This window comes from Delphinus delphis, chromosome 1, assembly GCF_949987515.2.
Source record: "Delphinus delphis chromosome 1, mDelDel1.2, whole genome shotgun sequence".
Taxonomy (NCBI): domain Eukaryota; kingdom Metazoa; phylum Chordata; class Mammalia; order Artiodactyla; family Delphinidae; genus Delphinus; species Delphinus delphis.
This window is the reverse complement of record NC_082683.1, coordinates 11,883,638-12,007,889: the sequence shown is the minus strand read 5'-3', so window position 1 is coordinate 12,007,889 and position 124,252 is coordinate 11,883,638. Positions and strand designations below refer to the sequence as shown.

The window sequence follows — 124,252 nt, the reverse complement described above, 5'->3', positions numbered from 1 at the left end:
TCCAAGGAGCGCCTCAAGGGGTTAAACCCTCACGCCTCACCCAGCTGAAAACTTGCCACCATTCCTTGCAGTGGTAATTCAAATACGCAATGCTTATTCCCGCCTCAGGACGTTCTCTTTGCTGTCTCTTCATCTAGATTTGCACACACAAGTCTTCTTGACATCAATCGCTAGATCTCAGCTAGCACTTCCTTAGGTCCTTTGTGACCATCAAGAACACTCCCACACCGTTGCCCTATATCTTTCCCTTATGTTATTGTTCTTTGTGCTTATTTCTATCTGCGATCTCTTGTTTACTCTCCCGCTGAAATGTAAGCTCCAGTGCCTAGAAGAAAGTCTGGCAATAAGCAGTCAGTGAAGTGAATCTCTCCAGCCTTCTCCTTCTCGACTTAGCCACCTCCCAGAGTATCCTTGCCCCAGCCAGACCAATCTCAGTGCTATCCCAATGAGTGTTTGTGCCTTACGTGGGTCCAGGGCTTCTTCTGGGTGCCCAGTGACTACTTCTATCACCATACAATGCGTTTTTTAATTTATTTTTAATTTTTTGGCCACATTGCGCATCTCGCGGGATCCTAGTTCCCCGACCAGGGACCTAAACAGGGCCCTCAGCAATGAGAGCTTGGAGTCCCAACCACTGGACTGCCAGGGAATTCCCATATTTTGTTTTTTTAAATTATCAGTTTGTCGAATGCTATATCAGAACGGTTAGGAAAAACAGAAAATAGTCTAGGTAGTTCAAATAGAAGTGGATTTTACGTAGGCAACTGATAGCAAAAGGGTTGAGAGGGCTGGAGGAGCAAATGGAGGAAGGAGCCCAGAAGCCCACTCCTGTCTTGATGCTGTTGGACCATCCTTGGGTCAGGTTTCCACATACTCCAGCGGATCACTGCCCTGGATCAAAGAACAGCCTACCCCGTTGTCCACAGAACCCACCAGTTTGAAGAGGAAGTCACTCACCTGACACCAAGATGATATTTCAGAATTTCTTCAGGACTAAAATACTGAGTTATGTTTGTATCTGCCCCACAGATGCACTCAGTAAATGGTTGTTGAATTGAATTCCAACCTTGGATAATATCATCCATTGCCACTTGCTGCAAATGTATTTTTCTCTTCCCTTTCCCCTTCCCAATCCAACAAACCCCTCCAGCTTCACCTCAAGATTCACCTGCAAGAATGCACCCCTGGCTTCCCTGGTGGCACAGTGGTTGAGAATCCACTTGCCAATGCAGGGAACATGGGTTCGATCCCTGGTCCCGGAAGATCCCACATTCCACGGAGCAACTAAGCCCGTGTGCCACAACTACTGAGCCTGTGCTCTAGAGCCAGTGAGCCACAACTATTGAGCCTGTGAGCCACAACTACTGAGCCCGCATGACACAGTACTGAAGCCCACGCGCCTAGCGCCCGTGCTCTGCAACAAGAGAAGCCACCACAGTGAGAAGCCTGCTCACCACAACGAAAACCAAACGCAGCCAAAAATAAATAAATAAAATAAATAAATTTTTTAAAAAAAGGAATGCACCCCTCTCCAGCTCTCACTGGTCTCTGAGATCGTATAGCATTTTCTTCATTGTCACTCATTTTGGCCTTTTTTCTACAACACCTTCATGTTCTTCGCGTCTTATCTCCCTAATTAGATTCTATGCTTCTAGAGGCAGTAACTCTCCCATGTAGACCTTTACAGTTGGAAGAGATCTTAGTGTTTATCTGGTCCAACCTCTCACCTAATGTCTGAATCCCCGACATCTCTGGCAGCTTCTGATTCGGTTTCTTGAAGACCTCCAGTTCCCGGGCTTTTCTTACCTAAAGAAGTTTGGCTCAGCGTAAGAATATAAGAAGATGTTAAATACAAAGTTGCAGCTGAATTCATGCTACTTCTGCCTTACGACTGAGTCAGTCCTTGAATGGGTGTGGGATGCAAAAGAGGGAGAACACTGAGGAATGAACAACTTTTTAGCTAAAAATGTTGGAGAATGTTTCTAGCAAGCGTTCGTCCAGGCTGTAATTCACATGTTGTGATTCAGCTCTTGCCCAATGGTATTAGGGTAAGTGAATTACAAAACTTACTCTCAAAAATCTCTTTTCTTCTTATTAGGAAAGACTATGGAGAGTAATCTTTTGGGATGACGGTCATCCAGAAGGTTAGACGGACATCTTACCCATAGGGCTAACATTTGGTAGGAGCTTTAAAGTTTACAAAGCCCTTTCCAATACTTCGGCTCATTAGAACTGTGTGATGGAGGCAGCATTATCCTAACTTTATAAAGGAGGAAACTGGGACTCAAATTAAGCCCCTAGGCTGGCAGAGCCAGTGTGCAAACTCAGGTCTGCGTGGTTCAAACAGTCTGGTGTTGGAGGGAGCTAGCGGCGGAGGCGAGGTGAAGTGCTCGCAGCAGAAAGGGGTTCGGAAAAAAAAGTGTATAAAAAGGGGTTCGGGGGCGGGGGGCGGGGAACGCGGGGCGATAGCCGGATAAGAAGCGGTCTGGTCGCGGGTGGGGGAGGGGGAGGAGAGGACGCCCGGGCGCCACGAGACTATGACGGGGCTACAGGCTCAGCTCGGCCTGCACCGCACTTTCACCTCCCGGCTCCGCTTGCGGTTCGGCACCTGGAACTGGACCTGGCGGAGCTACTGCTGCGCCGCCTCCGCCGCGGTCCTAGCGCCGCTCGGCTTCGCACTCCGCCAGCCCCCGGCTGTCGGCGGGAACAGCCTTGACCACAGGCATCCGCGCGGGGAGCCCGCCCCGCTCGCCGCCCACCCGTGGCTGCAATGGCGCGAGGACGCCAGCTCCTTGAAGAAGCTGCCTGTGCACGTAGACCTAGGGATCTCCGAAGAGCCGGAGCCCGGCTTCTCCGACATCGCAAGCCTCGTGGTGTGATGTATGGCAGTGGGCACCTCTTACATCAGCGTCTACGACCACAAAGGAATTTTCAAAAGAAATAACTCCAGATTGACGGATGAAATCTTAAAACAACAGCAGGAACTTCTGGACATAGATGGTTCCAAATACTCACCAGAATTTGCAAATCGTAATGACGAAGATTGCCATTCGGCAGTTAAGGTGCTGTCCCCAGAAGATGCAAAAGCAGATATGGTGAGAGCTGCTCAAGACTTTTGCCAGTCAGTAGCCCAGCAGCAAAAGAAATCCACAGATTTGGATGTAGATATATCAGACCGTTTATTTAGTTCGAATGGTGCCCGTGGTCCTGATTTAGTACTGAAGTTTAGTCCTGAGGACAGCGCACTAGGCTTTCTGCCCTGGCACATCAGCCTGACAGAGATTGTCTCTTTGCCTTCCCACCTAAACATCAGTTATGAGGACTTTTTCTCTGCCCTTCGTCAATATGCAGCCTGTGAACAGCATCTGGGAAAGTAGTGATCCTTGGTTGTGATAGGGACAGAATAAAGGGACAAATTTAGGTAATTAAATAGTCAATCCCACTAGGGGATTGTAAGTAAAGAAAAAAGTATGGGAGACCCCCCTAAGTTAATGATCACTCAAGAAAGCAGGTTTGCTTATCCACGAAACCAAGCAGGCTTGCTTAGCAACAAAACCATGCAACAGAAGCACGAGACATGCCCCAAAACAATAAAATAATGGTGGCATGAGACCCACATCCTGCCCAGTGAGCTCAGTAAGTTAGTGACCCCTAGGACATGCTCTCTGCACACATTAAAAACAATAATTTATGGAAAGGTGACATTTCAAAGTGAAAGACCCTCATTATACTAAGACCTAAAATAATTTTTCCATAGTGCCATGACAGCCCTAGCTTGACCATGTAGGGACAAGAAAACTCCCTTGCCCAACTTGGAGGAGGAGCTAATGATGGAAGCATGACATCTACCCAAGAATGAGGCAGAAGGTGGTCTTTTCCTCCTCCCCACTTTTCCTTTGATTATAAAAGTGTAGCCCACTAAGTTCTCCCGGGCAGCATCCTCTCGCTTGCCCACTTGTAAGCCTCATAGCATCCTATTCTAATAAATCACTTCTTATCTATCACTTTGCCTCTCACTGAATTCTTTCTGTGCTGAAACATAAAGGACCAGAGCTCTTCGGAGCCCCCCAAAAGGACACCTAACAGTTTCAGCTGTGTAATTTGATTTCAGGCGTTTGGAGAAAAGGACTCAAGTGACTCATGTTGACAAAGCACCTCTGAAATCCTGTACACACCTAGTTCATAATCCTCATAATTTATCAACAGACACAAAAAAAGTGTCTCACTTGAGACTAAGAGCACGTGTGAGTGAGTATGTGTGGGTGTGTGCATGCATGCATGTATGGAAATAAACTTATAAATGGGGGAAATATTGGAGAAGAAAATATGTGGACTTGCACTTCTGAGCAAAGAGCAGCAATGTTTTAGGAGCTGAAATTTCAGATTTAAAGGCTTCAACCCCAACTACTTCCCTGTTTTTGTGGGGAGAGAAGGAGGTGATTAAAGCTGTTTTGTTGTCGTTTTGGGGGGAAGGGGAATAACTTTTGTTCAGTCTTTCCTAGTGATCCAACTTTAATTTTTAAGAATAATATATCAGGGATTTCCATGGTGGCGCAGTGGTTAAGAATCCGCCTGCCAATGCAGGCGACACGGGTTCGAGCCCTGGTCCAGGAAGATCCCACATGCCGCGGAGCAACTAAGCACGTGAGCCACAACTACTGAAGCCCGTGTGCCTAGAGCCCGTGCTCCGCAGCAAGAGAAGCCACCACAATGAGAAGCCTGCGCACCGCAACGAAGAGTAGCCCCCACTCGCCACAACTAGAGAAAGCCCGCACGCAACGAAGACCCAACGCAGCCAAAAGTAAATAAATAAAATTTTAAAAAAGAATAATATATCGACTTATTAAATGGAAGCATTCTGAGTTTGAGGGATCGCCAGAGGAATGGAGTTCTGTGTTGCTCACATGTTAAAAGTTTGCTCACCTTTGGAGCAGAGGGAATACCTCTTTTCAGACATCCGTCCATTTTCATCTCTTCATCGCTGTCAAACAATATGACTTGAAAGTGTTGCTCTGTTGTCTGTGTTCTGAAGATCATTTGAAAAAGAACTCTTACAACATCGAAATGCAGAATTTTAAAAAATTTAAAAATTGCATGAAGCAGTCAAAAAAAGGTGAAAAGCTTGTAATCTTAAAAGTAAAGGTGGAAAGTTTCCTGAATAAGGAAAGAAAGTTTTGATTTCCTTTTCTGTTTGGTGGGCCTTGTGCTCTGTAGTACCCAAAGGTGGTTTACAAAATATTTCCATTAACTATGCTCATTTAAAATAAGTATTTGAGGGAGGTTACCAAGGCAGTTCTTTTCCTCAAAAGTCACCTGTTCCTCTTTGGAATAGGACATTTAGGGCCATGTGAATACCCACGATTTTTTCTCAGTAAATCCTGATGGTGACTTTGCATAAAAAGATCTTTAAGTAAGATTGAGGTCTGTGTAGGTAATAAAATATTACCAAAGTCTACAAAAGTAATTTAATTTTGCATGTTCACTGATTCTGGTTTTTTTTTTTGCGGTACGTGGGCCTCTCACTGTTGTGGCCTCTCACGTTGCGGAGCACAGGCTCCGGACGCGCAGGCTCAGCGGCCCATGGCTCACGGGCCCAGCCGCTCCGCGGCATGTGGGATCTTCCCGGACCGGGGCACGAACCCGTGTCCGCTGCATCGGCAGGCGGACTCTCAACCACTGCGCCACCAGAGAAGCCCGATTCTGTTGTTTTTTAAATGAATAAATGATTTTTTGATAGGTGTTTAATATTTCTTCCCTCATTACGGCTTGCAGGATCTTAGTTCCCTGACCAGGGATCGAACCCAGGCCCACTGCAGTGAAAGTGCCAAGTCCTAACCACTGGATCACCAGGGAACTCCCCCCGAAAGTGTACATTTAGAATGGAGTAGTTTAGGGAATTCTCTGACGGTTAGGAACTAAGATCGCGAAAGCTGGGCGACGCAGCCAAAAAAAAAAAAAAAAAATAGAATGGATTAGTTTAAATATTAGGTATGAAAAATAACCTAGACCCCACTCACAGCAACTAGAGAAAGCCCGCGCACAGCAACAAAGACCCAATGCAGCCAAAAAAAAAAAAAAAAAACACTAATCAAAAGATATCTTAAAACAGACGTTCTCAACTCTGGCTACACATGAGAATCACCTGAGGGGCTTTTAAGAAATCCCCAGAGGCTTCCCTGGTGGCGCAGTGGTTGAGAGTCCACCTGCCGATGCAGGGGACACGGGTTCGTGCCCCGGTCCGGGAAGATCCCACGTGCCGCGGAGCGGCTGGGCCCATGAGCCATGGCCGCTGAGCCTGCGCGTCTGGAGCCTGTGCTCCACAACGTGAGAGGCCACAACAGTGAGAGGCCCGCATACCACAAAAAAAAAAAAAAAAAGAAAGAAAGAAAGAAAGAAAAAAGAAATCCTTGGGCCACATCCCCTCTGGGAGTGGGCCCCGGGCACAGCCTCGTCCCTAACATTTGCAGGACCTGGAACTAGAGTACACTGGAGACTCATATACCTGAGTCTAAATACTTAAAATTCAAGCAAACAAACTGTTAAGTCAAATATTTTTCTATTCTCCCATCTTGACAAATACAACTTTATAACAACTTGGAAGTCCAGGTTCAAATGTACAGTTCTTTGACTCTTTGGAGTTCCAAACTAGAGGTGGCAGTTGGAGGAGAGTCGGCTCTTGGCCTGCAGCCTTTCCCCCTTTCTCCTCTTCCCACCTCTACTGCTCTTCCGCACCTAGAGCCTCATGCGCACAGGTGTGGGCACCCCAGCCTCCGCGTCTAGGAGCTAGTCACGCTTCCTACAAAGAGAGCCCTGGACTTCCCTGGTGGGCGCAGTGTTTAAGAACCAGCCTGCCAACGCGCCACAACTACTGAAGCCTGCGTGCCTAGAGCCCGTGCTCCACAACAAGAGAAGCCACCGCAATGAGAAGCCCGCGCACAGCAACGAAGAGTAGCCCCCGCTCGCCGCAACTAGAGAAGCCTGTGCGCAGCAACGAAGACCCAACGCAGCCAAAAAATAAATTTAAAAAATTTAAAAAAGGAAAGAAAAGGAAGAACCCTCTGGAGAAATCATCCGTGACATTCTTTTTTTTTTTAAAATAATCATTTATATTTCTTTGGCACTTTATTTATTTATTTATTTATTTAGCGGTACGCGGGCCTCTCACTGTTGTGGCCTCTCCCGTTGCGGAGCACAGGCTCCAGACGCGCAGGCTCAGCGGCCATGGCTCATGGGCCTAGCCGCTCCGCGGCATGTGGGATCTTCCCGGACTGGGGCACGAACCCGTGTCCCCTGCATCGGCAGGCGGACTCGGCGGACTCTCAACCACTGCGCCACCAGGGAAGCCCCGTGACATTCTTTAAAAAAAGAAAAAAAAGAGCCCTTGGCCGCTCCTCTGGCTTAGGGCCCCACACACCAGCAAGACAGTAAATATTCAGAAGAATGGACTCAGGAAGAGTCCCGGGAAGGCCTGGGAAGTTGACTCAGAGTATAGGGGCCGGAAATTTCAGAGTCCCCCTGGAACAAGGTGGAGAGGTTGGGCCACGGGCTTTGGGTGGGCTCATCCCTTGGGCTCTGGGGACTTGCCACTAAGCAGGGTCTTCTAAAGCAGAGCCCAGGGCAGGGGTTCCTCCTACATTGGTCTTAGGGCAGAACTATCTGAGCACCTGTCCTCTTGTTTTTTTTCTTTTTTTTTGCGGTACGCGGGCCTCTCACCGCCGCGGCCTCTCCCGTTGCAGAGCACAGGCTCCGGACGCGCAGGCTCAGCGGCCATGGCTCACGGGCTCAGCCTCTCCGCGGCACGTGGGATCCTCCCGGACCGGGGCACGAACCCGCGTCCCCGGCATCGGCAGGCGGACTCCCAACCACTACACCACCAGGGAAGCCCCCCGTCTTCTTTTTATTGTTAACTTTTGATGGATGTTCATACATACAGATAGGAAAGTACACAGGTTGTAGGTATACAGCTTGATGAATTTTTACAAATACATTGATCAGGGATGTATGCATTTATCATAAAAATTATGTTGTATTTTATATTTAAAAAACTTTCCTTAGTGGATTTATTTAGAGAGATACACATTCCATAGACAGAATTCAGTCCATCTCAAAAGGCGAGAACAGCCTTGGGAAAAACACACTCCACAGACAGAGTTTGGGCCATCTCAGAAGGTGAGAGGTCAAAAATTATTTTTTAAAAGGGAGTAACAATAAAAAGAGAAGAATATTGAACACAAAATTTATTTATTTAATTATTGGCCACGCTGCAGCTTGTGGGAATTAGTTTCCTGATCAGGGATCAGACCCAGGGCCCCAGCAACGGAAACGCACAGTCCTAACCACTGGACTGCCAGAGAATTCCCTGAATACAAAATTTAGAATAGTGGTTTCCTCTGGTGGGGACTCAGGGGATGGGACAGAGAAGGACACATTATCAGTAATGTTCTAATTCCTAAATTGAGCAGCAAGTTCACAGTTTATTATGCTTCTTGATATATGTTTTCTTTTGTACATCCTAAAATCAACTCAAAGTCCTGCAGTCTGGGGGCATTCTGCTTGAAGACAAATGAACGCTGCATAATTCAAAGGCTCCTGGGAGTGTTCCTGTAATTGATCATCTTGACTCATCTGAAAACAAAACAAGTCTCTATGAAGAAAGGAAAAAGGAAAGCATATGAAACATTGTAAGACAATTCAAGGTAAGGTTATTTTTTATCTTTTTTTTTTACTGATAACAAATATGCATGACATAATACATAAAATTTAAGCACTATATAAACCCAGAGCAAGAGAAGTGAAATCTGCCTAAAATACTCTCTTCTGCAGAGTCAAGACCATCAACAACATGGTGTGTTCCTCAACCTTTTCTATAAGTAGTAACACTATTGATTTTTGCAAAAATGGGATCATTTTAGAGAAACGCTTCTGAACCTTGCTTTTTCACTTAGCAATAGTCTCTTGAACAGCCTTTTCCCTCATAATGTCCTTCAGAGAGAAGGGCAGATGGATTTCCCCACAAATCCCCACCACACTCATCTCCCTAAATCCAGCTCAAATATCACCTCCCTGAATTCATAGGGGGCCAGGGGCCAGGGACACCATTGATCTACTAATCTGCCCCGGGAAATATCATGCCCTAGGGAATTTAGTCTCTCTTATCACTAAATCCAACTGTGTGTGTTGGGGGGGTAGCCTCATTTATGTGAACATAAATGAGTTCTTATAAATGAGGATATCATATATCCATTCATTTAACCAAAATTTATGGAGTGCCTACCATGTGCCAGTCAGGGGTGAAGTGGACAGAGATCTCTGTCTTGTGGCACTCTTATTCTAAAGGGGGCATTCAGCAAATCAGGAAACAAATGAGACCTTTTTTTTTTTTTTTGGCCATCCCGGGGACTTGCGGGATCTTAGTTCCCCGACCAGGGATCGAACCTGAGTCCCCTGCATTGGGAGCACAGAGTCTTAACCGCTGGACCACCAGGAAAGTCCCCATGTTTTTGTTTGTTTGTTTGTTTGTTTTGCCAATAAGACTATATCTGATGGAGGTAAGTGTGGAGATGAAAACCAGGTGTGTGATGTGACAGAGAACGGCCATTCAGGGGGAGGCACCAAACATTCTCTACTGTGGCTGATATTCCCAGGCAGGAGTGAAAGAAGATACCCATCAGACAACTATGAACTTCTGTCCCATTACCTGGCCGCGCAGCCTGTGGCCTCTTGTGCGTGAGTATTTTTATAATTCCCATAATCTTGTGACTAGCATAATTGCATTGTGATATATGTGTGTTTTAAAAGAGTTTGCTGGAAGGGTGAGCTGTGACAGGGCAAGAGAGAGGCATGGACATATATACACTAACAAATGTAAGGTAGATAGCTAGTGGGAAGCAGCCGCATGGCACAGGGATATCAGCTAGGTGCTGTGTGATCGCCTGGAGGGGTGGGATAGGGAGGGTCGGAGGGAGGGAGACACAAGAGGGAAGAGATATGGGAACATATGTATATGTATAACTGATTCACTTTGTTATAAAGCAGAAACTAACACACCATTGTAAAGCAATTATACCCCAATAAAGATGTTAAAAAATAAAAATAAAAAAAATAAAAGAGTTTGCTTAGGACTTCCCTGGTGGCACAGTGGTTAAGAATCCACCTGCCAATGCAGGAGACACGGTTTGATCCCTGGTCCAGGAGGATCCCACATGCCGTGGAGCAATTAAGCCCATGCGCCACAACTACTGAAGCCCGAGCACTCTAGGGCCTGCATGCCGCACCTACTGAGCCTGTGCGCTAGAGCCCGTGAGCCACAACTACTGAGCCCGTGTGCCACAACTACTGAAGCCCGCGCACCTAGAGCCCATGCTCCGCAACAAGAGAAGCCAGCACAATGAGAAGCCCACGCACCACAACGAAGAGTAGCCCCTGCTCACCACAACTAGAGAATGCCTGCATGCAGCAATGAAGACCCAAGGCAGCCAAAAATAAAATAGAACTTTTTTTTAAAGTTTGTTTAATGTAAACATTTAGAACGTACTATAATTTTTGTAAACCTATTTCAGCATCCCTTCATTGGGTAATGAACTGGGAGCCACCCAGAATGGAAGCATTTAGGGCCCTCTTGGTCTCTACAGAACCCTAAATTGCAGGTACTTATCTCTTTTGAACTTGTAATTATACATTGTCAGGTCTTTGAAGGCAAGAAGTATTCCTAACATTCTATCCACGGCTGAGTTAATATTTGTCTGGGAGATCATTATCAAAGAGAGGTTGGGAATTTGCTGGTGGTCCAGTGGTTAGGATTCCATGCTTGCACTACAGGGGGCCCGGGTCAGTGATAAATGGAATATTTAAAGAAAGGATTCACAGTCGTCAATGATTGCAGCCCTCCAATGTGAGCCGGTAAGCCCTGAGGAAGCTCAGGGCTGAAAAGAATACATGCGGGACTTCCCTGGTGGTGCAGTGTTTAAGAATCTACCTGCCAGTGCAGGGGACACGGTTTGATCTGTGGTCCGGGAAGATCCCACATGCTGTGGAGCAACTAAGCCTGTGCGCCACAACACCTAAGCCTGCACTCTAGAGCCCGTGAGCCACAACTGCTGAGCCCATGCACCACAACTACTGAAGCCTGCGCACCTGAAGCCTGTACTCTGCAACAAGAGAAGCCACAGCAATGAGAAGCCACCTGTGCAACGCAACAAAGAGTAGCCCCCACTCGGCCCAACTAGAGAAACCCTGCAAACAGCAGCAAGACCCAACGCGGCCAAAAATAAATAAATAAACAAATAAATAAAATTCAAAGAAAAACCTTCCCCCAGAAGCCATCGGGGAGCTTGGGTCTTTAAAAAAATAAATTAAACAAGAAAGAACACCTGCCATCTAGCAGCCATCAGACTGCAGCCCTGTGGAAACTCAGGATGTGAAAACATGGGATACTGGCCCCAGCTAGCTGAGGTGCATATCAAAGGAATGATTTCAGTGAGCCCAGACTCTTGCATGTCCCCATACACAGAAAACTGCTAAATTCCTTAACTTGAGATATCTGGTTTTCTTTAATTAACAATAATCTTTTGATATTCAGACTACCTGCTTTTTGTTATAAAACTTCTATATAACCTGGCTCTCCCCGTCACCTCCTTGTAGCAGTTTCTCAGAGCTATCTGAAATGCTGTCTCCTGGGCTACAGTCCTCATTTTGCCTCAAATAAAACAACTTGCAACTCTCACATGGTGCTTTTTTTCTTTTTGTCAACAGTCACGGCGACCACGAAGGGATCCGGAGTGGACTTCTCTCCTTCACCTGAACTCTACGAGGAACTGGAGCCTTGGTACCAGCAGAGGCCCCTGGCACTCGTCTGCCTCCTTGGAGAGTCCAGATGAATTTGGGTAAGTCTCTCCTGGTTCTCGGATCTCCTGTGTTGGTTGATGATCCTGAGTTTTATTTGGTGGTGTATAGAAGGTGACTGCTCCCGATCAGTTGAAAGATACTGTGTGGGGGGAGGGGGGCGGGGCTTGGTTGAAAGATACCAGGCAAAAAGCCACCCAGGTGAAAGATACTGGGGGGGCCTGGCTGAAAGATACCAGGGTTTGCTCAGTTGTAGGAGACTGAGTGGTCCTGGCTGAGTGGTTAGGTAAGAGGTTGATCTGACGCTTTTCCTCAGTTCAGCTGCCTTAATGGAATTTGTCGGGATAAAAGTGAAGATATTACATGAGAGTGTTACTCCAAAGAAAAGGGACAAGACTCCTCCCGGCCAGTTATGGCTTTCTCAGGAGACTGATAAATTTACAGGAGTGATGGAGGCAAAGGCCTCATACCGTGCAGCGGTCCCATAGGGAAACCCACTCATTAATCAAAACACTTACTTGTCCAGGGGTCACAGATAAAAATTGGCCATTCAGCGATCTGAGCACCCATGGTAGTCTTAGACCACTGAAGGGAAAAACTGAGACACATAAGGGGGCTGAAACTACTCTAGGGTTACGCCTAGAGGAGTTAAGCTCACAAGCAGCACGCTGGCCACCACACAATTTCACTAGTAAATTTTATCCCTGACAAATTCAACTTAAAAGGGAACTAGAATCTCTCAAACACAAAAACGAGGGTGTCAGAAAAGCAACCTCCAACTAAGACCCCAGCCGGATTCATGTACAACACTGTATGGAGCTCAGACTTGCAAGTACCTAGTTAATTGCAGAAATTATGCTACAGGAGATCTCAACCTAAAATAGCCAAATTGGGGTTCTTCTGATAGTCCCAAATTGCTATAGTTGCGCACACAGTTAAAAAAAAGCCGGCCGTAAGATCAAACAGACTGAATGAATGCTTCCATTGATTGGTACCTAGAAGCTTCTAAAAGAGAAAATGGTAGAGTAACTTTTTGAAACTATATCAGAACTAAAAAAGGCCGCTAGCACCCTGTCTCTGACTCTGTCTGTCCCTCTGCTCCTCCCACATGTCCTCTTCTATCAGAATTGCCTGACCCAGATGCCATTTTTTTTTCTCTTCCAACTCTTCTGTCTCCTGCTGTTCCCTCTTCCCCAGCAAAGGAGGATAAAAAATCAGAAGTGATTATAGCTCCCTTTAAGGAGAAGCCTATTGCAGGGAGAAGTGAACCATCCTCTCTGCTTACGTACACACCCTGGACCCAAGCAGAACTTAGAGCCTTGGCTAAGGAATTTCCTGATCTAAGTCAGAATCCATTGGGATTTGCTAAGGAATTTGAGTTAACCATCTGGACCTACATGCCTGGGTTTTCAGATCTATAACAATTAGTATTTACTTAATTGGAAATTAAAGGAAATCTCACCCTAAGAATGAGGAGGCTCTTTTATTGCATACACAGTTAAATTAAGGTTAAAAAGCTGGCTTGGGCTTCCCTAGTGGCTCAGTGGTTAAGAATCCACCTGCCAATGCAGGGGACATGGATTCAAGCCCTGGTCCGGGAAGATCCCACATGCCGCGGAGCAACTAAGCCCGTGCACCACAACTACTGAGCCTGCGCTCTAGAGCCCGTGAGCCACAACTACTGAGCCCACGTGCCACAACTATTGAAGTCCGTGCGCCTAGAGCCTGTGCTCTGCAACAAGAGAAGCCACCGAAATGAGAAGCCCACACACCACAACGAGGAGTAGCCCCCACTCGCCACAACCAGAGAAAGCCGGCGTGCAGCAATGAAGACCCAATGCAGCCAAAAATAAATAAATAAATTTATTAAAAAAGAAGCTTGCTTGATAAAAATATTTTTTCAAAATTCTGACTTTAAACAAAGGCCTTCTGGGGGAAACTTGCATTTCTCTTTCTGTGTCTTTGAGATGTAAATGTCCTACCTGATCTTCTTCCTAAGACGTTCCATGTATGTCTATGTGTGTATGTACGTGTTTTGAAAACTTGACCTCTGCCATACTATTTTTGAGAGTAAACTCTCTAGATCTTACTTAGGTTACATCCTCCCTTGCTCTCTTATGGGGAAGCCTTTGCATCTTAATGGTTTGAATCACTATAAATATATATACTTTATGAATGGCCAAATGATGGATCCTTTTAAAGTTGGAGAAACTAACAAATTGGTCAATCTAGCACTCTCATTATAAACAGTTGTTTTATTGGTACCTATAAAAACAAACAAAAAAATCAAATTAAAGGTGGAAGAAAGAAATATATCAGATTATTAACCTAAGAACTTCTTTAACTTAAAACAAGTAAGAAAAACTGGTTTGGGAAGCTTCATTTGTGGTCTATACTTTCCCGCAGTGGGTCTCACAGATGCTAATAAAAGCATTAGAATAATTAATATTAACATGAAAAATCCTGTAAGGAAAGTCTAGATACTATTTCCAATAAGGTAGAAATTTTAAAGGAATTATGTCAAATTAATAAAGAAGTCTTTAGATGGTTATTTAAAATTGGATAAATAAAATGGACATTTATGTGATTAAAACACAAAGTTTTGATATTACTACACTACCTACCTAAGGTTAAATGGGCCAAAAGGGACCCCCTACTGGTCCCCAGAATTAAAAGCCAAACAAGTCTGTTCTATTTACCCCAATTTTAAAAGATATTTAAGGGGCTAGAAGAATTTGTTATGAAACTTCTATACAACCTGGCTCCCGCCTCACCTCCTCCAAGCAGTTTCTCAGAGCTATCTGAAACGAGGTCTCCTGGGCTACCGTCCTCATTTTGCCCCAAATAAAACATAACTTGCAACTTTCACATTGTACATTTTTTTTTAGGTCAACATCAGGGAACTAGATCCTGCATGCCACAACTAAGACCCAGCAGAGCCAGATAAAGAAATAAATATTTTTTAAAAAAAGAGAGGTTCACTACCATGAATAATGAGGCAAGTAAATCTCCCAACAGAGCCAGACGTTGGACTTGAGTTTTATTTCCCCAGATTGCTCCAAGAACATAGCCCAGCTCTCTCATCCAAGGGTTTTGTTTATGCTGTCCTGAGTGTGTGGTCATTATGGGCTGGTAGCCCATGAAGGCTGAGCCAGAGAGAGAAAACCTAGCTTCCAGAGACAAGCCTGGATGTTGGGAGGTAATGGACTGATTTGAGGGACAAGCCCCTGGCATCAGCAGGGCCTTTTTTTTTTTTTTTTTGTGGTACGCGGGCCTCTCACTGTTGTGGCGTCTGCCGTTGCGGAGCACAGGCTCCGGACGCGCAGGCTCAGCGGCCATGGCCCACGCGCCCAGCCGCTCCATGTCATGCGGGTTCTTCCCGGACTGGGGCACGAACCCGTGTCCCCTGCATCGGCAGGCGGACTCTCAACCACTGTGCCACCAGGGAAGCCCTCAGCAGGGCTTTTGACCTTTATCCCTAAGGAGACAGCAGCAGAGAGTTGGGCATTTGGTCTCTAAAGCAGGTCACCTATTCCCCACTTGTGGTCACAGTTGCTAGATACTATTTCTACTGCTCACATGACACGTGGGAGAAGAAAGAACAACATAAGCTTGGCAGGTGCAGTGGCCCCTGCACTGTGGCCTGGCAGGGAGCCTCTCTGGCTGGCTGCTCTCTGGGTTATAAGCCAACCAGCCTATACATCACCCTCTTGTTAAGTTTTGTTTCAACTGTGCAAGTCCATGTTGGTCCATAGGGGTTGCTATGACAAAATACCATAGACTGGGTGCCTTATAAACAACAGAAATTTATTTTGTCACAGTTTTGGAGACTGAGAAGTTCAAGGTCAAGGCACTGGCAAATTTGGTATCTGGTGAGTTCCTGCTTCCTCCTTCATAGATGGCCATCTTTTTGCTGTATCCTGACATGGTGGAAGGGGTGAGGGATATCTCTGGGGTCTCTTTTATAAGGACACTAATCTCATTCATGAGGGCTCCTAAAGGCCCCACCTCCTAATATCATCACCTTGGGGATTAGGATTTCAACACATGAATTTTGAGGGAACACAAACATTCAGTCCATTACAATATTCATTGTAAAAAATTAAAACAATATATATCTTAAAGTGGGCAAATGATAATTTCCATTTTTTTTTGCCAGTATAAATAGGGCTGGAATAAACACCCTCATACATCCATGCTTGCGTACATAGAAAGAAGTCTGAATGATTAGTCTTTTAAAAACATTTATTTTTATTATTACTAAAGAAATTCATGTTTGTAGTAAAAAAAAAGTCAGAATGAAACAATGGAAAATGAGGATCACCCACACCTAATCCCCAGTCCCAATCCCCAAGATAATTAATATATGGTCTTAGAGATTTTTCTCTGCCTGCATTCAAACATTTAAAAAAAAAAAAAGAATCATCTTGTGCATAACATTCTGCAATGGCTTCTTTACTTGCTATTGCAAAATGCTTAGGTTCATTCATTCCACATTTATTGAACCCCTGCTCAGAAGTTAGGGACCCAACAATGTTCTTGTTTTCAAATAATTTACATTCTAGTGGATGAGACAGACATAGACATGAAACAAACAAGGAGTAGTAATGAAAGCCAAGAAGGAGATGACAAGTGATACAAGCTAACAGGAAGGCAGTTTCTATAGTTTTAAGTCATCTTTTAGCAATTCCACTGAGTGCAATGGAATTTCTAGTTCTCCTCTGTTATAAAGGCTGCTGCAGGGAACATCTTTGTCACATAAATTTTCATGTCTGTGGGAGCAGCTCCTAGGGCTTAGGTGTCTTTAACCCCTTTTCTATCTAGGGCTAGCAAGTGTTTCCAAATCCAAGGCTGAATGGCGGCTCCAGAGATGCAGGAAAGAGAGGGAAGTGGGAACCGAGCCGTGCCAGGGAGCGGGCACTACGTTTGGAGTCAGACCAAAGAACAAGCCATAACTCTGCCATTTGCCCGCCCTCTCTGAACACGCCCCCACCCCCCATTTGCAAAATGGGGACAACCTTCTAACCTCACAGTGTTATTGCAAGGACGAAATGACATTGTTTCCCTTTACGCTCTTCCTGGGACAGACAGAAGCATTTCGTTCTTTCATTCACCTACTCATCCAACAACTCCAAGAAATCCATTAAAATACATCCAATAGGGACTTCCCTGGTGGTCTAGTGGTTAAGACTCCGCGCTTCCACTGCAGGGGGCACGGGTTCGATTGGAGCTAAGATGCCGCGGGGCGCGGTCAAAAAGTAAAACTGAAAAAAAAAAATGAAGTGGAGGAGATCGATTTAAAAAAAATACATCCAATATGGACAGATTTCCTAATGGATAATGAGAAAATTGCAAAGGGAGAGAGCCTTGCTACTTATTTCGGCCGCGCTGACGGCCGGGAAAGTCCCTAGACCTTTGCTATTTAAATTGTGGTCTGGGTACCAGCTGCATTGACGTCATCTGGGAGCTCATTAGAATTGCAGAATCTCTGACCTATCAATTCAGTATTTGCATATTAAGATCCCCAGGATTTCCTATGCACATTTTAGTTCGCGAAGCACTGGTTTAGAGTGGAAGATAAATAGCAGGTAGAGTTAAATATGTCTTCATCTCGATGAGGAATTGTAGAGGGAGTGACCTAACACATTCTTCTGGGTTGAATTTGGCCTTGTTGCCTGGACCACCAGTATCATGTTGTTTATTCTTTCAGGAAGAGAACTCAAAAGACCAGATCATTTCCTTCATCTGTTTCTCTAACCAGGTGTGGAAACCCAGCCCGCCTCAAGACCTTGAGCTGTCAGGGTTGGGTGGGCCCTGAGAAGTCTTCATTCCAGCTCAGTCCTCTGTGGCTGCCCTGTCCACCCTGCCCCACCCCCATTTCACAGGCCAGGCCCCGAGAAGGGCTGTGATTTTCTCAGAGTCACACAACAACCAGGTGGTGGCCTCAGTCCTGGCCGTCCTCACCTCTTCCCTATCACAGATTTTGATGCACTGTTGTTTTCTATGGATTCAGATCGTCTTTTTGGAAAAACGATTTTTTTTTTTGGCTGCGCCGTATGGCATGCAGGATCTTAGTTCCCTGACCAGGGATCAAACCAGTGCCCCGTGCAGTGGAAGCACAGAGTATTAACCACTGGACTGCCAGAGAAGTCCCCAGAAAAATGACTTTTTTTTAAATTGGTTTTTTGTAAAAGAATTATGTGCTCATTTTAAAGAATTCAAACATGTAAGAATTGTCCCAACAATTCCATTCTTAGGTATATACCCAAGAGAAATGAAAACATATAGCCACATAAAAACCTGTACATGAATGTTTATAGCAGCATTATTTTTTTCATTTTTTTTTTTTTTTTACGCGGGCCTCTCACTGTTGTGGCCTCTCCCGTTGCAGAGCACAGGCTCCGGACGCACAGGCTCAGCGGCCATGGCTCACGGGCCCAGCTGCTCTGTGGCATGTGGGATCTTCCCGGACCGGGGCACGAACCCGTGTCCCCTGCATCGGCAGGCGGACTCTCAACCACTGTGCCACCAGGGAAGCCCTATAGCAGCATTATTCATAACAGCCAAAAAAATGGAAACAACCCAAGTGCCCACGAACTGATGAATGGATAAACAAAATGTGGTATATTCACACAATGGAATATTATTTGACAACGAAAAGCAATGAAGTATTGATACAAGCTACAACATGGACGAACCTTGAAAATGTGCTAAGTGAAAGAAGCCAGATGCAAAACACGATGTAGCGTATGATTCCACTGACAGAAATGTCCAAACTATGGGACTTCCCTGCTGGTCCAGTAGTTAAGAATCCACCTTCCAATGCAGGGGACGTGGGTTCGATCCCTGGTTGGGGAACCAAGATCTGCGTGTGCCTCAACTAAGACCCAACAAAGCCAAATAAATAAATAGATGTTAAAAAAAAAAAGAAAGAAAGAAATGTCCAAAATAGGCAAACCTATGGGAAGTAGATTAGTGATTGCCAGGGGCTGAGGGGATGGGGAAAGGGGGTATGGGGTTTCTTTTGGGGGTGATCAAATGTTCTGAAATTAGATAGTGGCAATGGCTGTACAATTCTGTGAATATACCAAAAACTACTGTTAAAAAAAAAACCCCAACTTCAAAAGGCTGAATTTTGTGGTATGTAAATTATAGCTCAATAAAGCTGTTATTAAAAAACCACAGTAGAAAGAGGAAAGTCACCCCACCCCAGGCTCCCCAAGTAGCCACTTATTCACTCCATAAATATTCACGGAGCGCCTGTTCCCTGCAGCCTGCGGGATGAGGACACAAAGGGAAGCAAACAGCTCACATCCTGCGAGCAAAGGCTGCCCCGGCGTTCAGAGCCCCAGAGCCAGGGCCTGCACCACCTCGATGATTTCCACGGACTGACCTCTGCCCCTCACCTCCTCCCTTCCCTCTGGTACCCCAACCCCAGCGGTCACGGAGCCCACCCCCTGCTCACCGTTCCTCAGCCCCTCCTTCCTCCCTGCCCTTCCTACCCTGTCACTTGACACTTCCACCACCTTCCCTGCTCCTGACACCAACCCTAGTCAAACCCAACTCTCCGCCCACTCTGCGCCTCCCCTGGGCAGCTGGATGCGCCTGTAGCAAAACACGCCACCTTGCCAGACGCCTCACTTTATTTTTTTGGCGGTGCCCGGCGGCTTGCGGGATCTTAGTTCCCCCACCAGCGATTGAACCTGGGCCATCGTCAGTGAAAGCACGGAGTCCTAACCACCGGACCACCAGGGAATTCTCCCAGCCGCACCCACTTAAAAAAAAATCCGTGACCTGAGTCCCGAGTGGGTCCTCGGGGCTACCCGGATGTCACGATCCTTCACTCCCCATGACCGTGGCCCACCTTCTCTTCTCCCTGTAAAATGGGGACACTAGTATTTCTGCCTCTTGGGGCTGTTGGCTGCGTTAGCACCTGACACATAGTAGGTCCTCAATCGGTGACGGCCACGAGGGATCATTATCTCTGGTCCTCTGTCCAGGGGCTTTCTGGTGACCTGGTCTCCGAAGAGCCCTACCCTGCAGTCGGTATTTTGTTCCAGGGCTGGGCTGCCACGGGTTCTTTGCCGGAGCGGCTCCTCCTCCGGAGAAAAAGGAGGGGGCGTGGCCCAGGGCAGAGGAAGCGTGGCTGAGCTCAGGGTGGGAGCGGGGAGGACGCACCTTCCTGCAGCCAATGTCCACGTGACGGGCTGAGCCTGAGTCAGACCAGGGGCCAAAAGGGAAACTTACCAGGGCCTCAGAAAGGGAGTGTGAAGGAGTTGGGGTTGCAGATGGCCAGGCACCCCAGTCTGGACCTGCCCGGAGCGGGGCCGCCCCCAGGAATCCAGGCTGTGCCTCCTTCTAGGGAACTGAGACCAAAGCCCAAAGGAAGGAGGAAGTGCGAGCCTTGCTCCCCAGTGACTCACGTCATCCTTTGGGGCAAGTCAACTCTGCCCTCCTTCCCCCAGGGGATCCTCTGCCCTGGGTCAGCCTATTCAAAACACCGACCCAATTCGCCCGCCCACACCCTTCGTTCTTCTACCTCGAGATGTTTTCAGATACCTGCCTGGGTCCACAAGTAAGTCTTGGAAGATAATAGAAACAGTGGGAGGGGCGGGAAAAACCCTGTTGTGGAAATCAGGACACCTGGGCATGGTGCTACCCTGCTTGTGAGCCTGGCAGGTCTCACACCCTCTCTGGGCTCCAGTCTCCACTTCTGTGAGAATGCGCAGCTGGATTCCACGTCCTCTGGTTCCCTGGCTCTGGATTTCTACCAGGGCTTGGGGTTCCTCCATCCGGCCATTGCCCTCAGGGATAAAGTCTCATCCTCTTCACACAGCCCAAGGGCCCTTGCTGACTTGGTCCTGACCTTGGCTGGACCTCATTCCCGCCCCTTGCCACGCCCCCAGCAACATGCAGCTGCCCAGTTCAGAGAGCAAGCACCTGGGACGCTCTGGAAGAGCAGCTCGCTGACCCCCACTCATCCTGCAGTGGACGTCACGCTCTCTCCAGCTTTCCTCTCCTGACCTGCCAGTTATGTGTGTCCCCAAGCAGAGGCTGTTCTGTTTTCTCTCTCCCTCATTAAACTGAGTTCTGTGCCAAGGGCAATGACGGCATACAGAAGGGGTCAAGGAATATTTGAATGAATGAATGAAAAAATGAATGAAGTGGAAGCTCCAGGCAAGCTGCTTGTGGCCATCCCAGAGCTGTGCCCTGCCCAGGAGGTGGGGGTGGGGTGCTGATGGAGGGGTGTAGATTTTCAAGGGAGGTTCCATCTGGGCTCAGCCAGGCCACAGTCCCAAGCTGACTGGCCCATGACTCAGAGGCCCCAAACAGAGCTTTCATAACCCTCCCTGGCCTTTCTGGATCTGCCTTCTGATCAGGCCTTCAGGCTAATACCTCTCAGGTTTCTCTCTTGCTCCAGCCGGTCTCAACTTGAACTTTGCAAGCGCCCCGCTGGCTTTAAAGGACCAGCTCAAGATTCTTGGGCTGGATTGTATTTTCTCTCCCAAGGAATTCTTGCTCTGTTTACAGAAAGGAAAAAAAAAAATGCCACCCACGCTCGTTAAAGCTCACCCTGATTTTCTGAAATCTCCTCTCCACCCACCCCTCATTTGGCATCTGTCTCCTCGTTGCTGGCGTGGTCCCCCACCGCACCCCAGGACTCCCAGGCCATACGGAGACCCCCTGGGTGGGAGAATGGCAGCCCCAAGGCTTTGTTTACACTGCCTGCCTGGCCACAGCCATATGGGGCCACCAGGGGCTTGCTCTGATCCTGGGAACTATTGAGAACAGAAATCCACATAAATTGGGTTGGGTCCCCCACCTCTCCTTCCCTGCCCTCTCTTCCAACAGTAGATCCCTCCCCCTTTTGCAGACGTTTCCCCTCCTCCCAGCCAAACAGATTCATTTGCAGAATGGCCTCCTCTTGTCCTCGTGTCTTCCTGTCAGCGAAGGGCAGTGCCTCCTGGAGCTCACAGCCTTCTCCTTTGTCCAGTTACTTTTAAAATAATAAACTTTTAATTTTCGAATAATTTTTAGATTTCCAGAAATGTTACAAAGATCACAAAGAGAGTTATCTTACACATTTCACCAGTTTCCTTTTTGATAACATCTTACATAACTACAGCACATTTGTCCAAACGAGGAAAACAACAGTGGTACAAAACTATTCATTAGGGGCTTCCCTGGTGGTGCAGTGGTTAAGAATCTGCCTGCCAATGCAGGGACATGGGTTCGAACCCTGGTCCTGGAAGATCCCACATGCCGCGGAGCAACTGAGCCCATGCGCCACAACTACTGAGCCTGCACTCTAGCGCCCATGAGCCACTGAGCCCAAGTGCCACGACTACTGAAGCCTGTGCGCCTAGAGCCCATGCTCTGCAACAAGAGAAGCCACCCAATGAGAAGCCCGCACACTGCAACAAAGAGTAGCCCCCGCACCCTGCAACTAGAGAAAGCCTGCGCACGGCAACAAAGACCCAACGCAGCCAAAAATAAAAATAAATAAAATAAATAAATTTATATTAAAAAAAAAAACTATTCACTAAACTCCACACTTTATCCAATTCACTAGTTTTTCTACCAATGTCCTTTTTCCGTTCCAGGATCCAATCCAGAGAACCACATTGCACTTAGTCATACGCTATTTGTGATGAGGAAATTATAAGTATCTCTGTTTTACAGACGAAGGAAGAAGAGATCAGAGGAGTAAGTGACTTGCTAGGCAGCAAAAGCAGTGGAGGAAAGGGATTTAGAGCTGGAAGCCACTCGTGGTGCGACCTGAGACTTAGTTTCCTTGTCTGAAGGGTGGGATCACAGGTAATTACTTCATGGCAGGAGCAAGGACTAAAAGAGACCATGTCTATGTGAAACCATGCAACTCAGATTGGGACTTGAAGCCACGTGCTGGTGTAACAGGGAAGAGTCAAATCTGACTTCATGTTGGATCTGTTTCTTTCACTTTAACCTTTGCTTCCCAGTGCTTTTGTTCACTAGGAGGATACTGTCTATACAAAGTGGCCTGCCTCAGGGAACCGTGCCCCTCTACCTGAATGTTAAACCAAAGTGCCTTTGTTCAGGGAAACATCCTGACCCTGTCCACCTGTGGATGGATGCAAGAAAGAAGAAATTGGGACTTCCCTGGTGGTCCAGTGTTAAAGAATCTGCCTTCCGATGCAGGGGACGTGGTTTCGATCCCTGGTGGGGGAACTAAGATCCCACATGCCACAACTACTGAGCCCGCGTGCCTCAACTAGAGAGAAAGAAACCCCACATGCCACAACTGGAGAGAAGCCCGCACTGCAATGAAAGATCCCGAGTGCCTCAACTAAGACCTGACACAGCCAAATATAAAAATAAAATAAATAAAAATAAAATAAATAGTTTTTAAAAAGAAAGAAAGAAAGAAAGAAAAAGAAAGAAAGAAAGAGAAAGAAAGAAGAAATGAACACATCCCCTCCCTGAGGCTGGCCATTCCAGGGGACATTTGCAAATCTTATGGCCTTTTTACTTGACTTCCTCATCTCCTCCCCTTCTCTGTTCTGTAAAAGAAAAACTGGCATCCAAACCCTGCGAAGATGGTTCTTCAGAGACATTAGTTTGCCATCTTCTCGTTCTGCCGGCTTTCCGAATAAAGTCGTTATTCCTTGCCTCAACGCCTGTCTCCGATTTACTGGGGGTGAGCAGAGCAAGCTTGGACTCGGTAATACTGGGACTCGAACCCAACCAAAACCCAGATTGGGACTTGAACCCACGTTCTTTTAACTGAGATCACACCCCTGGTCTCAGGACTTAATGAAGCTCAGGTTCTTGATGTCTCATCACAGAAAGAATTCAGTGAGAGCCAAAGTGATGGTAAGAAGTGGATTTATTTAGAGAGAAACACACTCCACAGACAGAGCGTGGGCCATCTCAGAAGGCGAGAAAGGCACCAGGGTGCAGGGTTGTCAGGTTTTATAGGGGTGGGTATCATCTCCCAATGAGTGGGGGGAGTGGTCCAGCTATTTTGGGGAAGGGGCGGGGATTTCCAGAAATTGGGCCACCGCCCACTTTTTGACCTTTATGGTCGACCTTGGAACTGTCATGGCGCCTGGGGGTGTGTTATTCAGCTTGTTGACATGTTACAGTGAGCGTATACTGAGGCTCAACGTCTAGTGGAAGTCGACTCATCCGACATCTTGGACCCATTTGGTTCTAATCAGTTTATGTTGTGTCCTCGGGCTATGTCATTCTTTTAAAGGTTGTGCCCTGCCCCCTTCCCTCCTGTTTCATACCGGCATTTCCTGCCCACGAGATGGTAGCTGTTGTTACTACTGTCAGCGTCATCATTACTGAGAAGCCCAGATCTCTTCAACCCCAAGTTCTTGTCAAGGGTTATGTCTAGAGGAGGCCCTGCCCCTCACCCTCTGGGCCCCTTTACCGGGGAAGAGGACAGGCCCTACCGACCTTGCTTTGAGCAGGCCCTAAAGATTGAGTTAGAAATCCCAGGGTATGGTCCCACTGTGGCCGCTGGCTGTGCATGGCATCTCCCTGGACCTCAGCTTCCTCAGATGTAAGGAGGGGATGTGAGGAGATGTGGGGAGGGCTCTGTGGGGCAGCGGCCGGCCCCCCAGCATCAGTTAGTGTGGGCCATCCCTGGCCCCACCGAGTGGCAGGTGGTCACAGCCTGGGCCTCCCAGTCAGGCAGGCCTGGTGCCCATCCCAGGTCCACCTCCGTCTGCTTCGTACCCTTGCTGAAACCCTGTCAGGGATAATCATCCCCAGCTCTCCAGCCTCGCCCCAAACAAGAACTCAGAAAGGCAGCTCCCTCTGCCCTTCCTTACCCTCAGGCCTAAAGAGATTGTGTCTTCAGGTCAAGTAGCTGGTTAGAGGCTTAACCAGAGGGAGAGCCAGGTCTCGTTAAGACCGTGTGTTAAAAGATCAATTTTGGGCTTCCCTGGTGGCGCAGTGGTTGAGAGTCCACCTGCCGATGTAGGGTACACGGGTTCGTGCCCCGGTCCGGGAGGATCCCACATACTGCGGAGTGGCTGGGCCCGTGAGCCATGGCCGCTGAGCCTGAGCGTCTGGACCCTGTGCTCTGCAACGGGAGAGGCCACAACAGTGAGAGGCCCGCGTACAGAAAAAAAGAAAAAAAAAAGATCGTTTTCAAGAAAAGATAAAATCATGACTAATCATGACTCCCATACAGATAAAAAAAAAATGAATACGTGTTAAACATTTTGTTTAACTCAGAAGGGAACCAGGTGGATGTTACAACCGGCAGCAGAAGGACATTCACGTTTATAAGTCAGGAATATTGAAATGAATGGGCAGATGTAGGTGAAACTGAGTTGTCCACAAGGGGACGGGGGAACCTCTAAGGAGGGGATTTCTCAGTTACTGCAATTTACAGAGTTGTAAAATAGCTGAAAGACAATGAAAGGCTAGAATCCAATAACCAGGAAGATGGTGCTGCGTGCAGACAGTCTGTAGTTTTCCACTGAAGTGAACATGTATTTTCTGCAGAAGGAAGGTCATGGGTAGGGCACAGTCCAAGGTCTCTGTGCTGATGCTCATTCACGAGATTAGTGTGATTCACACACTATAAATACAAGATCCTTTCTGAATGCATCCGGGAAAGTACATCTCACTTGCAAGAGGCCTGCAGCCTAAAATCAGCCACTCTTAAGATGAAGGGCTCAAAACATTTAAGAATTTTTTCAGATGGATTTTGGCATCTGTGTTACACGATGGGTTCTGGAACATTCTAGAATGTGGGTGTTTGTGATCTGCGTCTGTAGCACTGGCCTGTAGTTTTTACTGGACCTGGTTTGATCCTGACTCTGATGTGCAGCCCTCGGCAGTTACACCATCTCTCTGATTCTCTGACGTGCAGCTTGTCTTTGAGTCGGGATATTAACAGTAGCTACTTTGTAGACTACTATTTTTTAGGAGGAGCTCTTCACCTGATGAGAACTGTATTGTAAACTGATAAAACCATTTCTTTGCAAATGTCCTGTGGCCACTAGGATTCTTCCTTATCAGCCCAGTCTTCTCTTCTCTCCCCAAACTTGATCCCCTTCTGCTCTCCTTTAATCCCTCATTTCCACCATTTGTGTCCCTAGCAGAGTAGCGAGCAGCATTTGGTTGCCCTGGAGGGGTTGGCACATGCTGGGTGTGGCCTCGGGTTAAGGGGGACTCTGGGGACAGGGTGACAAACTGGAAGGCTCAGGGTTCCCTAGCAATCTCACGGTGTCCCTTGTCCCAATTCTATGCTTACCGAGCCCAGGTTCCCAGATATAGACTTGCAGGGGTGGCAGCATGGGAACTCCCAGGGGACCCTCCTAACAGGTAGGGGTTTGGGCAGATGAGAAATTCAGTCTCTTGACATGGGTCTCCCTCCAACACCCATGTTCCACTTGCAGCAATTCCACAGCCACATCGCTCACTTTCTAGTTTTCCAAGTCGTTTTCTTCTCTCAGCCTCACTGCAACCATGTGCAGTGGGCAGGCAGGAATTATTCCCATTTTGCATCTGGAGAAGCTGAGGACCCCCTGAGGGGCATGAGAACGTTGGCTCCCCAGGGCTCAATGTCCGGTTCGCTAGCCCATGCTGCCCTCTAGTGGCCGTGCATAGCACCTGCCTTCAGGAAGCCCAGGTCAGCCTGCAGCATCTCACTCACTGGGTTCGCGCACAGTAATGGACAGCCTTCCTAGGACCCCAGTGTGGGGCATGGCACGTCACCCCCTCGGGACTCTTACATCACTTTATCAGCTCCTCACCCTGTCTCCAAGCATTCAATTATGTATACTATTAAACTGTGGTAAATTGTACATAATATAAAATTGCCACCATAACCATTTTTAAAAAAATATTAACTTATTTATTTGGTTGCACTGGGTCTTAGTCGCGGCAGGCGGGCTCCTTAGTTGCGGCACGTGGGCTTCCTTAGTCGCGGCAGGCGGGCTCCTTAGTTGCGGCACGTGGGCTTCCTGAGTCGCGGCAGGCGGGCTCCTTAGTTGCGGCACGTGGGCTTCCTGAGTCGCGGCAGGCGGGCTCCTTAGTTGCGGCACGTGGGCTTCCTGAGTCGCGGCAGGCGGGCTCCTTAGTTGCGGCACGTGGGCTTCCTGAGTCGCGGCAGGCGGGCTCCTTAGTTGCGGCACGTGGGCTTCCTGAGTCGCGGCAGGCGGGCTCCTTAGTTGCGGCATGTGGGCTTCCTGAGTCGCGGCAGGCGGGCTCCTTAGTTGCGGCACGTGGGCTTCCTTAGTCGCGGCAGGCGGGCTCCTTAGATAACCACTCTTAAGTGTTCAGTGGTGTTAAGTACATTCACACTGTTGTGCAACCACCTCCCCCATTCATCTCCAGACCACTTTTCATTGTGCAAACTCACATTTTGTACTCGCTGAACAACTCCCTAACCCCGGTAGCCCCTAACCCACCACGCTTCTATGAATTTAACTACTCTAAGACCTCACATATGTGGAATCACACAGCGCCTTGTCTTTTCCTGACTGGCTTATTTTACGTTGCATAAATCTCCCTAGAAGTGTCCCCTTCTGGAGTGATTTATGAATGTACGCCCAGAAGACAAAGGCGCCCCCAGAGTTTCATCCAGACGCCACCCTTCCAAACACAACCAACCAGAAAGAGGCCGGGACACGAGGAACCACAGCACAAGATGACAATTTAATGACAAGAAAAACCACACCAAACCAAACTTGGCGACTGAGAGAGAAAAGTGTCCCAACAGCTGGGAGCTGCTAGCCTGGCCCTCATCTCTGGGCCTTGGTGAGCTCCAACCTCACAGAGCACTGTAGGTGTGTCCTGGAGCCCAGCCCCTCTGGGCTAGATACACAAATGGCCAATATCCCTCATCCTGTGAGCAGCTGCTGCTCCCCTACCAAGCACAGCCAGTGCCACATCCTAGATAGAAGAGAATCAAGCTTCTCAAGCCCAGAACGCCCCTGCTTCCCGACAGCACACATCTGGAGCAAAGCCCCGCTTCCTCAAATCCTCCCCAAACCCCTCAATACCTACCCAGGTTCTAGGGGCCCCCCAACTCTCGCCGAGATGCATCCCGCCCCCTGCAGCCAGCACGATAAACCCAACTTTGCGAACCACGGGCATGTCCCCAGTGGTCTCTGGTTGATGGGCTTCAAAAGGACCGTGGAGGAACGCTGACAGGAGTGATGGCTAAGAACTGCCAGCCAGCACCAGACGGTACAAGGGACTCAAGAGCTTCTCAGAAACCTCACCAGCCCAACACTTCTATCCCAGCAATCTTCTATGATAGATACCAGTATTGCTTCCATTTTAGAGATGAGAAAAGCAAGGCTCAGATGATTAATAACTTGTCCAGGCTGTAGAGCAGCAGAGCCAGGTCTGAGACCGGGGTCACCTGCCTCCAGGTCCAGCGCCCTTTCTGGCCCCGTATCCTTCTCTCCGGAGCTGTGCTCACCAGGCCCAGCGGGTGGTGTCCGAGCTGCAGCGGGCGAGCAACCTCACGGGCAGCGTGGCCCACGTGCAGAGAGCACATCCTGAGGGTGGTGTTGACTCTGCTAAAGGACTTGGTGGCCTTAGAGGGCCTCCTGCAGGGACCACCCTGGTCACCCAGCAGCCACGTCATTGCTGGTGGGTGTGTCCAGGAACAGTGCACCTGCGAGCTGGCCTGGGTAAGTCTTCATTGCTGGGGATGAGAAGGGACAGGAGCTTCTTGACCTGCTGAGAAGAGCCCCAGTTTGGGGGCAGGGGATACAGGCACTTGCTGGACACTCATGCCACACTGAGCAGATATGCCCAGACATTTTTCTGGTGCTACTATCAAAGGCCAGCATTTACCTAGGTGAGGCCTTAGTTGGAACACAGACAAACTTCGAATCGTTATGCATTTATTTTCATGTATAGCTAGACATCGACATGTGACTGCATGGGTATATTGCTTAGTTAACCTAAGACTAAACCGGTAAGTGAGGGAAAAAAAAAAAAGGATGTTGAGTTAAAGAAAATATTAAGGAGATAATAGAATAGGAGGTCCTTGTATGATAGAAATTGTGGAGGTATGGGAAGACCTGGAGTGTGCGACTCACTGCTCTAAGCTTCGGGCAAGAAGCTGTGCTCCGGTCTGAAGCCCTTAAGGGGCCCTACAGAGAATCTCTCCCGGTACCTGGAGCCCACGGCATCCTCCTAGGAGCACATGGTACATCGAGACAGCCCCAGGGAGGAAAGCACATCTTGTTTAATGTGTTCATGTTCTACAAAATGTCTTAGAAGGGACAAAGCAACAAAAATGATTTTCCTTAAAAGAGAAGAAGAATCTTCTAGGTGTGGCCTTGAGAAGGCAGTGGTCACAGGGCAGCCTGGGCTGGAGGGCCCGCGTAGGGGTTGGGGGACACCCCTGTTGCTGTCCTGGAGGAGTGTGTGTGTGTGTGTGTGTGCGCGTGTGCATGGCCGTAGTCGAGGCTGCTGCAGGACGAACACTCAGAGCCCCTGTACTCTGCTCCCCAGCATACAACAGGCACTCAATCCATGTCTGTTGAATCACTGTCGCACACAGAAGGAGGCGCCGGAAGCCAGGGTGCAGGGGTTGCCGACTTCCTTGGGTGTCAGCATGTCATCCTTCACTCCTGCCTCTGAGGTTCAGGTTCATGCCTCGGCCCCATGTCAGCATGACATGTCCCCAGTGTGGGAAGTCCATGGCCATGCCACCAGTAGGTCACAATCTTGTACATTTATGAACAATGGAAGGCATTTTCTTTTAAGATTCCCACCTCCCCTCCCAAAAATCCGAAGAATGTTTCTCATCACTTAAACTTCAAATTTTAAAAATAGTGCTTTTTAAGGGACTTTGCAGTTTTCCTGAAACAGCTCAGTCCTGCAAGGCGGAGCTGGTCTCAGCACCCCCAGAGCTAACGTGTCACTGCTAGGGACACAGGGTGCTATCTAGAGACTCACCCCAACTCACCCCTGGAAATGGAGGCCAAGGCCAGTGCTCAAGGGGGGCCAGAGTCGTGGAGATGGGACCCCCAGGCATGACCCTCACGGTACGGAAGCCTCCCGGTGCCCAGAGCAGAAAAGGAACAGCTGAGAGTCTAAAGGGCGCTCTCAGCTGGGAGGAGGCCTGGGTCCCGGACACGAGGGGCAGGCCGGCAGGCTGGTCCCTGTGTGGCTCAGAAGGAAAGTGTGCAAGAGCACGGCAGGAAGGGAAACGAGTTGGGGAGGGACCCCGAGTGGGGCTGGTGTGCGACCACGGTGCCCTCAGCAGCAGCCCGCAGCGCTCCGCTTCACGTGGCACGGCTTGCAGAAGAGACGGTTGTTCAGAGGGTAGCAGCCTTGGTCCGTGGGCTCCACAGACAGGAGGATCCTGCAGTCCTGCGGGAACAAGGCACACGTGGGTGGACCCCAGGCCCGAGCACAGCGGCACAGAGTCTGCGCAGGTGGGACTCGCCAGCATCCACTGAGGAAATTAACTCAATCAGCTGAGGGGAGAACCGAGGACACTGGGAGAAGAGGGGGCCCTTTGGTGGAGAAGCCTCCTGAGGGATCGTGGCAAGGGCTAGAAGGGCCTTAACACCCTCCCCCTGAGGTCCGGGGAGGGGTGCGGCCTGCCTCAGGTCGCATAGCTGGTTCCAGAGCTGGGAGAGGATGGGGTCTCCAGGCTCAGAGTTCAGGGTTCTTTTTGTTGTTCCACTGCCTGAACAGCTACAACACTAGCACCAACCTTAATATTTCCAATTTTCTAAATCACCAAAAGATTTTAGAATTTGGAGGATGGGGACTTGGGCCCAAACTGCCAAATTCACCGTTCTGCCACGAGCCCACACCTGCTCTGGGCCTCCCTCGGGCACACACGGGAAATAACAGGAACGATGAGTGTCCAGAGACCCGGCTCAGGGCACGGCTGGCGTCCCCTGGAAGCTTCACTGATCCGAACAGAGGGGTTGGTCTCCATAGGGACAACTTTGGGGTCACGGGTGCCACCCTGACCCAGCTCGGCCAGCTGGGGAGGACACCCTTGTGTGTCTCTTCCCTGGAACTGCACCTCGAGTGTCTCAAGGGGACTCTGGGTTATTTAGTGCCAGGACCTGTGCTATCCCTAACAGCCAGTTGTGCAGCATTCTGAGAGCACCAAGTGCCAAGCCTAAAGTCCCACAGGGGCACACGTGACCTCTTCTAAATGAGAATCAACCATGACCGAGTCGCAGTTTGCGAAGGAGCTGTCAGGTGGCAGAAAGCTGCCCAAACCCTGCCCAGAAGAACACGGGGCAGAACCACTTTTCTCACCCTCAGTTTCCTCATCTTAAACGGAGACGGGAACTCCCATATCGAAAGATCATCATTAGGATTAAATAAGGTGAGACGTGCATGAAAGCATTTTATATATTAAAAAATACTAGCCGAGGGCTTCCCTGGTGGCGCGGTGGTTGAGAGTCCGCCTGCCGATGCAGCGGACATGGGTTCGAGCCCTGGTCCGGGAAGATCCCACATGCTGTGGAGCGGCTAGGCCCGCGTGCCACAACTGCTGAAGCCCGCACACCTAGAGCCCGTGCTCCGCAACAGGAGAAGACACCGCAATGAGAAGCCCGCGCACCACAACGAAGAGTAGACCCTGCTCGCCGCAACTAGAGAAAGCCCGTGCGCAGCAACGAAGACCCAACACAGCCATAAATAAATAAATAAATACGATACTAGCCAAGTATGAAGGTATTGTTCCCCTTCCAGCAATAGTAAGAAATAACATGGACCACAAAGTAGGCAGGAATGGGGAATTCCCTGGCGGTCCAGTGATTAAACCTCTGAGCTTCCACTGCAGAGGACACGGGTTCGATCCCTGGTCAGGGAACTAAGATCCCATAATGCAGGGCAGTGCAGCCAAAAAAAAAAAAAAAAAAAAAGGCAGGCAGGCATGGTGGAGGGAGCGTGGATGGCATCTTGAAACCCATTTCCCTTCCTAGAGAAACAGCACCCACATCTGCTTAGGCCACTGTGGTTGGAGCCTCACAGCCTGAAATGCAGCTGGTGGAGTCCAAACTCTGACTCATGGCAGAGGCTGGGTAATGTTCCCAGTAGCCTCAGCCTAGCTGACCAAGGAGGAGCAGGGAGGGCTTATTTGCTCACCAGCCAGGCCCGGGGAAATGCAATCACCACTGGATCTAATGTGGGCTATAGCGATAACAGCACTTGAATTTCACCATTGTTCTTTCAAGATGCGTTATCAGCCGGACTTTGAACCAGAACAAATCAACATAATCATGAAGCAATGTGTCAACTTCTGGACTAAACTCCCTGGTCACCCTCAGCGAAAATGCTTCTTAGTTCTACATATCTGTTTTTATTATTAATTATTATTATTTTAATTTTGGCTGCATCACGAGGCTTGTGGGATCTCAGTTCCATGACCAGGGATTGAACCCAGGCCATGGCAGTGAAAGCGTCAAATCCTAACTACTAGACTACCAGAGAGCTCCCTACATATCTGTTTAAATGTGAGTAAATAAATGTTTGGAATCACTCACTGGCTGATTAAGAGATTTACTCTGTTACAAACTATTACAGACAGGATAGGTAAACAATAAGGTCCTATTGTATAGCACAGGGAACTATATTCAGTAGCCTGTAATACACCATAATGGAAAAGAATATGAAAAAGAATATATATATGTATAACTGAATCACTTTGCTGTACACCAGAAACTAACACAGCATTGTAAATCAACTATACTTCAATTAGAAAATAGAAAGAAAGAAAGAAAAAAAGAGAGACTTGCTCTGGAGTCCCCACTTAGGTGACACCTTTGTCACCATCACCAGAGAAGACAGAAACATCAGTGACATGGAGGTGACAGGAAGAGGTAGGGGAGGGCTCTTACAGCCTCCCCAGCAGGACTGACTATATAATTTGCAGGGTTCAGGGAGAAATGAAAATGCAGAATCCCTTATTCAAAAATGAAGAATTAGGGCTTCCCTGGTGGCGCAGTGGTTGAGAGTCCACCTGCCGATGCAGGGGACGCGGGTTCGTGCCCCAGTCCAGGAGGATCCCACATGCCGTGGAGCGGCTGGGCCCGTGAGCCATGGCCACTGAGCCTGCGCGTCCGGAGCCTGTGCTCCGCAATGGAGAGGCCACAATAGTGAGAGGCCCGCATACCGCAAAAAAAAAAAAAAAAAAAAAAAAAAGAAGGATTAAAAGAAAATGACAGCAGAGCTTCAAAGCAAGCACGGGACCCTTCTGAGTGTGGGGCCTGTGCGACTCCCCAGGCATTTCTTGCTGCACCAGCTTCTAACCAGCCTCCCCACCTCAGCCTCCCCACTCCCTGCAGCCTGAAGTCCAGACTCATTCGTTTGGCACAGGGGGCCCTTTCCTTTTCTCTGGCCACACTGTTACCACACCATCCAGCACTCTACACTCCAGACACACCTCAAAACTTCTACTTCCTCCAGTTCTTCAGGCTGTTTGTGCCACAGTAGGATTTCACAGGCCCATGCCTCCTTTTGGACTTCATTTCCCCGCTCTGAATACATGGCAAACTCCTACTCAACCTGCAAAACCCAGGTTAAGTACTGCCTCCTCTAAGAGTGCCTTTGATTGCACCAGCCTTGATCACTTGATCACTGCCTTCTTTGTCCCAACGCTGATTTATACATGCTCTTTCTTAGCACCTGAAAAGGACATCTGTGGTGTGGGTCTGCCCAGCATCCCTTTCTTCTTTCCAGTGGTTGTATCAATCCCAATCTGTTTCATACAGTCCTACCTGCCTGGCCCCAGAGGTTATCAATCATAGCCCCTGGTCACCGATTGGTCTAGAATGGGCATGTGACCCATGTTGGGTGAATCAGAGGCCTTCTTGAGACTGAACGGGATCCCTGGATGGGGTTTCTAAGTTGGAAGGATATAAACCTGAGCCAACCATGGCCACGCACTGTACCCCCTGCCCCACAGAGGATGCCAGCCCCCAGGAAGAGAAAATGAAGCAAACACACAAGAAAGGCAGAACCGAGAGATGGAGAGAGAGCCTTATGATACCATTTGATGTCATCAGTGATATCACCATCAAGAGCCTTCCCGTTAAGATCCCCTTTCTTGCGGAAAGCAGGTTGAGTTTGGTTTCTATCATTAACTCAAAGAGTTCTGATTAATAGAGCATACTTGTAATTATTTTCATTTTCATTTGTCTCTGCTATTGGATGGTGAGCCATCTGAGAGCAGAGCCCCAACCTGGACTTGTCCTGGCCGAGGGCCTGGCACACAGCAGGCTTTCAACAGGGTTTGTCCGGTGATCGAACAGGACCAATTGCATCTTTAAATCAGCGCTGCTCCACTCACCTCACACCTGTAGCAATTCTCGTGGAAGTTTCTTCCCATGCACTCGATTTTGAAGGCATCCTTCCCATCTCGGGGGATGATGGGATTCTCACAGATGCTGCACACAGGGGCGAATTTCCTAGAGGGAAAGAAACTTATGCTCAGGAGGCGTTCACGTCGACAACCACAGAAATTAGCTGTCAGAACGCGGGCCAGCTCTGGTTCGCCTCCCAGAGCTATTTCAGACCCGTTGCTATCTAACTACACCTGGAGCTACGACCACACATGCCTATTTCTTCCTGGCAGGAGCGGATGGAGAGACCTGTGTGATTAGACCCTGCTTCCCAGGGTATAATTAGCTCAAGGCAAGTAAGTGATGGGAACATTAGAATTTAAGAAAGCAGGGGGGCACCCACTGCATTTGTCTTGTATTATAGGTCACTGCTTTTTCTTCTTTCGTTTTTTACTAGGCACACCTGTCTCTCCCCTTGGGCAGCAAGCAACTCGAGGGCAGGGATGGGGCCCTGCAGATGTGTGTTGCTACCACTCCATATGGCTCCAGCTCTGAGGGGAGGCACTGCGGTCTGGGGTTTGAGAGCAAGGCCTGGATATCAGGTCAGTGGGGGTTGAATCGCAGCTTCCATACTTACGATCGGGGAGACTTTAGGTACTTATGTACCGCATGCCTCAGTTTCCACATTTGCTAAAACAGAACCTTTACTAGTGCCTGCCTGTAAGACAGTTTCGAGATTAAATGGCTTAAACCCAAGGGGAATTGCTCAAAAAGTGTCAGCTGCAAGCAGGTGCTAAGTCAAACACAGGGTATGTGGAACAGGCAGTCCTGGATTCTGCAGGCCAGCTCTGACCCAGCCCCCAGCACTCAGGCTCGACTCCTCCATCCCGCCTGAGCCCCACCCTGTCCTCCGTGCCCCATGCAGTGCACGGACCCCTCTTGTACCTGTAGAAATCGTCCAGGCAGTACACCTCATTCTGACTGTCCAGGGCAAAGCTCTCATCCCCGATGCACCGGGCGCAGGTCACACACGTGAAGCAGGTGGGGTGGAAGGCCTGGTCCAAGGCCCTGATGATGTGCTCCCGGACCACCTCGCCACACCTGCCACACTTCTCCAGGGTGTCCTGGGACAGAGGGCCACTGCCTCAGAGCCATCCCGTGGGTGTGCCCACTCCAAGCCACAAGGGGCATCAGACTGGCTACCCACAGGGGCCCGGAAGGCAGAGATACGGGAGAGGTGCTCACATTCATGCAATTGGCCTGGAACTACTACCCCCAAACCTTCACATTGCTTAGAGGGGATCGAGTTTGGCACTATATCCCTGGTGTACAGTCAGGAATCCTGCCATGAAGCTATGACTGCATTTTTTTTTTGTTACTAGGAAATGCTTGAGGCCAGGGTCCATAAGGGCCCATAGGAGAAATTTCTCTAAAACTTCAGAGTCAGTAAAAGGCATTCCCAGAGGAATTGCTGTGCTTTTTATTTTATGGACGATAAACCTCGAAACTTATTACCCTTTTCCATTTGGCCACTTGGAAGCTCACAGTCCAATTCCATGCTCCACTTTTAGGATGAGTACAGGGGTCTTTCATTCACATATTTTTGGGGTACTGTCTACCTTGATTTTCCTCTGTTTTATCTATTTATTTTATATCTCATGGTATTATATGTATCCTCTAAAATTTTTTTTTTATGTTACTGTGGTAAGAATACCTAATATGAGATCTATCCTCTTAACAACGAAGTTTTTTTTTGTTTTGTTTTTTTGTTTTTTTTGCGGCACGCGGGCCTCTCACTGTTGTGGCCTCTCCCGTTGCGGAGCACAGGCTCCGGACGCACAGGCTCAGCGGCTATGGTTCATGGGCCCAGCCGCTCCGTGGCATGTGGGATCTTCCCGGACTGGGGGACGAACCCGTGTCCCCTGCATCGGCAGGCGGACTCTCAACCACTGCGCCACCTGGGAAGCCCAACAACAAAGTTTTATGTGTACAACATTATTATTATTTTTTGGCCGCACCGTGCAGCATGCGGAACTTCCCCGACTAGGGACTGAACCCATGCCCGCTGCAGTGGAAGCACGGAGTTTTAACCAGTGGACTACCAGGGAAGTCGTACAACATTATTATTGACTACAGGTATATGTGCATTCTTATAAGCTGCCTCAAATCCTTTCTGGAATGAGGAGGGATGAGAGAGAGAGAGACAGAGAGAGAGAGAGGGAGAGAAAGAGAGAGAAGGAGAAAGAAAGGTGTAGGTATCACTGAGGCAGAACACGGGGCCTCTTGCTAACCCATCCACCTTTTCCCCTACATGTCTCTTCCCCTTCCTGTTCATCTTAACCTGATTTCCTCTGGACAGATACGTTTGGTGGGGGCAGCATTTCTCCCTGCTTCCCGCCCCCCACCATCCTGGGGGCAGCCCTTGTCTCACCAGCACACTGCTGAAGCCCCTCCTGGCTGCTCCCAGCTGTAAGCCCACCCTCACCCCTTCTTCGCCTCAGTGTCTCACCCCTGCCTGGCTCCAAGCTGGGGAAGAGCGTAAGGACACCCCCCACTGCCATGTTGATGGGGTCAGAGGGTCAGGGTGGGGTGGCCTGGCTCCTTTCTCCTTCCACAGCACCTTACTGCCTGGGATCAGATCGTTTTGAGTTTTCTAAATAGTCCCGACTCCAAATATTCTAGCACCTTAAATCAGTAGTTTTCAGACTTCAATGTGCATCAGAATCACCTGAGAGACTTGTGAAAAATGCAGATTGCCAGGTGCTACCAATCTATAAGGACAAGGTGCGAGCCACTGTACCCCCAGGTGATGCATATGTGGGAGTTCTGTACACTACCTGGAAAAACGCCACCACATGCCACAGGAGAGTTAGCAATTCCAACACCTTGGCATCCAGACTAGCTCTCTCAGACTGCCTTTGGTACCCAGAGATGCCCCGTCACACCGTGCACTGGAACCTTGTGGCTCTAGGTGAGGGAGCAGCAAGACCACGGGCAGGATGGGACTTCCCTGGTGGTCCAGTGGTTTGGACGCAGTGCTTTCACTGCCGAGGGCCTAGGTTCAGTCCCTGGTTGGGGAACTAAGATACCGCAAGCCGCGTGGCATGGACAAAAATAAATAAATAAATAACCACAGGCAGGGTTCAGAACCAGACAGCCCTGGGGTGACAGTGTAAAAGGCTGGATGATGCCCCCAAAGATATCTGGATCCTAAGCCCTGGAGTCTGTGACCATCTTGCATGGCAAAAGAGACTTTGCAGATGTGACTGAGTTAAGGATCTTGGGATGGGGAGATTATCCTGGGTTATCTAGGTGGGCCGCAAATGTCATCGCAAGTATCTTTACAAGAGGGAGGCAGAGGGAGATTTGACACAGAAGGAAAAGAGATACTGATGCAAGATGCCACACTGCTGAGTTGGAAGATGGACGAAGGAACCAAAAAATATGGCTTTAGAAGCTGGAAAAGGCGAGGAAATTGACTCTCCCCTAGAGCCTCTGGAGGGAGCAAAACTCTTTGGTTTTGACTCAGTGAAACTGATTTTGGACTTCGGACCTCCAGAACCATAAGAGGATAAATGTGTACCGTTTGAAGGCACCGAGGTCGTGGTCATTCGTTACGGCAGCCACGGGGAACAAACACACCTTGGCTGAGTTCCTTCTCCCTGAGCCTCAAGTTCCTCATCTGTAAAATGGGTCACTAGTGCCTATCTCCCCAGATTGTTGTGGAGAAAGAGATGATACCACATCTTCCAGGTGTCCAGCTCAGTGCCAGGCACCTGGGGAACTGCCCTGGGGCTTACCTGGTAGCAGGGTTCACAGAGGGGCCGCCCATCCTTCTGGTAGAAGCTCTGTCCGGCCAGCTGGCGGCGGCAGATACGGCACGTGAAGCACTGGGCGTGGTACTGCCTATTCATGGCCTCCACAGCCAGCTCTTGAGGGGACACGGTCTTGTGGCAGAAGGCACAGACGTCTGGGGTAGAGGATATACAGGCCATGACCCGCCCAGCCTGGGAGAACTGTACCCAGTCGCCACCCAGAACCAGCCCGGAGTGCCAGGTCTCTGTCTGAAACCCCCGGGTGTTATAAATGCAGCCTCAGCTCATGGGCAGGGTCATGATGGGCATTAAGAAGGAAGGTGGGGGGACTTCCGTGGCAGCATAGTGGTTAAGAATCTGCCTGCCAGTGCAGGATACACGGGTTCCAGCCCTGGTCCGGGAAGATCCCACATGCCGCGGAGCAACTAAGCCCGTGCGCCACAACTACTGAGCCTGCGCTCTAGAGCCCGCGAGCCACAACTACTGAAGCCCGTGCGCGTAGAGCCCGTGCTCCGCAACAAGAAAAGCCACCTCAATGAGAGGCCCGCGCACCGCAACAAAGAGTAGCCCCGCTGGCCACAACTGGAGAAAGCCCGCGCGCAGCAACGAAGACCCAACGCAGCCAAAAATAAATAAATGAATAAATAAATAAATAAATAAAAGAAGGAAGGTGGGGGACCTTCCCTGGTGGCACAGTGGTTAAGACTCCGCCTGCCAATGCAGGGGACACAGGTTTGAGCCCTGGTCCAGGAGGATCCCACATGCCGCAGAACAGCTAAGCCCGTGCGCCACAACTACTGAGCCTGCGTGCCACAACTACTGAAGCCCATGCACCTAGAGCCCGAGCTCCGCAACAAGAGAAGCCACCGCAATGAGAAGCCCACTCACAGCAATGAGCTTGAGCTCATTAATAATAATTAATAAATAAATAAAACCTTACTTTAAAAAAAAAAATGAAAAAGAAGGAAGGTGGGGAATTCCCTTGCAGGCCAGTGGTTAGGACTCCATGCTTTCACTGCCAAGGGCCCGAGTTCAATCCCTGGTTCCCTGGTTGGGGAACTAGGATCCCACAAGCAGCGTGGCCAAAAAAAAAAAAAAAAAAAAAAAAAAGGCAAAGGGTCTTTAAAAAGCTAAAATCAAGACACATAGTGTGGGACGTCCCTGGTGGTCAGTGGTAAAGAATCCGCCTTCCAATGCAGGGGACGCGGTGAGTTCAATCCCTGGTCAGGGAACTAAGATCCCACATGCCGCGGGGGAACTAAGCCCACGGCCACAACTACTGAGCTCGCGCGCCTCAACAAGAGAGCCCGCGTGCCGCAAACTACAGAGCGCATGCACTCTGGAACCCACGTGCCACAATTACAGAGCCCCGTGTGCCCTGGAGCCTGCGCGCCACAACTAGAAAGAAGAAGAAAAAAAGAAACACATAGCGATAGGACAACTGGGTTGCCATCTGCAAAAAAGTCAAAAGAGGGATCTCTGTTGTGACGCCTTACACCCAGATAATACCAAACATATCAAAGATCTAAATGTGAAAAGGGAAACCATAAGAATACTGGAAGAAACCAGAGGAGAATTATTTTACAACCCTGGACTAGAGAAGGCCTTGGTACCTGGTAGGCACTTAATAGCCATTTATTAAATAAGTAACACACGGTGCTGGAGAGTCTGTGGGCAGACGGGCACTCCCACACGGTTGGTGGGAATGTAGATCTGGATGACCAAGAAAGACAACGTGGCAAACTATCACAGTGCTTCCTCTTCTAGGAATTTATCTCACAAACTTGCACACAAGCAAAATGATGAGGTGCAAGGCGATTCACTCAGCATTACCACCTGAGCACCTGTCCACAGGCAACTAGTTAAATCCATGTGGTCGGGTCCTGCTAAGGAATACTACACAGCTGTGGAAAAGAACAGGGAGCCTCCTTATGTTCTGATGTGGAGTGAGCTCTACGACTACAAAGGAATGACAGCAAAGTGCAAAACAGCACAGAGCTTGCTACTACTTGTGGGGAAATGGGGGAAGGATATATCTGTATCTGCTTGCATACGCGTAAGATATCTCTGAAAGGTTATGCACAAGGTATTAACAGGTTGTCCATCTGGAAGGAAACTAGATGATACAGGGATGCGGACGGGGAAAGACTTTTCACAGTGTGCCCTTTTGTGCTTTTTATTTTGTACTATGTAAGGGTGTTATGTATTCAAAAAATTACATAGTGAAAAAACTTAGGGCATTTTTGCTATCATGGCAAATTTTGCTGATCAATATTTAAATGGACTTTAGTTATAAAGGAAAAAAGGTTAATGCAATAAAAATAAAATTGATGCACAACTATAAGGCCCATCACCATACTGTGAGCTGGGACAGACACGGTGGTCCCTGCTCTCCTGGTTCCCCCTGGAAGCTCATGCTGGCCGCACGAGGGCCCCTGGGGGTCACACACAGTCCTTCCGTCCCTGTGCCCATACCTGTGGAGGCCTCTCTCTCGGGGAAGCCAACAGGCTCCTCTGGGGGAGGCGGCAGCTCCTCTTCTGTGGGTCTGAGATGACTGGGCCGAGGCTGCAGGGGAGGCCCCTCCACGAGGGGCTGCGGGGATAGAAGGGGAGAAGAGTCACCCAGTGGGGACCGCACACAGACCTCTCAGCTCTGCTCCCTGTGTGGTGGCACCAGGCGCAATTAGCCCCTTTGTACAGAGGCAGAAACTGAGGCCAGATCTCCCAGCTCCTTGCCCTGGGTTCCTTCATCCAGGGAAGTAGCTTTCTTCAAAGCTACTTCCCTCTGCTTCTAAGGAATCTCCTGGAATCAGGGTTTCCCTTGGCCTGGAACCTCTCCCATTTCTACAACGCCTCTGTTAAGGGCAGAGGATTAAATATGGGTTTTCGATGCAGCATAAGGGATTTAGGTTAGACACAGCGGAATGCTGTCCTCAGAGATGAAGGGGGCACTTAGCGGGGGGAAGGGTGTGGCACCCCTTCTCCAAGGACCTTGAAAACCACGTCTAATTTTTACCAGCCTGAAAGAGTTTTGAAGAGGGACTGCCCTCAAGTAGGAGGAGGGACCAAACAACCTCTAGGCCTAGAACCCCGAAAGGCCCCGACCTTCCCTCCCCAACCCACGGGGTTCCGTCAGGGACCAAGGGTTGGCAGTACCTGCGGCGGGGGTGGGGGCAGCTGCTCTAAGTCTGAAATGAGTGACACCCCCATCGGGGCAGGGGGCTCCTCGTCGGGAGGCAGGTACACTGGAGGGGGGGGCGGCGGCGGAGGTGGGAGGAGGTCCAGGTCGGGGAGTGTGTCCTCGCCATCCAGGGGAGGAGGAGGAAGCGAACATCCTGCAACCAGAAGGGGAGGGTGGGGTGGCCAGAGTCTCTGCAGGTGCACAGAGGAGGTGACACTTGCCCAGGAGGCCGTGCAGCATGGTGGCTAAAGGCTCAGGTCCAGGGTCACCTGGACCTGGGTTCCATCTCTGACTCTGTCACTAACTTGCTGTGTGTCCTTCGGCATGAAACAATCTCTCTGAGCCTCAGTCTGCTCAGTTGGAACATGGGTCTCAGTGGCTTAGGGTTGTTAACGAGGATTAGATGAAATGATGCAGGTGAGGGCTTGGCACGGTGGCTGGCACGTGGCACAGGCTCAGAAAACGGTAGCCGCCACAGCCCTTCCTAGCAGAGCCTCCCCCACCCGGGTGCCAGGGCGCCTGCAATCCCCGCTGCGTGGGCCCTGTGCGGATGCAAGCAAAACTAACCCCCAAGACTGTGGCTCCCAAGGTGTGGCTCCTGGACCAGCAGCATGGCACCACCTGGGACTCTGTTAGAAACACAACTTCTCGGCCTGCCATGCAGCTGCACAATCAGAAACTCTGGGCTGGCTCCCAGTCATGGGGTGTTTAAAAAGCCCTCCAGGTGATGCTGATGCCACTCAAGGGTGGGAACCACCACCTAGTTAAATGATAGAGTCAGACTATTAGGTGTTGAAAGTATCAAGCGGACAGTTGGTGGCGAACTTTCCAAAGGAAAGGTCCAGCTGTCGTCACCTGAAGCCACCGATTAACCTCAGCGGACATCAGGAGTCTTCTGACTCGTGTTATGTATAGGAAGGGATGGGCACCATTGATGAAATGTCCTTACTAAAAGAAAAACAGGGCTTCCCTGGTGGCGCAGTGGTTGAGAGTCCGCCTGCCGATGCAGGGGACACGGGTTCATGCCCCGGTCCGGGAAGATCCCACATGCCGCGGAGCAGCTGGGCCCGTGAGCCATGGCCACTGAACCTGCGCGTCCGGAGCCTGTGCTCCGCAACGGGAGAGGCCACAGCAGTGAGAGGCCTGCGTACCGCAAAAAAAAAAAAAAACAAAAAAACCCAAAACATAAAAAAAAACCCAACTCAAACCAATCAGGTTTCTAGAGTTAACTCCATTTATAATAAATTTGGAAAACAGAGGGGCAAGTTGGATGAGACCACAGGGAGGCAAAGGGACAAATCAGGGTGTGGGACATTCTACAGAAACGGACCCTGTTTCTGCAAGAAGTTAATGGCATGGGAGAGACCAAGAGAGGAGATGTCCCTAGAATTAAGAGACCTAAGAAAAATGACCATATATAATGTATATATCTGTGCTGTCCAGTACAGCAGCCACCAGCCACATGTGGCTATTGAGATGTGCTGGAAAACTTAGTACTAAAAAACAACGTGAGGGGCTTCCCTGGTGGCGCAGTGGTTGAGAGTCTGCCTGCCGATGCAGGGGACACGGGTTCGTGCCCCGGTCCGGGAAGATCCCACATGCCGCGGAGCGGCTGGGCCCGTGAGCCATGGCCACTGAGCCTGCGCGTCCGGAACCTGTGCTCCGCAACGGGAGAGGCCACAACAGTGAGAGGTCCGCGTACCGCAAAAAAAAAAAAAAAAAAAAATTTGATAATGATTACGTGCTGAAATGATAATACATTTTATATATTGGGTTGCATAATATATACCATTAAAAGTAATATCATGTATTTCTTTTCACTTTTTTCAGAGTGGATGCTAGAAGATTCTTAATTACATAGGAGGCTCGCATTTGTGACTTGCATGATGTTTTTATCGGCCAGCACTGCTATGGACCTTACTTGGATTCTGATTCAAAGGATTAATCATCTCATTTAATTCTCCTCATTTTGCGGACAAGGAAAAGCTAAATATTCCACTGAATGATATAGCTCAAAAGAAATACAAGACACAATCCATTCCTCTACAATCCAACAGTTAAAAGGCACTTTTTGACAGTTTAGGGATAATTAATTATGGATAGACTATTAGATAATCTAAGGCATTCCTGTTGACTTTGTTACGCATTGTTTGGCCTTGGGGTTATGTAAGAGAAAGGCCATACTTAGAGATGCACCCTGAAGAATGTGGGGCTGAAGTGACTTGATTACTGGCATTTCCTTTGAAATACTTCACGAAGGAAAAGAAAAGGAACAGATGAAACAAAGGTAGCCAAATCTTGGTAACTGTTGAAACTGGATGTGGGGTATACAGGGTTCCTTGTACCGTTTTCCCTACTTCTGTGTATGTTTAAAAGTTTCATTAAACAATAACAACCCAACAGCAAACACACACGTACACACAGAGGACAGGAGTGGCATGGCGTGGGGCGATGGCGGGTGAGGAGGTGGCCTCCACCCTATCTGCCAGCCAGTGGGTGCCCCCGGCAGGGAGGGAGGAGGCGGGTGGAGGATCTCCTCCATCCAGGAACACTCACTATAGTGTAATCCCACCTCTGCAGGCTGCCCTGACAAGGGGCTGTCCAGCTCCCTGGGGAGTGGCAACTGGGCAACTTGGGAGAGAAGCCGCAGTGCAGGGCTGTGCCCACTGCCACACTCAAGGGGAGTGCTATTAATAGCGCCCCGGGATAGAGGGCATGGAGGCACTCTGCCCACCTCCTGTCATGGGGGCCCAAGGTAGGCCAGGCTCCAGCGAGGTCAGACTGCCCTAGACACCCTGGGAGAGCAGACAGAGAATGTTCAAGGCCCTGCCGCCTAAAGACCTGGGCTCTGGTCCCATTCCCTGCATGTTCGCTGGGGCACCTCTCTGGGTTCAGGTTTCCCACCCATTTGACCAAGGTAAGAACCCCTCTGCCCAAGGGCTATACAGATGCGAAGCTTGCTCTAGACCCGTGAGTCTGCCTCAGAATCGCCTGGGGGCTTGTCCAAACGCAGGTGGCTGGGCCCACCCCAGCGCTTCTGCTTCAGCAGGTTTGGGGTAAGCTCTGGGAATTGACCTTTTTGGAATTGCGTTTTGAATTTACATTTCCTGGGTGATACCGACACTTCGGGTTCAAAGGCCACACTTTGAGAACGACTCTTCTCTTCCGAAAGTCTAACCTATTAACGCCTTTGGACTGGAACAGTCGTTCTCAAAGTGTGGTCCCCAGACCAGAGCATCAGCCTTACCTGGAAACATGTAAGGAATGCAAATTCTCGGGCTCCACCGCAGACCTGCTGAATCAGGAAGGCCCAGGGTAGGGCCCAGCTGGCTGTGTTAGAACAAGCCCCCAGGGGATGCTGACGCTGCTAAAGTGTGAGACTCTGCCCTACGTGAGCTGACTGAGTCGGGAACCAGGTCAGGAAGAGACAGCAGGAGAGCTGAGGCCTCTCCCAGGACCTGCCTGAGGTTCTCGACATTCAGCTGTGAAGGGTGGGCAGGAATTCAAGAGAGAGATGGGGGGGATTTCTGCCAGGATGAAAGGGCTCAAGAAATGCTGGTGGATTCCTAAGGGGACAAGCATAGGTGAGGTGTCCGATGACAGCCTGCTGCAGAGCTGGCTTTGAGCAGAAGGCAGACCCCCAGGGCTCACCTCTGTGTTCTGCAGTCAGGCCAGACTCATGACCGCTGCTCACCTAGAACTTATCTCACCCCAGCGGGCCTGAACCCCAAGATTCCCCGTGCTCTGTGTTTGCCAAATTGGCCAGCAACATGCCTGGCCAGCCACTGTAAGGCCATCCCACCCGAGGAAGGTCTGGTCTGGTTTTGCTACCACAAAACCTGCTCCCTGGATCTTCTGCCTGTAATTCCAATACCCCATGAAAAGGTCCAGGCAAGTTTGGCATTTGGGCAACTAAACTGTATTTCCTCGGCTCCCTCTCCTACCCAGAAGGGCCATAATTTTTTTTTCCCCCATTGGATCAATGTCCTGATGTGTGAATTTTGGTCATCATGGTCCTGCTTCTCCTGTACAGAGAAGCAGCAGGAGGAGGTTGTTCTTGGCACGTGTGGTTAGGAAGGAAAGATCAGTTTAGGAGGCTGCGTCATAATGAAGAAGCATGTTACACGAATATTCATGGACTCTCACGTGTATCCACGTGTGGTCCCTCCTCCCATCTGTTTGTGGCTTCCCATAATTGGCGCTTCCCATTGGCCTCTAGGTGGTTTCCATGGTGATGGATGCACAAGGATGCCTTAGCCTCGCTCTGAGGACTTCGGGGCGTTCACCTGCCTTCCCGGGCTGGCCTCTCGCACTAAGCGTCTCAGTGCCTCCTTGTTCGAGCTGGTGCCCTATCAGACGAGGAGCCACCTCGGGCCCCTAGGCTGTCATCCTTCCTTGCTTCTACCCAACAGTTGAGATTTCACATCACATACGTGACCAAATTTCCATCTTCTAGAGGAAGAAACTGAGGCCCAGAGTGAGGAATCAGCTTGCCTAAGACCACACAGCAAGTGAATGGCAGAGCGCAAGAGAAAACAAAACTATCTTTCAGGTCCTTCAACTTGTCAAATCCATTCCTGCCTCAGGGCCTTTGCACTTACTGTTCCCATTTCCCTTCTAGCTCCACTCTGTCATTTAGGTCTTAACTGAGCTTACCTTCTTTGAGAAGCCATCCTGAGCACCCCATAAAAAGCTGTACCTCCCCAGCTCTTCACTGTGTTCTATTCTAGTAGAGTGTTTGTGTCTTCCTGATGTTATATTTTATGTTTTTATTATCTCTGTTTCCCCCACCAGGAGGTAAGTTTCATGCAGGCTGAAAACCTTCTCTCTTTTCACATTCCCAGTGCCTGGCCCAGAATAATAACAGTGGGTATTTAGCACTTTCTACATGGCAGGCGCTGGGCTCAACACTTTACATATGTATTAGCTCATCTAATCCTCACAAGGGCCCTTTGAGGTGGGTACTATCATTATCTCTATTTTACAGATTAGGAAGCTGAGGAACAGAGAGGTTAAGTGGCCTGCCAATGTCACACAGTCAAGAAGCGGAGAAGCCAGGATTCGAACCCAGGCAGGAAGGTTCCAGAGGCTGCCTGGGACACAGTAGGTGCTCAACGAATGACCTCAGAGCCTGCCATTTCCTCCCCACCTTGGTGATGCCTCTCACCGGGTCTCCCACCCACCGCCCTCGCCCTCTTACCTCCACTGGAGAGCTGATGTGGAACAGCTGGCACTGGGGCTGCAGCCCTGCCGGGGGGTGTCCAAGAACGGAGCCTCCCCGCAGAGCCGGCCCCGGGTGCCTTCGTGGGAGCAGGAGACTCCCGGGGGCAGCCAGGCCGGGCCTCACAAGCTGCCCGCCTCACCTCCTCAACCACAGCCTCATCTCGACGTGGAGGTGCCAGGGTGATAAAGACAGATGAGGCGACCCTCTTCTCAGGCTTTGAGGCCATTGCTTCAGCTTCTGGTGGGGCTGGGGACAGAGTGAGGCACAGGCTTGGGCAGGGTTCAGGGCAAGGCAGGGGCGGGGCAGAGGTGCTGCACCTGGGCACGCAGACACCCCCAGGGCAGGGAGCCTCTCCCCTCCCAACAAGACAGGAGCAGCCACTCCACAGTGCCAGCGCCCCACCCAGCCACGGAAGGGGCTGCGGATGTCCCACAGGGAAGGGCAGGTGCCCACCAGGTGGCTTGGCCACAGGGTGGGACCCGGCAGTCCTGAATACCCCTCCCCCAGACCTACACACCTGGAGGAGCAGAGGGCAGCCCTGCCCTGCTCACCTCACAAATGATTAATTTCCCTCCTCTACGAGAGCGTGAGGGAGGGGCCACTCCTGCAGCTCCCCACTCCCAGGGCAGCTGACTGCCCGTCCCAGCCCAGGGCCACACCCCAAGTGAACTCCCTCACCTGGGATCTGGATTTTCCTGGGAAAGGTGATGTCCCCAACGTTCAGGCCAGCTCCACGGTGGGCGGGAAACAGTGTGACTCTCGTCAGAACATCAGGGCTGGATTCCAGGAGGCAAAGGGGACAGAAGAACAATCGGCTACCATTTACCAAGCCCTATTCTGTGCCAGCAGGGCCCTAAACACTTTCTGTTCATTAACTCACAGATCCTCCCACCGCTGCGGGGAGAGGCACTATTACCGCACAATCACGTGCCCATCTTACAGATGAGGAAACCCAGGTGAAGAGGTGGAAGTCACTTGTTCAGGGTCATGCAGCAGCAGACCTGAGATCTGAACACAGAGCCCATGCTCTTGGCCACTTGGCTCTTCCGCCCTCTCCCGGCCCAGCTCACAAACCAGCATCATTTTCTCCGCCATCAGAGTCCACATCCAATCAAGTCTTGAATGTATGGCCAGAATGTCTCACTCAGTCTCATCTCCAAGATCACAGCCCTGGTTCAGGCACAGGGGTGAGGGTGCCTCAATGATCTCCAAACCTGCCTCCTACCCTGTCTCTGGAGTGATCTTTCTGGAGCATAAATCTGTTTCTCCTCTAGTCAAAAGCCTTCCACGGCTCCCTACTACCTTCAAGATAAAGTCTAAATTTCCCTGGCCTCAACCTATTTTTGACCACCCTGGACCACGCACGGTTCCTGGACCATCTTTCTCCCTTACTTGCTCTGGCATGTTTCCACCACCTGTTTTTCCTCTCCTCCCTGCTGCAGGGTGAATTTCAGTTTTTCCTTAGAAGCCTAGAGCAAACATCACCTCCTCCATGAAGCCTCCCCTGATTCCCGACTCCAGGGCGATTGTCTATTCCACAGGGCAATGACAGCTGACTCACCATCACCATGTCTGCCCCCCCCCAACTGACAAGTGACCTCATCTACCTTCAGTTGTGTCTGTGATATCTGTGTGACCCAAGTCCGGCTCACAGCAGACATCAAAGCATGGATCTGGGAGCAGGGCGGCATCCCCACCGGGGAGAGCCCATTTTCCTTCTCTCAGGTGGTTCCTGCAGAGAGTAGGCTCCAGAGCTAGGGATGAGGTGGGGTCATGGGCTGGGGTGAGTCGACCACACTCAGCTCAGGACTGTGCCCTTTTTCTATCTTACTTTCTATATGGGCCACGCCGACATGGCCCCAGAGCCCGGCCCATAGATTCATGGGGAGGAGAGTAAAGAGGGACCCAAAGAGTGAACCTGGAGAGGTGGGGCTGGGTGGGTTGGGGGTGAGGCCCCAAGGGACCCTAACGTGGACTTGGAGCCCAAGTGGCCACTCAAAGGCTTCCCTCCACTGGCCACCGTGGGCTCTCTTGGAGACTGATGGAGAATAATAATAACAAAAACAACAACATACGCTCCTAAAGTCCTTTTAAATTCGTTTGTGTTTGGTTAAAACGTGCAGGTCGTTCTGATAAGAAACCTGAATAAGAAACCAATATATGAATAAAGCTTTAAAAGTTCTTTTAAAGTACTTCTCTTTTGTTTGTTTTGTAAGTGATGTTTGAAAGTACATCTGCTTCTGTTGGCTGTCCTCAACTTCAATTTCATACTTCGTTACAAGTTTAAGAATCTGTTTTTGCAAACAACTTTCAGAGTGCATTTAACCTTTAAATGCAAGAAACAGCAAGGGCACTCACTGATAAAGTGCTCGCCCTGTGCCAGGCACTATGAAGAGTGCCTTCCCAGCCTCAGAAGTCACCTAATTCTCAACACAGCCTGCGTTATGTCCCCACTTTATAGATGAGGCCAGGTGAGGCCCCAAGCAAGAGGCTGCAGACTTGGAATTCTAACAGGGCACCATCCAACCTGGAAGTCCAGGGGGTATCCTTGAGCCTGAGAGGACACACTTTTTCTTCCCTGGATGCGTAGGGGTGGGGGGAGGGGTGGGGCAAAATTCCCAGGCCTGTTCTTACCCCAGGGTGGCCCAGTCCAGACCAGTTATCTGATGGTCAGCATATCCTGGGCTCATCCCCAGAGACAGCTGAGGATGCCTCCTCTGCCTCCCTCCCCTCCTGCCCTGAACCCCACTCCATCCCGGCCCACCCCCACCGGGAAATCAGATCTGCTGGTTTCTCAGAAAATGTCTAAGGCGAACGTCCCAGCACTGAGACCAGATGTTCACAGCTGGGCAGCACTCCCCCACCCCCATCCCTCCCCTGCGGTTCCGGCAGGGACTTCAGGCCCCAGGGGAAGAGGCCGGGCTAGGGATTTTCAAAGCCCAGTCAGTCAGCCCCGGGGAACGAAAGGGAGCCTCGGCTTCCCCCTGGTCCCACTGCCCCCCAGGTCACCCTAGTGTGGGCTGTGGGTGAGAGAGCTCCCTGTGGGGCAGCCTCCCCGCCAGCCCAGCCCAGGGGACCCTCGGCAGCCACCCTTCCTCCCCCAGAGGGCGAATCTGAGATCCAGCTGGGTAAGCGGAGAAAGTGGAAACAAAGGGAAGGAAAGTCATTTCCTGTCAAGAGGAAGGAAGGAGGCTGAGATCCAGCCACCCACCCAGCCGGGCTTTTCGACTGCGGCCCAGGGCAGGGCCCGGGCTGGCTGAGCCGGAGGGCCTCCAGGGGTGGGGTAGTCTACCCCACCTCACCCCTGCTGCCACACTGTCCCCTGTAACGCTCCTTCTAACCCCCTCCAGAACCCTCTGGAACTACCTTTAAGCTGTAGCCTAGGCTTGAGCTAAACTTTGCTGGAGGTGGGAGTGAGACTGAGCCCCACGCCCCCTGCAGGGGACCTTGCAGCCTGGCACAGGAGGTCCCTCTTCCTTTCCCCCACCCCAGGGAAGCAGAGGAGGCACAAAGGGCTGAGTTCACCCTGGGCCCCCTCCTTCCTGCTGGGCGACCCTGAGCAGGTCACTGAACCTCTCTGGGCCTCAGTTTTTTCATAGAGTGAGAAGAATGAGGTCTTTCTGGAAGGGTGGCTGAGAGGATAAAAGGAGAGGGGTACTCAAAATCTTGATACTTGGTAGGTGCCAAGAGAAAGCTAACTGGTTATTCAGCCCCAGAGGGGGAGGAGGAGCCCCTGGGGGGCCTGCAAGGACCAGGACTTAGCTTCCATCATTATGAAGAGCAGGGATCTGGGTGCTGCCCATCCTCTTCCCGGGGTCCTCAGATCCGGGCTGCAGGAGGACCCAGGCCAGGATGCCCCAGGCACACACCTTGGGGATCGCCCAGTCCCACCCCTTCCCAGCCCCCGAGAGGATCTGAGGCCCAGAGAGGGGCAGCACTGCGGCCTCTCTTTCCCCTCGCCTGACCCTGGCTGGGTAAAGGGGCCAGGAGCACCCCGGAGCTCCGGAAACCCAGCGCCCTCTAGCAAGCAGCCCGGCGGGCCGGCCGGCCGGGTCACTGTGGGGCGCTGCCGAGGACTTTAATTCGATCCATGTGCGGGACGCTGTCCTCTTTGTGCGGGAGCTTCCGCCCTGCCCGTCCCTGCTCTCCGCGTGCCGCTCCCGGGCAGGGACCTCAGCCTTCCCCCCAAGAACTGCCCTCCCTCCACTCGGAGGACAGAGACCGAGGGACTGAGACAGAAGGACAGAGCCCGCGGCCCCTCGTCCCGCGGGTCCCCTCCGGGAGCGACGGGACTGGGGTCCCGGCTGGGGGGCTGGGGTCCCGGCTGGGGAGCAGAGTGGGCGCCGGCCGAGGGCTGCCCGTGCTGTCACCTGTCTGTCGCCGGGGCGGGGACGGAAGGACAGGACCCCCACCCCACCCCCGCCCCGCTTACCTGGGCCGCCCGCGCCCCCGGCGGCTCCGGTCGGTCACCCGATCGAGCAGAACCGGGAGCGGCGCGGCGCCTCCCGCCCCTCCGCCCTCCCCGCCCCCTCGGCTCCCTCCGCCCCGCCGCCCCGGCCGTCTTACCATAAAAGGTGAAGCTTGGGGGAGGGGGCCCGGGATTCCCGCCGGGCGGAAGCGGCCCCTACCTGCCCCCCCACCTGCCCGGCCGCGCCCCGCGCCGCCCCCTCCCCGCTCCCTTTGTTCCCTCGACCACTCCTCCCTTCCCCTCGACCCAGGCCTGGAGGGTGGGAGGCCTCCTCCGCTGCCCACCCTCCTCGTCCTTTGTGAACCCAGAGTGGTCCTTCCCCTCCCCCTCCCCCAGTCACCTGGGTTGGTGGTTCCACCAGTTTGGCCTGGGATCTCCCAAGGTCTTAAGAATCAGGTGGATCTGGATTGAATCATGTGACCCTAGGCAGTCACTCCACCTTCCTGGGCCTCAGTTTCTTCGCCTCTGAAATGGGGGTAATGACCTGTCTGGGCCCTTAAGCCCTCTGCAGGTGGGTCCTAGAGTCTTGGGGGGACAGGCTCCTCCAGGAGGCCTGGTCGACAGGGCCCAGCTGGCAATCAGGTCACCCGGTTTGCCACCCTGGGCCCTGTACCTGACCCCCTCCCGCCTCCTGCACCCCCATCCCCCAAACGTGGAATGGGGAGGGAGAAGCCGAGGCTGGGCTCTGGGGCAGGAGATGGAGCCTGGATGGGCCGCCTGAGTCCCTGGAGGCCCAGGGAACATTGCTGGGAAAAGGAATCTGGGTCTGATTCAGAGGCAAACAGATTGTTCTTTTGATTAAAGCCACAGTGGCTGAGGCCAGAGGAGCGCGGGACCCGGCGCCATCTGTGGGGCGGCCAGGCAGGGTCCGGCTCCCCTCTGCGGGCCCCAAGCTGGAGTCGTGCTGGCGGGGAGGGCTCCGGGGCTGCTCTTGTGGGGCCCACACTCATGGGGGTTGGGGGGGACCTGGACACCAAGTCCCGCGCTCTTCCTTCTCATCCCGCCTCCTTAAATCCCTCACCTACGTTTTGTCACCGCTCCTGTCCCCCTTGTCATCCCTTTTTTCATTCGATCCTCTCAGCCACTCTACAAGAACAACAGTAATCACAGTAGCTGCCGTTTATAGGGGCTTTCTATCTGATGCTCGGCCTACAGACCTTTCCATTTAATCCCCGGGAGAGCCCTATGGGAAAGGGCTGATTATCCCTGCTTCACAGACAAGAAACTGAGGCCCACAGAGGCTCAAGGTCACACAAGAGGCAAGTGGCAGAGCTGGATTCAAACCCAGACCAGCGGGTGCCCCCGGGCACACATGTTGCCCAGGGGCTGGTGCAGCTGCCGCCCTTCAAGATGGGAAGAGAGGTGACTCCCTCGCTTTTTGGCAGAGGGGGACTCACACTCAAGGCTGCCTGAGGCCCTGCTCAGGCTCATTCTCCAGCTTGGTAAGGTCACTTCCCTTTGCAGCACTGCTCAGAGCAAGACCCCGATGCCTTCCCCCAGGAGGAAGGAGGGAGTCACTGGACGCCAGCCACAGGAAGGACCCTAAGGAGGAAGTGCGAGCCAGGGGTTTTCAGACACTTTCAGCCATAGAACCCCCTTTTGAAGTGCTTTGTGACCCAGAAGCTTAGTTAAAACAAATAAAAACGGAGCTGCCCTCCCTCTCCTCCACGATACACCCCTGAGCCTCCTACCGCGTCTCCAGGTGGGACAAGGAGGCACCGAAGGGTTGGTCTGGAGCCTCGTCTAAGGTCCCAGCGATTCCACCTAGGAGCCAGGCCTCCCACACCTGCTCTGGGCTAAGACTGGCTTGGGAAGGCAGAAGGTCCAAGGGGTATGTGAGGCCCAGCTGCCACCACTTACCGGCTGTCCGACACCCCTGGTCGCTTGTCCCACCTCTGCCGCTGCTCCAGGGTGGAGAGGAGCGTCCCGGACAAAGGACACCCGCACCAGCCCTGGTGTCGGTGTCACCTTAGCAGGTGCCCGGCTTCCTGCAATGGAAACCCAGGAAGTGCACTGGATGAGAACACACGCCCTTTGTCTGCCAGCTCAGAGGCCCTGCTCCCGTCCTCCTGTCCTGCCAGGCTCGGGCAGCTTTCTGCCAACTCCCTGAGCAAGGGGGCTCAATCTTCTATTAGGGTCGTGGCAGCTGAGACCCTGGGTGGCAGGGAAGGGGTGGGAGACAGGGGCAAGGTCCAGGGCAGTGGGGACATTTGCTGCTGTCCAGTGTGCTGGGGAACACGGCACCTACTGCCCACAGAGCAGTCGGGCACCTACTGTGTCCTCGGCTGGCTTGTGGGATCTTAGTTCCCCAACCAGGGATTGAACCCCAGGCCCTGGCAGTCAGTGAAAGCGCTGAGTCCTAACCACTGGACTGCCAGGGAACTCCCAGCAAAAATGAACATAATTACCAGCGGTGATGTGTGCTATAAAGGAACGAGCAAGGGGCTGAGACAGAATAAGGGTGTGGGTGGGGCTAGGGCAGGCCTCTCTGGGAGGATATGAAGAGGAACCAGCCACAAGAGGAATAGGGGAGGGCATTCCAGGGAGAGGAAGGCAGTAGGGAAAACATGGGCTTTGAGGTCAGACTTAGGCTTAACTCCTAACGCCCTGGTGCTGGCTGTGACCTTGGACAAGTTCCTTCCCTCTCGGAGGCTCTGTTTCCTCACCTGTAACATGGGGCAGCTGGACTGATTGCCCTCGAATGAAGACATGAATGCTCCCCTTTGCAGAGCTGCTGGGGACAGAGGCAGGGAAAGGGCGCACTAGGGCCTGGTCCAGAGTTGGTGCCCCACCAGTGGTGGCGCTGGCTGTTCCCACATCACTCTCACCTGGTTTCTAGAGCTCTCTGCTCACAGGGTCCCTTTGCTCTGCAGCTAGATCCAAGAAAAGTGACAAGCCTGGGGAGAGTGGCATGGAGGTGTCCTCCCCTCTGTGATTTTTCCTCTGAGGCTCCCTGAGCTGCAGCCCCCAGGGAGCCAGTGACCCCAAGGTGGGGAAGCATCCATTGGTCCAATTGCCTTTCCCCTGGACAGGCTCCACCTGGGCCAGGTCAGAGCAGAAGTGTCAGTCCTAGCCTAGGGGTGCCCACGTGTGAAGCTGAAATCATACACCCGGGTTGGGGTCTCCTGCTTGGCAAACAGCCTCAGAAACCCCCCTGGGCCTCCCCGTCCTGGTCCTGCTCCTCTCCCTCCCTCCATCGTCCCCTCTGCCTGCTCGAAGTCAGGTCAGTTCAGCACTTGTTTCCTGAGCATCTACTGTGCTAGGAGCTGGGCAGGGGTGCAGCAATGCAGGGAAGTGGGGGCTCCCACAAACTGTAGCAGTGGCAGGTTGCAGGGGGAGGGGGGCAAGCACAGATATGAGTAACAGCAGTATCTGTGAGTGACTGCAGCTCTGTCACATGCCAGCCTGTTACCTTGGGCAAGTCACTTCTCTCTGAGCCTCAGTTTCCTCTCGTGAACCTGGGATAGCAGAACCTCCCTGTGGCTTTGTGAGGATTTGTTGGAATGAATGTGGATGAGTTTTCCTGGCGCTTAGTAGGTGTTCAGGTGAGTTGCTTTTCTCTTCCCATCATATAGAGGACAGAGGTTTGGGGATATTATAGTGAGATGGACAAAAGTGCTGAAGGGAAGGAAGACTTGGTTCTGCTGGAGAATCGAAGGGACATCGTGGTTCCTGTCAGTTAGCATCACTTTCTTGGATTCTGGTAACAGCACCCAATTTCTCTTTGGGAAAGCTCACTCCCACTCTCAGTGCCTGGCTGGAACTATGTAGAAAGAGGCAGTATTTTTCCAGGGTGACAGGATGCAAGCTTGGCACCATTTATGCCAACACTTGGACCAAGACAGACGACAGCAGGGCAAAGATGATAGAGAAGGAGACCCAAATCTATAATGGGCTTCCCTGGTGGTGCAGTGGTTAAGAATCCGCCTGCCAATACAGAGGACACGGATTCAAGCCCTGGTTCGGGAAGATCCCACATGCTGCGGAGCAACTAAGCCTGTGCGCCACAACAGCTGAGCCTGCGCTGTAGAGCCTGCGAGCCACAACTACTGAGCCCGCGTGCCACAATTACTGAAGCCCGCACGCCTAGAGCCCATGCTCTGCAATGAGAGAAGCCACTGCAATGAGAAGTCCACACACCGCAACGAAGAGTAACCTCAGCTCGCTGCAACTAGAGAAAGCCTGCGTACAGCAATGAAGACCCAATGCAGCCAAAAATAAATAAATAAAATAAATAAATTTACTTTTTAAAAAAAGGAGATAACTGATTACATCACTTAGGCTGCTGGATCCAGCCATGCTTGAAGTCCTACCTCTGGATCTCTGGAGCCAATGCATTCTCTTTTTTCTTCATTTTTCTTCAACCAGTTAAAACTATTTCTGTGGCTTAAAGCAAAGTCATGAGGAATATTGGTGAGACTCCATGGGTCTGGATCATCTCTTCCTCCAAACTCTGCACCACTGTCACCACTTTTGAGAAGCCTGCTCTGATTACTCCAGGTGTCAGGACTCATGTCAATCCTATGGATTCATTTCAAGGCTGCTGGGTTGAACCAATATGCTTTACCCACCAAACTGGGAGCAGGGCTGTGTCTTATTATTCTCCGTGTCTCCAGCACCCAGCACAGTGCTTGGCACATAGTAGGGTCTCAGTAATTCTGATGAAATGCAGGAGTAAGAGTAGGGGGTCTTAAGGAGCTGCATATGCAAATCATATGAGAAGTAGTAAAGGGTAGTGAGCCTTTAAGAAGCCTGGGTTTTGGAGTCAGACCCACTTGAATTTGGATGTTGGCTCCCCCACTTATTAGCTCTGTGACCTTGGGCAAGTCACTTAATTTCTCTGAACCTTGAGTGTTCTCTGGGAAGATAGAGAAAAGAACAATCAACTCCTTACAAGGTCGTCCTGAAGGCTGGGGGAAAATAATGCAAGAAAAATACGGAGCTCAGGCTTACAATTCCTCACGCAGCTCTTTGCAAATAAAATGCAAACATGCTTCTTCTTCCTCTACCCGGGGAGCAGTCTGGTGGACAAAACGGGGAGGCGGGAGACCTCTTCATTCTCTTGCTTCGCTGAGATCCGTTCCTGCTTCTGCCGCCTGAGCCGGTGCCTCCTTCCCAGTCCCTCTTACTCAGCGTGTTCACTGACCCTTCACACCAGAAGGGCTTGGCCGAGACTGAGTTGCAGTCCCTTGTGGGGAGGGGGCGATGCGGAGGGCCCTAGAGGCCACAGTCAGGCTCCGGTCTAAGTGCCCTACGTCCATCATCCTGTTCAGTCCTCTCAACAAGTGGGGAAACTGAGGCACAGAGAGAGTAACTTGCTCAGGGTCATCTCCGTTAGGAAGCTTCTTTCAAGCCCATGTAGTCTAGCTCCAAGCCCTTTTACTAAACAGGCCAAGCGTGTAGGGAAATGTTCAAAAACCAAGTAGGGAGTAACCAAGCCACAGTTATAGCCACATGGAGTTCCCCACTCTCAGGCCCCCAAGCCTGTGTCCACTTGGGCCAGGCAGGGCCCAGCCTCTAGACCTGGCCGTGACAACAACGTCTGGCTCTTAATCCCCTCCTGGTCCAGTGTCCTGAGCTGGCTCTGGCTGGACCCCCCGGTTCCCACAGCCCCCCCTCAACTAAGCACACCCGCACAGCCTTCACGATGAGGGGCGGGACGTGTGGGGTGGCCATGGCGGGGCGTGAGTCTCAGTGGGCTGGAAAGGCCCGTCCTTGACCCAGGCCTTGAAGGTCAGAGCCCCTTCTGTGGACAGAGGAAAGGAAGTCCTGGCATCACTCACTTGAGAGGGTCCCTGAGCCTGTCCCAAGCCCTCGGCTGCTTGCCAGGGGCAGAGCCCCGTTCCCCCACCGACCCCAGGCCCCTCCTCGAGCTCCCGCTTCACTGCGAGCCTCCACCAGCATCTATCCAACACCTCACTGCTCTCTGGCAGTGAGGACCCCCATCCCTGAGACGCCTCCTTGCTGAAGTGTAATGTGGCCTAGACCCTGCCAGGGCCCCTCGCCGGCCTCCCCGCTTCTCTCTTCCGCAGAGGTGGGCTTACTGTGAAGTTAATGAAACTTATGCTCAGGCCTCTCACTTGCACGGCCCCTGTGAGGACTGGGGGTCTCTGGAAGTAATGAAGTGTTGTAGGAGGGAGGGGCAGCCAGGTTACACTCAGGAAACATTTCTCTCTAAGTGTTCCTGGCAAACTGCCCACAGAGATGTCAGAAGAAGGACCCACATCTCCAGGGTTCCAGCAGCTCGTCCTGCTTTTCTTTCCCATTCTCAATCAATATTCACTTTCATATGAATTTTGTATGCTTTTTTCTAAAGGGGACCCTTTCTTTTTTTTTTTTGGCCGTACCATGCGGCATGTGGGATCTTAGTTCCCTGACCAGTGATCAAACCTGCGCCCCCTGCCTTGGAAGTGCGGAGTCCTAACCATTGGACCGCCAGGGAAGTCCCTAAAGGAGACCCTTAAAATTGGACTCGTCCTGCTCTTACTCCTTGCAATCCACTCTCCAAGCCGGCCAGGCCATCTCGCTAAAGCAGCACGTGATCATCACACGCCCCGACACCCCTTCTGCGGCTCCCGCTGCTCTTGGGGAAAATGCGAAACCCCTCCCCTGTCCTGGCGATCTGGCCCCAGCCCACTTCCGTGACAGCATCTCCCACCACTGTACCCGTTGCCTCCTGGGCTCCAGCCACACTGACCCAACCCCTCCTCCATCCCTCAGGCCACTCAGGAGCCTCGAGACCTGCCTGGGCTTCACCACCACCCCATGTCCTGGGAACTCCCCCTCAACCTTCAGGATTGGTTTCTGCAGCTCTTTGTCAGCGAGGTCTCTCTGAACCCCTGACCACATCACACCCTTCACAACACCTGGACCCTCCACTGATAATGACCACACGTGCTTGAGGTAACCCTGCTCTGACCCTGGAGGCCCTCATCTCATTCACCCAGTTGCTCAGGTCCCAAATCAAAGAGTTCCCAGGATTCCTCTCTTCCTCTCAAGCCCACATCTAATTGACCAGGAAATCTTATCAATCTCTCAAAACATGTTCAGAATCCAACCATCCTGGCCACCTCCACGGCCACCACCCTGGTCCAAGCCCCTGTGCTCTCATCTGGGTTGTTTCAAATGCCTTCAAACTAGTTTACTGTTCCTACACTGTCTATTCTAAAAACAGCAAGGAGAGGAATCCTTTAAAAACGTAAAAGTCAGGGCTTCCCTGGTGGCGCAGTGGTTGAGAGTCCGCCTGCTGATGCAGGGGACACGGGTTCGTGCCCTGGTCCGGGAAGATCCCACATGCCGCGGAGCGGCCAGGCCTGTGAGCCATGGCCGCTGAGCCTGCGCGTCCGGAGCCTGTGCTCCGCAACGGGAGAGGCCACAACAGTGAGAGGCCCGCGTACCGCAAAAAAAAAAAATAATAATAAAATAAAAAATAAAAACGTAAAAGTCAGATTATGTCACCTCCATGTGCAAACCCTCCACTAGCTGCCCATCACAGGGGAATAAATTCCTAATGCTGGCCGTGGCCCTGAGCAATCTGGTCCCTGCCCACCTCTGTGACCTCATTCCTGCCACTCCATCCTCTCTCTGAGGCTCCAGCCATGCTAAATTTCCTGCTGTTCCTGGATTCTCCCAGCTTGTTCCCACCTCAGGGCCTTTACCCGTGCCGTTCTCTCAGCCTGGGGTGTTCTTCCCTCACCTTTCCGCTTGGCCTGCTCCTGCAGTCCATTCAGGTCTCCTCAAAGAAGGCTTCTGTGGAAGGCAGCTTCTAAAACGGCCCCCTGAGAACCCCCACCCTCTGCCATGCCCTTGTGTAATCCCTTTCTCTAAAAGGTGGGCTAGACCCAGCGACTTGCTTCTAACCAACAGAATAGAGCAGAAGAGTGGGATGTCGCTTTTAACACGGGGTTACAGAGACAGTGACTTCTGTCCTGCTCATCTTCTGTCTGTCTCCCTGACTTGCATCACAGAGGGAAGCTGGCTGCCATGTCGTGGGCTGCCCTATGGAGAGGCCCACGTGGCAAGGAACTGAGGGAGACCCTGGCCAATAGCCAGAGAGGAACTGAGCCCCTCGGTCCACTAGCCCGTCATAGACTGAATCCTGCCGATAGCAACGTGAGTGAGACTGGAAGTGGATCCTGCTCCAGTCGAGCCTTAGGATGACACCACAGCCTTAGGTGACACCTTGACTGTGGCCTGTGAGACTCTGAGCCAGAAGACCCAGCCAAGCTGCACCTGGATTCCCAACCCCCAGAAAAAGCGAGACGATAAGTGTCTGTTGCTTTACGCTGCTGTTTCAGGGCCATTTGCTACATAGCTGTAGATGACAAATACACCCTCCTTCACCCCCGTCACTCTGTCCCCAGGCCCAACTTTTTTTTTTTTTTTTCCAGCACCAGTTGCTACTTGGGCATCTTGCTCATCCTCAGTGTTTGCCCCAGAGCCTCGCCCCATGCAGATGTTCAGTAATAGGGGAAGGAATGCAGGACATCAAGAGGGACAACGCCATAGCTCAGAAAACCCACAGGTGCGGGGGCTCAGGAGGGAGGAGGAAGGCTCACCCCAACCCCAGGTGCTCCAGAGGTACCGTTCCCTCTCAGCAGGGACTGGGGCCCGGGTTTCCCACCTCTTCAGAAGGATGTGGTTTCGGGCCCAGGATTGGGGATCTCATGGTCCGTGGCAGAACAAGTTCAGCTTCACGGCCCTGTTGCAGACCGTGCCTTTTTGATTTCCTCTGCCCTCTGGACTTCAGGCCTAGTTCTCTTTGTTTGGTAGGGCTCACTAGAGTGATCTAATTTTTATACCCTTGTCAGAGTTTTCACAAAAATAATTTAATAGATAAGAAAAGAATACTATTCCAGCCCACGTGGCCCAATTTTTGTTTGGAAAACAGTCCCTGTGCCCATAAAAAGGAAAGGTCTGCCAAGTCCAATCTCCTCCCAGCCCTGTCCCCACCGGGTCCCGGGCTGTGTGGGGGGCTGGGAGGCCAGGGAACCTTCCAGCAAAAACATCAGGCCCTAGTTGGAACCCGGTGTCCAGTCTGGCTCTGGCAAGGGGCTGGCCTTGTGCTCACCTAACTGAGCCATTTCCTCCTAGACTGGGGCAAGTTTCCTGCCCAGAGGGAACCAAGCACACTCCCAGGCAGAGGGGGGCTGGGTTCTGTATTGGGGGAGGGGCATCCACAGGCACTTCCCCCACCTCAGTTACTCTGGGGCTGAAAGGCCCCTCCTGGGGGTGGGATGGAGAGCAGGGGATCAGAAGTTGGGCTTGAACTGTCTGTTGGTGGCCATTCCTGGAGGAATGAGCTGAAACCGCCCCGTCCAGCCTTGGGGCCAGCCTGTCCCTGTATCTCAGGTGCACCCAGGGTGGGGAGTGGAATCTTAGGCCAGACTCTGTCTGCTCCAAAGCAGTAGACTTCGGGTGACCACGGTGGGCTTTGCTGAGATGTGGGACCCATTAGAGCCTGGAATCCTCAAAGAACCTTCTCCAGGTCCCACCTCCTCCCTGGTGCCTCCCCTGCCTCTCCCAGACAACCTGACCCTCACAACCCCTTTGGAAGTCCCCTGGCTGGCAGTCTCCTTTGCTCTATGGGGTCCCTCCTGGGAAAGGGCCTCTGAGTTGGGGCCCTCAATCCCCATGGACACAAACTACCTCGTGGGCTGGGTGCCTGGGCCAGGAGAACATGGGTGTGGGTAGAGCCTCAGGCTAACCTGGACAGAAGGTGGTGGGAACAACATTCCAGAACCTACCAGGAATGGACCTGCCATATTTTTTACGCCCACCTCTGTTAGTTTCCCTGGCCCCAATTCTTCAACAAGAAGTGGGGAGCAGGGAACATGCACAGCACTTGAACTCTGCGGGTCAGGCTACCTGATTCAAATCCTGTCTTGCCACTAACTAGCTGAGTGTCCTTGGGCAAGTTACTTAGTCTCTCTGAGCCGCGGTTTCTGAATCTAAAAAGGAATAAGAGTACCTGCCTCTTGGGGCTGATGTTAAAATGAAATGAGATAATAAAAATGCTCAGCGCAGTGCCCAACACATGGTAGTTGTTCTGACAGGCTCAGAGAGGGGCAGTGGCCTACCCAAGGCCACACAGCAAGTAAGCAGGGGAGCTGGTACCCAACATTTTTCCATATACTCTGTGGCCTTCATGAGCTGGGCCCTGCAGGGGATACAAGGCTGAACAGGGCTGAGACGGGAAGGATCCTCGTGTCAGGGTCAGAGGCTGGGGACCAAGAGCACCAATAGAGGCCTAGGCATCATACTCCCTCCAGTTGTTTCTTAGCCTAGGATGGGACAGGATGCGGGCATCATCCACCCAAGAAGCAGGTGAGTCCCAGACCACGTGCCCATCCACGCCACCGCATACCTGTCATGTCCTCAGCCACAACAATAGTAAATTCCTGAACCCCAGGGACCCAGCTGGCCCATATCCCAGGAGCCTGCCTCAGTCAGAGAGCTCTGTGGCCTTAGGAAAGCCTCTTCACCTCTCTGTGCGTTCATGATTCTGAGACAAATCTGAGAGAATCACCTTTACTGTCTGTGGACAGGGCAAGAGAGGTTGGTAAAGGAGGAAGCCATTCTGAGGATACAATCTCTCCCCACCCCCCAACGCTCCGGGAAGGCAGGGCTGAGGGGCTGTACCCATTGCCCACCCTGAGAAAAAGAGGGTTAACCCAGCAGCCTCCATGCGTCCCCACCCTCTGAGGGGCCCAGCCCCAAATCCTCTCCTCCCTCCCGGGGGCCCTCAGTGCTCCAGGTGGGGGGCAGCCCTGCCGTCCTGCCGCCAGGCAGTATCCTGGGGTCGAGGCCTCCAGGTGAGCCCGGGCGGCTCTGAGAGACTCCAGGTCCTTGCTGAGGTAAGTCAGGAGGGGGCCGTCCCCTGCGGCCGGGCAGGTGCCGAGGGCCGGGGCTGGCTTGGAGCTGACGCGGAAGGCCTCTGGGATGGAAAATCCTGCGGGCAGGCAGGGAGGAAGGGATGGAGGGTGCCACTCAGTTCCCCCACCCCACAGGGGGGCCTCAACCTCCCGATTTTCAGGACCTTCCTCCCGTTCGGGGTCTTCTGGGGCACTGGATAGGGTGGGGGGCGCCCGCCCCGTTCCTAGTGACCCTGGCTACCGAGGGGTCAAAAGTTAACCCCAGGTAGGAGAGGGGATTTCAGCCGCCTCCGACCCCCACCCCAACAGAGGTCACCCGGCTCTTCTGAAAACCTGTCGAGGCTCCCAGGGCTGTCTGGAGTGAGGCTTCAGTGTCTGGGGCACGTTCAGGGAGGGGGTGCCCACCTGTATCTGGCAAAGATCAAACAGGGTGCGGGTGTCCAGCAGGCACCAGAACTCGCCCAGCAGGGAGGTGAAGATGCCCACGAGGTCCAGCCAGCGGCCCACGGTCAGCAGCAGCAGAAAGAGGCCGCACATGCGTACCAGCACCGTCTGGACCTGGCTCTGCAGGCCGGGATGCTGCTGCCGCTCCTCTGCAGAGACACGGTCCCTGTCACCGTCCGCCTGTCTGCCTGCCCTGAGGTCCCACCGAGTCGCTTGCCTGGACCCCCCAGCTCCCCCCGCCGCTCTCCTCAGCGCATGCCTTCCCCTCGCCAGGCAGCCCCGCTCCCTTCCTTCTCACCCCACACCCACTCCCAGCAACTACAGGGGTGCTTCTTCCTCCCAGGCCTCACTGCCCACCCCCAGTCTCCCCCTGCAGTCAGGACAGGAGGTGTCCTGACTCCTCTTTCCTGCACTCCCTCGTCCGTTCCATCAGGAAGCCCTATGAGCTCTTTCTACCAAGTAGATCTGGGTCCCAGCGCCCTTCATCTCTCACAGCAGGCTCCTCACTGGGCTCCCGTCTTCTGATCTTGACCCTACAACTCAGCGTGTACTCAGCAGCCGGTAGCCTTCCCAACACACTAACGAGATGAAATCATTCCCCTGCTTACAATCCTCCCAGGACTTCCCACTGCATTTGGAGTAAACTCCAAACTCCTCACCTTGGGAGGTCCCGCCCCATGTGACTGGAGTCCCCTCTCCGACCTCATCTCATCTCTGACTTGGTCCCCCTTGCTCTCTAGCCCCAGCGATCCAAGTTTTCACCAAGCATGCTAGATTCCTTCCCACCACAGGGCCTTTGTACCTGCTGTTCTGCCTGCCTGACTGCCCTTCCTTGTCCTGACTCTTCCATCCCATCCCTACCCTGCAGCCAGGTGGCTCCTCCTAGAGCCCAGATCTGATCAGGTCACTTTCCCCTGCTTAAAACCCTGCAATGGGGCTTCCCTGGTGGCGCAGTGGTTGAGAGTCCGCCTGCCGTTGCAGGGGACACGGGTTCGTGCCCTGGTCCGGGAAGATCCCCCATGCTGCGGAGCGGCTGGGCCCGTGAGCCATGGCCGCTGAGCCTGCGCGTCCTGAGCCTGTGCTCCGCAACGGGAGAGGCCACAACAGTGACAGGCCCGCGTACCGCAAAAAAGTAAAAAATAAAAAAAATAATAAAATAAATTTAAAAAACCCCTGCAATGGCTTCTCATCACACTGCCTTGCCAAGATGATGACAGCTCTCCATCAGGCCCCTGTGAACCCAGCCAGCCTCATCTGCTCCACTTGCCTCCGTGACAGCACTCCGTTTTCATGCCTTGTCTCACTTCTGGGCTTTGGCATTTATGGTTCCCTCTGCCAGGATCTCCTTTGCTCCCTCATCTCTCCCAGGGGCTCCTGCTTATCCTTCAAGGCCCAATTCAAGTACCGTGTCTCCAGGCTCCCCCTGCACGCTGCACCCTTATCTGAGTTGCCCCACTGTGTGGCCCCTGCTAGCAGGCTGGGTGCTCTGGGATGGCAGGGGCAGGGTCTGAGTGTCGTCGGCCTCCCCAGGGCCTAGCACAGCGCTGGGCCTGGGTCAGACGGTGGGATGTGAGTGTCGAGTGAATGAACTGCCGCCCGCGACCCTCACCCTGCATGTAGATGACCAGCAGGGCGTAGCAGATGGTGAGCGGCATCCAGAAACGCACAGCCTCCGAGGTGGTCAGGAAGTCCCGGTTGAGGAGGGTCACGGCTGCCAGGTTGCCCACTGCAAAGGTCACGGCCAGGGCGCGGCCCAGCAGCCGGGGGAGGCTGCAAGCGCCAGCCAGCAGGCCCAGGCAGACCCCACAGTAGCGCTGGCTACTGTGCAGCTCGTAGAGCTGGCAGACGTGGCGGCGGAGGCGCCGGCTGCCCGAGCGGAGCAGCGCGGCCAGCCCCAGGCCCAGCAGCAGGTTCAGCGTGCGGTGCGGGGCGCCCTCCTGCAGGAAGCTCAGGCTGCAGGTCAGCCCGCAGCCCAGCGAGTACTGGCACAGTAGGTACAGCTGCAGCCTCTCGGTGCCCCGGGCGCCCTGGGCGGGGGAGGGGGCAGAGAGGGGCCACGATTGTGTGCGCTCACCGCGCGGGGGCCCAGAGGGTGTCAAGGTACAGGTGGTCCACTCTGTGGGAGGCCGTTCCCGAAGAGGGAATATTGCCTTCAGGTCAAGCCCTACTGGAATCATTTCTTTCAGCTTAATTTCAATCGTGATTATTACTTGGGACCTATCTGCTTGCTGAAGGGTGGTGGCTCAAAGCCTTCGAGGCCTGGGTTCAAAGCCCGACTCTACTTCTTGCTGGTTGTTGGCCACAGATAAGCCACGTAGCATCTCTGAGCCTTAGTTTCCCATGTGGGAGATCGGGATCACAGCAGACTTTTATCCCTTGTGGTTCTGAGGATGAGACGATGCACTCAAAGCATCTAGCACCGTGCCTGGCTCACGGGAAGCTCTCGACATCCGGGAGCTGCTGTGTTATCTTCTTGGACTGGGGTGGTGTCCACTCTGAGTGGAGACTTGGCTTTGGCGATGACAACCGGGCCCAGTTTCCTGTATTTGGGGGTGAAAACTAGGGCCCAGGGCCGGGCAGTCCTCACCCACCACCTGCCTGTGGTCTTACCTTGTCCAGGGAAAGCAGCATGGAGACAGCCCGGAGGGAGAACTCGAGCACCACAAGGGCGGCCACCCGGACCTGCACGACCGTCAGGATCAGGGCCAGCCCTGCCAGGTGCACGGTCTCCAGCGAGGCCCACTGGGCCCGCAGCCGTTCCTTTTCAAGCCGCCGCTCCGGGTCACTGTGGAGGTAGAGGGGGCACGGGCAGAGGGGCAGAACCACCAGCCTCGTCCCTGGAGGGGGTACCGGTGCCCCCAGCCACACCCTGGGGGTTAAGGACGGGTGGTCTCTCCCTCCCAGTCCTGCCCTCGGAGGAGGCCAGAGTCGCATGCAGTGTGGGCTCCAGGGGCCTGGGAGGGGGCCGGGGAGGCGGGCACTCACTTGGTACAGCCCACGAAGAAGTAGACCTTCAGGAGGTTGTTCAGGACGGAGACTCCGCAGGCCCCGACGAGGCCTGACGGGGTTAGTAGGGAGGGTAGGCAGCTTGGTAGGGTTAGAGGAGGGGGCGGTGGGAGACGCACGTGGGTGGGGTTCGTCTTGCGCCGGGCTGGTGCCCCGGAGGGGGTGGGGCTGAGGGGGATGGGGGAGGGGCTCACCTTGCAGGAGGGCGTCGAGGAGGCCGGAGCCCCACTCAAAGGAGGGGAGGCTGGGGAGCCAGGAGGGGAGGGACAGCAGGGAGAACATGGCCGCCAGGATCCAGCCCCAGCCTCCGGCCTGGTCTGCGCCAGAGACACCGCAACGTCACCACCACCGGGCAAAGGTGGTGGAGGCGAGGGGAGGGGCTGGGAGGGGTCAAAAGCCCAGGCGAGGGGAAGGGAGGCAAGGGGAGGGGAGGAGAGCCAGGGCCTTAAACCTTTGGGTTGCTGGGTTAAGACCGCTGCCCAGGGTCTCCCCATTTGGGCAGCATGGGGTGGGGGGCATCTCTGGGTGGGCTGGTCTCTGTCCTGCTTTTCTCAGGACAGAGACCAACCCACCCCCGGGCCTTGCCACCCATCCCTTCCTGAAGCCCCAGGCCTCGCCTCTTCTGCCCTCCCCCAGCCTCCAGTCTGGGTCCCGCCCTCAGCCCAAGGTCTGGAAGGGGGGCTTCGATCTCCCCACAGCCTGAGGTCAGGCTCTGCTCTCTCAGCCCAAGGTCTGGAAGGGGGCGTCGCTCCCGCCACAGCCCGGGGCTGGGATCCAGCTCTGGGCCCTCCCCTCCTGCGCCGTAGGGCAGCCCGCCTTGACGATCCTCCCCGTGTCCACTAGGTGGCAGGCCTCACTTGGCCTACGGGGCGGGGCTGGCTCGCCCCAGTTCTTTTGGATCCTCCTTTCTCAGACCGAGGAGAGCGAGCCAAGGGTGTGGGTTCGGGGGTCGGGAGACTGAGGCTGCCAACAGAGGGGAGTCGTTGAAGTAGACAAAATAGAAAACTTTATTGGTTTGGAGTGTGCAGCAGGGCTGCCCCTGGGGAGCAGCGCTTTGCAGACATGGGGTGTGGCAGGGAAGGTAGTTCAGGCTGCTTGACCTCTCCGCCAGTCCTGCCCCTTCAGGGACTCAGCATCCACTTCTGTAGCACAAAGGTCGGTGCAGGCCTTAGGAACACGCCCATGGTGGGAGGGTGGCTGCAGCGTGGGGAGAGAGCCTGGGATGAGGCCGCCCAGCTCTACTACCTTGGGCAGGTCACTTCCTTTCCCGGGACCTGAGTCTGCTCACCTGAACAACAGGCACCATCAAGCGCTACCTTCCAGGACTGTCGTGAGAATCTGTGCCAATGTCCACAGTGCTGGGCACCTAGGGGACCCTCAGTAAAAGCCCTCAGTTGATGCGCTGAATTGCGTCCCCTCCCCCTCCCCAGATTCATCTATTGAAGTTCTAACCTCAGAATGTGACTCTTCGGAGTCCTAAAGAAAGCAATTCTCAAAGGAAGTATTGATGAGTAAGTTAATATGCGGTCATTAAGGGTGGATCCTAGTCCAATATGACTGGTGTCCTTATAGGAAGGGACTAGGACACAGACACACAGAGGGAAGACCGTGTGGGGACATGGAGAAGACGGCCATCTGCAAGCCAAGAAGAGAGGCCTCAGAGGAAACCAACCCTGCCGACACCTTGATCAGACATCTGGCCTCCAGAATTATGAGAAAGTAACGTTCTGTTGTTTAAGCCGCTTGGTCTGAGGTCCTCTATGACGGCGGCCCTGGCAGTCTAGCACAGACGATGACATTACGGCCTCACGGTGCTCCCCAGGGCCTCCCCACGTGTACAGTGATCCCTCAGGGGCACCCCAGCACCCACGGTCCTGGCTCTTGCCAAGGGCACAGGTCTGGGCTGGGCAGAGCTGGGTTCTCTGCCCCTTCAAAGCTGTGTGGCTGTGGTCAAAGCACTTCACCTTTCTGAGCCCCCACTTCCGAATCAGTAACAGGGCATTTCACCGTCTCCTACTGTGTGAGGACTAAGCGATCTGGCGCACGTAAGTGGCCCAGCTCATGGTAACGTTCACACCCTGAAGGAGTTATAACAATGGGATAAGGTTACCCAGGACAGAGAGGGAAGAGAAACTTTCTGGAGAACAGAGTGGGTGGTGATTCAAGGCGGATCTGTTGGCCCTGGGTGGGCCATGGGGCTGGGTTGACCACAGCTGTCTACACTCTCCCCGAACCTGCGGCAGGGCCTAGGCCTGGGCAGGCTCCTGGACGGCCATTCCCAGGTGGAGCAGGCCGTCGCTTCCTGCCAAGGGCACAGCTGTGTCAGGGTGAAGGACGCCGCCTAGCTGCCCTGGTGCTGGGCCCGCCCGGCCAGTTTCCGGAGCTCATCCCAGAAGAGCATGCTGAGGATGGTGTGGGGACCCAGGCGCAGGTAGGTGGGGCCCAGACCCTTGTAGAGCGCCAGGGGGCCCTCCTGCCGCCAGATCTTCACCAGGCAGTCGGCGAGGCCGCCATACAGCCGGCCCTGGGGACAGACACAGGGCAGACATCACTACAGGTGTCGTGGGGCCTTGGCTGGCACAATGGGGTGTGTCTGTGTATGGGCTTCTGAGTGCCCACATCAGAAAGGGCACTCCCCCAAGCTCGGCAAATCACATAACAGTAACCCTTCGGGCTGTGAAAGTTAAAAAAGGGCCTCTTCCTCCAGGCAGCCACAGCCCCAGGCCAGGCGCTCAGCTTGGTTAGTGGCACGCGGGTGGATGTCGCCGCTAACTCAGCCCGTGGAGGGCACCTCTGTGTTCGGCACACCTTGCACCAGTGTACGTGACGGCCCCTGTGCACCTGTGAGGCTGGGGGGTCAGGCCTCGATTCCACTTCAGGCTCCCCCACCTACCGGCTGCGTGACCTCAGGCAAGTCACTTGATCTCTCTGAGCCTCAGTCTTCTCACCAGGAGAACGAAAGTTGTTGTGAGGACAGAATAGGATCCAGAATAGGATCCAGGTGTGAAAATGCTTAGTACGTGCCTGGGACATAGGTGTTCAGCAAACAAGCCGAATTAATGTGTGTGTGTGGCACACTTCTCCGTGTCTCTGGCTGTGTGTGTGTGTGTGTGTGTGTGTGTGTGTGTGTGTTGGGGGATGCTGTCCAGCTCCCACGCCCTCCCCCACTCTGTCCCCTGCTCACCCTGCCCGCTCCGTCCACAGGCTGATTGTACAGCCGCGTGCTGACCACGTCGAAGGGGGTCATGACCGTGACCACAGCTACGCTGCTGATCATGCCGCCGGCCAGGGCCACGAGCCAGCTGTCCTCTGGGAGCCACTGTGGGGACATACAGGCTGCTGAGCCCTGTAGTGCCCTCCCCCCCTCCCCCCTCCCCCACGTGGCACCCACCCCATCCTCTCAGCGCCCGGGGGCTGGAAGAGCTAGGGAAAGGGGGGCAGATGAGGCCCCTCCGGCCACTCCCCCCCCCGCCCCCCGCCGCCCTGAGCTCCTTTAAGCTGGAGGGTTCACTGCGGACTCTCCACTCTTGCTGGACCTGAGGGCCAGAACCACGGCCCTGAGGGCAGAGTCAGGGCCCTCGGCTTCCTTAAGGGGCCTGTCACCACCCCCTGGGCTTCCCTGCGTGGGGTCCAGCTGGAGATGTGGAGGCGCGATAAGGGGCGCGGGTGCCCCCGCTCCTTACCTGTTGCTCCTGCACCCAGGCCTTGGCGGAGGCGAAGGTGGCCAGCTGAGCAGCCGAGCCCACCATGACCCGTGGCACGGCCCCACCCACACCCTGCCACAGCCCCGCCAGGCCCCGCTGCCGCCAGATGGTCCCCAAGGCATCCAGGACGTTCTGCAGGGAGAGGGCACAGGGTCACTGGGCGGCCCCTGCCTGCCCAGGGGCCCATCCAGCCCACCCAGCCGGGGAAGCCCCGGGGAGTGACGGTCCCCACCTGGTGAGGGTGCTGGTGTCCCACAGCCATCGCGGCCACCGTCTGAGCCTGCAGCTGCGTTTTGACCTGTGAGAGCAGGGGTGACACAGGGCCTGGGGCTGGAACCTTAGAAGACCCTGGACGAGCTGTGCGTGTTGAGGGCACCCCTCCCCGGGCCCTGACACCCAGACCTCCCTGAGCCCACACCCGCAGCCTTGGGGGTGTGTGTGTGTGGAATAGGGTTGGAGTCGGCTTGGGTCTGCATCTGGCTGTGACCTGGGACAAGTGACTTAACCTTCTCTCCGCCTGTCTGCTCACCCTTGGAAGGCTGCTCTGGGGACCAAGAGAGATGATGACTGTAGCATCCAGGCGAGGATGTGGGGCCCTCTCTCGATGGAAGCTTTATGCTCAACTTGCACAGGGCGTGCAGGGAGACAAGTGACCACGGGGCCCTGAGCTAGCACACCTCCTGCCACCCTCTGCCCCCTCCCCCGGCTCAGGACCAGTGGGGCGGGGGCCCCAGGGGAGCAAGGTTCAGGGCGAGGCCCTGGTGCCCTGGACCAAGGGGCAGATTCCAGGCCTGGGCAGGGATGTCCCGGGGAGCAGCCCCACCCCATCTGCTCCACGGAGGCCAGCCCAGGAGGCTGCAGAGCCCCCATGGGAGCTGGGTCCCAGGGTGGGAGCAGATGGAGACAAGGCACTCACCAGGTAAGCAGGGCTCCCCACGAAGGCTCCCAGTGCCCCTGCCACAGCGCCCGCGACCACGGTGCCACCCGGCTGCTGGGCGAGCCCGGCCTGGCATGCCAGGCTGTAGCAGTAGAAGCGGACGCCGTTCATGAGGCCCTGGTAGAGGAGGCCGGCAGCCAGCCCCTTCTGCAGGCCGCACAGCCCATCTGCACGGGCCACAGCGACGACGGAGGCCACAAAGCCCCGGTAGTGCCGAGGATAGGTGCCCCGGGCCTGCAGCTCCCCCTGCAGCTGCAGCCGCGTCTTCACCACCTCCAGGGGGTTGGTGAAGACACAGGCCAGGCAACAGGCCGAGGCGCCCAGCACCAGGTCCACAGCTGGAGCCACCGTCTCCTTGGCCTCCGGGCCAGGGGCCGGCTGTGCCCGTGTCAGAGGCATGGGCACGGGCCCTGGGGTGGCGGTGCTTAGGCTGTCTTCACTCCCACAGGGCCACAGGGCTGGGGATCGAGGGAGCCTGGGGCCATGTCTGGAGGGCAGAGGTCCGGGTCAGAGAGGCCGGCTGCTGCCAGGCGGCTTGCTCTATCTCAGGAGTCCACCTACTCTGCTCCTTCCTGAGAGCCTGGGACACGCCCCCGCCGGCTCTGGACCAATCCCAGCTTCCTACGTCCCCCACACCTCCCTGCCGGGGAGGGCCTGGACCCTGGGATCTGGGGGAAAGGTCACCTGGGCCCCAAGGGAGACACGGGGGGGGGTGGGGGGGTGGGGCAGAAAGTGCCAATGAGCCAAGACACCTCCTCCCGACCCTCGGGTCCTCCAGCCTCCCCTCTGGCCCCGGGCAAAGCGCTGGTGCCCAGCCTTCCCTCTGGCCCTGGGCAAAGCGCTGGCGCAGCTGCCCTCCCTCGGGCTTGCCCAGTCCTGCTGTAGCTCAGGGCCCTGGGCAAGAGGCAGCTGCTTGGGAGGCTCCTCTCAGCAGCTCAGCAACGCCCCCCCCCCGCCCCGCCCCCCTGCCACTGTGTGCCGTCCCCTTTCCCGGCCTCAGTCTTCCACTCTGGCTCCCACGGTCTGTGGTCCCACTGCCAGTGAGAGCAGAGGGCTCCGGAGTCGTGTGGAACTGATCTGGAATCCCAGGAGCGGCTATTAGGTGTGCCCTGGGCAAGTCAGTTCCTTTCTTTGAGCTTCGGTCTGTCCATCTGTAAGATGGGGATGTGGATACCCACTGCAGAGGTTCTTCGGAGGATCACAGATGTGTGAAGAACGCCTACCCCTAGTCCTGCCCCTCCTCTTGGTGGGAGCTGCTCCTGAGCTGTGGTTCTCTGGAGCAGAGGCCCAGGCATGGGAATGGACCTTTGTGCCTGGTGAAGAGGGACCTCCCAGCCCCGGGCATTACTGTCAGGTGCCAGGCTGCTCAGGTCGGGGGCCGGCACCACCTTGCCCACCTCGGCCTCGGCCCCATGGTACCTCTCTCCTGCCAGGGCCACCCTGCGTCACCCGAGTCCCAATCAGAACCAGAGGCAGGGCCGCCCTGCCCAGAACCCCACCTCTGTGGCCTCCGCACCTGCTTCTTCCAGGTGGCCACCCCTTTCCTCCCAGCTGTGAGGCCCTGGAGGCCGCAGTGCTGAGGGGCTTGAGGGCTGCAGAGCTCCTCCTAGGCCTGGCAGGCTGGGCACCCTCCGGCCAGCCCCGGGGTAGCAGCTCAACAAGAGGTCTTGGGGACAGCCTGGATTCTCCCGGGTTGATCCCGAGTGGCCGGCACTCAGCCCCCAGAGCTGGGGGAGGCAGGGCAGGCAGGAGTGCCCTGCCCTGGCCGTGTAGCCACGGCCTGGGACCCGAGCTGGTGGCTGCCCTCCCCTGGCCACTGCAGGAAACAGGAAGGAGGGCAAAGGTCTGGCCAAGAAGCTCCCAGGGCCCGAACTCCTCCACTCAGTGAGTGCTGGGGGGCAGCGGCCAGTGATCTGGATCCCAGTGTGGGCACAGAGCATCTGACGGAAGAGCATTTGTGGAATGAACGAGGAACAAAGGGCCGAGTGGCCTGAGAGGAGGTGCCGGAGATCCCTCCCCTCCACCCTGGTCAAAAAGGGCCAGTGACGAGTCTTGGCAATATAACATGTCTATTTTATTTTAAAAAACAAAACCCAGGCCACCTGACCCCTTCCCCCAGAGGGCCCTCTTGGGAAGGACCTGGCTCCAGCCAGGCAGGGGACACAGGCTGGTGGGCTTTGCTCCTCGCCAAGCCCTCCTCCCTCCCCTTTGCTCCTGGCAAAAAGGAGATGGCCTGATCCCTGGGTCCTACAGGCACTGCCAGGTTTGGAGGAGGGGAGGTAGGGGGCCGTGGACATGCAGGGCCTCCTGGTAGCCAGGGAGGGCCATCCCGGCCCCCTGCAACCCCCCGGGCCCTGGAAGGCAGGGAGCAGTGTGCTTGGGGATGGAGCTAGTGAGGAGAAGACATGCACTGAGACCGCGGTGTTCCAGCTTCCCTCCCAGCCGGGTGAATGTTCAAACATGAACAGGGATGGCCGGGCACTCAGAGCCCCCAGGGCGGCCTAAGCCTCTGCCCGGGCCCCTGACCCAGGGGAGGAAGAGGGGCTCCTGCCCTCTGAGTCCTGCTCCCCTCGTGGAGTGAGGCGGTGGCCCCGGGGAAGGGGGCCGTGCATCTGCAGAGCCCATAGGGCTCGGACCCTCTGCCCCCAGCACTTCCCAGTTGCCACCTGCCGGGCAGGAGGCCCAGGGTGCTGGGCACCCGTTCTGGGTCCCTGGGAGGGAGACCTTGTCTCAAGCCCCACTCGGTGGTTCTGCTGCCCGGGAACGAGGGCGGGAGCCTGGCCCCAGCAGCCGCTCACCCGCCTCCCTCTCCGGCCCCTCCAGGACGCCCGCCAGCTCCGCCTCAGCACCAGGGGTCCCGGGAGGCTCTGCCCCGGCACAGGCTGTCGCTCCGCTGCCAGGCGCTGTGGATGAGGCTCAGGGCGTCCTCGAACTTCTTCTTGTTGGAGGCTTCCTGGATGGCCTTACGGGGGAGGTCCACCTGGGTGGGGCGTGCAGGGAACCTGAGGGCTGCACCGAGAGCCCCCAGGGAGCCGAGGGGCCGTGGGGTTCCCCCGCACCGGGTGTAACCTTGCCCTGAAACTACATCCACGCTGCTGAGATCTCGGGCTCCTCAAGGAGGGGCTCAGGCCGACGGGGTGCGGCTCCCTGAGCCGCCTCCTTCCAGGGAAGGCCCCGGTTCTCGGAGGAGGGGGCTGGGGGTGGGGCCGGGAGGCGGGCCGTGGAACTCCGCCCAGGGCTGGTCCGGAGCTTCCGCGGGGCAGCCCAGCACGCGCTCAGACTGCGATCTGTGCAGGCATTCGATGAGGCCCTCTCAGCCTGGTGCTGCGCTCCATGCCCCCATCATCCGGGCACAGCTCTAGCCCCACCGTAGGCACTTAATGCCGGCTTTTTCAGGGTAACTGAGAAGGTCAGGAATGGCGTTTCCTGGGCTCTATGCTTAGCTTTAGCCTCACACTCACTGGGAGGCAGGGTCTTGCCCCTTTGGTTTTACACGTTCATGTCCACCCCAGAGCTCCTAGTATGGTGCTGCCCCAGGCCCCCAACTCCTGCCTCGGTCTGTGCCGTGCAGGGGCTCCTTTCCCTAGGGAACGGCTCCACTCCGCAGGGGCCTGGGCAGCCGGGTACCTGGTAGATGGTTTTCCACCCGGAGTTCAGTGCAGACAGGAATCGGTCCAGTTCAGATGTGCAGCTCAGGTAAATGACCCAGGGTGGGAGGGGCTGCTGGCTGTCCTGGGAAAACTCCTGGGGAGAGCGGGGGCCCCAGGTGAGCAGACACAGCGCTCCTTCGTTAGGGCCTGCCTCCATCGCCCCCCACCCGACTCACCAAGACACAGTACTCCTTGCCCGGTTCAGTGGAGACGGTGCTGATGTCGGCCAGCTGGGCGGTGCCCAGGGAGCGGAAGAAGCTGGTCTGGCAGTCCTCGTGGCACGTGAAGAGGCGGTCATCCGTGATCACCAGGCAGCAGGGGATGCAGGGGCTGGGAGTTACCCCCTGGGGGATGACCTGAAGGCACCAGCAGAGCGGAGGGGAGAGGCAAGCTGGAGCTCTCCAGGGCTGGTCTGCACCAGGACTCCCCGCGTCAGGGGCCTGCCAGCCCCTCTGCCCCTCCCTCCAGAGGCCAGGAGTACAGGGGCCGACAGGGGTGATGGTGGGAATGTCAGGCCACAGGCGGCCCTAACCTCCAGGGTTCACTCCTGGGCTGGCCCCTGGAAGTCCCATCTTGGTCCTCAGAGGCCGCTGCATGACTCGCATGGGCTTGGGGAAGGGACCCTGGGGACCCGGGGTGGGGTTGGGAGGTGGTGAGCGGTGGGGCAGGAGGCCCTCACCCCTTTGGACACGGCCTGGCAGAGGTGCTGCATCCAGTCAGCCATCTCAGCCTCGCTGCCGGCGCTCAGCTCCAGGCAGGGCCGGTCGGCGAGGATGACCTGGAAGGCGTGGGGCCGGTCCGTGGTGCTGGATCTCCGACAGCCACCGCACTGCTCCCCCCTGGGCCAGAGGTGGAGGGTGAAACGGGAGCAAGGGAGCAAGGGGGCAGGGGGGCGAGGGGCGCGGGCGGAGCCCCTGGGGTTGGCCTGCCCCGGAGTCCCGAGGGCTGGAGGACACCAGAAGGTGGGCCAGAGCCCTCCGGCTCGAAGGAGAGGCGCAAAGCTGCTGGGCAGCCCTGCCCCTTCTCTGTGTAACACCTTTTATGCACAATCACCAAGGTTCGTCTAGACACCTGAGCAGGGCCAGGTGAGGGCTGAGAATCAGCTCCTGGCTCCCGCCCTCTCGGAATCAGTGCACATTCATTGCTGTTCCCCTTACGGGCCGGATGTTTCCTCCAAGCGCACGCATGCGTGCGTGTGTGCGTGTGCGTGTGCGTGTGTGTGTGTGTGTGTGTGTGCGTGTGTGTGTGTGTCCATCCTCCCCATCAGGTCAAGCGCTTCCCAGGGAAAGGACCGCCTCCCCTATCAGATCGGGGGACGCCTCCCCTACCTGCTGGGATCCTTTCCAGGCAGGAAGCTCCTCTTGCTTCCCCACCCTCTCCCTGTTCACCCAGAGCTCAGCAGACCCCAGGGCACTAAATGGGGGTGGGGCCGAGGGGGGTGCTCAACTGACAGGAGGGAGAGCCAGTTCAAGCCAGGGAGGACGGGAGCCCTGAGGCTCAGGCCCAGCCGGAGCCTTGACCTTCAGGCAGCGACACAGGCCCCGACACCTGCCCGGCCCCTCCCACTGCCCAGGACACTCACCCCATGTTCACTGAGAGCAGGGGGGTGACATCAGTGCGGTCGGGATACTGGTAGAGGATCCCGTTGCTGCAGGGGCACAACGTGGCAGGGGTGAGGCCTGTCCCAGGAACTGGGGGCCAGGTGGAACAGATCCCAGGGACCCCCACAAGCTGGGGCCTGAACCCCAGAGGCCAAGGAGCCCGGGGCCTGCCTTCTACGGCAGGGAGGGTGGAGGAAGAACTGCAGAGGCACAGCAGGGAGCGCGTGCCCCCAGCCCTGGGGACAGCCCCGGTCTTCACCTGGGGACTTCTGGGCTTCCCTGGGCCCCAGGTGGCTGGCTCTACAGAGAAGATCTGGGATCCCAGGGGATATCTGCTCCAAAGCCCTTGACGGGGAGGGCGCTGTCCCCCATCCCAACCTCCGGGCCAGAGCTGCGGGGGCTCCCACCTGAGCACCACGAAGCACGTCTTCCAGTGTTCCTTGCCCAGGTAGGAGGTGCCCGCCTTGTAATGCAGCATGCCTTCTTTGGTGACGGCACCCTCAGGGGGTGAGCAGTGGCAGGGGATGCGGCCCAGGGACTCATCCTGGGGGTCCTGCCAGTGCACGAGCCCGTAGAAGCACACAGAAACAGTGGTCGCCTGGGGAGGGGGCAGGGGACAGAGCGGTGAGGTCTGGGCCAGAAGCGGGAGTGGCCGCTGGCTGGCGGGGTCAGGACACACCCCAAGTGGGGAGGGGGACAGGCCGGGAGGGAGAGCCCCTCCCAGGTGGGTGATGGAGAAACGCTAAAGACAGTTATTTGCACCTATTTGCACCTCTTGACCCTAATACCAGGGCTGTCATCTCGGGGACGACACCCCCTCCTCCCCAGGTGCTTACCTCACACTTAGATTCCTGGGCCACAAATTTGGCCAGTGCCAGCTTCTCCATGGTGGCATCAGTCAGGACGCTGGGGTAGGGTGGTTCCCGGCAGCCCTTGATCATGGCTGACTTCAAAGAAGCCAAGAAGAACCTGTATGCGGAGTGGGGTTTGCTGTCAGAGGCCTGAGGCCCCCACCCCTCAAAGGGACATGGCACAGTCCTGGGGACTTCCGGCCCGAAGGGGTCACAGGATCTTGCGGGGAGGACCTGGCTGGGACCACAGCTCCGGGTGGCGGGTGGGGCAGTGACGCGGCAGCAGTCCATGATCATCAAACTGCGGCCGGGAAAGGCCTAACCCTTCCCAGCGGCCGAGGGGTCTTGGGTTGTGACCTCAAGGGAAGCAGCAGGACTTGTACAAAGACCTGATCTCAGGACAGTTTCCGTATGGAAGCACAGGGGGCACGTGTGGCCCCAAGGCCCCGCAGCCGGGCTTGCGCTTTCTCTGCTGTGGGGATCACTCCTGCCGGCCCCCTTCCTCTCTGTGGGCCACTCGGGGTCTGAGGGCACCCGTCGGTCAGTGTGCCCATCACCTCCCTGCTTCTCTGCCCTTCGCACCCCACTTGCCACCCTCCAGCCCCAAGGGCGTGGCCAGGCCAGTGGCAGATGCCGATTCGCCAGGCCTGCAGAAGGGGGCGTGTCACTCACTCGGCCAGGGCCACGTCCGCTGTGTCCAGCAGAAACTGCTTCCTGCGGTTGGTGCACACCAGCTTCACCGTCTGCTGGTCGAGGCCCACCTGCCAGAAACCACACCCTCACATGCACACGGGGCTTGGCCGCAGCTGCCAGAAGGGGCAGCCGGGGCCAGGTTGAGGGCGGGCTGGGGAGGGAGGCAGCGCACTCTGAGGTCACCACAAGGTGGGGAGGGATGGTCAGACGCACAGCGGAGGAAGAGGTACCCTCAAGCCTGCTTCTTATCCCCGGCTCAGGTAGAGAAGCTGCTCAGAGATAAGAGCTGGCACCCACCCCTGGGGCTGAGGCAGGGGTCAGCCTCGCTCTGCAGGTCTGAGGCGGGGCGGCCCGAGGAGCCCTGCCCTACGGCACACACCAGCCACGGAGCCTGTACTCACCGACACATAGTCAAGTTCATTGTAAGAAACAGCCTCTTCCACCAGGTATGGCTTCTCTGTGGCCCCTGAGAGAGGAGACCCCAATGTCTATTACCCCCAGTGGCCGCTCTGTCCTCCCCCTGCCCCATTTTCTAAGACCTTTTCTCCATGAGGACCCGTCCTTGCCCTGCGATCTGAAGTGGCGAGGTAGGAGAACGACATGGGGTGCTCATGGAGGGGGGCCCCAGGCTCATGTGCTGGGGCAGCTGGGACTGCTGCCAACCTGTTTCATCACCACGTGCCGGGCAGCACTCTGTGCTCTTCAGCACTCTGTGCTGATCAATGACACTCAGGGCGGGGGGCGGGGGGAAGGAAACGAGGGCAGCCGTCAGCCTCATCCTCCACGCCCTCGGCAGCTGCCCTGGCCTAGCCTGGGGGCGGCAGGCACCTTTCCGGAGCAGGTAGACATAGCAGTCTGTGAGCAGCACGTACAGCAGCTGCAGGTTGCCCTCCATGTGCCCCGTGCTCATCCGGATCATCTGAGGGGCCGAAGCACAGGGGTCAGGCACTGGGGCCCCGCGCTGCCCCAGACAGCCCGCTTCCCCTTCGGAGCGGAAGTGGCGGCCCATCCGGCCTCGCCCTTGCTGCGCGGGCTCTCGCTCCTTCTCGAGATCCCGGGACTTACTCTGAAGAGCTGCTCTTCGTTTTCTCGGAACACGTGGATCATGAGCAGGAGTAAGTGATTGTTGTCTACCCTGTGGGAGGGGTGAGCGCAGGAGGGCGCAGTGTCAGGCCGGGCAGGGCCGCGAGGGGCCGCACCGGTGCACATGGGCGACACACATGCACGGGGCCGAGGCAGGCACCCCGAGGTCTCATGTTGGCAGCGGCTCCGCCCCCCACCAGGAGCCAAAGTGAGGGAGGGCAGGACCGCACCCCCCTCCTACCTCCCAGCCCAGGCTAGGTCTTCCGGGAGTCGTGCTTGGTGTACTTGGAGGGCAGATGCCCAACGTGCCCTGATCGACGACAGGGGCGTCTCAGGCAAGCGGCATAGACAGACTGGCTCACCTGAACTCTGCCGAGTGGCTCATCTCCGAAGGGCTCCCCTGCCCCTCATCCACCCCAGAGTCCTCGGCGCTGCTCAGACAAGGGCTGGGCTGGTCTCGCTTGAGTTGGCAAAGAGTTTCCTGGGTCCCAGGCTCCTGCTCAGGCACAGGTCCCTCACCGACCAGGGGCAACCGGGTCTCCAGCTCCTGGGCCTCTGGCTCCTGCGTCTCCCCCGGGGTGTCCTCTAGGGGCCGAGGCGCCTGTCCCGGCCCTCGTCCTCCTCCCTCTTCTTCTTGGCCAGCAGCCGCAGGGCTACCAGGAACATGCAGCGGTTGGCCAGGCCCTGCAGGGTCATGGTGGCCGCCACCTGATGCAACAGTACTTGGACTCTCGACGGTAAAGCGGTAGAAGTCCATTGGGGCTGGAAGCCCCTCACTAAAGTCGCAAAATGGCGGCCTCTCCGGGGCGTCCCCGGGAGAGCCAGTCCGAAAGGACTGGTTGGGGGGCTCGACGTGGGAGCACCAGGTGCTGGGGTCCAGCTGCCCGTGGAGCTGATCAATGACCTTACTCAGGGGCTGCCCCAAGCACTCCATGGAGGTGTCCTTCATCTCGGGGATAAGCAGGCCCACCTGGCCGGGCTCTGAGCGCTCGCTGCCCTCGGCTGTGCTGCCGGGCCCCTCTGTCTCCTCCCCGGCGGAGGCGAGGGTCTTGTCTGGGGAGACCCGCCCGGGGCCTGGGCTGCTGACGAGGGTGTCACCACTGCCCCGCCTGGCACACGTGTGCTGGGTAGAGGCCGGGTGGAGTGGACTTGCTTCCTCATCCGATCTGGGCTTCTTCTTCTTGCCAATTTTCTTCTTCTTGGTGACCCTAGATGGTAGTGATGGGGAGAGGTTTGAATCTGAGCACCCCAGTACTGAGGGCAACAAGATGGGTTGGGTCCAAAGAGGTGATCTGGGACTTCCTTGGTGGCTCAGTGGTTAAGAATCCGCCTGCCAGTGCAGGCGACATGGGTTCGAGCCCTGGTCTGGGAAGATCCCACATGCTGCGGAGCAACTAAGCCCACGAGCCACAACTACTGAGCCCGTGTGCTGCAACTACTGAAGCCCATGGGCCTAGAGCCCGTGCTCCGCAACAAGAGAAGCCACCGTAATGAGAAGCCGGTGCACCGCAACGAAGAGCAGCCCCCGCTCGCCGCAACTAGAGAAAGCCCGCACACAGCAACAAAGACCCAACGCAGCCAAAAAAAAAAAAAAAAAAAAAAAAAATCATTTAAAAAACAATGTCTTTCAAAAGAGGTGATCCTGGGCGAGGGACCTCTGAGAGCACAGCCAGAGCTTCAGCGGTCCCAGGCAGCACTAGGCGGGAGGCCGGGGCCGACAGCAGCTCAGGCCCCAAGTACTTCCCACTGCCGGCAGAGGCAGGGCCAGCACGAGGGAGGCACAGACGGCAGCGGCCAGAGGAAGCCCTGAGCGGGTCCTGTGAGTTCTAGCTGATGGTGCCACTGGGCTAGCTGTGCTCTAGGGAACAAAAACAGGCCATGGCTGGTCAGAGCAGTGGCCCCCTCTACTCAGCCTCCCCCTAGGATGTGGGCAGCCGACCCTGAGCTGACCCTCCTTGCCGTGCAGGGTCGTTAGGATAATTCAAAAGAATCAAAGCCTTCTGAGCTCAAACTCCTTGGTTCGAGTTGGCTGAAGTGGGCCTGGCTAAGCAACCCTGGGTCTGAACCACTCAAGCTGCTCTGGACTCCAACCAGCCTGTGGGAGCTGGACTCCTGGCTCCAGTCACTGGGGAGCAATTCCCCCACCCTGGGCCGGCAAGCCTCTGGGAGGTCTGACGTGCACATCTTCTTATTCAGGGTGGAGAGACTCCAGAGCAGGAGCCAGGGAGGTCAGGGAGCCGAGGAGGCTCTGGGCCAAGAGTTTCCCAACCTTCCACCCACCTCCTCCTTCCCTGTTACGTCCCCAGCAGTACGATGAAGATGCTCTTCTTGCAGCGAGCCATGCTGAACTAGAATTAGTACGAATCTCAGAAATTGTGCTCTAATGTCCAAGAACTCCCTTGGAACGAAGTCCAGGCTGAAGGTGCTTTCTGGATGGACCAGACAAATGCCCCAGCAGTCTGGGCACGGCCCCAGAGGCCGGCCATGTTGATGCCTGTGTCACCCATCTTCCAGACTCGGGCCCTCTGTTTCCTCTTGATCAAAGAACTACTGAGTAGGGGTGAGGTACCTAGTCTCCGGGAAGATGTCCAAATGCCCTCTGGGGGGGAGAAGGTCCTACTCTGCGTGCACTAAAAAGTGATGCTAGGAGTGGACAGGATGGACACCAGGACACTCACCCAGCTTCTCGAGGCCCCTCCCCACTGACCTGATGACCTCGAGCTCTGTGCAGGTGTCTGGCAAGTCCGGGGTATGGGGCTCCCCCTTCTCCTGAGAGGCGGTGTGCACAGGGGTGGTGTCGGAGGAGGACACGGTCTCTGCCTGGTCCTCATTGAAGGGGTTGTGGCGCTGGGTGGGACTCTTGGTGGAAGCCTTGCTGCTGGCCGGGTCCGAGGCAGTAGAGCGGGGGCCACTGACAGTGTCTGTGAGGTCTCCATCTGGGAGAACAGGAAACACGAGACAGCCCGTCAGACACCAGCTGGGGACCACAGGCCCCCAAAGCATGCCTTATCTCAAGAGGGAGGCAGGTGAGTTCTTTGCAGGGAAATCTGATCGGGGTGGCCTTGTTTCAGGAGTAGAAGCCCCAGGCCAACAGGACACGGGATTTGTGCTTTAAGAGCAACTTGGAGGAATGCCATCACCACCACCACTGGGCGCCCCCCCCCCCCCCCCCACCGAGAGCTCACAACAATGTGGCCAAGTTTGAGTTAAGAGCTCCAAGGTTAAGCAGCCTCCAGGCTTAAGACCCTTGGGGATGGTGACCCTGATGCCTCAGAAGATGGGCTGCACACCTCTCAGCTTAACCTTAGAGCCTCCTTTAGCGCTAGACACCCCCGACCAGACTGAGATACCCAAAGCCCTCTGAAGGGTCCCCCACAGTGGCAGATACAAAGGAACAAAGGAAGAGAGAAGAGAGCCAGGATCAGAGAAAATGAGGGGTGCAGAGGCTGCAAGGCCAGGATAGGGTCCAAGGGTGAAGAGCGAGGGGGAGGGGCAGGAAGGAGGACCCAGGGCAGAGAAAGAAAGGTGCGCAGAGCGGCTGCCCCTCGCCGCCACAGATGCCTTGTGGGCCCTTCTCCTTCGATATCCCACCGGGCACCCCTTTAAGGCGGGTGCTGAGAACTCCATTTCATCCAAACCTCAGCCTGCCTACTGGTCCTCTCTGGGCACACTCTCTCCCAGGGCTCCCCCCGGGAGATGACGCAGCCCCTCTAGAGAGGAGCTGGTTTAACGGCTGCCCTCACCTCCAACCGTCCATCCCAGGTCACTGGAACGGGACGCAGAGGGGAGGGAGTGTCAGCATGAAAGCACATAGGGTGTTTATCCAGTGGCAGATGGGAGGCCGCCCATGCTGGCAGAAGAGCCTGGGTGACAGTTAACGGCAAAGCACACAGGATGTTCCCGCTCCAGCTGCAGCTCGCACACATCTTGCTGGCCTTTATCTGCCAGAGGAGACGTGGCAAACATGCTTCCCACCCTCAGCCTCACCTGGAAGGGCCAACCTGCTTAGTGGATCTTGGAAACCTCTGGGCAGCTGTCTGCTGACGCAGCACATCATCAGAAGTACACTGTCTTTTAATATAAGGACAAATGAGGGGGCAAAAAGCAACTCCCAGCTCTGCCAGAAAGACACTAGTGAAATATGAGACTGTCTTCAGATGTCCAGGGACCCCAGCCAGAACCTTGGTTCTCAGACGCAGAAAAGCCTGCCCTTCAGCGTGAAAGAGGCCTCCTGCCAAGCCCACGCGTTCCTGGTCCAGCCCGAGATGTGCGGTTACATCCCCCTTGGGGAGGGGGTCCCAAGAGGTGGGCAAGCAGACCATCGGACGTGGTGGGGGTCAAGGCTGGGATACCCACCAGTTCTGGTTTTTTTCTGGCTGTGCTGCGCAGCAGCACGCGGGATCTTAGTTCCCCGACCGGGGATCAAACCCGTGCCGTGCCCCCTGCAGTGGGAGCGCAGAGTCTTAACCAACTGGACCGCCAGGGAAGTCCCTACCCCCCAGTTATGTAAATGAGCCAAGGACCATGGGAAGGCCTCCCCAGTCCCCACCCCAGGGCCCAGAGCTGCCCTCCAAATCCTGCTCTCCTCCAGGTCTGAGGAGGAGACAAAGCCTCCCCAAGGAAGCTTCCAGAACCGGCTCAGGGAGGCTTCAGTGCTCTAGGGACTCAGGAAAGCAGGAGATGGCTGCTGGGACAATCTCAGCCTGCCCTGGAGCCCGGCCCGGCCCGAGCAAGCAGTGTGACTGGGCTGTTAGTTCTCAGGCCACAGGGAGCTCTGGAGGGCTGCAGACGAGGCTCAGGCCCTGCTTGTCAAGTGACTGCAACAGGCAGCAGGTAGCTGGGTCAGGAGGGGGTTAGTTGTTAGGGGGGAGGGGGGCGGAATCAATGCCCAGCATGTGCGCTGCGAGAAGAGAGGCTGAAAGGATAAATGATGTTGTTATGATGGAATTCTGGATTTCAAGCTCATCTTAACTTAAAACGGGGGACTCTTCCATGGTACTCTGTTGGCCAGGTGACATAATTTATTTTTCCCAATGCGATATCTTCCCTCTAACTTAAGCTACTGTACACTTGCGTTACTTGGGAAAAGATCATCTATCAGATGACGGCTCTAACAACACGGGGCTCAGCTCCGAGCAGCAGGGAGAACCGCCGTCCCGCGGCTCTGGGTGACCAGTCGGCACCTCCTCCTCCAGAGGCTGCCCCCCTGCCCCCATCCTGGGTGGAAGTGGCCCACGGGGCAAGAGGCTGTTTAGTAAGGCGGGTCTGGTTATGGCCTCAGCTTTAAGGAGGAAGGATTAACCTTCTCAGAAACATGCCCTCTGCTTGGAATGATCCCAGGAATCCTCATGACTGTTCTCGAGCCCAGAAGTGGCGTCACCAGCAGAAAAATGCCCAAGCATTGCTGCCACCTAGTGGACAGGGTGGGAGGGTTGACAGATTTTATTTTAGTCGGCCTTAAAACTTCAAAGAGAATCTCCCTAGAGGGAGTTTCAGTCATGCCAGGGCAATTTCCCTCATTTGGACCTCAGTCTCTTTCAAAAACACCCGAGGGGAAGCCATTAAGAACAGAATCGAGCCCCTCTGCCTTTGCTTCCTGATGCTTCTGATACAGAAGCGCATCTGACCTGAATAGGAGCCTACAACCCACATGGTCAAAGGCAGTGTTTCCCTGCGCACATCTGGTGCATCGACTGGCACTGGAGTCAGGAAGGGTGATCCGTGTGTCCCCGAAACGCAGACACTTAGTGACTCCACAAGGCCACTGCATAAAGGCAGGAGTCCTGCACTGGGAGAAGGGGTTGGCCTAGGACTCAAGGTCAAGTTCTACTGCAGAATTCCATCTACCAGAACACCAAACTTGGCTTTATTATGATCATTGACATTATTAAAAATAATGAGCTGATTTTGAATCATGCAGCAAGCTTGGTATGGAAACGTTGCAAAACAGGAAAAGAGGGTAACAGCGGACTCTGTCCCACCTTCCCAGTCTGTGCTGGGTACAGACGGCACTGCTGGAAACACATCTCCAAAATCATAATCTATAAAAATGAGGGACAAAACTGAAGATTAGAAACACAGGCAGTGGAAGGGCAGGGAGGGTGGGGGCAACAGGGTGGGAGACATTGGGAGAAAACAAGAGAGGAAAAATTAAACTTTCTACATTTTATCTGACAACATCAGGGGAATTTTGAGGACCCCAGCTCCTTCTCAGCTCCAGTACTGGCCCAGTAGCCTCTGACCAGCTAGAAAGACCTGGGGGCAATCGGTTCCAACCCCAGAAGGACATGGCTCCCCTGTACCTAACCTCCTTTCCTGTCCCTGCTTTCCTTCCCTCCACCCCCAGCAGCTGAGATGAGGTGGGCTCAAGGGGACACTTCTTTCCCTGGGCAATCTGGCAGCTCCCTTGAGGCCTGTCCCTCCGGCTTCTGGCGAAAGCCCCTGAGCCCAACCCAAGGAGACTGAGCTGCCATCTCCTGCTTCTACAACGAGCGACACAGGCCTTGCTAACAGCGGGTCTATGTCCCTCCCTGGGACATAGCGCCACAGCACAGGCAGAAATAAAGAAAGAAGAAGGTCAAGGTCTCAATGTTAATGCAATTGTAGGGAGTCCCTGGGGCTGAACTTGTGCTTGGAGCCCCTTCCCTGCAGGTGGGGTCCCATAAATGAAGAGCTCTGATCCCCACAGGCGACGAGGCGGGGAAAACAGCCAGTTTTATTAGATGAACACGGAGGCCGAAGGTTTGGAAGAAATCAGGCTGTTCCAACCAGTTGTTGGACCAAGATAACAAATGACCTACAGGCGTGAGGACGTTTTCAGTCTTTGATGGCATGAGTGTGATGAGTGTGAACACCTCCAACATGCTGGCAGGTATGGGAGGGACTCAGAAATCGATGGACCCATGGGAAAGGGGGGCGAGTCTTCCTCCAAACTTTAGACCCATCAGGTCCTCCCTCCTTCTAGGGGTCGCTTATAGACTCTTTCCACCTAAAATCGAGGGTAGGATGAACTCCCCTGAAGTGGGTGGCACTCACCCCTGGAATGTCAGGAAGAGTTTCCAGGCTGCCCTGCTAATCCCCCCGACCTCAGAGAACGGCCCTGGGCATATGGCTACAGGTTTCTGGAAAAGGGTCTAACATTCGTAAGATCTCACTTTGGCTTTTTACCCCCAGTATCAGTTTTTGAGCCACCACAGGGACTCTGGGGAAATGAAGATCTGGGAAACGACTGGCCCCGTTTAACTCCGAATTTCCACCACTGGACCAGAACCAGCCAAGAAAGACTCCCCTCAGCCAGGCTTACGCGGCTCCAAATCCGTTTCGCCACAGAGGCCGGACCCCTCCCTGCCCCGGGCACTCACCCTCACTAGACGGGGCGATGGCACTGTCGTCCCACTCCAGGGTGGTGGAGGTGACGGAGTTGAAGGAGTTGAGGGAGAGGCTGTCCGAGCCGTGGACCGAGCTGGGGAGGCGGTCTTCAAAGTCCAGCAGGTACTGGGGTTTGTAGTAGTCGGGCATGTAGGGGGCCAAGTCTAAGTAGGGGGCGTCCTGGGGAGAGAAGGGGAGAGGCAGGCTTGGGTGATGGGAGGCCTGGGTGGACCCAAAGGCACGGCCTTCCAAGGATCTGCCTTCACACCCTCCCAGGCCGGTGTCTCTTTGGAAATCTATGTCCTTACGGTGCTAAATCCAGAAATAAGCTGTCAAAGGAGGACTGTGAACGGCTGTGGTTCGTAAGGCTGTGGACTTGGGGCCCAGAGATGACAGTGCCCACTGGGCCTTCTGACCCTCCTTGACCTCTCGTATATTAGAGTCGCTCATTTGCTCCAGTTTCTACTACTTTTCAGTAGCCAAGTTCCTCTTCCGGTCTGTGCTGCCGGGGTTGGGACCTAGGCTGGTGACCCAATTAGGACGGGGCGGCTGCGCGCATCTTGACAAGACCGCAGAGGAGCCTCTGCAGCTCCTGGGCCGCCCTGCACCTCTCCAGTGCGTGACCGTGACCGTGACCGTGACCGTGAGGGAGGCCGGGAAGCAGGGAGCTGAGAGGCTCGCAGGATCCCGGGAGGCACAGGGATGAACCTGCCTCGTCTCTTGACGACGACTCACGTCCTGATCACGAAGGAGAATACTCCAGTGCTAAAATGCTCCAGGCAATGCGGCTTTTCTCCAATGTGGGACAGAGAGACAGGAAGGAGTCCCCCAAACCAGGAATTCTGGCCAAGAGAGAATCACCTCAACCCCACACCGTTCCACTGGTCAGACCCTGAGCTGTTCCCTCACCTGAACGGAAAGGACGGCGCTCAGACTCAGTCACACCCGTCAGGCTCCCTGAGCGGGACCACGCGCCCAACCCGCCCGCCCCTCTGCCCCCAGGAGCAGCGAGAGCCGTGGCGTCTCACCAGGTCCAGGTCGAACCGAATGAACTCCAGCCCAGACACCAAGGTCAGGAAGAGGGTCAGGTGGTCATGGCTGCAGACCAGGGCATTCCTGCGAGACACGGGAAGGGGCGAGGGTAGTTCTGGGTCTGGTTACCAGCGCGGCCCCGCCTCCCCCGCAAGCCAGCTGCGCTGAGGTTCTGGCATGTGGCGTCCCTCCACCCCAAGCTTGATGCGGTCTTCACCCACCCCCTTCCAGCGCTCTCCGGCTGACTTAGGGGCCATACGACACTTTACTGCCCTGCCTGTCTTCAGATACGGGGCGGGGCCGCAGCAGCTCTAAATCCCCTGTTCCCGCGGCAACCCCAGCGGAGGCTGAGCCTCCAGTCAGGACTGAGGCCTGGGTGGGGGATCGGGCAGGGGCCGACTAGGCACCAAACCGCTCCCAGGAGCCCGGCCGGAACCAGCACACCTGGCCAGGGCCGTCACAGGCAAGCTCCCCTGGCCCTCTGGCCATCGCTGACGTGTCCTCAGCACGCACCACCAGGCTGGGCCTCGGGGTGCCACAGCGCGGTGTCTGCGTGTGACGGGAGACTTTGGGACGGGGCGCGGGCGCCCTGGAGCGGCGTGAGACAGCGCTCCGGACACTCACTTGACGTAGTACTTGTGCAGGAGACCCAGGTTCTCCTGGAACAGCCGCAGGTAGCTCTCCAGGGAGTTCTCGTTGAGGGCCAGGTACAGCCAGGCCCGGCCTGCAGACAAAGGGCAGGAGTAAGCCACTAAGGGGTGCTGGCTTTCCTTGGCCCAGCAAGGGCGGGAAGGGCAGCAAGAATGGCGGAGGGGAGCCAGCGCCCCAGCAGCCTTCTCTCCTGACGGAGCGCCGCACCCTGAGACCTTGATTTTCCCCGTCAGACCCTAGCCTGTAACTGGCCAGGAAACTTGGATGAACGGGGCAGATCGCAAACTCCAGGTGGGTTGAGAAGTGCAAGGACTTTTCACTGATCCTGTAGCTGACACTGACCCTGGCTCAGGGAGAGAGGCGAGACCCCGCCCACTAGGTGCTCGGGCTGGGATTTGGTAGGAGCCCCGCTCTCTTCAGCATCTCACTTTCCCTCCTCACAGCCACGATGCTCCGGCCAAATGTCATGTGCGGGACCAAGAGAGGCCTCGTGGAGGGCGCTGGCATTTTAACCAGCCTCCGCCACTGGACACCACAAGGCACTCGGCCTCCCGGGCGGACCCTGAGGTCACACCTGAGCCCCAAGCTGCCCACAGGGAGGGCGGGACTGGTCCCGTCGCCGAGTCCCCCCGGTACTACTCACTGCGTCCCAGGTTGGTGGCCACGTGCTGCAGCACCTCGATCTGCTTGATGGCCTCTCTCCGGGTGAAATGCACCACGAGCACCCAGTAGCCAGATGAGAGGTCTTGCAGTCTGAGAAAACAGGACAGGAGCTGCTATGACCTAAACGGGGCCACCCTGGGAAGCTGCAGTCAGTTGGTCCACCAGCCTTCGTGTCACGAGGAAGCCCAAGGCTGAAAGCAAGGGATTCCCAGCGGGACCCCCAGGCAGCCACCAGGCCTTCACACCATCATTTCATCGGTCGCTAATCCTTTCCCCAGTCATTCATGCCCGCTCAGAGACGGATTACTGGGATAACCCCAGACAGTCTGCAGCCCACCTGAGTGAGACAAATCGTTTTCTGCTAAGGGACAGAAGAAATAAAAGGCAGACGAGGCTAGGGACCTCCCTCTGAGGGCTACTCACGGGCTCGGGGTCCTGCCCTGCTGCTCTGTACTGTCCTCTCCAGAGGCCACCTCCTTACCCATAGAGCAGGGCGTGGTCCAAGTGCTCACACAGACGCTGCAGGACCTTATCGTGGTTCCGGATGGCAGGGGTCTCATCTTCACATGCAGCAAAGTAGCTCTGCAACTGAAAGGGAAAAAAGGAAGTTCCCCCAGATTAGAAATGGGTAATAAAGAGGAGGGCCATGGAAGTTCTGGAATCAAGAAGGGAGCCGAGAAAACCAGTGAAAGGATGTATCTGTGTTGACCAGCAGAGAGTCGACCTCAAACTGCCTACACCAACTGCTTATCCTATACTGCATGTTCCAGAGGCACAGGAGGACACGTAGAGCCCAGTCCCCACGAGGCACTCAGTAAGTGCTTGGCACGATGACAGCTCGACGCTGGTGAGGAATTCATGGTCTATGATGTGGGTCTCCGGTGGTACCAGGCTTCAAGCCAGGGCCGCCGAGCTACACAACTCCAGGGGCACTGCCTACAGTGCTACGTATATAAATGAACACTCAGTGCCCAGTGTAAATCCCCCTGCCCCACCCCTGGAGTTGGTCACACGGTGGCCCGGCCTGGAGCTGTCCCTCTGCACAAACTAAGGGCTGATGGACGTGGGCACCTGCTCCAACGGCCTTCTTGCCAGAGGCTGACATGGGACGCTGGACTTACCTGAGGAAGCCGGCCAGGCTGGATAAGGATCCAGGTACCTTGCCAGGCTCAGGTCAAGCCCCACACCAAGAAGGACACTGTTCCCAGGCTGGACTGAAAACAGGAGATTTGGCCAGTAGGCGAGATGAGCTGCAGCCTGAGGAAACCCCAGCAGGCTGACAGAGGTGAGGGCAGCTCGCTCAGCTCTGTTAAGGCCTAGAAAGCCCAGATCAGGACTGAGTTCTCTGCAGCCACAGTGAGGAGGGGGCCCTGTCAGGCGAAGCGCCGGGAGAAAAGTCTTTCCCACTTCATTGGGCCACACTCTGGTCTGCTGCTGCCCTTCTAATGGCCAGAAGGGGAAGAACACACAAAAAAGAGCACCCATCCCTGTACACCCGTCTCAGGTTTAAGCTCCTGGCTCTGGGGAGACGTGCTCTCAAGTTTTTTCTGGAAGCAGTGGTAGAGACAGCAGCAGCAGACAGGACACATCGACCACGCCTGCAAGCACGCGCTCTTGGCGAGAAGCCAACAATGCAGCTCCCACAACAAAAATAGCTTCTCTTACTCTGTGGCCTGGAGTAAGCCCAGCAGCCCTGCTGGCCCCGGACAGGCCTCGGTCCTGCAGGGTCTGCCCCTCCTTCCCAGAGGCAGGCAAAACAGAGCCCCAGGAGGAGAGGTTTCTAGAACTGAAAGAAAGAGCAAAGAGCCTACGAAAACTGCAGTGGCCGAAGGTATGCCTGCACGGCTTAGTACTGAGAACCATGACGTCGGGGGCCAGGTTTTTTTTTGTTATTTTTGTTTTTAATTTCAAAATCCAAGTAAATCTGAGATCAGAGATTCTTAGATGTTAGAACTGGAAGGATCTGTAGAGAACTAGTACAACTCCCTTATTAAAGAAGGAAAACAGAGGCTTATTTATTTTCTTGATTATAAAAGTAGCCACACCCACCATGCTTGAAAAACATGGAAAAGTTTAAAATTTTACTGATCTTGACGCGCAGACCCAGCGGCCATGGCTCGCGGGCCCAGCCACTCCGCGGCACGTGGGATCTTCCCGGACCGGGGCACGAACCCGTGTCCCCTGAATCGGCAGGAGGACTCTCAACCACTGCGCCACCAGGGAAGCCCCCTGATTTATTTTTAAACAGAGAAGGTGACTAAGGCCAACAAAGGTTAAGTCCTTCACTATGATTTTCAGCTAAGTGAGGGAGCCACAGCTGGAACTCGCACTCCTTTTTCAGGTCAAGATACCTTAAAAAATAAATATTCTGAAAGCAGTATTTGCTCATTGTAAAAGTTTAAGCAACATGGAAGTGTGTATAAATGTAAAGACCTCCTCTCCCCTGTCCCCCACTGGGAACAGCCTGTGTGTGTGCCCTCCCAACTCTTTTCCTGCATACATAGACTTAAAAAAAAGTGAAATGGGATCACACTGTACTCATTGTTCTGAAACCTTTTCCTTAATAGAAAAAGATTTAATAAGCCATTTTTCTAGACTATTTTGTCTAATTGATCCAATGTTTCTTCCAATACGTCAAACGTATACTTCCATATCATTACATACAGATCCACTCCATTCTTTTTTTTTTTTTTTTTGCGGTACGCAGGCCTCTCACTGCTGTGGCCTCTCCCGTTGCGGAGCACAGGCTCCGGACGCGCAGGCTCAGCGGCCATGGTTCACGGGCCCAGCCGCTCCGCGGCATGTGGGATCTTCCCGGACCGGGGCACAAACCCGCGTCCCCTGCATCGGCAGGCGGACTCTCAACCACTGCGCCACCAGGGAAGCCCGAAAAATGGTATTTTTGCAAAACTGAGTCTTTCCATCCATGAACATGGAATTTTTTTTCCCATTTATGCATGTCTTCTTTTACATACTTGGTAAGTTTTCCAGCTTTCTCTGGATAGGTCTTTCACATTTGAAGGGGAGAGGCTGCATACATACACATAGTACTAAGAGTTAGGGAACAGTCTGTAACCAGGAGACAATTTCTGCAAAAAGTATAATAGAAAGAGTGTATAACATGGTGGTGAAGAGCAAGGGCTCTGGACAGGAAACATGTGTCCAAAGACTGGCTCTGCTACTACAGAGCTGAGTAGCTTTGGCAAATTACTTAACCCTCTAACCCTCATTTTTTTCTCATCTGTAAAATGGATTCAAAAGATTGTTTAGAGCTGAGCTGTCCAATACAGCCAGCCACTAGCTACATGTGACTATTTGGATTTAATTAAATTTAAAATTAAACAAAAGTAAAAATCCAGTTCTTTAGTTGCACTAGCCCCATTTCACATGTTCAGTGGCTACTGTACTGGACAGTGTAGACATAGATATCAGTCCATTATTGCAGAAAGGTCTGTTGGTTTAGGGGATCAAATGATATAAAGCATGCAAAAGGCTTAGCATAGATCCTGGTAAGCAACGAGTGCTCAGTAAGCATTAGCCAAGATTCTTTTATCTATCTATCTATTGGCTGCGTTGGGTCTTTGTTGCTGCGTGCAGGCTTTCTCTAGTTGTGGTGTGTGGGGGCTACTCTTTGTTGCGGTGCGCCGGCTTCTCATTGCGGTGGCTTCTGTTGCGGAGCACAGGTTCTAGGCAAGTGGGCTGCAGTAGTTGTGGCTCGCGGGCTGCAGTAGTTGTGGCTCACGGGCTCTAGAATGCAGGCTCAGTAGTTGTGGCACACGGGCTTAGCTGCTCCACAGTATGTGGAATCTTCCCGGACCAGGGCTCGAACCTGTGTCCCCTGCATTGGCAGGCGGATTCTTAACCACTGCGCCACCAGGGAAGCCCCTAGGCAACATTCTTAAGAATAATGAAGCCACGGTGACGGTTCACGCAGCATTATTTACAACAGCCAAGCTATGGAAGAAATCTCAGTGTCCATTGACAGATGAATGGATAAAGAAGTGGTATATATACAATGGAATATTACTCAGCCATAAAACAAAACAAACAAACGTAACAAAACAGATACAGACTCATAGCTACAGAGAACAAACTGGTCGTTTGCTAGAGGGGAGAGGGGTGGAGGGATGGGCAAAATAGGTGAACGGGACTAAGAGGTACAAACTTTCAGTCATAAAATAAATAATTCACGGGGAAGTAATGTACAGCAGCAGTCCCCAACCTTTTCGGCACCAGGGACCAGTTTCGTGGAAGACAATTTTTTCCACGGACGGTGGGAGGAGGGGATGGTTTCGGGATGATTCAAGCGCATTACGTTTATTGTGCACTTTATTTCTATTATTATTATGTTGTAATATATAATGAAATAATTATACCACTCACCATAATGCTGACAGCAGGTGGAGCTCAGGCGGAAATGCGAGCGATGGGGAGCGGCTGTAAATACAGATGAAGCTTCGCTCGCCCGCCCGCCACTCACCTCCTGCTGTGCGGCCCGGTTCCTAACGGGCCATGGACCGGTACCAGTCCGTGGCCCGGGGGTTGGGGACCCCTGATGTACAGCATGGGGAATATAGTCAATAATACTGTAATAACTTTGTATGGTGACTTATCATGGTGATTTTATAATGAATAGAAATATCGAATCACTATGCTGTACACCTGAAACTAATATAATGTTGTAAGTTAATTACACTTCAAATAAATAAATAAACAGAAGCAACAGTGAACCCATATTCTCAGCCACACCAATGACACACCACTTAGCTAAACGTAAGTTCAGGGGCAAAGAAGACTCAGTGATGTTCTCTGCTCTCAAGAACCAGTATCCTGTTCACCAGCTCATTAGCAGGTGGTTCCAAAGCCTATTCTTTAACCACTCTTTTACAGCAGGTTGATAAAAATTTTCCATTATCTCAGGGAACAAGGAGACCTTCCATCAATGTGACAACCCAGCACAGTTCTTGAGAGGAGCAGGAAGGCGAAAGGGACTGTCTCTGAGTCAGTGACGGGAGCGTTTCGGGAGCTCTGCCAACAGCTTGAGCTCACACTCCGGGAGCTGGTCAGAAAGCACCACATAAAGATGCACAGCTGAAGTCTTCTTCCCCCGCCATGGAGAGGCAGCTGCGAGGAGCCACTCACGGCACCAGGAAGGTCACAGGCTCTGAAAGTGGGAGGAGAGCAAACATCGAGGCCTCATTTGAGGGCCCCTGAGCAAGCGAATCAATGAAATGAGGATAATGGACAAATTTTACTCCAAGTTACTCTTCAGTGACACACAATACTTGCTGGTGGAGCTACCACTGGCTGTAATTAGAGCCATCATTTATTGAATGCTTGTTATGTGCACTAGGAAGGCAGCAGACAACTTGGATTTTTTTTTTTTTTCGGTACATGGGCCTCTCACTGTTGTGGCCTCTCCCGTTGCGGAGCACAGGCTCAGGACGCGCAGGCTCAGCGGCCATGGCTCACGGGCCCAGCCGCTCCGCGGCATGTGGGATCTTCCCAGACCGGGGCACGAACCTGTGTCCCCTGAATCGGCAGGCGGACTCTTAACCACTGCACCACCAGGGAAGCCCTACAACTTGGATTTGAATGTGGGCTCTGCTACCCACTCACTGAGTGGCCTTGGGCAAGTTACTTAACCTCTCCAAACTCAGTTTCCTGCTCTACAGCCCTACGGGTTGCGCGAGGGTTCAGATAATACCTTAGCTGTTTATCAAAGAGCACGATGCCTTGGAAACACTTCATAAATGTTAGCAGCTGTGATGACGTACTTCGCAAACACTACTTAACTTAATCATCACAGCAACCCCGTAAAGTAGGTCACAGAGCTAGTAAGTGGTGGAGGCAGATTTTAAAGCCAGGTCTTCTCATCCAACCTGGCTTCAAGATCCCCGAGTCAATGACGTAGATAAAGTGTTGTTCTAATATGCTGTTCTAATATGTTGTAGGAGAACCCAAGAAAGTGAAACGCACTCCCCTCTTTTTTAAGTCACAGGAACTAAAAAGCCCACAGTGCACATGAGACCAGTGTCTTCTGCAGCTCTGCTTCCTGGAAGATGGATGGAGGAGAAAGGCTGGTGTGGCTCCTTTAAGAAGAAAGCTTGCCTGCTCGTTCCATCCTTTTGCCCCATGTTGGCCTCTTCCCAACAGTGAGGAAGTGCACTGTTTGGTTAAATCAGCCACAGTTGCTCCAGGAGGAGCTTTCCTCACTTCTGGGAAGAAATTCATCCTGCTGATCAGACTGCCAAGTGGTTTTGAATGTTTCCTTTATGCCCATGAAAGTTTGGGGAAAAGGCTGAAAATTTCAGAATTAGTAGGGGTCTAGAGCAGGGGTCAGCAAACTATGGCCAGTGGGTCTGCCTCCTATTTTTGTAAATAAAGTTTTATTAAAACACAGCCACACCCATTTGTTTTGTATTATCTACAGCTGCTTTTGCACTATGATGGCAGAACTGAGTAGATGAGACAGAGGCTGTATGGCCTGCAGAACCTAAAGTATTTACTATCCAGCCCTTTATAGAAGGTTTGCCGACCTCTGGTCTAGAGCCTTAAGCAGAGGTGACAAGGAATGCACACCTGTTACAGGCTGGGCCAGGAGATGTCTCTCGCCCAATGCTCAGTTCAGCAGTGGCCAGAAGAGGAGGCGCGAGCCTTGAAGATTCATATATTTCAACAAAGATTTACTGAGCACCCACTATGAATACACCAGCTGCTATTCTTATACAGAAGTCCCGGCCCTTGTAAAATGTAAATCGTATGCAAATACATAATATAGTGCCAGGGATGAATAATGCTATATAAAAACAAAGCAGTGATCAGGGGTCTGTTATAAATATGGGGTCAGAGAAGATCTCACTGAGGAAATGACTACTGAGGTAACTAGGGGAAGAGCATTCTAGTTAGGACAGCATGTGCAAAGGTCCTGGGGCAGGGGCAACCGGAAGGAGACTGGTGTGGCAAGGATGTGAGTGATACGAGCTCAGAGAACAGCCAAGGGCCACATCATGTGCAGGTGTACAGGCTGTGGTAAAAGACTTGGCATTTCATTCCTAGTTTGATGGGAAGTTATTGGAAGTCACTGAAAACAGGGAGGTAATATAATCCAATATGTATGTTATGAGGCTGCTCTAGCATATGTGTGGTGTATATACGGACTCTGGAAGGCCAAGGTGGAGGCAGAGAGACTGGCTGGGAGGCTATCACCAGTGCGGATGGATAATGGAGGCTTGGAGCTGGCTGTAGCGGTGGAAGCAAAAAAGGGTTAGACTTAAGAGCTACTCTGCAGGTGGCGCCCCAGGGACTTACTGATGGATTAGCTGTGCGGAAGGAGAGAAAGAAAGCTGCCAAGGATGATTCTAAGGCTTTTGGTCTGAGCAACTGAACGGCAGTGCCCTTTCCAGATCAGGTGGAGCTCTGCGCCGGCCATGGTAAGTTTGAAACATCTATCAGGTATCTAAGTGGAGATGTCAAGGAGACAGTTGTACAAATGGGTCTGGAGTTCAGAGGGAGGTCAGCGCCATCAGCCTTTGGATGGTATTTAAAGTTGTGGAATTGGATGAGATCATCTTGGGAATGCAGAGAGAGGAGCATCTGAGCACTACGCCAGGGCGCTCCAGTGTCAGACCAGGGGTCCTCCCGCAGTCTGCACGACAGGGCCACTTGGGGAACTGGAGGAAAAGAACAATGCCCAGGCGCCTCTCCGGATCAACCGGAGCAGAAACTCTGGAGGCGGGGCCCAGGAACCAGCATTTCTTAGTAACACTCCCCAGATAATTCGAATGCCCAGCCAGGGCTGAGGATCACTGCTTTAGACTGAGAAGGCGCAGGCAGCAAGGCAGTGGACAACCCGGACAGTGTGTGCTCCAGAAGCTACATGAAGACAGTCTGCAGGGGGAGGGAACGATCAGTCCATCGGGTCACGTTTCCACATAAAGGGAGGGGCCGGGAACCTGGATGAAAAGCAATCGGGGTGAAGAGAGAGGGAAGAAAGCCTGGGAGGAGTCCGCCACGGAGAGTCAGAGCTTTTTTGGGACCTGTTTCAAGCAAATGAGGTATTTGTAAACTGACATTGATGAGGCAAGTGGAACTTGAAAACAGGAGATGTTTGATGACACGGGGTAAAAATTATTATTAAATTTGGTTAGAAGAGAGAAAAGGAGAAGGAAGGAAGGAAAAAAGAGAAGACAGCAATACAGAAAACTCCTTTGATCGGCTTTGCCAGAAAGGTGGCAGGAAAATGGGGGTGGAGTAAAGGAGCCAAGTCCTTGAACAGGAAAGACGGGGTGGGATCCACTACCCAGGGTAGGGGTGGCCACAGATGGGAGCCCAGGTGGGCTGGTGAGCTTGATGGAGGGAGGGTGAAAAAATTCTCATGGGAAGAAAATTTAAAAATAAGCAAGGCAGGGCTTCCCTGGTGGTGCAGTGGTTAAGAATCCGCCTGTTGAGGCAGGGGAGACGGGTTCGAGCCCTGGTCTGCGAAGATCCCACATGCCGCAGAGCAACTAAGCCCATGCGCCACAACTACTGAGGCTGAGCTCTAGAGCCCATGAGCCACAACTACTGAGCCCACGTGTCACAACTACGGAAGTCCGTGCACCTGGAGCCTGTGCTCCACAACAAGAGAAGCCACTGCAATGAGAAGCCCACGCACCGCAAGGGAGAGTAGCCCACCCGCTCGCCGCAACTAGAGAAAGCCCGCGCACAGCAACGAAGACCCAACACAGCCAAACATAAATAAATTTTTTTTTTAATTAAAAAAACAATAAGCAAGGCCCGCTGAGAATGAAGAGAGAGAGAATAAGATTTAAAATTGTTTTTAGGGCTTCCCTGGTGGTGCAGTGGTTAAGAATCTGCCTGTCGATGCAGGGGACACGGGCTCGAGCCCTGGTCCGGGAAGATCCCACATGTCGTGGAGCAACTAAGCCCACGAACCGCAACTACTGAGCCTGCACCCTAGAGCCGGTGAGCCACAACTACTGAGCCTGTGCTGTAGAGCCCGCAAGCCACAACTACTGAGCCTGTGTTCTAGAGCCTGTGAGCCACAACTACTGAAGGCCACCGCAATGAGACGCCCACACACCTCAACGAAAAGTAGCCCCCGCTCACAGCAACGAAGACCCAACACAGCCAAAAATAAAGAAAGAAATTTATTTTTAAAAAATTGTTTTTGAAGCCATGGTTTCCTAAGAGTCCTTGAACTCAGGCCTCATCTCCAAGTCATGCTCCCAGGCCACACCCGGACCGGCTAAGCTGCTCTTCTCTCCCTGTTCCCGGTTCTCCGGGTGCACTTGGGCACCCAGGCCAGGAAGAGCTGGGTTCAGCTCACCCCAGACTCTCACGGCCAGGAGGCCGGTGCTCCCTGCTGAGCCCTCTGGGAAAACTGGCCATCACGAGACTGTGCCAGGCCCCGTGGCTGCAGGGACATGGGGGTGGCGCACTTCCGCAAGCCAAGAAATGCCTGACTCCGGGCATTTTAATCAGGGTTAGTCCCACTCTCTGCTTGGAGCTGCCACAGCCGGGCCCTCTCAGTCTTGTCTCTCTCCTGGACGCATAACCATGAAACAATTTCTAGTTCTATGGTCGGTACCAAGAAATCCTTCCAGAATGGGTCCCTAATAGGTAACTCCACGGCAGCTGTGAAAGATTAACAACGGCCAAGTGAAAATGAGCTGGTTGCAGGGGCCCTCCTTTCCTCCTCCCTGGTCAGCTGAGACCAAAGAGGCTGTGATGCTGCTCAGCAAACAGCCGGGGATCTGAAATCTCACTCTGCTCACCATCTGTACTGGGGCGGGCGGGGTGGGGTGGGGGGCTCCGCACGCCTAGGTTTACAGAGCAGGAGAAAAGTCCCTGCCCCGACAAAGGCAGGAGAGTCTGTGAGGCCGGACAGACCCAGGCTGGCGACACGCCCGTGTGAGCCGCCCAACCACTTAGGGGCTCACTGCTGGGCCTGCTGCATCCCTGGCGGAGGACATGGACCTTGAACACAGGAGAGTCTCCCGCTGCTCAGGGAGGAGGTCGCCGCGTACCAGCAGCTGCTCTACTGGCTCCACGGAGACCAGATGTATTTAGACGACAGAGTATTTAGAACGGCCTCCCCAGTGCAGGCCTAGGAAGTAGAAATCCAAAAGCAGAAAAGACCCCAGCTGAAGAGAGGTGGACTGCCAGCCGACCTCAGAGCACCTCTTTTACAAATTAAACCAAAGATGGCCCCGGTTACACGAGCTCAACTCAAACTCGGAGCCACCCTGAGCTGCAGGACCCACTTGGACACCTCATCCCAGGGCTGCCTCTCACCGGCTGCAGCTGGGGTGCGGCATGGGTGAGGGACGAGGCCTGTGGGAAGTGGGAGGTCTCTGCCCACCTTGCCTTTGGAATTCTAGCCACCGTGGGGCCCCTGCTGGGTCAAGCTGCACCTGTGGGCCTCGCGGACACTTGCTCTTCTTTCTGAGGCAGACCCTCCGAGGACAGGCAGAGGTCAAACTGTGTGATACCATTTATTACTTCTGGGGTTAGGATGTCCCCAAACCTGGATGCCTGGATGCCCCCAGGGAGAGGGACCCCACGAGGGCTCGTCCATGGCAGACACGGCTAAAGAAGGGTTGGTGCGGCCACCGAATCAACGTCCCCACCCTGATGCCGCACCAGTAGTTTGCATTGGCTTCAGACACAGACTCTCATGGATCTGAAGAGAAGGCCAGTGCTCACCACCCTTCCTCTCAAAAATAAATGTAAACAAATAAATAAATAATAAGGCAGGCAGGCTGGAGTCTTTTAAATCTTAGCAAAGCTTCTTAAAAACAATAATGCCGGGACTTCCCTGGTGGCGCAGTGGTTAAGAATCTGCCTGCCAATGTAGGCGACACGGGTTCGAGCCCTGGTCCAGGAAGATCCCACATGCCGCGGAGCAACTAAGCCCGTGTGCCACAACTACTGAGCCCGAGTGCCACAACTACTGAGCCCGCGTGTCTAGAGCCCGTGCTCTGCAACAAGAGAAGCCACCACAATGAGAAGCCCACACACCACAACGAATAGTAGCCCCTGCTCGCCGCAACTAGAGAAAGCCTGCACGTAGCAACGAAGACCCAACGCAGCCAAAAATAAATAAATAAATAAATTTAAAAAAAGAACAATAATGCCTGCTTTACATGATCCAAGGAAAGGAAGGCTACTGTCGACAGCATTTCTGGAAAGACTCTCCATTGGAATCGAAGACAAGGCTGGGCGCTGGCCAGGATGAAGAATTTCAGAATCTAAGGGCATAAGAGCCCTTAGAAATCACCAGTGGTTCGAGGATGGAGTAGAATCCTGTGTGTGGCGTGTTTTTTCAGGCTGTTGCTTGGCTTCCAGGTCTCTGGTGTTTGCGCAGGGACCTCTCGGGAGGGCCTCTTACCGTCTTCCTCTCCTGGAGCCTCTCATTCAGGAGGGTGTGGGGGGCAGTTAGAGTGAGCAAGGGAGAGGCTCTCAGTGAATGGAACTTTAACTGAATGCACTGAAAATCAGAAAAATAATCACTTAGCCAGAACCCTCATCTCATGGGTCTGGGAGGCTGGGGCCCAGGGATGTGAAGACGCTTCCTGCACCTCCTGGTTTTGTCCAGTGGTCCTTCTGCTTTACTGCAGCGTCTTGGCCCGGTGTGCTCAGATACCACAGAGGTAGCTATTCCTGGAGCCCCTTCTGCTTCCATCCTCCCTGGGGATAAAGTGAAGGTCAGGGGCACCTGCTGTGACCATCTGGAAAGTGCTCATCCCAGCGTCTTACTGAGGAGGACAGAGCAGTAGGGGTCTTGGGCCACTCCCAGGGCTCTATCGAATGGGAGCTGGGAGTTTAGGGGGGCGACGTCGGGAAGGTTCCAGCCACTTCCTTCCTAGACAACATGAGAATGTCCACAGAAGCTAAGGCCCACTGGGTGTCCACGGCTCCACCAACCCCAGGCAACCGCAATGTTTCTGACTCATTCTCCTCATTTTAAAATCCCTCACCTGAGATCCCACCCTACCTTAGCCTGGAAAATAGCTCATTCCCAATGACAATCAATTATAGTAGATTATAGAACTAGAGAACCCAGGCATCATCTCTGCACAAGAACCAGTCAGAGATCCTGCCATTCAGAAACGACGGGCCTGGTTTCTCGGTGGGCATGAAAAACACAGTCCTGCAGCCCATGCCCCTGCCCGGGAAAGGCCTGTGCCCAGGCTGGTGGCATCCTGGGACTGACTGGCACCACCCCATGTAGGGCTGCCATAAAGGGTGCGCTGTTTGTTTACCATGGCCTGCATCGTTCCTGAAGCAAGTTGGGTGAAATCAACGCTTCTTAACCGTTCATTTGCCACTAAATACACCCAATTATACAGCTTTCGTTCCCACCTCCCAAATCACTGCTCATTAGCCCCTTTGCTGGAGTTGGCAGGCTCTCTGCCTAGCTCTGCTGAAAGATATACTAGGGAAAAGATGAAAAAAGCAGGTAATTGGGAATTCCCTGGCGGTCCAGCGGTTGGGACTCCGTGCTTCCACTGCAGGGGACCTGGGTTCAAACCCTGGTCAGGGAACTAGGATCCCACAAGGCGCGCGTGGCACGGCCCAAAGGAAAAAAAAAAAAGCAGGTACTTGGATTATCCATGGATTTCATTTTTTGTGCTTTCTCTGGGGTGTTGGAACGATGACAGCAGGAAGGGACTAGCCTAGCTGGGCACAGATCTCTTGGTAACTGGGTACTTTGACAGAATATGGTTTCCAAAAGCAATTAAATGCTCCTCTTCCTGGCAGGGGAGTGTCCCAGCCCCGAGGTACTACGATTGTTCTGCCTCTGAACTCAGCACAGCGTTGACCTCTGATGGAGGGACCAAGGGCTCCTTTCAGAGTGGAGAGGAAAATGTAAGAGGCCCTCCCGAGAGGTCCCTGGGCAAACACCAGAGACCTAGAAGCCAACCAATGGCCTGAAAGAACACGCCGCAGGCAGGATTCTACTCCATCCTTGTACGCTGCGATGGAAGCCGAAGCTGGCAGGGCCCCCGCTCTCTGTTTTCTGAGCGCTCACATTCAGTGTTGTGTGTAGCACCGGCGGGAGGAGGGAGGGAGTTTTTCAAAGCCTCATTTTACTCAGTCTTCCAAAGCCTGGGAGCCTTCACTGGCTGTGTTCATCTTTCACTTCCCTCTTCCTCCGCCGTACCTGCAATGTCCCCCACCCAGACAACCATACCGTTGCTGAGGAAAATGGCCATCCAGTCACTGTCTAAATCACGACTTAGGTTGAGAGGTGAGACAGTCAGAGACTTTGGAGGCTGAAGGTGTAAATACAGGGTCAGGAAGTGTGCCGAGAGCACCATGGATAGGTTCCTGAAGGACACGTGGGAGGGCCTGGGGCAGGGCACACACCCCATCCGCTGTGATTTGTTTAACGCTGGTCTGTCTTCTAGAGTGTCAGCCCCAAGGGGGCAGGGGCTTGGTGGGCTCTGTTCACTGCTGATTCCTAGTGACTGGACGGGTGCCCAGCACAACACAGGCACCCATTTGTTAAGTGAACGGGTGGTTTTATAGAGGACTGGCCCACAAGACTGACCTGTGGGGATGGATTATCTGTTATAATTTCAAGACAGACATGATGGAGACGGAAAAGGCTCAGAGAAATGGAAAGAGCGAGAGCGAGAAACATGGTTCAGGTCCAGACCTGCCCCTTATGAGGGTTAGAATGTTGGGCGCGTTACTTTTCTAAACCTCACTTCCCCCGTGTATTAAACAGGGATCGTGAGCCATCCTGCAAGTCTGCTGTGAGCCTGACTGAGGAAGTGTGTGTGAACAGCAGGTGGTGAATGCATTAAGTGTACGGATTCTGCTACGATCACTCCCCTTCCTGTTAGCGTGTCTGGACATTTCATGCCTCAGTAGTCTGTAGCACCAAAAATACAGAACTTAGGGTGAACAGAAGTTGACTACTTTCAAAAGTTAAGTGTGGATTTCAAGTCTACATTAGCCCTTCCCTTGCTCTTACATGTTACTGGGTTTCTTAGACTCTTTTAGCTCTAACGCTTAAGTACAGATAGCCAGGGAGGAGGGGCGATTATAGGAAAGGACCACTTCCTTCCTTATACATTTCTATAATGTTTGTGACTACTTAGAAGCAAAAGGAATAAAGATGAATTACAAATACATAAGATGGGAGAATGTCTCTGTGGCAGAACCAGTTGCTTTGCTAGAAAGACAGAGGAGATGCTCTTGGAACCCTAGGTAGTCATAACAACCAACAGATCAATGACCTAAACTCTTAGCTCCAGCCAAATGGACTCTCCCAGAAACTGTCCTTCTTCCCCTGCCTCAAATGGAAGTTCTAGGACATCGAGACATCAAGCAAGCAGCAATGAGGAGGAGGACAGGGCTGGAAAGGAACGGTCACCCAAACCCGCCCCAGGGAGGAGAGCTCTGGGCCCAGGGTCGCTTACTTCGCCTTGTACTGGGGCGGGGGGCGGGGGGGGGGTCCCTGCTCCATCAGCACTGAGGTCACCCGGGAGAACTTTCATTTTTTTTTTAAATTTATTTATTTATATTTATTTTTGGCTGTGTTGGGTCTTCGTTTCTGTGTGAGGGCTTTCTCCAGTTGCGGCAAGCGGGGCCCACTCTTCATCGCGGTGCGCAGGCCTCTCACTATCGCGGCCTCTCCTGTTGCGGAGCACAGGCTCCAGACGCGCAGGCTCAGTAGTTGTGGCTCACGGGCCTAGTTGCTCCGCGGCATGTGGGATCCCCCCAGGCCAGGGCTCAAACCCATGTCCCCTGCATTGGCAGGCAGATTCTCAACCACTGCGCCACCAGGGAAGCCCCCGGGAGAGCTTTTTATCGAAGGGGGAAAAGGCCCGTTGCTTTCCTTGGACATAAGGGCACTGCCAGCCTCAGTGGCACCACACTCTCCTTGCCATGGTGGCAAATCCTGATGCCAGAGATGAGCCCTGAAGACTCAAGGGGGGAGAATGACCCACCCAGAGCGCCCCCAGCACCTACAAACGCCAGCTTTCTCCTTCCACAATGCTCGCACCCAGAATACCTGCTCCTTTCTCTCCACGTGGAAACGTCTTGACCACTCCACCCTCATTCAGCATTAGCTTTTAGGCCTGACGTTTCTGTCAGCCATTGGCAGCCTTTCAATCTTGCCGGGAAATTTCTTTTCCCAACGGGCTCCAGCCGGATGAGCTTTGAGGGGGACCCACAGGAATCGCCACTGCTCCCTCCGAAACTCCGTGTGTCCACTGTGATTACACAGACGGCTGGGGCCCACCCCGACTGAACGGAGCTGCCGCTGCCTGATGCAGACCTGTTTCTGCCTGGCCTCCAGTCATCAAACGGGGCCTTTCGAGGTGGATGAGGCTGATGCTAGAGCCAAGGCACGGAGGAGAAAGAGAGGGCCCGGGGTGTCCTGTGATGGGGTGGAAAGGACCACAATGTCACCAGCCTGCAAACAGAGCCCTAACATCAGAGAAGCATCTTGCAAAAGGAGAACCAGAGTAAAACTCAGGCAGGGCTCAGAAAAACCAGTGACCGCTTCTCCACTAGCGTCTCATGCTGGGCCTGGGTGGGGTCACTCGGGGGGTCAGGGGCACACCTAAGTGGTTCCTGCTTGGAACCACTCATCCCTCTCTAGGCAGCCTCCGTGATGTGAGAGCGGAGAGGAGGAGAGAGCTACTGCCAACCTCAGGACTCGGGCAGGGGAGGGGGAGCCCTTAGCACTTCTGTTTATAAAATGTGTGTGTGGATACTTACTATTTTATCGAGCTCTTTGCCCAGGTGACTCAGGTCATCAGGGGTTTTCAGAATGCTTAAGATTTTAAAACTCTTAAGAGTTTTTCCATGAAGCCAAGAGAACAAAACTATTGATTGAAATCAAATGGTCAGTGTAATTCCCACATAGATCTAACTACCACGCCCTCTCTGGGAAAGAGCTGCCCTAGCTCATTTTTAATGTACTGGCAGATCTAACCTCTCTGGTGGAGTGGAAAAATGGGCGCAAAGAGCCCACCACCGGACCCAGCCGTTTCAGCTGCACTGCCAGGCGAGGCTGAACAGCTGCAGCTCTTAGACCAGCGTCAGCAGACCCCGCTCGGGAGACCCCCGCTCAACGCAGGGTATGCCTGGCCGGAAATAGAAGGCCACTCAGAGCCCAGCCCGGTGGGGCAACCCGCCCAGACTGAGGGCGCTGGGGACCTGGGTTGTCCTCTGTGAGAGAAGGTGGTCCCGACCTAGGAACATTCTCTCAAGGAGGGTTACTTTATCAGTACATGTCTATTCACCCTGTTTAAGGGGATCCAAATTGGGGCTGAGGAGACAGAGAACTGGGGTCGCTTACTTTTCATTTTATACACTTCTGAGCTATTTGTATATTTTTTAAAACAACTCCTCATCTTCCTAGGCTAATGTCTCACTCTCTCATCGTAGTCAGTGTCCCTTGCTGGAAGCAATGTCACCTCTTTGGCAAGTCTCCTCTGACCACCCCCCTCTGCAGCAGACCCTCTGCCAGTTCACCACCTTTTCCTGACCGAGGCCTTTAGGACACATCACAATATGAAGGTCTTTGTATTGGTTTGTCTGCTAACTTATCACTTTCTCCTCCTGAAACAGGAGGGAAGGGGCAGGGCACAACCTTTGAAAGAATAACATAGCCCGAGGACATGACATAAACTGATTAGAACCAAATGGGTCCAAGATGGCCCCCCAAACCCGGAGCCTCAGTATATGCTTATATCAGCAAGCTAAATGACACACCCACAGGCGCCATGACAGTTCCAAGATCAGTAAGGATCAAAAAGTGGGCGGTGGCCCAATTCCTGGAAATCCCCGCCCCTTCCTAAAATAGCTGGAATACTCCCCCCACTCATTAGCCTATGAAATTACCCACCCCTATAAAACCTGACAACCCTGCACCCTCGTGCCTTCTGAGATGGCCCACGCTCTGTCTGTGGAGTGTTTCTCTCTAAATAAATCTACGTCTTACCTATCACTTTGGCTCTCACTGAATTCTTTCTGCGATGAGACATCAAGAACCCGAGCTTCATTAAGTCCTGAAACCAGGGGTGTGATCTCACTTGGAAGACTGTGGGTTTTGGCCGGGTTCTACCCTTTTAGGGCCTAGGACAGTGAGGACAGAAGGAAGGTGATCAGTAAATGTTTTTGAAAGACACACATCCAGTGGTATTTACGAGTGTCCATATTCATTCCACAAGCCTGACATAGTGCAAAAACCCAGTGACAATAGAGATTTCGTTGACTATGGGACTGGCCATCACACCAGCTTCTTTGAAAGCGATCCCTAGCCTACCCTGGGGAGGACACTTTTGTGCACAAATACAAGTAGCTCTGGGCCAAATCCAGCTACGTGTATGGCTTGTCTGTGGTTGCTTTTGAGCTACAAGGGCAGGACTGAATGGTTTCAACGAAGACCACATGGGCTGAAAATATTTACCATCTGGTCTTTGAAGAAAAAGTCTTGACAAACCATGAGCTTGAAGGAACAGAGAAGTGTAGTGTAAGACTTTGAAAACTGCACACGAGAAAATGGCAGGGTTCACACATACACTTGCAAGTGCTAATGGTAGCTGATACCTTATTCAGGCCTTGTTATGCATGAGATCTTGTACTCAGTGCTCTGAGTGTGTCATCTCCTGTAATTTCATTCTCATTACAACTATGAGTAGGTTCTGACTGCTGAGGCTAATTGAGGTACAGTGATTTGCCAGGGTCAACATGGTCAGTGACAAACCCAAAATTCAAACCCAAATCGAGGTCTGTGTACTTGTATTTGTACCCTGCATTTGTAACCTGCGTCTGTATCCACTGTGCTGGACAGCTTCGATGGAAAGCACTTTCCAGCTGTATCGAGGAGAACCCTCCACACTCCCGAGACTGCTCTGTCTCCTCTGTGTCCTCAGAAGGCCACCTGGATGTCCCCACTGCCTTGGGGATGTTAAATGCCTACTTTCTATCTTAAATGCCCACTTCTTCTCTGTCTCTGAATTCTACCAATTTGTCAAGACTCAGTTAAGCTCGCCTTCTCTGAGGCTTCTCCTTGCCTTGGTGACTTTTTAAATCCTCCCTCCAACCAATATATGAACTGTTGGAGGGCAGAGGCTGCCTTCCACTGCAGAGCCTTTGTTCAGATTGCAAGCGTATGCAACAGACACGCTCCTCAGAAACAAAACAAAACTCTCGTGAAACCCACTGCCTCCCCTCCCCTGGAGAAGATGCTATTTAGTAGAACCACATGCCAATTCAAAATGCCAACACTCTTTAACTTGGACGTCTCTCTTTAGCTATTAACAAATCGGGAACCACAAGCTTTATTGTCTGCATCTGGGATGTTTCATACTGCACTTGCCTTTTATTGTTATCATTATCATTTAACTGTGCTAACTATTAAACTCTCCACTTCTCTCTAACTCCCAGGAATCCTGCCTTCATATCAGAACACAGGTTCCCTGGATCAGCTACTGCACTGGTGTTACAGGGCATGTTCAGCATCACCAAATCTAGGTGTGAAAATAGCTGAACTCAACAACGCTGCTTAGGAACAGTGGTTGCACTTGGGGGTGTAGTTTCTGGGATGATGGCTGTGTTCGTTTCTGGCTCTAGGTGCTGGATATGTGGATGTGCTCACTTTGTGAGAACGCACTCAGCTCTACATCTAGGAGTGCAGGTATATTTTATTTTCTGTAGGTATATGCTATTTTCTGTAGGTATATTTTATTTCAATAAAAAGTTCTCAAATACCCTTTGCAAACATAGCTAACACACATGGATCTTTTTTTTTTTTTTGCAGAAATCACACCTCATTTTCTTCATGCAACGTCCGTATGAAAGGATCGGTTAGACCATTTTACTAGCGGTAGGATGGGCAAAACAGGCGAAGCAACTCTTAAGGTACCATATAACAAATTCAGGAGGGATTGGTGCTCAAGGTCAAATCCGACCCCAAGACGATTTGAACCGATTCCCATTAGAAGCAGATACTCTGACTCCGAAAACCAAATGCCCTTCATATGCCAGAATCATAAAATAGTTCTCTGAAACACAACATACAGAGGAAGTGGGTAACAAGGCCAATTAGCAACGTCTAGGTGGGAAGGTCGTTTAGCCACCTTCAGACCTTGTGAAAGGCAGGAACTGGCTCTACCACAAACAGAAAAAGCGACCACTTGTGCTGTAGACAGAATGTCTGTGTCCTCCTACAGGTTCATATGTTGAAATCCTAACCCCCAAGGTGATGGTGTTGGGAGGTGGGGCCTTTGGGAGGTGATTATGTCATGAGGGTGGAGCCCTAATGAATGGGATTAATTCTCTTATAAAAGAGACCCAGGAGAGCTCCCTCTCCCCAACCCCCCATGTAAGGACACAGGGAGAAGTCAGTGGTCTGCAACCCAGCCCCAAACAGAGCCCTCACCAGAACCCGACCATGCTGGGACTCTGTTTTCAGGCTTCCAGCCTCCAGAACTGTGACAGATAAATGTACGTTGCTTATAAGCCACCCAGTCTATCGTGGTCTGTTACAGCAGCCCCAACAGACTAAGACAGCTTACTAAGACTGGGTTAAGCACCAGGCTAAACACTGTACATACAGACTCTCATCAAATCTTCACAACAGCACTAATTTCATCCCTGCTTTACAGACGAGAAAACTGAGGCATGGAGAGGGTAAGGAACCTACCCAAGGTTACAGGGTTATTCATTGGCAGGGCAGGGGTTCTATCCAGGCCACCAGACTCCAGAACCCATGTTCTTACCCACGATGCTAGTCACGCCTCTTGTTGTGATTCACCCGCGGATGGGTTTCCAGCTTCTAGCGTGCGACATACCTTCTGATTCACCCTCGCTTGTCCAAACGCATCCAATGATAAGTGTCTTGTCAAGCACACCCAACTCCTTCATAAATGGCAGGCTGGTTCACAGAGTGGCTCTCTGCCCTCAGAAGATTCGTGCTTACACACATGTCCACCCCCTTTCTACCAGGACTTTCCCCATTTATTTGTAAGTTGGAAATCTAAAGATAAAACACGAGGCCTACATGAAGCCATAACCAGCCCAGATTAGATTAGAAAGGTCAGCAGTCTTCCTTTGTCTTCTATTACCAAAGATGGATTGCTTTTTTATTTATGTATTTATTTTAAAAATTTATTTATTTATCTATTTTTTTTGGCTGCGTTCGGTCTTCGTTGCTGTGCACGGGCTTTCTCTAGCTGCGGCGAGCAGTGGCTACTCTTCGTTGCGGTGCACAGGCTTCTCGTTGCAGTGGCTTCTCTTGTTGAGGAGGAGCACAGGCTCTAGGCGTGTGGGCATCAGTAGTTGTGGCATGCGGGCTCAGTAGTTGTGGCTCATAGCCTCTAGATCTCAGCCTCAGTAGTTGTGGCGCACGGGCTTAGTTGCCCCGTGGCATGTGGGATCTTCCCGGACCAGGGCTCGAACCCATGTTCCCTGCATTGGCAGGCAGATTCTTAACCACTGCACCACCAGGGAAGCCCCTGGATTTCTTTTAAACAAACCATTTGCTCATCCTACACTCCTTGAGTAAGCAAAAATAATACCGCATTGCATTAGCAAAGCTCAGGAAAACTAAATAAAACTTTCATTGGATGTTTGCAATGCTGCTTTTAGTTGTACTTTTAGAGGAACCTTTTAGTAAGAGCACATTTTGAATCGACTTTTCTTTGTATGCTACACTGATCTTTATGAAAGGTAAAATTGCTTGCCTATGTTGCTTTTGAGGAATTTAAGTGGGGGGAGAACACGGTTATTTATTAATTAATTAATTTATTTATTTTTGGCTGTGTTGGGTTTTCGTTTCTGTGCGAGGGCTTTCTCTAGTTGCGGGAAGCGGGGGGCCACTCTTCATCGCAGTGCACGGGCCTCTCACTATCGCGGCCTCTCTTGTTGCTGAGCACAGGCTGCAGACGCGCAGGCTCACTAGTTGTGGCTCATGGGTCTAGTTGCTCCGCAGCATGTGGGATCTTCCCAGACCAGGGCTCGAACCAAAACATGGTTATTTAAATACAAGGTTTGATTTGGGACTTCCCTGGTGGTCCAGTGGGTAGAATTCCACACTTCCAATGCAGGGGGGCTCGGGTTCGATCCCTGCTTGGGTACTAGATCCCGCATGCATGCCGCAACTAAGGAGTCCACATGCTGCAAGGAAGATCCTGCGTGCCGCAACTGGGACCCGGCGCAGCCAAAATAAATAAATAAATATTAAAAAAAAACAAATTTAAGGGTGATTTCATGAATTCTCTTCATTTTGGTCTGTTGAAGTAATTAAACCAATCTGATGAGCCTCCTCCTACCCATCAAGTCATCCCTGCCTCCACCACCATGTCACAGTTTCTGCGACTATCAGGTGAACTAGGAATTCAAATTAGGAAACATTCCAACAATATTCCTCAAATGATTATCAATTCTGGTTTGGTTTTAAGTGAATATGAATTCTACCTTTTGTCCCTTATCTGGGACCCTTCCTCAGATAAGCTGACTCCTTCACACATCTAGTTACATGCCCTTAATAGGTCATAGTTTTTCTCTACCTGGAACTGGGACGTGAGCTCTACTGCAAGGAGCCCCATACACCGTAGTGTCACCATGTTCCACAGGTCACTGTCCAAAATGCAAGGTGCTTTAGGTTCTCAATCAAAGCTCTGAAATAAGCCTCTTCAAAACTGCCATCCTTGGGCAAGATTTTTCAAGGAACTTCCCAAGACCAGAGGCAGTATCACCCAGAACTGGGAAGACTGGAAGCTGCTTATCACGGGCCTTCACCCAGACTGCCACTCCCGAGAGGCAAACACAGGGGAGATCGAGGATGCAGCGACGCCGCCCAGGGATGCTCTGCAGGTGGGGCCCTCCCAGAGCTTTTCTGCTGCTACCCCCAGAGTGGGGGGTCCTGGCGGGTGGCGGCCCCTCTAAGTGACTCAGGGCCCCCAGGCCTGGCTTGTAGAAGCTCCCAGGATGCTGACCTCAACTTTGTTTTTTAAAAATAGCTCGGAGGCAGCGGCGCTCACGTGAGCCGCCGGGCTTCCCCTCCAAAATCCCGGGGCTCCCGGCGGCTCCTCGTCCTCGGGGTCGCGGAGGGTGAGGGCGGTGTCCCGAGCCCCGGTGACAGGAGGGACCCCGGCCCGCGCGAACGACCAGGGGGAAGAAGGGGGCGCTGGATGGGGTCGGGGGCCCGGACAGGGCGGGCCGGGTTGACCTCGGGGCCCAGGCCGGGGAGGGAAGGCCGCGCTCACCTTCTTCACCGACAGCGAGATGTTCTCCAGGATTCGGTCCTTCACCTCCCGCGGCTCCATGGCGCCGCCGCCGCCGCCGCCGCCGCCGCCCCGCCGCCGCCGCTTCCCGCGCCGGGGCCCCGGGGCCGCCAGCAACCGCTGCCGCCGGCCGTACGGGGGCTCCGTCGTGCCGGCCGCGGGGCCCGGCGCCCACCGCCCGGCCCTCGCCTCGCCCGGCCCCTCGCTCCGCCGCGGCCCGGCGGCTCCGGAGCGCGGCCGGCGGGGTAGGAGGCCACGGGCTGTGCGCGGCGGCGGCTGCAGGAACTGATGTCAGGCGGGGCGGCGCCAAGGCCGGCGGTCGGGCTGGGACGCCGGCGCCGCGCCCGCGCCCGCGCCCGTAGAGCCGGGACACCGGAGACGCCGTCGGCCCTCAGACCCAGGTCCCCCGGCCTTTCTTAGAGACCCTGGAGGCCCTCCTCCGCTCCGCTCGAGGCCCCCGGAGGCCCCGTCGGACCCCAGGGATCTGGACACCTCGCCTCCCGGAGACCCCCACGGCCCAGACTCCATCGGTAGCGTCCCCTTCCTTAGCCCCGAGGTTCCCGAGAGCCCTCAATGCTCAGACTCCGGCTCTCAGGCCCCTTGGCTTCTGGCAGCGCAGAGACTCCCTCCCGGAGCTGCCCACAGACCCCGGCCGACTGGTCCCCACCGGCCAGCCTGGCCCTCACCAGCCCAGAGGACCCGGTCACTCCACTCCTCGGTTCCCCACCCTCACCTCCCGGTCCCAAACTTTCAGGCCACTCCGGGTCCTCGGTACCCCTCACCACCTCCAAAACACACCCTCTTCGCCTCACCTTCATCTTCGGTCCTGATGCCCCTGCCAATTCTCACCCCGATCCCACTTCTAAAGCTGGTCCACATATCCTGAGGGCCCCCCACTGCCTCAGCCCTGAAACCCACCGTAACAATTCCCCTTCTCCCCGCACAGCACTCTTCCCAAATTTCACCATGTTTTGCAGCCACTTATACTTAAGGTTCTCAGTCTCCTACCTGGCTCACTTACTCATTTGGTTCCCAAATAAGTATATTCCTGATACATCCATTAGTCTCTCCTTTCTATTCCTTTTTTTTTTTTTGTCAATATATATCATTGTATTTATTTTTTTACGCTTTTTAAAAGTTGAGATATAGTCATACAACATATTAGTTTCAGGTGCGTGACATGATTCAATATATGTATATATTGTAAAATGATCATCATCCTTTTTATTCTTAAGATACCCCAATTCTGGGCTTCCCTGGTGGTGTAGTGGTTAAGAATCCACCTGCCAATGCAAGGGACACGGGTTTGAGCCCTGGCCGGGGAAGATCCCACATGCCGCAGAGCAACTAAGCCCGTGCACCACAACTACTGAGCCCACGTGCCACAACTACTGAAGCCCATGTGCCTAGAGCCCGTGCTCAGCAACAAGAAAAAACACTGCAGTGAGAAGCCCACGCACTGCAACTACTGAAGCCCACGTGCCTAGAGCCTGTGGTCCGCAATGAAGAGGTGCCCCTGCTCTTCGCAACTAGAGAAAGCCCATGCACAGCAACAAAGACCCAATGCAGCCATAAATAAATAAGTAAATAAATAAAATTTATTAAAAACCAAGATACCCCAATTCTCAGCTATAGCTCCCCAGTTTCTCCTCTCCTCTGCTCAGGCTACACTTCCCTCAGCCTCCAAAACCCACTCACCCCAGCACTGATCTGAAACACCGATTGTACACCTTATCCTAGATGGACTCCACCCTATACACACCAGAAAGATATCTCCCCATCCCTCAGTTCCCCAGGAAGGACCCAAGATGGTAGTAGATATTTTTTGTTTTTATGTGACTGGATAAGGGGACAAAAGTATGTGTCAGGAAAAGGAAGGAGAAACAGATTGCTGCATTCTATTACCACCCAGGATCAGGATCAAGGGCAAGAGTTCTTAGTACCAACGACGATGATAATGATGTGTTGAGTATTGACTATGTGCCATGAACTGAACTAAGTGCTTTCCATACATTTGTCTCATGTATCCTCAAATAACAATTCTTGGGACTTCCCTGCTGGTCCATTGGTTAAGACTCCATGCTCCCAATGCAGGGGCCCTGGGTTCAATCCCTGGTCGGGGCACTAGATCCCACATGCTGCAACTAAGAGCCCACATGCCATAACTAAAGAGCTGGCTCAGTCAAATAAATAAATAGATAAATAAATATTTAAAAAAAAACTCAAATAACAATTCTTGTACCCATGGATAAACTGAGGGGTGAGGGTAATTTGCCTAAAATCATACAGCAAATTGTGGAGCCCAGAAACAATTTGTACCCTTTTCTGAGCCAAGGATCCCTTTACATTTCTTCGTACTATTCTAAGAGGTAGCCCTACAGGGACTTGGTCTAACTCTTTAGGGAAAGAAGTAAAATCCCTAAACCCAGGGTATTTTCTTTTTTTTTTTTTTTAAATCAATTAATTAATTATTTATTTGGTTGCATCAGGTCTTAGTTGTGGCAGGCGGGCTCCTTTGTTGCGGAATGCATGTGGGATCTAGTTCCCTAACGAGGGATTGAACCCGGGCCCCCTGCACTGGGAGTGCAGAGTCTTATTCACTTTGCCACCAGGGAGGTCCCCAGGGTATTTTCTTAATAATACTGAGTTCAGGGGACTTCCCTAGTGGTCCAGTGGGTAAGACTCCATGCTCCCAATGCAAGGGGCCCGGGTTCAATCCCTGGTCAGGGAACTAGATCCCACACGCATGCCACAACTAAGAGTCCACATGCCGCAACTAAGAGTCCGCATGCCGCAACTAAGAAGCCTGCATGCCACGACTAAGAAGCCCACATGCCACAAATAAGACCCGGCGCAGCCAAAATAAATAATTAAAAAAATAATAATATTACTGAGTTCAGGAAAATAGGAGATAACAGCCTCTGTGGAGCCAGGCAGAGGGCAGAAGGACAGGTGGGGATTGAGGCTGAAGTCACTGGACAGTTAGAGAAAAGGCTGAAGGCAAAGGACACGTTACTTTGAATTCGGAAAGAAATAGCCTGGTGTCCAAAGGTGTTTGTGGCAAGCAGGAGGAAAGCCAGCTTGAATGACCGGTTGGTCTAACAGCTTTGATGCACTCCCTTCCCACTCCACCCAGACAGGGTGCCTACAGGCCCCAACTTATCTGATGCAACTCCAGCTTCTGAGAATCCATTCAACCCAAAGTGGAACAAACTAGCTTCGCGGTTCCTCCCTGCTGTTAATAGCAAGCCATCTTCTGGGCAGCATCTTCTGCTGGTCACCACCTTCCTATAAATGGCTTGCGCACAAGACAGCTTCAACAGGTGTTATTATCACTTGTGATTAACAGGTGTGATGCAAGATGGTGGCATTTCTGCCATGTTGTTTCTATCTTCACGCATTGGGGGATGGTCAGATTCAACTTTTTACAACATTCAGGAGGAACTTATGGTCTCACTACCTAGCAAATTCCTAAGGTTTGCATAGGTATGTGAGTGGGTGGGAGAAGTGAGGTATATTTTAGTCTCACAAGACTTCTTGCAGGGAAGGGGAGGGGGCCCAGTGTGTGTTTTCATGTGCAGATAATTGCCCCAGGCCCAGAGCTCAAATATGGAATCCATCCCCGCCTATCAAAAATAAGAAAAGGACGGGACTTCCCTGGTGGTGCAGTGGTTAAGAATCCGCCTGCCAATGCAGGGGACACGGGTTCGAGCCCTGGTCCGGGAAGATCTCACATGCCGTGGAGCAATGAAGCCCGTGCGCCGCAACTACTGAGCCTGCACTCTAGAGCCCGCGAGCCACAACTACTGAGCCTGCGTGAGCCTGTGCTCTGAAACAAGAGAAGCCACCGCAGTGAGAAGCCCGAGCACCGCAACGAAGAGTAGCCCCCACTCACTGCAACTAGAGAAAGCCTGCGTGCAGCACCAAAGAACCAACACAGACAAAAATTAAATAAATAAATAAATAAACAAGAAAAAGAAAGAGAAAAAAACAGAGTGCCCATCAGTCTGGGTATTGCGAGTCATTAAGTTCAAAATTGAAACCTATTCATTTATTGCACAAGACTTTGCTGATCATGTGGAAAGTGCATGAGACTCTGAGGCATCAAGAGCCTGGACTGAGTCACTCTAGGGCCTCGGACAAATCTGTCTTAGTTTCCAAACCAGTGACACAGGAAAAATGATCTTTCTTTTTTTAAAAAAATATTGTCCACACCTAAGTCTCCTATGGCTGAACACCGTCAGATGAAGGAAGAAGTAGTGAAGGCAGGTGAGGTCGTAAAACTACCACAGACCTGGCCCACCAGGTCGCCTCTACTCTTCTTTCCAAAGGTGTGTACTGCCACAGAGAGGAAAAAAATAAGAACAAATTCTGGCAACTTCCTCTTAAAAGATAACTGGAGGACATCCCTGGTGGCGCGGTGGTTAAGAATCCACCTGCCAATGCAGGGGACACAGGTTCGATCCGTGGTCCGGGAAGATCCCACATGCCACGGAGCAACTAAGGCCGTGCACCCTAAGTACTGAGCTTGTGCTCTAGAGCCCGCGAGCCACAACTACTGAACCCTAATGCTGCCACTACTGAAGCCCACGTGCCTAGAGCCCGTGCTCTGCAACAGACAAGCCACCACAATGAGAAGCCCGTGCACCGCAATGAAGACTAGCCCCCACTAGCCACAACTAGAAAAAGCCCACGCGCAGCAACAAAGACCCAACGCAGCCAAAAAAAAAAAAAGAAAAAGATAATTGGAAGTGGAGGATGGTTTAAGAGACTAATTCCTCCCCTCTCCCCAACTCAAGGCAAATATATTTATAGTTCCAGAGGAGGGAGTAAATATTTCCTTGGCCGTCAGCCTTGTGAAGCTGCTCTCCATCTGAGAAGGGGAGGGAGGAGGGGCTGACTGTACAAAACAGCAATGGTCCGGGTTCCCACACCTTAACTCCGGCACCTGCAAGTGCCTACAATCTGTAACTCCAGGACTGTGGAAACCCAAACAAGGCAGCTTTAATCTAGGGGATTTTATTTTAAAATGTTGAACATCTGGGAACTCCCTGGTGGGCCAGTGGTTAGGACTCAGTGCTTTCACTGCCCTGGGCCTGGCTTTTATCCCTGGTCGGGGAACAAAGATCCCTCAAGACATGAGGCACGGCCAAAAAAAAAAAAAAATGTTGAACATCCAGTTCCTTCCTCCTTATTGTCCAGCCAGCAAGATGGGTTGGTGAAAATTGGGATATCATTCAACCTCCCTGCTTCAAAGGTTCCAACAGCTTCCTGTCAGAGCATTTGGAATGACATTCAAGCTCTTCTCTGGCCTCCGAGGCCAGAGCTGATCTGGTTCAGCCTCTCCGCCTGACTCATCTCCTGATCTGTCCGCTGGCGTGTGCCAGCTCCCACCAACCTTCTGTTTCTTAAACAAGCTTGTGTGTTCACATCTGAGGGCCTCTGCTGGGAAAGCTCTTCCCCAGGGCGGCAGAAGCCTCTAGCCGTTCACCAAAATCTGCTCGCTCCACAGTGACAGCACTGTAGCCAGGCAGTGCTAGACTGTATTTCCCAGCCTTCTTTGCAGCAGGCCTGGCTACCTTATCACGTTCTCGCCAATGGCATGTGAACAGACATAAAGTGATGCACTTTCAGGCTGGACTGTTAAGCCAGTGGAACACCTGTCTTGGACTATATAGCATAGGCAAGATAAAAACTCTGTAATAAATTATTGAAATTTTTGGCCTCTTTGTTCCCTCAGCCTAGCCTAACACAGTGCACCCCAAATCCTTACCTGGCAGGAGCCTAGCCAGCCAGGTCTCAGTTTAAATGTTAGCTTCTCAGAAGACCTTTCTCCTTCATTACTCCATATTTAAGTAGCCTCTAATCCCTTATAGCACACCGACCTACTAAATTTTCATTGTAGAATGTATTACTATCTGCATTTTCTTGTCTGTTGTCAGTCTTCAAAGAGACTGCTAGAACATAAGCTTCATGGGAATATGCACCTTTGCTTAGTTCATGCAATGCTGCATTCACAGCACCAACTCAGTGTCTGGCACATGATACTCAGTGTTTATTGAGTAGTATCTTGATTAATTTTTTTCTTATAAATTTATTTATTTATTGGTTGTGTTGGGTCTTTGTTGCTGCGGCGGGCTTTCTCTAGTTGTGGCGAGTGGGGGCTACTTTGCGGTGCGTGGGCTTCTCATCGCGATGGCTTCTCTTACTGCGGAGTACGGGCTCTAGGCGCGCGGGCTTCAGTATTTGTGGTGTGTGGGCTCATTAGTTGTGGCTCACAGGCTCCAGAGCACAGGCTTAGTAGTTGTGGCACACGGGCTTAGTTGCTCCACCGCATGTAGGATCTTCTGGACCAGGGCTCGAACCTGTGTCCCCTGCATTGGCAGGCGGATTCTTAACCACTGTGCCACCAGGGAAGTCGCTGATTTAATTTTTAATTCAATAGGGATGCAGAAAAATTTTTTAGCTGGCCTTAGAAGTAAAAGCACAGAAAGAGAACTAGAGCCAAATATAAGGCTGCTTCTCTTTACATCTGATTTGGGCCTTTTCTATTCTAGGAAGACAATGGATGAGGAATTACGGCCCAAGTCTGTATAACCGTTAGCAGAGAGGTGCCGTTTGCCAATGTCCAGATTAGTCTTAGATGTGGGTCTGATAAAAAGTACTAGCTCACATGGAAGCCTGCAAACTTACTAACCTCAGAATGTCATCCACCTTTTAAAAATTTTTTATTAAAAAAAATTATTTTTTGGCCGCACCACACAGCTTGCGGGATCTTAATTCTCCGACCAGCGACTGAACCCAGGCCCACGGCAGTAGTGCTGAGTCTTAACCACTGGACAGCCAGGGAATTCTTTGTCATCTGTCCTTTAAAATCCACGTTAAACTCAAGGTCAACAGTCATCCTGGGCTAGAATCCCTAAACCTGAAAACTGACCTCAGTGACCTGGCTGGGTTTCAGGCAGTTTGTCACTCTACTTATGGGCCTTTGAGATGATAAACTGTGGAAGCATGACGCTGTTTACAGATTTATTACTTCAATACATATCTGAGGGCCTACTATGCACAAGGCAAAGTTCTAAGCACTGGGAGATAGCAGTGAAAAGGAGACATAAATCCCTGCTCTCATGGAGCTCACATCTTAATGGGGGAGAAAGATAATATGAGACAGAACTGAAATGCAGAGTATGGTAGGTAGTGTAGGTGTTAAGCAGAAAAATGAAGGGAAGTGACAAGATAAAGTAGACAGAGGAGGCCTTACTGAGGTGGTATTTGAGTAAAGACCTAAAGGAAGTGAAAGAAAAACCCATGAAGCTGTTCGGGGGGGAAAGAACATTCCAGACCAAGGAAAGAGCAAATACAAAGGCCCTGAAGAGAAAGAGCATGGCGAACTCGAGGAATATGGAGTTCAGGGTGGCTGAGCGAGTGAGGGGGAGGCAGGCAGGTGAAGGCAGAGAGGTACCCAGGGGCCTTGGAGGCATTATAAGGGCTTTGGCTTTCACCCTGAGTGAGATGGGGGCCCATTGAGGGGTTTTAAGGAGAGGTGTGATCGGATTTAACAGAATCATGCTGGCTGTTGTGCTTAGAACATCATGTAGACAAGGGCAGGAGACTTAATGCGATAACCCAGGTAAGAGGTGATGGTGCCTTGACCACGGTTCTAGAAAGGATCAGATTTCGAATATATTTTGAAGTGGAGCCAGCAGGATTTAGGATGGGTTGACGTAGTTGTGAAAGAAAGGAGTCAACATTTGAGTGAACAACTGGAAGGGTGAAGTTGCCATTTACTTCTCAGGGAAAGACACAGAGGAGCAGGTTGGGGCAGGGAAGTATTTCTGGCTCAGGGAACTTCAACTTCAGGTATCTGCAGTCGAACAGGGAAAATGTTGGCTTTTAGTAACTGTCTAGGAGGAACCAAGCCACCCTAGCCCTAATTTTTTTTAAGGACAAAAATCCATAGATAAGGACTGGTATAGTTAGTTGGTTAATCCCATTAGAACACTAATAGTTCTGAACAGGGAAGCAGTATCTGGTGACAGTTTAGCGCTTTTATGTAACATGGCAATATGTTCTGCTTAATTCACGTTCTGAAATTTAGAACTATGTTCTTTTTTGACGTCTTTTTCCCCATTTCTCTGTATTTCTATTTTTAAATGTATATCCTACCCTTTTCTTAAATTTTCCTCCTCCAAGCTGTAGATACATAGATTCCTGCCATAAATCCCCCAAAGCATTTATTTCCCTGATACTTTTTAAACCTTTTTTTTTTCTTTAAATAAAGATGCAGTGAATTCCCCTTTCTCTGTGCCAAGGACCTGGAATTCTTTCCACCGATAACTAATGTCTCACAATTTCCTACCACTCTATCAAGTACTAGAAATCTCATTTCAAGTGAACTGATTATCAAAAGATTGAGATCTGAACAATGGCAAAATAATTAGTACTTCTTACCTCCAACTAGAAGTAGGCTTTGCTCTCAGCATTCTTTTTATTAAGGCAAGGAAAGATAACAGAACACGGGGGGATTTGTTCAAACTACTCCCTGTATATACAAGCTGAGCCATGTACACTGGAAATCCTTTCAAATAAAGGCCCCACAGCACAAACTCATGCACAAAGCAGTAACTCCACACTAGTTAACATCCCAGGGTGTTTCCAACTTACTCACAAACCCCTATGACCACCCCAAAAGCCCCCCATTTTATAGACAGGGAAACTGAGGTACAGAAAGTTTAGGCAAGTTACCCAAAGTCACACAGCTAGCAAGTGGCAAAGCTGGAATTCAAACCCGAGCAGCCGAGCTCTAGAGACTAGTCTGAACCACAATACCCTGTCACCAGTGTTGTTCCTATTGCTGTGCATCCACTGCTTGTGCAGTCACCAAGTGCAGACATTTCACATCAGCAGATGGCCACGGCCTCCTGCAGTGTTTATCTGGAGGTGACTAATGGCTTGGAGATGCCCACTTCTTCTGGCGTTTAGGTTCATGGCCACAAGTCACAGTGCCTGGGTATAAGTTATTTAAAGGGCAGGGAGACAGAGACAAGGACAAAAGTAACCAACCATCTCAATTTAAAAGAAACTGATCAAACAAGAGTTTATGATAAAAACTTTATTGTCTTAAATATCAAATGTTTTACACATCACTTTTTCTTCAGAAAGTTCCTATTAAAAAAAAAGAAAAAGAAAATAAAGTGTTTTGATTACTTAGGGCTGACTTACATTTCAGTATCTGACAAAAACTCAAACCCAAATTCATCTAGTTCACTCAGCTGCAGACAGGTCCTATGTCTAGCCCCTAAACCAATGGCACAATGCAACCAACTGTGGGATTCCTGAGTTTGGTTCCCTTAAGTTCTCAGAGTTTTCCCAACTCTCAAAACCAAAGCATTATGGGAGTAAAAGAGCTACTGATTGGCAAGCCTATTTTGCCAATCAGCCTAGTTGCTCTTGTAAGATGCAGTAGCCTCAAAGCTTAAAGAAAAATCAGGAAAGCAATAAAAGTACGACTGCCAAGAACAAAGGGGAAAAGAGGGATTTTTTCTATTTGCTAAAATTTGCCAAATATGGCTACAAAACTGGTAAACAAACCTTACTTGAGTGCAAAGCCCATTAGCCCAACTTGCCATGGAAATAAAATTTTGAATAAAAATGGGCAAGTCAATGTTCATTGTAAGCGCATAGTAAAAAAAAGCAAATACATTGATCTGAGTATATCACCAGAACTATTTCAAAAGGATGATCAGGAGAATAGAGAATGGAAATATTATCATTCAGAGGGAAAGGTCTCAGATGGGAAGCATAAACTCAAAGCTGTGGGGCCTTCAGGGAAAGAAAAGGAAGTCTGGTGGGCATCGGGTAATCTCAGACCAAAGGAATCTAGACACAAACTGATGTGACTGCCTCTGATACGAAATTACAGAGGTCTACCTTTCTTTAAGTCACTGATGCATCATTCAGAGTTGTACGTAAAACAAACTCATGGTAAACAAAATAATTTATTAGTCATGCATCTTCCCAGGAAAAAAATATACCAGCATGCCCCTTCCCCAAGTCAGCTAATGAAAACCTTCCTATGGTACGTATTCAAAGAAATATAATTCTGTAAAAATTATTCTAATTTTGTATTCCACACCCCCACCCCAAGTCTTCTGTAGTTTGCTTAACTTTTTTTAGGTAAAAGAAATATCCTCTAACTCCTATGCCCTTGCACCATTTTCTCTGTAGCTTTCATTCCCTAAGATTGTGCTCTGAATCTTATCTGCTATATCCTCTCACCTTTCACAGCCCCCAGAGGGTCTAGATTACCAATCACCGATACATAACAGATAAACCTGTGAGAGTTTTCTAACTGTAAACCTCAGAAGTCACTAGCAGTTAAGGTCCAGAAATTCTACCTGTATCCTTCAGGATTACTACATACACGGTGATGTTTTCAATAATGGGTTAAAGAATGTCCTTTTGATGAAGCTGTCCTGTAGAAGCATTAGGTAGAGCCTTGAATCTTCTTGTAAATAAATTTTGCCCACCATCCAGTCCCCGAACCACTGCTTGCTACATTTTCTGCTCTTGATTCCTATTTTCACATCTTGCACTCAGCTGCTTTAAAACAGCAAATCCCCCAGAATCCTCTGCTAAGTCCTGTTGGCCCAGATGGTTAGTATTCCAGAGCAGCCGTGCTCAGAGGGGGAGTGGGAAGGATGCCGCAGCACACTCCGTATTTCTATCCTGCATGGAAGGAGGTCCTGATGGAAGGAAAAGTTGACTGTCACTGGTGCATATTAGGTCATCTTCCATTTACTTGCACTTGCACTTCTATCCTGCCTAATTCCCCCTCCACCAACAGTATACGTTAATTTCTGAATCCTTGATCTCTTCAAGTGTTTTACCAAATGTTAGAACATTTTTTGTTGGTTTCTCCGATTCCACTTTTTAAAAAATATTTTTTTTAGAGCAGTTTTAGGTTCACAGCATCTAATTCCATTTTGAGCCTGATTTTCCCAGTTTTCTCTGAATTTGAACCAAATCATCCTAATATGACTTTTAAAATAAATGATGCTAATAGGCAAAAATAGATGTTGCACTTGAAGCTAAAATTTGTTTCATGTCTCTTTACTAGACTGAAGGCTTCACAAGAGCAGCTTCCAGTCTGTTTTAGTCACTCCTGTATCCCCAGTGCTCCCCAGTACCTGGCACACAGGCACTTAATGTTTGAATGAATAATGAACTCTTATTCAAAGATTCAAACTGCATAGCCTTCAAGAGAGTAAACATTCCCTGTAATATAAGATTTTCTTGAACTTCTGCTCTGCCTTCACCACAATACTGACAGTGCCACAAAGAACATAATAAACGCTTAGAAACCATTTTTGGGGGTATACCTGATACAAAAAAGCCGTGTCATAATCCTTCTACCTGGGGAAATCTAACGATTTGGTGCAGAATAATTCTCAACCAACAATAAAGGTGAGCCTTAGGACCACTCCACGCATGCCTATCTCCAGGAGAGCCATTTTCAGACTTCCCTGCTGCCCCCCTCCTTCCACTTTTATTCCCCACCCAAATTTGATGCCTCTGCTATTTGGAGAAACTAAGGCACAAGAGAAAATCAAGCATATCAAAGGTTCCTCCCCTAAGTTCTTTGATTTACTCCATGAACTCCTAGTAACATCTACCGAGGGACCACAAAGGTAGAGAATTTGAGCCATGATTTTACATTTCTGGTTCTCAAGGACATGCTTTGAATTTACTTTTTTGTTAACAGGAATTGGCATTTTTAAATCTTTCAAAAAGAAAGCTATTTTTATCTTACAGAACTAAGTTAACATTCATCTTCTAGGAAGGGAACTCTTGAGAACTCTGTCTCTTTCTAGTTCAGCCGTGGACTACACTAAGTCACCAAATTCAAAGGAGATATTTGGCTTTTTGGTATCTGTGCTAGAGAACGCATAATCCAGTTAGCTTCTCTTGTGATACGTCACCACTGATAACTAGTTTGAAATATGCAGCAGTTCAATTATCCTGCTTATACTCTCTGCAGGTGGCAAAGAGATAGGAAAAGGAAATCAGAATGTACTGCAACTCTTCTGGCCAGTTACTTGCAAGGCTGTTTTTTATATACATAAAAACCATCGTAACTGAAGACTACATCTGTAGATATAAAAATTGTTTGCTTTTTAATATATGTAAAATTAACTGTAGGATATCTGTCTATCACACATGTATATATACACATGAACTGATGGTTAAACCAACGAAATTTTTATGGCTTTTACTAGGGATAGTAAGCTGTGCTAAGGGAAAAACAGGCAGATTCCACCTTAGCTGGTTATCACAGAATCAGTGACACAAAGTCTCATATATCTTTCCATGTAACTCTCTTACTGGAGAAATGCTCTGGGAAAAAATACAAGGTGTGTGTCTCCCTTCAGTATATATGGAGACAAGGAGCTCTGGAAAGTTCTGTAGGCTGCAAGGCAGGACAGTTTTCATACACACTCACCATCTATGTAGTTCCCTTTGCAACTGGTAATCTTTATATGTTAATAGCTAAAGCCCAAACTGTGGGATGAAGGCTACTGGCTGATGTCTGGATGCCTAAAGAGGTACGAGTGGAAATAATTCTTACCAGCTGCAACGGCAAAATCTATAGCCTAGGTATAGCTGTCTGGTTACCAAGCACATTCTTATACACAGGAACCAACTAAAGGGAAACTGCAGAAGTCATATAGGTAAATCTTCTCCTCTCTTTGGTGAATAAACAGATACCACCCTTGGAGGTACGTGCTGACCACAAGGCTGTCCATTACCGGTTATGGCAAAGGAGCTATCCAGTAAAGCAGCCCATTACTGGTTACGGCTGGCCATTATCAGTTCTGTTGGCAACCAGAGGAGTTCACAATGATTTTATCCTATCCTTGGAGAAGTTAATCTCTAATTTCTGCACTTTGAATAAAAATTGAAAATGAAGGTTCACTAGTGTCATGTTCCTGAATTCCTTTTGTGTTTTACAACTGCTAAATTTAAAAATGATTTAAAATCTTGACAATGTCAACAACTTTACTTTCATACAAACGATGGACAGGAAGATTTAAAAAATCAAAAGCAGGGCTTCCCTGGTGGCGCAGTGGTTGAGAGTCCGCCTGCCCATGCAGGGGACACAGGTTCGTGCCCCAGTCCGGGAAGATCCCACATGCCGCGGAGCGGCTGGGCCCGTGAGCCGTGGCCGCTGAGCCTGCGCTCCACAACGGGAGAGGCCACAGCAGTGAGAGGCCCGCATACTGCAAAAAAAAAAAAAAAAAAAAAATCAAAAGCAATTATAAGTTGAAAGATAAATGATGAAAAAGGACAAGCATATTTGGCAAGTGGGTTAAGCTCAAAGTATTCCTAATAAGAATACATGTACAACGATAGGCCTATCCAATTTTCTCCTAGAAATAAATATACATATACATACAATAAAAGCTATCGTAATGAAACCTTTTCCAGATTGATATTCTATATCCCACCTGGGACTGACTCCCAAATCTCCACACTGTGAAAATTCAGTGGCCAAGCCTCTGAACGGTAGTCAGAGGAACTGCTAGTACAAAAAACCTCTGAGGCCCATCTTCATACAGAAGGCCTTTTTGGAAGAGTCTACTGTCATAGACTCACCCCACTTTGTGACCCTAAAGATTTATAAGCTTAGAATAAATTCCCCAGCATACCCATAACGCAAATCAGGGGCCCATTGCATTGCTACTAAATTTTGCTTCAATCATAGCACCACTACTTAATTACAGTCACAGCTCTGAGAGTCGGTTGACAGAAATCCTATAAGCAGGTTCCTAGTGCATCTTACATCTTTGGTGTAGGGCAGGCAAAAGGATCTACAGCACATGATCGTCTAAAAGAACACTTTAAAGACAATCTGGCTAACCTGTTCTGAGCGCCCTTCTGAACACAGTAAACTACAACTCTTTCTGTCAACCATTCCCTAACTTCAGAGGGTCATGAGGAATCTATGCAACTTTCCATCATATCACTCAGGCTCCTAACACACATACGAACCTCGCAGCTAAAAGAAAGAACATGGAATAGGGTAAAAGAAATGTCTAAGTGCCCCCAAATCAAACATTTTAAAACTCCTGAGATATGAGCCTCCATTTTGATTGTGCTCAATGACGTGAATTTTGACAGAAAGAATAAGCTTTTAAAGAGAGTAAGACTTCAGACAAAAATCACTTAAAGTTAAAAGTTCACAAATCACCCTTTTGAAGCTTCTGTTCCAAACACATTGCAAATTATAACCTGGAATAGGGAATTATCATTCTCAAAATTCTCTTCAATAAAACCAAGATTTCAGATTCCTGCTAGGTACTTAAGAGGGTTTATTTTCCACGAAAAAAAGTATCTAAAATCTACCCAGTAGAATTATTGCACAGTGGGGCCCACAGGACAGTGATTTCCAAGGGCTAGTCCTCATATAAAAAAAGGCCACAATAAATACATCTATATACTATGCCCCACTCTAACTTGACATGTGTAAACACAAATATGACGAAACCTTGCTTAAAAAAAGAAACTCCTGAGGAAAGAAAAGGATGGAAAACTCTACCAAGGCCACTTGAGTCAGA

At 52.6% G+C, this 124,252-nt stretch overlaps 4 protein-coding genes, 1 long non-coding RNA gene and 1 pseudogene across 11 annotated transcripts; 2 read left to right on the top strand and 4 right to left on the bottom strand.

The window, feature by feature from the left end:
• Positions 1-2,537: 2,537 nt before the first annotated feature.
• Positions 2,538-3,377, top strand: LOC132427012 (dehydrodolichyl diphosphate synthase complex subunit NUS1 pseudogene; annotated as a pseudogene).
• Positions 3,378-9,642: 6,265 nt separating this feature from the next.
• Positions 9,643-13,635, top strand: LOC132427478 (uncharacterized). Its single transcript, XR_009519920.1, has 3 exons — positions 9,643-9,726; positions 11,752-11,882; positions 13,413-13,635. It is a non-coding gene; the product is annotated as an uncharacterized lncRNA (long non-coding RNA).
• A 13,855-nt stretch (positions 13,636-27,490) lies between these two features.
• Positions 27,491-50,842, bottom strand: FBLIM1 (filamin binding LIM protein 1). The gene is made up of 9 exons (XM_060014989.1): positions 50,780-50,842; positions 47,026-47,123; positions 46,324-46,593; positions 41,099-41,277; positions 40,418-40,535; positions 37,928-38,097; positions 35,073-35,251; positions 34,136-34,253; positions 27,491-30,186 (listed from the first exon to the last, which is right to left on the bottom strand). The coding sequence occupies exons 3-9, from the start codon at positions 46,571-46,573 to the stop codon at positions 30,073-30,075; spliced, it is 1,128 nt and encodes a 375-aa protein (XP_059870972.1). The 5' UTR covers positions 46,574-46,593; positions 47,026-47,123; positions 50,780-50,842; the 3' UTR covers positions 27,491-30,072.
• Positions 50,843-61,315: 10,473 nt separating this feature from the next.
• On the bottom strand, positions 61,316-65,633 carry TMEM82 (transmembrane protein 82). 3 transcript variants are annotated; one of them, XM_060033133.1, is made up of 6 exons: positions 65,334-65,500; positions 65,119-65,191; positions 64,744-64,918; positions 63,743-64,160; positions 62,095-62,282; positions 61,316-61,766 (listed from the first exon to the last, which is right to left on the bottom strand). In XM_060033133.1, exons 1-6 carry the CDS (start codon positions 65,419-65,421, stop codon positions 61,677-61,679), a joined length of 1,032 nt encoding a protein of 343 aa, XP_059889116.1. In that variant the 5' UTR covers positions 65,422-65,500; the 3' UTR covers positions 61,316-61,676. The 3 variants fall into 3 exon arrangements, with proteins under 3 accessions (XP_059889116.1, XP_059889046.1, XP_059889190.1); XM_060033063.1 differs by having other exon boundaries at positions 65,119-65,633; XM_060033207.1 differs by lacking the exon at positions 65,119-65,191 and having other exon boundaries at positions 63,743-64,918; positions 65,334-65,442.
• Positions 65,634-66,105: 472 nt separating this feature from the next.
• SLC25A34 (solute carrier family 25 member 34) lies at positions 66,106-70,460 on the bottom strand. 3 transcript variants are annotated; one of them, XR_009519917.2, is made up of 6 exons: positions 69,760-70,460; positions 69,076-69,141; positions 68,823-68,975; positions 68,324-68,458; positions 66,428-67,663; positions 66,190-66,336 (listed from the first exon to the last, which is right to left on the bottom strand). XR_009519917.2 is itself a non-coding variant. In XM_060014976.1 (5 exons), the coding sequence occupies exons 1-5, from the start codon at positions 70,177-70,179 to the stop codon at positions 66,226-66,228; spliced, it is 885 nt and encodes a 294-aa protein (XP_059870959.1). In that variant the 5' UTR covers positions 70,180-70,454; the 3' UTR covers positions 66,106-66,225. The 3 variants fall into 3 exon arrangements, 2 of the variants coding, with proteins under 2 accessions (XP_059870959.1, XP_059870945.1); XM_060014976.1 differs by lacking the exon at positions 66,428-67,663 and having other exon boundaries at positions 66,106-66,336; positions 69,760-70,454; XM_060014962.2 differs by having other exon boundaries at positions 66,169-67,663.
• Positions 70,461-71,832: 1,372 nt separating this feature from the next.
• Positions 71,833-109,887, bottom strand: PLEKHM2 (pleckstrin homology and RUN domain containing M2). 3 transcript variants are annotated; one of them, XM_060014949.1, is made up of 20 exons: positions 109,617-109,887; positions 87,854-87,960; positions 87,353-87,462; positions 86,683-86,782; positions 86,055-86,142; positions 85,020-85,206; positions 83,640-83,699; positions 80,366-80,594; positions 78,021-78,866; positions 77,641-77,710; positions 77,404-77,494; positions 76,977-77,041; positions 76,555-76,643; positions 75,868-76,000; positions 75,439-75,629; positions 75,013-75,078; positions 74,110-74,269; positions 73,607-73,786; positions 73,408-73,524; positions 71,833-72,760 (listed from the first exon to the last, which is right to left on the bottom strand). In XM_060014949.1, the coding sequence occupies exons 1-20, from the start codon at positions 109,674-109,676 to the stop codon at positions 72,623-72,625; spliced, it is 3,087 nt and encodes a 1,028-aa protein (XP_059870932.1). In that variant the 5' UTR covers positions 109,677-109,887; the 3' UTR covers positions 71,833-72,622. The 3 variants fall into 3 exon arrangements, with proteins under 3 accessions (XP_059870932.1, XP_059870916.1, XP_059870923.1); XM_060014933.1 differs by lacking the exon at positions 83,640-83,699 and having other exon boundaries at positions 109,617-109,812; XM_060014940.1 differs by lacking the exon at positions 109,617-109,887 and having other exon boundaries at positions 87,796-87,870.
• Positions 109,888-124,252: the final 14,365 nt, after the last annotated feature.

Excerpts from the sequence above, each read along its gene's own strand:
- FBLIM1 (XM_060014989.1), bottom strand. The coding sequence starts at position 46,573 with ATGGCCTCAAAGCCTGAGAAGAGGGTCGCCTCATCTGTCTTTATCACC. Across the intron at positions 41,278-46,323 it reads ACATCAGCTCTCCAGTGGAG|GATGTTCGCTTCCTCCTCCT; the intron begins GTAAGAGGGCGA and ends TTCTGGTTGCAG. Across the intron at positions 38,098-40,417 it reads CGAGAGAGAGGCCTCCACAG|ACGTCTGTGCCTTCTGCCAC; the intron begins GTATGGGCACAG and ends CCTCTACCCCAG.
- TMEM82 (XM_060033063.1), bottom strand. The coding sequence starts at position 65,633 with ATGGGGAGACCCTGGGCAGCGGTCTTAACCCAGCAACCCAAAGGTTTA. Across the intron at positions 64,919-65,118 it reads TTCTTCGTGGGCTGTACCAA|TGACCCGGAGCGGCGGCTTG; the intron begins GTGAGTGCCCGC and ends CTACCTCCACAG. Across the intron at positions 62,283-63,742 it reads GCTGGTCATCTACATGCAGG|AGGAGCGGCAGCAGCATCCC; the intron begins GTGAGGGTCGCG and ends GTGTCTCTGCAG.
- PLEKHM2 (XM_060014949.1), bottom strand. The coding sequence starts at position 109,676 with ATGGAGCCGCGGGAGGTGAAGGACCGAATCCTGGAGAACATCTCGCTG. Across the intron at positions 86,143-86,682 it reads CTGCACAAGTACTACGTCAA|GAATGCCCTGGTCTGCAGCC; the intron begins GTGAGTGTCCGG and ends CGTGTCTCGCAG. Across the intron at positions 73,525-73,606 it reads GCAAGGAGTACTGTGTCTTG|GAGTTTTCCCAGGACAGCCA; the intron begins GTGAGTCGGGTG and ends CGCTCTCCCCAG.
- SLC25A34 (XM_060014962.2), bottom strand. The coding sequence starts at position 70,179 with ATGCCTCTGACACGGGCACAGCCGGCCCCTGGCCCGGAGGCCAAGGAG. Across the intron at positions 68,976-69,075 it reads GACACCAGCACCCTCACCAG|AACGTCCTGGATGCCTTGGG; the intron begins GTGGGGACCGTC and ends CTCTCCCTGCAG. Across the intron at positions 68,459-68,822 it reads CCTGGGTGCAGGAGCAACAG|TGGCTCCCAGAGGACAGCTG; the intron begins GTAAGGAGCGGG and ends ATGTCCCCACAG.